The sequence below is a fragment of the Paramormyrops kingsleyae genome, chromosome 1 (assembly GCF_048594095.1).
Source record: "Paramormyrops kingsleyae isolate MSU_618 chromosome 1, PKINGS_0.4, whole genome shotgun sequence".
Classification (NCBI taxonomy): Eukaryota; Metazoa; Chordata; class Actinopteri; order Osteoglossiformes; family Mormyridae; genus Paramormyrops; species Paramormyrops kingsleyae.
In genome coordinates, this window is record NC_132797.1 from 76,958,758 (window position 1) to 77,102,936 (window position 144,179).

Here is a 144,179-nt window from a genome sequence, read left to right on the forward strand (position 1 = left end):
ACCATTTGGGTAGTTTTGAGACACACTGCAGCTTATGATCATCTGTCCTCAGCTCGGATGCTAACATTTCCCAGTAAGCACTAGTGCTGTCACCATGTGTGGCATGAAATGCTCAGTGCTTAAATGGTAGATTGATGTGAAATTTGTTGAGGAAAGACTAACAGCACATCAAGCGGGGACGCTGTTGCAGATGTTCTGCACTGTGTAAGCCGTGGATGCCATGTCCTGAGCGAGGAAGTGGCTGCCATGCTTGTCAAAAATGGGGGAGATGATTACAGAATGCTGACATTTAGTGAAGATGCAGTTTATATACAAGGTTTATCATATACATACCTCCAGCCTCTTTGTAAGATGTTCTTCCAATAATTTGCAGGTTTTCTAAAATAACCTAAAGGGATAATTACACATCGTACTGAATCACAGGCATCATCTCAGAGGCCAGCATTTCCAACCGCTCAGCAGACAGCCGTTTTATCCTGCTCCAGGTGGCTCCTCCTCACAGCTCACACAAGCCTTAAACAGCTGGGCATTCTGATCTCAGATCACCAGACCTAACAAGACATATTGAGGACAAATATGCAATTAGACCTGTGTAATAATGCATGCTGCATTAAAAGCACAATATGATATGTGGGGGGTTCTGTACCTTACAAGGATATGGTATGAATAGTTTATACAGTGATACAGGAAATACAACAGCATGACAGACTAAGCACAACAACCATGAGATTTATGTCAACATGAAGCCACTACTTGTTACTGCACCCATAGCAACATACATACCTACAGCCGTAGTGGACTAGGCAGTGCAGTATAGATCATTTTGTTCTTGAGTGTGTTTCATTAAGACTAGCCTAGAAGACCTTTGTGGTGACAATCCTGGTGCCCTAGTCCAGTGTTGAAATAGATGCTGAGCTTTCTCTCAAAGTATAATACCCCCCCCCCCCCCCAACAAAAGTTAGCAAGTCCAACAAACATCCCCTGCTCTGCCATTGTGTTGACACTCTGTGGACCGGCTAAACAAAATATTGAACGTGTCATGGTTTTAATAAATAATTCTGTAGAATTAAGCCCAGCTGGGTGTATTTGACTGTAAATAATGCAGTATAACTTGACGGAGAAGAAGACTCCAGAGTGATACTGTCCGCATATCCCTCAGATAAACTCCTGAACCCCCAAATTTGGAAGACAGTGGTTAGGCAGGTACAACAGGCAACACAAACCTCACTTATACCATGTGTTATCTCACTTTTCTAAAAACTGTTAAAATACACCAGCACAGACTCATGAAGGCAATGAGCGTACAGTTGCTGGTTCCCAGTTTAATTCCTTAATCGCTGCCTGCTGCTACACACAGTTAATTTGTTAATGTAGCTCAAAATCTGCTTGGCAGCACAGATTAAAAATTGACACTAGAAATGGCATATTCATTTTCATAGAGGAATTGTTGCTTTACTTCAGGCATTTGAGATATGAATATTGGTATTTTACAGGTAATATAGCATGGCTAAAAATCAGCGTTTTTTCCCCAAATTGGTGTCAGTTGTGAAAGCACCTTAGCAACTGACAACACAAGTTAATTTAGGCTGAAAATGTGACCCACTTTTTAAGAGCACCATAGGCTGACCAAGAGTGAAACTTTGCCATCGATTCACCATTTTTTCTGCAGGGAAAATCCAGTTGTGCTCTTAAGCAAGTGACCTCGCTCTTCACATGTCTGGAGAGGTTGGTAGCACGCTCCAGCACTCCTTATTTAAACAAAAACTGATTTATAAATAGTGCCAATTTTGTGTAGTCATATAAAACAAAACTGCAGAAAACACCTGTTTAGTCCCTTGATTATTATATCAATAAAACAGCAAAAAGACAGAAAGAGGGACAATAACTTAACACAAAACACATCGCAAGTGTGGCACAATCGATATGCTTTTGAGCTGCACGTATCTGCCTGCTGCAGGCAGCTCTATGAACATGGCAGCACCCCCACCCCCCCTAGATCAAGGTTCCTGCCGACGCACCAGCAACACACTTCAGGAACTGGACTCTCTGGCTGCCTGCAGACAGTCTTTTGTACCTGTGTGAGCTGCTAACGCCTGAATATAACATGCTCCTCACTACGAGCTGCTTCTTCTGAATGGCCCTGATTTATACTCACAGAGCCCACCCTGCTTGTTTATACTCACAGAGCCCACCCTGCTTGTTTATACTCACAGAGCCCACCCTGCTTGTTTATACTCACAGAGCCCACCCTGCTTGTTTTTGCCCAATTTCCTGTAATTTCATTACTATAGAGGATGAGTGACCAATCACCTTGCTGAGTTGCAGAGTTGGTGTCCTTAACAGTAACTCAAAATTTCACCACCTTCACGACTGCATCAGTGAACGCATACCCTGTGACATCAGTGAACGCATACCCTGTGACATCAGTGAACGCATACCCTGTGACATCAGTGAACACACACCATGTGACATCAGTGAACGCATACCATGTGACATCAGTGAACGCATACCCTGTGACATCAGTGAACGCATACCCTGTGACATCAGTGAATGCATACCCTGTGACATCAGTGAACACACACCATGTGACATCAGTGAACGCATACCCTGTGACATCAGTGAATGCATACCCTGTGACATCAGTTAACACACACCATGTGACATCAGTGAACGCATACCCTGTGACATCAGTGAATGCATACCCTGTGACATCAGTGAACACACACCATGTGACATCAGTGAACGCATACCCTGTGACATCAGTGAACGCATACCCTGTGACATCAGTTAACACACACCATGTGACATCAGTGAACGCATACCCTGTAACATCAGTGAACACACACCATGTGACATCAGTGAACGCATACCCTGTGACATCAGTGAACGCATACCCTGTGACATCAGTGAATGCATACCCTGTGACATCAGTGAACACACACCATGTGACATCAGTGAACGGATACCCTGTAACATCAGTGAACGCATACCCTGTGACATCAGTGAACGCATACCCTGTGACATCAGTGAACACACACCATGTGACATCAGTGAACGGATACCCTGTAACATCAGTGAACGCATACCCTGTGACATCAGTGAACGCATACCCTGTGACATCAGTGAACGGATACCCTGTGACATCAGTGAACACACACCATGTGACATCAGTGAACGCATACCCTGTGACATCAGTGAACGCATACCCTGACATCAGTGAACGCATACCCTGTGACATCAGTGAACGCATACCCTGTGACATCAGTGAACGCATACCCTGTGACATCAGTGAACACACACCATGTGACATCAGTGAACGCATACCCTGTGACATCAGTGAATGCATACCCTGTGACATCAGTTAACACACACCATGTGACATCAGTGAACGCATACCCTGTAACATCAGTGAACACACACCATGTGACATCAGTGAACGCATACCCTGTGACATCAGTGAACGCATACCCTGTGACATCAGTGAACACACACCATGTGACATCAGTGAATGCATACCCTGTGACATCAGTGAACACACACCATGTGACATCAGTGAACGGATGCCCTGTAACATCAGTGAACACACACCATGTGACATCAGTGAACGCATACCCTGTGACATCAGTGAACGCATACCCTGTGACATCAGTGAACGGATACCCTGTGACATCAGTGAACACACACCATGTGACATCAGTGAACGCATACCCTGTGACATCAGTGAACGCATACCCTGTGACATCAGTGAACGCATACCCTGTGACATCAGTGAACGCATACCCTGTGACAGGTCTTATACCAATAAAAATGGCCCACTTTAGTGGATTAGAGTATATTAAGCATTCATGATTTATTTATGTATTGAGAAGTATTGACATTTCTGCCATTTCACAAAAGCTGATCTCTAGACTATGATGACTTTTATCCCAGCCATCCATAATTCCTCCCATCCATTCATCCTTCCATCTATACAGCCAATGAATGGCTTGTACAGTACAGGGTCATGGTGAACCTGAAGAATACCCCAGGAATCATGGGTAGAAAGCAGGGGGTATCCTCAATGGGATTCCAGTCCATCGCAGGGCACACACTCGCATATTCACAGACTCAGAGGCAAACTGCTGGAGAAAACTGAAGTTCTCAGGGGAACATCTGTACATCCTCCTTCTGGGATGCCTACACCGCAATAAATGCCACAGGAAATATGCACTTCTATGTGCATTTTATAAATGAAGAGTATCTGCATTCTGCAGCCTCTAGCGCTGCAATATTCCCAGCAGACATGCATGTCAAGCACAGAGGGAATCGATCTGGCTGAGCTGAGACCACACTGGATAAGGGAGGCTTTTAAAGAGCCGGCTTGCCTTCACAATGCCCATCGCATGGATGTAGTAGTTAATTAAGACACCAGGCAGAGCAGAGGCTGGCTGTTTCATTTCCGCCTCCACTGATATGATTCATTAACCCACCATGGAACTTATTTAATCCTGACGTCCATACAGATGCAGGGAAGGCAGGCTGGGTCGAGCCGTCCAGGACGTCCTGTAATGGAAAGCCTGAGCTTGCAGGCACAGAGGCTTTGTTCAGGGAGGCTGGGCAGAGGGAAGATGAATGTGACACGCAGTGAGAGATTGCACCCCAGCTGAAGGCTTCATCTACTTTAACTGAGCTCATTGACAAGATAGTTATTAAGATCGGCTTCTGGAACCCCCTCACTTAGCAAGCACTCGATGTCGGATGTAATGATCCCCCCCCCAAGCGGTATTAATTCAGCCATTCACCCTCTAAAACAAGTTAGTTTCCCTTTAAGAAAGTTATTTATTTTTTAATGAGTATCTGAAGTGCAATTGCATTATGATTTATGGCTTTATGTACTTTGTGAAAGCAATTTCACCAGGCCACTTAATCACTGGAGTGAGGCTGCCATGTATCTCATTTCTTCTTCTGTTACTTTGGATTCCCTGATATCAGGAACGTCCCTGCTAACCTTAGTGAACATCCCAAGATCATCCGGATCAGGTCTTCTTGCCTGGAATGGGGGTTCCCAGGCTTCACAGCCAGCTTCACCAACGCTGACCTTCATATTAGCGATTATGGGATAAAATTCAGCTGCATCCAGCCAAATCCAAACCCAATAATGCTGATTTAAGCTGAAAAGTCACAGAATGTTGCAATAAACACACAAATGCCAATCTTTATGCATGAACAGAGCAGCCCAAAAAAGGAGTGGTGTCCACCTGCAGCTCTGTAACCCTCATAAATCAAATTCTTTGTAGGGTGACGGCCAAATCAATGGCTGAATCAAATGCCGCGTGCAGATCAGTGAGCAGCCACATGGCATGAGGCCACGTTCTCACATTTTCCTGGCAATTTCATCCCATGTGGACCCTCCATACCAGGATGCCATGAAGCACCTGCCAACCCCAGGGTGAGGTCCTGTCCATGTTGGCGTGCCAGCCAAACGTCCAGATTGAACTGTAGCAACCTCTGCACTTGTTAGATTGAATGAAAGTAACCTAATGAACAGGATAAACTGATTGGCCAAGCACTGCCTGTATCCTCTTTGGTTTCAGGTACCTCACTGGGTACCTACAGCAATAAGACAAGTTGAGCATGATGATAAATACTGGGGATGTTAGAGTGTTACTAATAACAGTAAATTTATGTTGTTGCCATCATCATCCCGGTCCTCTTTTCACTCGATGATGCATGTCTATGATCCGACCACATCCTCTGACACAGTCCTGCAATGGCACAGTGCAGAAACATCAGATGGCTTCCTCTGAAAGGTCAGCCTGCATCCCACACCGAGAGAAGGTCAGCAGGAAGTTGCAGAGAGCTACTGAGGAAGCTCATTCTGAGCGCTGCGGCCCCCATTTGAGGGCTGTGGTCCGCGTCGGTCCCCGTCAGTGTGCTGTGGTTCCCATCAGTCCCCATCCGAGCGCTGTGGTCCCCATCACTTCCCATCAGAGCGCTATGGTCCCCATTGGAGTGCTGTGGTCTCTGCCAGTCCCCATCAGAGCACTGCGGTCTCTTTCAGTCCCCATCAGGATGCTGTGGTCCCCGTCACTCCCCATCAGAGTGCTGTGGTCCCCATTGGAGTGCTGTGGTCTCTGCCAGTCCCCATCAGAGCGCTGCAGTCTCTGAAAGTCTCCATCAAGACGTTGTGGTCCCCATAAGTCCCCATCGGAGCACTGTGGCCTCCGTCAGTCCCCATCAGAGCGCTGTGGTCCCCATCAGTCCCCAACGGAGTGCTGTGGTCTCTGTCAGTCCTCATCAGAGCACTGTGGCCTCTGTCAGTCCCCATCAGAGTGCTGTAGCCCTGGTGAGAGCACTGTGGTCTCTGTTAGTCCACATTGAAGTGCTGTGGAACCTCTTGGAGGGCTGCAGTCCCTGTCAGAGCACTGTGGTCCCCATGGGAGTGCTGTGGTCCCTGTTGGATTGCTGTGGTCCCTGTCAATCCCTGCTGGAGAGCTGGGCCATTGTGGTCCTGTCAAAGCACTGGAGTCCTGGTCAGAGTGCCGTGGTCCCTGTCACAGTGCTGTGGTTCCAGACTGAGCCATGCAACGGATTAAGTCCAACCAACAGGAGCTGTTGAGACACACACTCCAGGTCAGTGAATGCGGGGAGGGGGCGCTTTGGGTCTTCATTGTTACTTCCAGGTGAGCAGTACTTGCCATCTGATGTTCCTTATGGATTTCTCAACTCTATCATTTGGTTCAATAATATAAATGAGGAAAAGTCCATTCACATGTTTAACTCATTAAGCATTGCCTTATTCTTAAACTACAGTCCCTTCTGATGAAGCACAAGGCTTTCTATTTCATGGATTCCAGACTGGGCCTCACCATCACTCTGAATCACAATTATAAGAATCATAATTACCACCCAGGCACATTTCCACCTCACCACGAAACATTGGCGATGGGCCCAGCAAGGCTGGGTAGGCGGTGCCAGGGAAAAGGCATACAGCTACAGCCAGGAATCCAGACACTGGTACAGGCGTGGCAGCTTGGGCATTCCTAGAACTTAAGTTAGCATAGGTGATTTTACCAGGGGTGCAATTGCTCCCCCTGTTGGTCAGATAAAAATTAACTTGAAGATATTAGGTTCAATAAAATGAAAACATAATGTAAATTTATATTTGAAATTATGCCATGTGTTAGTCATATCAATGTACAACAATTTACTGTAATAATTAGAAATGTATAATAATAATTTATTGTAATCTTGTATTTTTTTATTAATGTATTTATCTGGATCAATGACTGGTTGGGTCTCTCACCCCCTAGAGCCTAGAGCCACCAGTGCTCACTTGATACATGCACATGTCTGCTGCAGAGACGGAGAGAGAGAGAGAGAGAGAGAGAGAGAAAGAGAGAGGGGGGGACACTTTGTGGGAGGCTGGAAAGCTAATAGCACTGCTGCAGAGATGGTGGGGGGAGAGAGAGAGGGGGGACACTTTGTGGGAGGCTGGAAAGCTAATAGCACTGCTGCAGAGGTAGTAGTGGTGGGGGGGGAGAGAGAGAGAAAGAGAGAGAGGGCGAGGGAGAGGGGGGGGGACTTTGTGGGAGGCTGGAAAGCTAATAGCACTGCTGCTGTTGCAAGGAGGGTGAAAAACACCAGGCCAAGAAGGATTTGTGGGCAGGACCTCTCCTGTGCCCAGGGGGAGTTTCTGTGCTGACAAATAGCTTGAGCCCCGCCCTACAGAACCCCCCCGGATTTCTCTGGCATGTTCCAGTAACTCTGTACCTCTGTTTCTCTTTGCTTCTTTTGAAATCATGGAGATTCTATAAGGGATCAGATACACACTGGATAGCATTGTTCCAAATCAGTAACTTTTCAGATCTTACCTGCGTATGTACTATAACATTTAGCACCTAAAATTGGAGGTATACAAAGAAATTCATGAGCAGTAATTTTTTCTGGATTTGGCTAAATCAGCAGGTGTTGCCTGTTACTGATGGTTAAGCCTGTTCGATCCATTACCTGTTGATTTGGGTTTTTCTACATATGCAAGTTTATAGATGAGGAAGCTAAACATTTTGAGCTGTTTAAGTCCCAGATGGCTCCCCCTGGTGGACTGAGACAGGCTGATTAAGAGCTAAATATGCAGTGTTGTGGGGAGGGGCTCGGGTGACAGAAAAACCTAGAAGTCTTCTTTATACGTTTCCTTGTACAATTTTTTATCACAATCCTAGCCATGCCCCTCCCACAGCATGCTGGCATGAAATCAGCATATGGGGTGTGCGGTGTCCACCGGGGCATGCAGTGTGCGCTGGGGTGTGTGGTGTCCTCTGGGGTGCACGATGTCCTCCCGGGTGCGTGGCATCCACAAGGGTGCATAGTGGCCGTCGGGGCATGCAGTGGCCTCCGGGATGCATGATGTCTGCTGGGGTGTGTGGCGTCCGCTGGGGTGTGTGGTGTCCTCTGGGGTGCACGATGTCCTCCCGGGTGCGTGGCATCCACAAGGGTGCATAGTGGCCGTCGGGGCATGCAGTGGCCTCCGGGATGCATGATGTCTGCTGGGGTGTGTGGCGTCCGCTGGGGTGTGCGGTGTCCTCCGGGGTGCATGATGTCTGCTGGGGTGTGTGGTGTCCAACGAGGCATGCAGTGTCCTCCGGGGTGCATGATGTCCTCCAGGGTGCGTGGCGTCCGCTGGGGTGTGCGGTGTCCTCCGGGGTGCATGGTGTCCGTCAGGGCATGCAGTGTCCTCCGGGGTGCATGGTGTCCGTCAGGGCATGCAGTGTCCTCCGGGGTGCATGGTGTCCGTCAGGGCATGCAGTGTCCTCCGAGGTGCGTGGCGTCCACTGGGGTGTGTGGTGTCCTCTAGGGTACACAGTGTCTGCCGGGGTGTGCGTGGGGTCTGCTGGGGCATGTAGAGTCCTCCAGACCTTATCCAGGCATGTATGGATATAAAACACCAATCCACATTCTCTCTAATAGACTTAATCAGAAAATAATCTCTGGAAGGTCAGCCTGAGTCCCCCACTATGAAGCCTGCAAGGTTGTGTGTGCAGTTTTAATAAATTATTACCATACTATTACTATTATCATCATAATAAATTTGTAGTATTTATCAGGAGATATTAATGATGTATTTGTAGCTTCATTAGCTCAGGAAACACTTTCTTGCATGGCTAATACATAATATCTCATATCATCATATTTATCCTATGTTTCTAAATCTAATAACATTAAATTGAAGCCAAATCAGCCTGTTATGTTAGCAGGTCCAATTGGAGATGGTCTGTCTTACACGGGTAGTATTTGAGGGGCATCGGCATGGGCATGGGCATGGACGGTATTAGGTCCAATCACTCGGGACTATAGCCCCAAGTTTTTTAAGCATAGCCTGGAGTATTTTAGCCCTGATGCCAATCTTCCTTCAAAAAAAGAAAGAAAAAGAAAAACAAGCCCCAGGCAAACTTGACTTAGCCCCTTTTTATCTTTTCAATAGCTAGAAGCCCCCAGGACTTGGGACAGAACTCGGATATATTCTTGTGATTTAACAATGTTGATCCTACTGGAAGCTGTACCTTTGAGACATTGCACCATGGAAATAAGTAGCATAAAAATTGGCAAAATTGTTAATCATCTAACAGATCTGTTAATTGCAGCTGATCGCAATGACTAGTCCCATCTAGTGGTAAAGGGTTCTTATAGCAGACACAAAAATCCCACATTATTTGTTCGTTCATTCATTCAATTATTCATTTTCTTTCACCACTTGCCCTGTACATGGTCAGAGGGTCCAGAGCCTATTTTAAATAACAGGAGCAAGGCATGAAATAACTCAGCTTTCCTCAGATTCCCGGATAAACCTTGCTCGCTAACATCCCAGCTCACAATTTCTTTTCCATTATGACAAAATTATTTAAAGTCAATTAACTCTCCATTGCTAAGGTTGCCAAATTATGTACATTATACAAAATCAGTGCTGTTTTGAGAGATATTGGTGGAAATGAATAGACATTATACCTAGCTTGATGGTAATTTTAACATGAATAAAGCAGTTAGTTTGGCTTGTAAGGAAAAGTATTAAAGATCCCCCAATGTTCTTAGTTGATCATTTGTATACAGACAGTGTCAGCAATTTATGATCATGGGAAAGTCAGGAATAGAATGGGGGGTTCCAGTCGGCACCACTAGGATAATGAAGTAACAGGAACTTACAATGGTCAGAGAAGTGACTGAGTTACCATTTGCTCTCATGGGAAATCTACAACTTATCTTATTTTGTCCCATCCCTGTTGCAGGATCCTCACACTCCAGGAGGTCACCCTCTATATGCAAATTCACTCACAACACCTACCCAACAGGTAGCGGTGTTAGTGAAAGGCTTGAGGTCGTGGTTTAATAAGAAAAGGGACAGCCACGAGAAACAGCACCTCTCAGAATCAGAACACAATAGGCCATGTTTGCACTTAAAAGGGCAGATCATGAAGACCCTGAAGTAAAGATACAATGTTCTCGGTAGTTTCAGAAAAATAAAGCTTTGGGGTTAGTAAAGTACTGCTCCCAGCCCACCAGCAGTGGTATCACAGACAGGTTTTGCTTGGACATGCTGACACAGAGGATTGTGGGAAATCTCATCAGCACCCCTGAAAGTGAGACTATGCAGAACATTCAAAAGGCGAGCAATCAGTCCTTCAACCTTACATCTGAACCGTCATGTGAAAATTAACTTGCACAGGTAACCATGAACATGGTGAAATCGTTTCGCAGCACTCTAGGTCTTGTAACTCCACTTAAAAAATAAAGCACAAAGATGAGATACCTGCCCCCTGATAGCCTGATTATACATGTGAACTTAAACATGCTTCATGCAAGCTAGGAGTGCAAATGATGCTCAATGAAACTAGAAGTTTTCAGATCTGCCTGGAAAGAGAGTCACTCTAAGTACAGATAAGCACTAGTGACTCCAAGATCTGTGTACCTCTCCAGAATAACTGAAGAGAACAAAAACAATCCTAAACTCCTGTTTGAATCCATCTAACTTAACACAGAATTCTTCAATGCTAAACTCACAAGTCCTACAAGCTCTTAAGAGTGATGAATTTATCATTTTAATGGTAAAATAACAGATTAGACAGACCATCCAATGCACATCTGTAGCTAAATACAGCTACCAGCCTTCTGCTAGCCCAGTTCATACTGATAATGACACATTTGAATCATGTTATTAGACCTGTTCAAAAGAAACTAAATCTTGAACCCATTGATATCTCAAATCTTCCTTTCAAGTCAAAGATCCTGGAAGAAGCTGTCTTAGCTTCGCTAATATTTAACTGAACATTATCAGTTTGTCTGCTTGAACGATGAATCTTCTACGTCCACTAAAGTCAAATATGGTGTCCCACAGGGATCAGTGCTAGACCCGCTACTGTTCACTACATATATGCTACCACTAGGTAACATTATTAGAAATCATGGTGTTGGGTTTCATTGTTTTGCTAATGATACACAGATAAATATATCTGTTAAACCAGATGATGCATGACAGCTCTCTGGGTTAGAAGACTGTCTACTAGATATCCGGTGCTGGGTGGCAAAAAAATCCTTATGTTAAACACAGAAAAAACAGAAGTATTGCTGGTTGGACCCAAGGCTGCTCAAAATAAGTTTGACAACATCAACCTTGGTGGTCTTTCTACTCAGCTTAAATTAGTGGTTAGAGAGCTTGGAGTCCAGGTAGATTCAGATCAATCTTTCAATGTTCACATAAGTATTACTAGAGCTGTGTTCTACCATCTACAGAACATAGCCAAGCTTCAGAAGATGCTCTCCTTTCATGATGCGTTAAAACTAATATCTGCCTTAACTTCCAGAATGGGTTACTGTAATGCCCACTGCCAGTAACTGATCACTCCCAGTTAGGCCTATAGTATGAGGTGTAGAGCTGCATGGAGATTGGTGCCATTAGCTTTGGATGAACTGAACTGTCAGTGCTGTCACTCTAGCTTCACACCCCCTTGTGAAATTGGAGTGCTGACCTGTAAGGGCAGGGATAATGTGAAGTGCCTTTGACACAAAGTAATGTTGTGAAAATGCACTATGCAAATAAAAATAAAAAATATTGGATTAACTTGTTTAATTAAGATTCATCCAGATATTTTTATTCCTGAGGACAAGAGACCTTTAAAACTGTGAGGCAATAATTTATACTTACCATAACTTAAAGGATAGTACCAGCATAGCCAAGCGCAGTGATATAGAGTGCAGCACCAAATTAACTGTGGTATTTCACAGACCCACCTGACAAAATGGCTTTAACTGGCTGATACCAAATACCTGGCTGAGGTATAAAGGGCAACAAACTCATTAACAGAGCAAGTTATTTCATAGCTGAAGGTACGCCGCAGGCAGGAGGGTAGTGTGTTCCAGATGTGGAGAAAGCTGCCTTTTGGTCACAGTAAGAGGTGTGTTGTTGGTTTCTGACACAGTCAATAAACCACCATAATAGGGGGGAGGCTGCTGACCTCCATACTGTGTCCAGTCTACAGCAACAGACCATCAACACTCCTGCATCCCTCTGAGCTGGAAATTAGGGCTTTTTTTCAGCCAAATGTCAAGTGTGCCAATATATCCTGCCAAGGTGAAAATATCGATGACAATTTAAGTCGGACCAAACGTTCAGGGATCATAATTAAACAATGAAACATGGAGCAAATAAAACACAGCCTTATTAAATTGGTGGGATAATTTAGGAATGTATCTCGCTGGTACAGAGGCAAACTCTAAACAGCAGTGCAAATGTTTCTTTTGTGAAAAGAAAATATTAACATCTTAAAAAAAGTCATGACGGGTATCAAGGCCAATACTGGTATGAAAAGAGCTCCTTTCCTCTCCGTCGCAAACTTGAAGGCTGTGGTCCTTGTTTACTTGTTTTTTTTTGGAGATGCAACAGCTGGCATAATCTATTTACCCCAATTTCACAATGTGGGGATGGTCCTCTCTGGCAGAGTTCACCTAAAGCAGCAATATTCTTCCCTGACTTCCATAACTCCATAGAATAGCTACATCCAATGCTAAAGCTCATCCCGGGGAATTGCTGTAAAACAAAAAAAAAGGGAATGAGGAATCATTTCTGTCCACAAATGCAGCTTAATAAATAAATAAATAGCCAAAATTAAAAGACTAAAGCACAATGATAATAAGATGAACCAAAGAATATCATGTTAAATGCCAATATTTCTGCACTTATTCACAGATGCATAACCCCATGTCCATCCCATAATGAATGTCTAATGCAAAATCCTATTTCCATTTGTATGGCACTCGTGACTGAACAGGCAGAGCGCCAGCTGCCCAAAGGCCAGAGTGACTGAACCCCAGGGGCACCGTGGGTGACGGTCTTCCCAGAATGCTCCTCACCTTCCCGGTCAGCTAATGGTCTGATTCCGGTCTGCTTCTGGACTCTCTTCAGCAGCTCCTTGATCTCACGGTCGTACTCCTCCCATTCCGGAACGATCCTCATTGCAGCAGCAAGCTTGGGCTCTTTGGTCTTGGGGTTGTTGCACTGCGGAGGAATGGACGTGGTTGGTCAACACATATACCCTGAAACCCGAAAGTCGAAAAAAGCTCCCCACAAATGTGATGAGATTCCCGGGGCTGTCTGATGATACCACTCCAAATGGTCAAGTCCTATGAAGCTGGGCCAAAATTCCCCAACTCCCCCATAAAAATCCTTCATCACAAACACAGTTTAATAATGTGGAGTGGAAAAAAAGGCATCTCACACACACTTTCAGTGCCAATAGTTCCACATCAATCTCAGAATCCTTTTCAAAACATGCACCAGTTACATACAAAGAAAAGCATCTGCTAATATCTGCTCATGCATTTCAAAAGTGAATAATTTAACTCGAGGGTGAACATTTAACTTTATATATTTTCCAGCCTTTTGAAAGGTGTGAAACTGTACACAGATTGACTATATCAATCCACTAATGAATGTCTAACAGGCCATAAGCAGCCAGCCCCAAGACGACCCCCAAAAAGGTGGCAGGTGCCCAAGTGTGTCAATGACTGCAGATTTCAGCAACGTCAGCTGGTCGGCAGCCTCGAGAGACCTGCTCCTGCTTTCATAGCGCTGGAGGGAAGTGAGGAATTTTAGATGGGTGAGGCTGGGAAGGCTGCCATGGGAATTAAGTGAGAGACGAGCCACCGCAAGCTCACGCTAAGATTAACTGACGCGGATGTGCAGAGGACCTCCGCTGCCAGAGAAAGCATGGTACGAAGGCAAAGCACCATAAATGTACATTTTATCAAACCAGGTCATATAACCAAAACCAGGTCACTTAGACTTTGTTTTACCTCCTACCTACTACACATACGGGTGGATAATCAAAAAACTCTCTAGTCATTTTTCTATGTTTCAGTGTCAGCACAGTCAGTCTTCTGCCTTCAGGGGGAGGCATAGTTCACTGGTGAACAGGGAGCCTAGCATTCAGAAGCCCATTAGCAGCAACCTAGCAGCTGCCAGAAACCATAACACCAGGCAACATTAGGAAAGGCGGGGCGGTGATGCCGGCAGCCGATCCGATTTCTCACACATACACACGGTTCACATTAATGTGCCTTTTTTTTTTTTAATCACCCACACCCAGTTTTCCCCTTGTGGTGACAGGGACTGACCAAGTCGATCGTCTTGGCAGCCGCCTTGGAGGAGTCGTCGCACCATGTCTCGCACCAGAGCCACTCCTGGGGCAGGGACTTTATCGCCACCTGGTGGATCATGTTGTTGGGGAGGTCCTGGGGATGATAAACAGCCTATCAATGGAGAACCCTGTGCAGGCAGCAGGTGACTACAGAGAACAGACTTATAAAAACTAATAACAGCAGAAAAGGAAAACAAAAGTCATTAAATAAGAGAGAATTTCCATTTAGAAACATTCCACCAGAAAGAAGCTTTAACAGACGGTAGAGGCTGCAGATTGATCATCTTAAACGAGACCCTACAGAGCACTCGCAGGTCCTTGGGAGTCACAGCATGAGACCAGCGACGGTCTGCATTCTCGCAGCTCTGAAGCCCCCAGCCCAGATAGAGGGTCACCTTCACTTAGCTGAAAGGCACAGAGCAGGCACCACACCAGAACCCACAGCAGGAAGGCAGCCCTTGGGCAAAGAAGCCCCTTCTCCCCGAGCCGCCACGACACCTTCACCTGGTCAAGGTTGGACAGGCTGTTGGGGTCCTGGCTGAGGGCTTGGTACTGGCCTCGCAGTCGGTCTCCAGCTGCTATCTTTCGGAACTTCTTGAGGTCCACAACGTACAGGGCACTGTGAGGGCATAACTGGTCAGGTTCTATAAGGACATGCATGACCTGCATCAGGGACTCAAAGCAAACAGTGACTGGAACAATTCGGGGAGGGGGGATGTCTGATTAATCTGCAAATGCTGAAGAGGAGGGAAATTATACGCACCAGACAAACATTTTGATCTCATGTGAAAACAAAACAGATCCATCCTTTATGTCTCATTTTTTTAGTCAGAGGTTCATCACCCCATTTGACAAAATCTCCCCCCCCCCAGTGCCGTTCATCGTCCTTGATGACACCTATAATTGCCATGCAGGCCATGTGACCACCTTAAAGGAGAATCCGTTTTTAACATTTGGATCTGTAATAGTAAACTAATGATCAGGATTTGTCATAACAGATGGCAGGAAACAAACCCTGAACAAATTCACTACAAAATGAAAATGAAGCTTTCATAAACAAAACAGCTTCAGGGTGTAACAATAGGATGATCAACTGGCTTATTGTGCCATTGGGAGTCTCAGGTTGTGCACCAAGCTAGTACGTGATGATTCATAGTTTGCTGGCTTCCAGGACAAGCTCATGAACATACACCACTGCGCTGTGGGCCAAATCAGGTTTGCCTGAGACAGTGGTGGTGGAGGTGGTCTGTGAATGTCACAAGATTCAAGATTCAAAGCATTTATTGTCAGTAGAATGTACAGTAGAAAAGTGCATTTCTCTGTGCAATGAAATTCTTACTTTGCTGTCCACACAAAAAATGCCGAGGTACAATAGATAGAAAAAATAGAAAAATAAATAATTAAGTGTAATGTGCAAAAGAGCTTAATGTGCAAAAAATGACAGTATGAGGTAGTATGGTATGGTATAAAATAAGCTAAAATAAGAGGGCACTCAAACATATGCGACAAGCAACAAAACAAGAAGTCTGTGACATGAAGATGACCTTTTGGAGTGTCACAGAAGATGGCAGGCATTTACAGTGCTCATAGAATGTCTTGAAATGATTGCTTAATTTAGTAAAATATTGCACATTTATTGGTTTTAGAAGAAAAATTATTATTTTATTTATCTGATTACAAAAAATATATACTGCATTAAAAACAACCAGTAGATTTAAGTAAATCATTCAAGTAGTAGTAAATTGAAACCCAAATTATGGTTCTGTTCGGAGTTACAAAGTTGACAAGCAGTCTCAATGGGGGCTTTTTAATTAGTGACACCTCTGCAGTAACATGAAACCCCTTTGGGAGTCAGTGCCTACAATAGCAATTAACAGCAAAATGGCAGGAAAAGAACTGAATGAGTCAGTCAAAAATTATGGCACTTTCAATACAAAGAAAATGTCTGTGTAGAGGGTCTAGGCAGATATGTTACACATTGCTTGTCAATGGACTTTTGTTATGAAACCAGTGAATTTGTAACATTTTTTCTGAATTAAGCAAGCGCCCCAGGACTATGTGAGCACTGTATTTATTTCAACTTGGATGGAAAAAACAAAAATATTGTATTAAAAGAGCAGACGCGAGGAAACGTACTCCTCTATCGACACACGAGACGCCTACCTGATGTGGTACTTCCTATTCCCCAGGTGGGAGGCCCAGTAGCCAGACCTCCAAAAACGATAGCCCTCCATCTCTTTGCGGCTGTCGCAGAATGGCGTGTAACCGTAGGGGGCGCCCTGCAGGTCCAGATCACGAAGCTCCTTCAGGTCAGCCCTGACAATCTGAGGGGAAGGGAGCAGCCGGGGTCACAACATGGCACTCAGACACATGTAAGTAGCTCTAACTGAGGACCCAGATCACCAAATACTAGGAAATATGAACCTGATCAGCATGTGCACAGGTTTTGCAGTCTGCCTAGCAACACCGCTGCTAAGATCACCTGGTCCGCGTCTACAAAGATGATCTTGTCCACAGCAAGGGGGAAGAGCACGTCCAGGAAAAGGATCTTGTAGCCCCAGATGATTCGCTGCTTCTCAATCTGCTGCTGCAACCACCGTGGCCACTTGTACTGGACCAGCTCATACTGGAAGCCATAGGCCTCTGCCATATGGGGGATGGACTCCTAGGTACACAAGAGGCACGTTTGAAAAGCTTGGCCCTCTGAAGTCCCAAGGTTTCCTAGTGTGGGCCGCGCATCACCACGTTCCTCAAGCCAGGGGCGTCAGAAGCATTCTGAATATGGCGGGGGGGGACACACTGGCATAAAACCAATATTTTATGTTAAATATGGGGGGGGTTTAAACGAGTAATTATGAAATGTGAGGGGGACACATTTGTCGCACGGAAAAACAGCTTAACAAGTGGGTTTGGATATAAGAGAATTCAAGCTCAACTGCCCTACACATCTGGGCGAGATGTCAAAACACCAGCAAAAAGCAGCCTTGCTGGAAGGTGGATCGTGTCCTTCCAGAATCCAGCTACCTTGAGGCAAAGGACACGTCTGCACCTTCAGAAGGACTGAACACCTGTCAGCATGAAAAGTTCGATTCCTAACAAGCCAGGAAACTCCCATGCAAGTAACTCTGTAGGTTTGCGATTTAGAAAGACACCTATTGCTGACTAACTAAATCACGGTCTTACAGTTTCTGCCCATGCTGGTTGTCCTGAAATGTCACTGCAGTGCCCCTTTAAACTTGTCTGTGCACAGTTCTGATTAAGACTTCTTTAATTATTTTTTGTGGCACATGGGGATCAGTGTATGATTCTGGACACAGAGCAAGGGCCTTCCTGAACCACCCTGCCATTGTTAGGGTTAGGGTGACCTCCACACCGACAGGCAGCCGACAAGAGAAACGCACTGGCAATTAGAGATGGAAGCGAGGAGGGTCATTACCTTGAAGGAAGGTGAAAGGTAATTCTTGAGGAACCAGAATTTGACAGGGGTTTTGGTGTGTTGGAGAACAGAGCACATCATTATTCTGGAAAAGAGACAGAAGTGTGGGGTGGGAAGGACTGACGGGGGGAGCTTGACAGAGATCAAGCAAAAGTCGAGTGTAAGGCGAGAACCTGCCCACCTCAGGAAGCGCTCGTACAGAAGTCCAGAGGCCACTGAGAAGATGTTGAGAACATCCTCGGTCGTCTTCTTGGCCTCTTCCTCTGAGGAGGCACCGGTGATGCTGTGAAGGATAGGGGAACAAACCAGGTGTTGGTTTGCACTTTATGATTGGAAAGGCTGTCCTTTTATGGCAACACTAGGTCAAACCAGCATGAGGTTCAACTCAGGGGGAACGAACCGAGAGCAAACTAATAGTGAAATTACCAGCACCTATTGCTAAAGAGTACATTTCATAGCAGATCTGATGATCACTGGGAGCAGATCCCCTCTGGCTTCAGTAACAAGGAGCCAAGAGATAAGAAAATGGTACAACCGGCCAATGTGGACGGAGTTTCTGAATGAGTACCCCTTTCTGCCAATCATCTTTTTAGTGAAATCCATCATCTCCCATCTGAAAAGCCTCACTGCCCCACATGCCAGGACCCCTTAACTGCCATGACAAGTTCCCCAGTAACTCTGTCAGGAATGCTTTCTGTAAGCTAAAATATGGTAACTAATGTAAAATGAACAAATGAAAAAAACAAACACATAAAATTGTCAAATATACTGAAAGACATGGAGAAAGAGTGTGAAGTCACAAATATACATTGTGGACGTATACAACCATGGACATCGATGAGCAATTCAGCCCCCAAACAGATGCTGAACAACTGCAGGGTGATGGGAGCAGATAGCAAGGAAATGCTTCCTACCTTCTCTCTAAAGCATTCCACACGCTGCACAGAGCCAGGGGTAAATGAAGAGCACACAGATCAAGTGGTTAGACGGAGGGTGCCATTAAAGCCAATTCATATTTCATTTTTCTGCGGGCACTTTCGGTTGTGGACGAGGGTAATAATGTAAATTTCATCATCAATGGTGGCTGTGGACAACTGTGGGTGCAGCCCAGATTTTTATGCCTAGTAGCAATGGTGCACATCCGGGCCCACCGATCTTGCATGTGCAAGATAACTGATTAGGTATTTCCAGTAGGTGGCAGTGTGGACTTTCACAGATGCATAGCTGTTGTTGTTGCTGTTGTGGTTATGGTGAGCAGCTGTATGAGGAGGGTTGGAGGTACCCGCATATCTTATTATTATTTTCATACTGTCCAAACATTATTCTAAGGTATATGGTATGTTAAAAAGTCGCACTATTCAAACACATTGAAGTATTGGTGATGAAATTCGGCCAACCAATTTGGTCATAATGGTTTCAGAATACTGCTGCGTACCATATTACCATTGTGCTGCCCAAGCCTAGGCTAATAACTCTTCCTAAAAGTTTACCTGTTTGACTACGTTGCTTGTATTTGTATTTAATGCAATACATCTGCCCTCTGCTGGTCGAATGGAATATCACTGCTGTATGCATGCGCCGAGTGTGACCATCCGCATTTTGTAGCCAAATGTAGCATGTTGCTGCGTACATGAACGTCCCCAAGAAAGCACATGCACAACAGTAAAGAATGAGTTGGCCTTTATACGTTTAACCACACAGAGGCCACGGACAGCAGCCATTGTGGAGCGTGAGCTGCTCATCTTTTCTACAAAGAGGAGGGGCTAATGGCTAGGGGGACGAAAGGCAAGAAGAAGGAGCAGCACCTAGTTACGGACTCCCAGAGGCCTCTGGTATCCGAGCCGTCGTTGAGGAGCTCTTCGTTTATTTTGTCTGGCTTTTTCTGAACCTGGAAAAATAAATTACATGTAAATGATCAAGAAGATTAAGTTTCAGACATAGGAACAGGCAGGCAAAAGACAATATGGAGGACTTCCGTAGGCGTGAATTAATCATGCCACCTGACTGTGTGCTTGGCCAGAGGAACACGCATATTATGGGGATCCAGAGGCAACGATAAGGAGCACACACCCTGACTTTGATGATCTTGCTGTGGAAGCTGTTAAGAACCACGATCACATCACCTTCCTCCACAGGAGAATCTGTGCCACCATGGCTGGAACAGAGGAAGAAACAGAGAGGGTGACCGAGACGGCGTGGCTGACCGAGGAGCGTGATACCGGGACGGCGTGGCTGACCGAAGAGCGTGATACTGGGACGGCGTGGCTGACCAAGGAGCGTGATACTGGGACGGCGTGGCTGACCGAGGAGCGTGATACCGGGATGGCGTGGCTGACCGAGGAGCGTGATACCGGGACGGCGTGGCTGACCGAGGAGCGTGATACCGGGACGGCGTGGCTGACCATGTGGCTGACCAATGACGGTGATACCGGGATGGCATGGCTGACCGATGAGCGTGATACTGGGATGGCATGGCTGACCGCGCGGCTGACCGATGACTGTGATACCGGGAACAGCAGAACTATGTTTTCACCTCCCAGGCCTAACCACTGGGTGGCGTAAATCACGTCCATACAAAACTACAGCATCCTTTCCTGGCCCCTTCACCCACCACTCAGCCTCTAGCTCTCAAACCACGACAAGAAAATAATAAACAGACAAACCAACAAACAAAAATGATAAATAAATCTGAGACTTTGTGATAGGCAGTGTCCATAGTGACGCTGCCCTCACCACAATCAAGCTGCATTTAGCAGCTGTAGCGACAGCAGAGGGCGATGTCTCTCTTGCCAAAGCACTGCAACCAAATCTGAGGGGTAAGAGAAGAATCCAAACACAGGACTACAGTATGGACACAATGCCAGCGAAGCAGGGAGGAGACACTCACGAAAGGATCTGGTAGATCTCCTCAGACCTCCCCTTGCGCAGTTTTAAGATCCAGGCTCCCGGATTAGCCTTTAGCTGGAAGTAGCCCTGTCGTATACATAAAGAGATAGAGAGCCAGCAGAGTCATGTGCCCACAAAAGTGTGGGTCTTGGGTACCAAGCTTACTGATGGCGTGATGAGAGCCTCAAAGTGGTGAATATGTCCTCAGACAACCTGCACACAAAGGCTGGCTCATTTCTGAGTGGACGAGGCTCACCAGGTTGGCCATGACGATGGTGTCCTGCATTAGTGGGTCACGGCTCATGCCCAGGGTGAACTGCAGGCCCCGGGGGGGCTGCCCGGTTGACTGGTCGAAGCAGTGCCCCTCTAGGAGCAGGTACTCCAACTCGTACTCGGCAGACACCATGCCACTGGCCTGGGATCAGATTGACACAGGCAGGATCGCTCATCTAGTCGGCAACTGGCTCGTTATGAACATACCAATGCCGCATGTCATACAGTAACTAAACACGCACACAGTCCTGCTATAAAACAAAACATTTTGATATAAAACAAAATATAAGACATTATTATTACAGTTATTCAACTTCTTTTCCCTAACTGATTTTTTTTTTTTTTATTTTGAAAATAAAAAATACTACCAGATACCCTTATATTCCTCCACAAAAAATTAGCTTATAGTAAACAATGTCATGTGACCCACCCCCCTGTGGCAGGGGGAGGAGCTACCTGTGCCCAAAGGAGGGTTGGGGGTGTACCTCCTGAAGATGAATGTTGTCCAGGTCATAGGGGCTGCGGATAGGCTCCACCATCCAGTTGTCGGGGGTGATCATGTTCAGTGTGAGGAGCGGGGACTCCGGCATCTCAGTGAAGCGTGCCATTGGCCCTGGGGACACCATGTCATTGGCCTCGAAGGACACGTCCGGCTCCAGGACATAGCGGTAGAAGCTGGGATGGGGGATGGAGAGCAGAGGGAAAACACAAGTGCTATTATATATTAGATGGTCTAATCCAGTGGTCACTGCATAGCTATACAGTTAAATACCACGCTGCAAACACAAAAATCTGTCCTGAATAAATCTGTAGCCGGAACTCATTTGCAGGGACATTTTTTAAATACTCAGCACTACCTAAAATATGAAACCCAGCTGAATTTCAATATGTAATAAAACCAGTACCAAACTCATCTCCTGGCTAAAATCTAATCCAGGGACACTGATACTTTTTCAAGAGGCTGCATTACACAATAAAGCTAGAGAATGAAATTAATCAGCTCCAAGAAACTGTCTAAATGTTGCTGTGTGGTCTAGTCACCAGCAGAATGAACGGCTAAAAAGTTTAACAAAAGCCTGGATGCCAGTAGCTCTGGCTGTGAGGCTGTCAGTGCCCCAGAGCAGGAAGAGAAGTACAGGCTGTTCAGGGGAACAATTCAGCTGCTGGTGATCAGAAAACGTGGGATGCGGAAAAATCATAACCCATAAAACAAATAAATGGTTGTTTACTGACTAGCTGAATAACAAACGCAGCCTTTTTTTGGCCCCTAAAATAGCCATGAGGCAGGGGAGCCTTCAACCCTGAAACTAATTTGCAGTCTGTTAGAAAGCAGCCATTTCCACGTAATTTCACTGAACTTTCTCAAGCTTAGATTACCAGCAGTCTTGCCTTCAGCCCAAAAGAATAATAAAACACAGTTTCTCCTTCAAACACAGCTCACATTCTTACGCAGGATGAACTGCACAATTGACCTTAGATTTCTCTAGCTTCCGAACTCTGTGTTACTGGGCAGTTCACAAAGGCGACTGGAGGAGTCCAAGGCTTACCTCTTCAAGGGCATCTCTGAGAGCTTGGCTCTGCAGTTCATGAAGACCTGGAGCTTCATGTTGATCACCTTGTCCAGCACCTGGGGACAGAAGGAGGCAGAAATGCATTTAACATTTAAATATTTATCATTTATTACCAACAGTATCTGCCTATAAAGACCTGCTCTTGACACATGTACAGTCTCCTCATTCTTGCATATCACAGTTCATTTTCCCAAAGGTATCTTCAGCAAATAGAAAAAACCTCACATGATCACACCAGATAAACACAAATGACAATGACAGGACTCTTACAATCAAGAGAGAAGACATCTTCTGGGCTTCCCTGGTGAGAGGGTCCACGATCGCCACCACATCATAAAACACTTGGCCCTCACGGGGGGACAGCTGGAGCACACTGAGGGCGGCACACATGACAGAAAAGCGATAGGAGAGAAATCTCAGCACCAGTGACACAGAAAGAAACCACAAAAAAGGCAGCAGCTCACCAGATGGGCAATGAAAGGAGTTATGGCTCTCTGGGAACATTAGTGGGGCTTCAGGAGGACCCCTTCACTTGCAGAACTTTCTCACCAACCTGAGCTTGTCCTTGGAGAATCCGACCTCTCTTCTGGACTCTGTCTTGGGAGCTGATATGAGCAGGGAGTCCACCTTCATGATCAAGTCACTGGCCCTGCAGGTGGGAAGGGAAAAGATCAGATAGAGAGTAAGCAAGACATTTTTATTTTGGCTGACAACATTTCAAATGATCACACACTGCCCATTCATCCATCAATCCATCCATATCCATCCACCCACCCAAATTATCCTGCAGCCTTCACACAACACCAGCTGTATATTTTAGTTTTCATAGAGAGAAATAGATGGGGGGATGTGGATGTGAACATACACTTTGGCTTTCAGCCCCATCTGCTTGATTCTGGCTTTGATCTTCTCGGCCGACATGCTCAGAGTGATCTTTTCCAGCAGGCGGAAGTCTTCAGTGTCAAACTCTATCTCCTCTGACAGCCCGATGATCTAGCAGGGACGCCAAGCACATAAGTATCTCTCATGCTGACCCCTCTGAGTGTTACCACCCTCAGCTTCAGACAATCACCCGCTTAGCCTGCAAATAGCTATTACTGTCGGCTGTCCCACCCCCAGCTTCAGACAATTACCCACTTACCCTGCCATTGGCTATCACGGCCCGCTGTCCCACCCCCAGCTTCAGACAATCATCCACTTAACCTGCCATTGGCTATCACGGCCCGCTGTCCCACCCCCAGCTTCAGACAATCATCCACTTACCCTGCCATTGGCTATCACGGCCCGCTGTCCTGCCGCCAGCTTCAGCACGTCCCGACAGAAGAGCCGCTGGCTTTGCAGGAACTCCACCCCCAGTGTGTTGTACTTCTTCTCAAAGGCGTCGGCGTCCATCCCCTGCAGCCGTGGTGGCAGACAGTTTTAGCGTATGGTTAGCATACTCTGAGCTTCCAGAGGCTTCCCCAAATGGGAGGAGCCTCTCTGATCTTCAATTTGCCCAGACAAACACTACAAAGTATAAATGGATTTCATCCATTAAACAAAAACATCCTATGCGTGTGTCTGTGGTGAGATAGGGGGCGTCACAGTCTGTGAAGTTACACAGAATTCATTCACCATTGTTAATTACTGGCCCCCTAACTACCACTTTCATTTAAACCAGCCTCCTGAAAGAAACACCGTACAAGTCTGGGAAGCTCTGCCACATGCAGTCAGACTATTGATTTCTCCAACACTCTAGTCTACCAACCCAGGGAACACCTGCATTACTTATGTTGGCATATTTCAGAATGTATTTCATCTCAGATCTCCACACATGCCACCCTACTTTGTACTCTGGACTTCAACCTTACACATTTAAGCTGACGCAATAAAAAAAAGCCTGGGGTGTGTTCCACGAAGCAGGATTTCTCAGTTAGCTGGGTTAACTTAAGATAGAATTCATGGCTGTCCAATAGGAATGTTCCTTACCTAAGCTCTTATTGGACAACCATGACTTAAGTTAACCCAGACAACAGAAATCATACTTCATGGAACACTGCCCTGCTCTTGGGCATTTCCGCAAACACCATTATTGACTATTGCCTGTGTTACATTAGTTTGTTTACCAAAGTTTGGCTTTATAGAGCCTTATGCTAATGGTCTGAGGCACCTGCATCAGTAAATATTTCATCTTGGTTCCCTGCTCCAACAAATGGGCATTCTCATGCTTGATGATCTTCTGCACAAAGCTCAGGGTTTCCCTGCTCCTCTGCGTGTGCAGAGATGCCCAGATGGCCCGGGAGATGGGTGTGTTGTCCTCGGTCACTTTGGAACTGGGGTTACTGAGGACTCCAACTCGCATGTTGGTGCTGGACTTCTGCAAGTGAAGACGAGGTGGGAAGGGGTGTCATTAGAGATGGCCCTGTATCATTTTTCCTGGTCCGATCCTGATATTGAAATTTTGAGTATCTGCCGATACCGATCACTTCAAGCCAAATTTCAAACCAAACTGGAAGACAGAGATATACTTTACCAGAATGAATACCCATGAACTTACACTACAGTAACTACATATTCTGTGCTTTTGACTTGTATTAAAAATGCTCTAACAAATACTGTGTGAATAATAAATCAAATTTTACATCTGGTGATCAAGACATGGGTGCCTACTTTATGAGAAATCCTCTTACCAAGAAACTTCACTCAAAACAGAAGGACAATGGACTTTTAATTTAATATCCCATTCTCGAACATTACGAGCATATAAAGTGGCAGATTTAGCAGATTTTTGAATATTTGAATTTACACGTCCACATGGATTGCTGTTTCAAAGACAATGCCTTAGACAAATTACCTATCTAGTGTGTGATCTGACAGCTGCATGAAGCCCATGCTACTTTAGCACCACTTGTTGAACTTCCGTTCAAAATTTTTTTTTTAATTCCATCGCGGTAACTGTATCCAACATTATCAATACTAAGGGGTATACTAGAAAGCAAGATTAACACGCACCCTTCAATCTGGACCATATCTGATCCAACATTTTTTGCCAGTATTGGGCAGATTATGATACTGGGTATCAGATCAGTTGTATCTCTCATCGTCATGGCATGGGACATCACCCAACAAGCCCCTTGCCAAACTCAACCGACCCGTCTCGTCAGCTACATGTTCCGTGCCAGAACCAATGACTTTCTGCTTCACTGGAGAAATGTGTCATGGATTGCACTGGTGGTGTTAATGATCTATGCAGTAACTTACACAAGTGAGCCTTTATAATACACAACTTACATACCTGAGCCTTAAGCCTAAGAAGACAAACCTCATAACCTGGCTGTGGGAACCTGGATGTCAGACTTTGTGTGACACGTGGAAAGACACTAGCGGATTTATGTTATCACCTCATCACACAGTTTAACAATTTAAACAGCAAATTGGTGCCTGTACTAGCCAATGCCTTTCAGTCTTTCTAATGGAAAGAGACTTTCCTGGAAATTCTCTCAAAGTACTGCTGCAGTTCTCAGCGTATGGTAGAGAAATGGCTGCTGGGAACTGAAGGTTGGTGTAATTCTACTTTAAAAACAAGTATGTGAAATAGCAGCTAACAGTAATACAGTGGTACCTCAGTTCTCGAATTCATTAGAACTCGAATTTCTTAAAAGTCGAACCAACCAGTTAGAAAAAAATTTACCTCAAACTCGATCTGAATCTCAGAAGTCAAACCGTGAACGCCGACCTTAGATAACTTGTGCACGCGGGGAAATGAGTCACGCGGTATGTCTCTCAGCGGAAACATAGGGTAACGCTTAAGTCTCAGCCTCGCATTCGCTGTGATAGCAGCGTGCATGTTTACACTAGCTGAATACATATATTTAGACAGTAAAAATACATTTAGACAGTGATAGACAGTGAGACAGTAACAGTAATTATTATTATTATATAATAAAATACATTTAAAAATAAAGATTTCTTATTAATTCTTTTAATATTAATAATAAAAAATGTATAGATTTAATTATAATAATATTGTCGTGCCGAGCGGGGATGGAATGGAGACGCAGAGTTCAGGGTATCGGGGAATATGTGGGGTTTAGTTACAGGTAAGGCAGGCAAAACACAGAAGGACAATACAATGACCGGGCTGGGGAAACAAACTTAAACGCGGACGAAATACAGAGGGGAGGGCGGCATGGTGGTGCAGTGGTTGACACTGTTGCCTCGCACCTCTGGGACCTGGGTTCTCCGCCTGGGTCACATGTGTGTGGAGTTTGCATGTTCTCCCCGTGTCATTCTGATGTATCACTGTATTAGAAATAGCTAATTAGGACAGATATAATGATTCTGTTGATGCCCTGAACCCCATCTATTTTTAAAGTTTGCTGTGTAATTTCAACAGCATGCTAACAGTAGAATTTAAGCCCCACCCCCACCGTGAGGGATAAATGCATAAAAGGGTGGGGCAGAAACCACGTGTCCCCCAGTCTCCTACCAGCTTCTGCACCTCCAACAGAGGTCCTGATAGCCCCAGATGTCATTTTTTCGGTTAAAAAGTGGCCCCAGGGCAGCTCACCATATGTTTGATGGCATTCTGTAGCAGCTGGCGACCCTGCAGAGTATCGAAGTCTGCAACGACCCAGACAGTCACACCATGGATTGTATCATCGTCTGTGGAGAGATGACGTTCGATTATGAGACCCGTGGGGTGTCCAGTGGGCCTTTAACTGTGTCGCTATGTTTCCATCCACACAAGACCCATAATACACTGGGCATGCGGGGGGGGTGTCTACAAATGCATCAAATCTACGATGTATTTCAGTATATCCCAATACTCCTCCCACATTTAAGGAGAGTAAAAGGACAATGTTTACCGGCTTTGGTTAAGTACTTCAGTCTTCTGGAGACCACAGAAGTCTTATCCCTGGAGTCCAGATATGAGAACGTGTTTGTATCTTCCCAGTCTTCAACAACTAGGAGTCAGGGGGAGGGGCAATAAGCAAAATCTCGGCATTGAGACTGACATTACATTGATTAATTGTAATTATACATCTCTGCCACCAGAATACAATTTAGGAGACATTCCAACCTTGTTAAAATGCCTGTTAGGGCATGAACAGCACCTTCTTCCTACCTGGAGAGGAAGTGAAGTCCAGGTACTGCCGCTGTGGACTTAGGACAACAGGGTTGATGCGGGGTACCACGTTGGTCTGGCCCATGAGGAGCTCCACCACGTCCATGTCGTCGCTCAGCTGGCCCTGGTGGCACATTCCCACTGAGGTCACGCAATCCCACAAAGCCACAGAGACTTGCACACCCAGGGGTTTGGCAGGTAGCCCTACCACGAGGACAGCCCTCTGAAAAAAGCTGGTGCTGTCCATGATGCGCTGCAGAAGCACCGTCTCCAGCTCTTCGGGGTCCATCTCCTCTCTGTTGAGGGGCACGCCGTTGAATAGAGCCATGGGCAGGGTGCTCAGTCCCGTCTTCCTGTAGAACACTCCACCAGCCTGGACCGACATGCACTTCTGTGAATTACTGGCCAGGATGTCCTGTCACCACGTGGAAGGCCAGGGGTCTCTCCTCTCAGCCGTTTGGAGCGACACTCCTGCACTAACGCCACTTCCCACCTCATTGCGGGTCAGTGTGAAACATGACTCTCCCTACAACAGGTCGTAAACATCGTCATAAGGCAGGAGACACCGAGGGGAGGGCACGTTTATAGCCCAGACTAAGCAGTGTCATAAGGTACGAGACATCGAGGGGAGGGCAGGTTTATAGTCCACGCTAAGCAGTGTCATAAGGCAGGAGACACCAAGGGGAGGGCAGGTTTATAGCCCACGCTAAGGAGTGTCATAAGGCAGGAGACATTAAGGGGAGGGCAGGTTTATAGTCCACGCTAAGGAGTGTCATAAGGTAGGAGACACCAAGGGGAGGGCAGGTTTATAGCCCACGCTAAGCAGTGTCATAAGGTACGGGACACCAAGGGGAGGGCAGGTTTATAGCCCACGTTAAGGAGTGTCATAAGGCAGGAGACACCAAGGGGAGGGCAGGTTTATAGCCTACGCTAAGGAGTGTCATAAGGTACGGGACACCAAGGGGAGGGCAGGTTTATAGCCCACGCTAAGCAGTGTCATAAGGCAGGAGACACCAAGGGGAGGGCAGGTTTATAGCCCACACTAAGCAGTGTCATAAGGCAGGAGACACCGAGGGGAGGGCACATTTATAGCCCACGCTAAGCAGTGTCATAAGGTAGGAGACACCAAGGGGAGGGCAGGTTTATAGCCCACGCTAAGCAGTGTCATAAGGCAGGAGACACCGAGGGGAGGGCAGGTTTATAGCGCACACTAAACACTGTATTAAGCCAGCCAACATCATGATCTCACCTTCCTTCTGTCGTCATACATAGTGTCTATGCCTAGGACCTTGGCTGCACTAGCTTTGGGGAACTTCTTCTTCAGGTAGGAGGCCACATCAGCAGCGGACAGAGCTTCACCCTCGGCCACTTTCTTATACATCTGTCATTGCAAGAACAGGTCAGTGGGGAGAGCCTGTGCTTCTCCTATCCTCCAAGGGACCGCCCTAGAGCCCACAGTGCCCAAATCAGACATCCCAGGAGAACTACGAGCAATGGGGAAGGGGTCATTCACCTTGGGCTGAATTATACACCAACAAGGATAAATAATTTGATAAGTACAGAGCACATGCAAGCTAAAAAGAAAGGTCACTCACAGACACCATGACAGAGAAGGCCTGGGCGTGATCATACTCCCCCGCCACATAGTTCAGCAGTCTGACGAAGCCCACGCCTGCATCGGAGAGGCCGTCCACCCGGTCGTCAGAGTTGACCACGAACACAAACCCTATCCTTGGAGGGAGCAGGAGAGAGCTACACATTAGAAAACTGGGGTGGGCCTGAAGAGTTTGTTGCTGTGTCCAACCAGCCAACTACTACCAACCACCAGCAATAACATCATGAGAACCAGGGGCACAGATGCCACAGAGCACCTACCTGAGAGGGATCTTATGTGTGTAGAACAGCTGGGCCAGCTTTACCAGCTCTGCACTGCCCTCCTGAGATGGGTCCAGAAATAGCACCTGAGTGGGGAGTAGAGAGGGAAAGAGTAATCCACAACAACGGCTGGGGCCAACAGCTGAAGAGTTATCTACATTCATCCCACTATTTCAACCGTCCATGCCAGGCTAAGATGCACTCATGTTTTCTCTTGGCATATTCCACTACTTCGGTCACTCTGCCAGGGCTCACCAGGTTGAAGAAGTTGCGTCGTATCTGCCTGATGACTCCAGGGAAGGTGGTCCGGAGCAGCTCCTGGCAGCTGGAGGGCCAGCTGTGATACATGAGGTCCATCTCGATGTCATTGACCCACTGGACATGAGGAAACAAGGTGGCACCAAATGATCACACATCTCTGACTTATGCAGCACTGGATAAAGCAGAGTTTGAGGCATTAGTGGTCTCTAAATCTCTCATCAGTCATTACAGTACTGAACACAAAATACGTAATTAACACAATGGTGCAACTTGAAGTTTCCGACAATGCCCTTCAACTGTAAGAAGCAGCCTAGTTATCCAGCTTAACTGTTCCAATGACAAATGCAAAACCATGATAATCAAAATCATCATCAGTACCCCAACGACCGCAATCTCCATTGACAATACACACATCAATTCACCGCCTTTAGTGGGATTATCGGGATACAAGATTTAAAACATGAATTAATGGTTGTGCCTTGGTGTAGAGTGGGAGAAGGGTAACTCAGAAATCCAAAAACTGATTCAACCTCTTAGGCCAGTGCCACTGTTCTGCAAAAGGGGAGGAGCCACAGGTTCCACATCAGAGAAAGACTGGGGCTTCCTGGAGGAGGACCTGGCCGCAGAGCCTTTAGTAAGGAATGCAGCTTCACTGAAACATCTCTTTGGGAAAAGTTTCTAATAGCAAAGTTACAAGGCCATGATATTAGTAGGACACGTGGAGTATCAGCCACACGTGACGTATGAGTCACATGCGGCGTACGAGCCACATTTTTCTGTAGTGACCTGCAGTAGGACAGCCTTCGCTGAGAAGGCAGGACCTGCTATAGCCTCGCCAACAGCAAGAATGACAATTAAGGGGTTAATTTTTTTTGTGACCTTGAGCAAGTATCGTTCCTTCCAAGCTCCCCACTCTTGAGGAAAACATCAAAGTTTTCCACACTGAAGAAGTGGGTTACTGGCTAATCAAATGTTAACTACAACCCAAAAGATACCAACCATTATGGCGGAATGACGAATGTCAATAGCGTAGCTGTCATCCAGGGGGTGCACGGGCAAGCGAAGAAACTTGACCTGTTCTCCCTGTTCAATTCCCAGGTTGTGGAGCCCCTCCAGGACTTTGCCTTCTGCCCAGATGGTGTCCAGGATGCTGCGAAAGACAGACTATGGCTGAGCCCATGACAGACAGAAGATCAGTCAACAGGGCCTCAAAAAGTGGTTCTGAGGGGCACAGCACATCGCTTTTCGGGGTTCTACCTGAAGGGGTTGTGGACATCCAGATCGATGTGAAGGCCATTGATGAACAGGGCAGCCTCTCCTGGGCTGACGGCCAATGTTTCACTGAGAACCTGGAAAAGACCTCGTGTGTTACAGTCTGAGTGACCTCACTCGGAAATGGAATGTTCCCAACAAGCATGGCTACTAGGAATAGGTTTGTAACTAACAGAATATTCATTGGACCAAAATATTATCATCACTATAATGGAGAATCAGAAAAATCCAGAACAACACCATCACCAAAATGCAATATTCATCAATGTCAAATGCAAATCAAAGAGGTTTAAGGCATTATGGAGTAGAATATGACGACGACCCTGAATAGTATGATTGCCAGGCTAATGATCCAAAGTCCACCCGAGGTTTCAGATGAAAGCAGCCTTAAATTCTCCTTATGGTTTCTTAACCCCCTGTGCATTTCACACCCCCATCTCAGTACATCAATCATGAATGACAGCAAAAAACAAATTCCAGTTTAACCGTAATAAAATTCTACTGACCCAAATCCTTATTTATTTACCAGAAGGATCAGTCCCTAACAACACTAAGCTCCTACCAATCAGAAATAAACCCACAAGACTGGTCACCACTGTCATAATCCTGCCTGCCACTGTCTGATTTGGAAGTGAATGTCGCCATAAACTGGATTTATGCTCTGCATTAGGGCCATCACCAGCTGGACTGCAAGTCTGACCCCGTCTGTGGATTCCAGCAAAAGGCTGGTGTTGACAACTCAGAAATGAATTGTCAGTTATAGAGATAGAGAGAGAGGGAGACAAGGAGAGAGAGAGAGAGAGAGAGAGAGAGAGACTTTGCACCAGCCTTTATTTAGTCAGTCAACAACAGAAAAAAAACCTTACTGCGACTTCAAATCACAAAATGGGTCGTTATTACAAACTCAATCAAACCGAAAACAAAATTAAACAATCAACCAAAAGAAAAAAAACAAAAGAAATTAGCCAGGGCAACCAACATAGAAACACAAACAATACAATGGGCCCCAAAAAAAACATATGGCGGGTCAAACAATCGACACCATCAACAATACTAAAACTTCAAGAGTAAGTCCCCATCATGGGTCAAGTCACACAGAACCCCACCATAACCCCACACCTCCGAAAAAGTCACAAGGTTGTGAGTCAATCCGAAAAAAGCATGTTCAATTTTTATGCGTGCTGCCACCAAGCCCTTCATCATGAGGCCAGGATTCGTCGATCCTGCCCCCTTCATCCTATTCCTCCGGGACAGCCAGATACTCATCTTAGCCTGGCCCAGCACGAAGTTCAGCAGACACACCTTAGCCTTCTGGGAACTACAGTATTTCGGTCCATAAAAGAAAAGCTGAACAGAAAAAACCTCCCCAAAACCGACACACCACTCCTCCAGAACCTCAAACAACTCATAAAGCCGATTACACCTCAAAAACAGATGCTCCATCGTTTCCTCCGCAGAGCAAAAAGGGCAGAGAGAAAGAGAGAGAGAAAACAGCGAGTGCAAGATACTAATGCATTGCTCGTTGGTGCATTGCTGCTATTGCCTCAAAACAGCTAAGGAAGCAGGACACCTATCTATGTGCACTTAATAAAAACTTGACTGACCTACATTGTGGTGACATAGACTCCATCTCAGGAAGCAAAGTGCACGAGGTTAAGTCCTGTAAGGGGCGCCGATCAGGGCACACACATAAACACAGTCACCAATCGCGTTACAGCTCCAGATGAAAACCGGGCCAGTCTGAGGAAACCCACACTAACATAGAACGTGACATCTGAGACTCTCCAAGCATCCGTGGGGCCCACGGATAAAAGCTACCAAAAGGGGCCAATCATGCACCTTTGGAATCCCTTAATACACCAAGCTTGCCATCCTAAGTTACCCTGGTAAGAGGCAGTGGGGCCCAGGACACCGGAAAAGCTCTCCTCAGACCCCATTAAGCAGCTCCATGGCTGACACAACATTTCAAATAAATAAATGCATGCAGTGGTGATGGACAAAACAATGCTTCATGAACCATTTGCTGTATTTTTTGACACCACTAGATGGTGTTCTCTCTTGAAGAAAGGGGACAAAGCCTGCTCCAAGCAAACTGAGAGAACCATCTAATGGGGTGAAAAAATACAGCAAATGGTTCATGAAGTGTCACTTTGTCCATCACCAGCATACAGAGATAAATGAACAGATGGATTCTCACCTTCTGATTGTCCTCAATCTCCCGCCTCATTTCCAGGTTTACCGGCACCCGCGTCAGCGACCTGCAATGAGAGCACAGCACTGCCATCAGCTTATTCAGCAGCCTGGACCAGGGCACTGAGACCTGGCATTCATTTCCCCAAACTTCCACTGGGTCATACATTTGAGGATGACAGTAGGCAGTTCTGGGGGAGGCATTTCTCATTTTGGCCATAAAGATAAATAAACAATATGAAAGTCACTGAAAAGCACACATCAGGGGGGTGGGTGGCTAGAAACTGGTGACCAGGGCATCGTTTTAGGAACCTGGGACCCTGAACCTCACCTGGCTTTGGTGGGGAAGTTCTGGCTGAGGTCTTTCATTAGCTTCAGGGAGTCAAACTTTGGGACTGACATGATCCGTGATGCAGCCTGGAAACTCAGGTCTGGAGGGGAGGGAGTTAGAAATAAAACTGTGTGACAGTCTAAGACCCTAACACTGCTACTGGCCCTCCATAATGGGAAACCATATATTCTGTGATATGTTATTGTATGTACTAATTAATGGGCCAGCATGCCGACACCATAAAGCAGGGTCCCCCAATTCTGGTCCTGGAGGGATAGTCTGGAACACAGATTGCAGGTTTCCCTGCCCAAACATGCCTTAATCAGATCGCCAGCAAATTAACAGGTTTAGTAGGTGTGTTTCAGCAGGGAAATCTACAAACTGTGACACAGACTGGCCCTCCAGGAATGGAATTGGGGAACCCTGCAATAAAGAATACAAGGTCCCCAAAATGGTGGTAGAGGACAGGGGTGACATTACCCTGCAGCTCCCACACTTTCAGTGGTGCCATGTCATTGGAGCTCTCCAGCAGGTGCTTCTGAAGGTCCTCCAACCGGCTGCGCAGCTCAGGATGGGACTTCCTACAAAAAAAGGGGGGGGGCAAAACAAAGGAGAAAAACAGACATAAAGGTCTGGAAAAAAAGATGACAAATGAAGAGATAAACCACCAGTTTGAGAAGCACCATTTGTACCAGATGGGCGTTTTCTGGGTGAATGCTGATGTCGTCTTACTGCATTGGTTCTACACACAGGCATCTCAGAACTACATTGGGATGCAAGATTCACAAGTGTCTTGGTGCCCACACTTGGAATGCCTCACGGTGCTGCTGTCTTACCGCAGAGACCCTGAATCATGTTTAAAGACACATCCTTTGAAGAAATATATATTTTAAAAAAGCCTCAATCCAACAAACTCCTCATAAGCATCGCCCTTAAAGCAAGCCTCCCAAAACCTCAGTAAGCGCTGGAGTCACGTTCTTTATGTGTTACTCTCTGATAGGGTTTGAGTTGTACTTGTACTACCTGTAAAGCATGAGCCTGATTGGATGGATGATTACAACCCACCACATCTTCCATAACTGCTTATCGAATCCAGGGTTGCTATCAGCCTGGAGATTATCCCAGGAAACAGTGCACAAGGCTGGGGAAGCCAGTCTGTTGCAGGGCGCACACACACACACACACACACACACACACACACACACACACACACACACACACACACACACACACACACACACACACACACACACACACACACACACACACACACACACACACACACACACTGTGGGCGATTTACTAATTTGGCTAAACACATGTCTTTTGGACTGTAGGATGGAGTTCCTCAACAAAAGTCACATGACACAGGGGCCATCAAAGGGGGAATTCACAGCACAGAGCCCAGGGGTCTGAGGTCATAGCACCACTATGGGGCTATGACCTCAGACTTGTTTATTTACTGCTCCATGTTGGAGGAAGCTGCATGACCTCAGGCTGCAGATCTTATTGGCTAGCAGCCTAGAATACATATTGTCAGCTATTTTTTTATTAGTTTGATCTTGGCACAGGGAGACTTACTTCAGTGTTCCAAAGAGGAAGCCCTGAACTTCATCGTCGCCATCATCCTCGCTGCTCACGGTCCCCTTCACATCTGTAGTCCATCACATGTAAGAAACACACATGAGTCGCAGCTTGGGAATTCAAGAAAGAAGGGAAGGGAGGAAAAGGAGAGAGAGAGAGAGACCTTTCACCAGTGAGTCGTCCACCGCCTTGTACTCCGTGCTTTTAATGGCCAGCTCCACGCCATAGCCAGACAGACGGGGTTTCTGAAGCTTAGTGTCCTGAGAAAACATATACAGACAGAGAGACAGACACACATGGAGAGACAGACACACACACGGAGAGACAGACACGAATTCAAGGAAAAGTACAAGCAGATGTCCAGAGCATTAAAAAAAAAAATGACAGTGACCTTGCGCCTCCAGTGTTCAAGAGCAGAGTCTGTCACCTTGGCTGCCCCCTACATGCGAGGATGACAGAACACTAATACGTACCAGCCACCTAACAAGCTGTGCAGCCATTAGGCAAGTGGACAGCTGGTAAGAGTGAAAGAGTGAATAATTGAACAAGTAACATCTCTAAACCCTGATGTGGAACCTGCAGGGACATATTTAACTACAGTGGATCAAAAAATAAATACACCCCCTTTAACAATTTCCATGTTATTAACTTAAAGGCTAGAATTAAAATACAACAAATACATTTTCCTACAAATCTACAAATACTCTATCCCATTCAACCATTTTCTATAACCACTTGTCCTATTCAGGGTGACAGGGAAGCTACAGGTGCAAGGCAGGGAACAACCCAGGATGGGGCGCCAACCCATCACAGGGCACACTCACACACCATGTACTCACACATGCAAAGCAGGGAACAGCACAGTATGGGGCGCCAACCCATCACAGGGCACACTCACACACCATGTACTCACACATGCAAGGCAGGGAACAGCACAGTATGGGGTACCAACCCATCACAGGGCACACTCACACACCATGTACTCACACATGCAAGGCAGGGAACAACCAAGGATGGGGTACCAACTCATCACAGGGCACACTCACACACCGTGAACAATGAATCTTCCACACGCACTAAAGCCAAATATGTTGTCCCACAGGGATAAGTGCTGGGCCTGCTACTTTTCACTTTATTTATGCTATCACTTAGTAGCATCATTACAAATCATGGTGTTGGATTTCATTGTTATGCTGATGATGCACAGATAAATACAGTGGTACCTCACTTCTCAAACTCATTAGAACTCAAATTTCTTAAAAGTCTTACCAACCAGTTCGAAAAAAGAAGACCTAGAACTAGATCTGAATCTCAGAAGTCAAACCGTGAACGCCGACCTTAGATAACTTGTACACGCGGGGAAATGAGTCACGCAGCATGCCTCTCAGCAGAAACAAAGGGTAACGCTTCAGTCTCAGCCTCGCATTAGCTGTGATAGCACCGTGCATGTTTACACTAGCTGAATACATATATTTAGACAGTAAAAATACATTTAGACAATGATAGACAGTAACAGTAATTATTATTATATAATAAAATACATTTAAAAATAAAGATTTCTTATTATTTTAATATTTTAATATTAATAATAAACCATGAATACATTTAATTATAATAAGATCATAATAATAACATCGTGCGGAGCGGGGACGGAACGGAGTCAAAGGCGCAGACATCAGGGTATCGGGAAATACGGGGTTTACAGGTAAGGCAGACAAAACGCAGAGGGACTGGGGAAACAAACTGAAACGCGGACTAAATACAGAGGACTAATGACAACAACCAGAAACAGCTGATCACACAGGGATTCCACACGGGGCTAACAAGGGGGCGTGGCAAACAGAAGGAGCGGACGATCGGGGCAGGACACATTGTTTTTTTTAACTTTACACATTGTTTGGATACATTTATTTTCTTACTTTACAAATTACTGTTTTGATAGATGTGTTTAGTACAGTATATGCTCTTCTTGTTTTATCCGGTTCATTTTGTGTTTAAATGCTAAAAAAACATATTTAGGTGTAATGTTTTGGGGCCGGGAACCAATTAATTGGTTTTCCATTATTTCTTACGGGGAAAATTCAATCAGAACTCGAACTTTTTAGGATTCAAACCCGAGTTCTGAACGGATTAAGTTTGAGTTCTGAGGTACCACTGTATATCTGTTAAACAAGATGACGCATGACAGTTCTCTGGGTGCTGGATGGCAAAAAAATTCTTTATGTTAAACACAGAAAAAAAACAGAAGTACTACTGGTTGGACCTTAGGTTTCTCAAAATATGGTTGACAACCTCAACCTTGGTGGTTTTTCTACTCAGCTTAACTTAGCGGTCAGAGATCTTGGTGTTCTGGTTGATTCATATTACGTTTCAATGCACACACGTCATTACCGTTACACCGTGTTTATCACGACACCGAAGAGGCAAGGGCTGGGAGGGGCAGTCTACCCACCTACCACCTAAACTTTACTACCCTTTTTAAAAAGTGTGGATAAACAAAAACAGTTAAAGCAACTAACAGAAAACTGCTCTCCTTCAGGCTCTGATGAAAACTGCAGTACTATAAAATTAAGCAGTTTCATTAGCCCTGGGGTTCCTGTGAGACTCACCGCCATTAATTTAACATTATTTCATTTCTGGGAGGTCACACGTAGCCAGGAGAAAAACACAGATGCAGAAACAAGATCCTTCATGTTTTATTTGCACATGTAGGGTTACAGGTAAACAGATATGTCATCTTGCTCTATATTTGAGACGCACACTCACACGCATGCATGCACATACACAGCCAAGGGCAAGATTTGGCATCAGAGTGCAGGGTCAGCCGTCATCTGGCAACACTGGAAGCACTGATGTTAAGAGCCTTGCTCGAAGGCCCAAGGGTGATGTGATTACTTTGCCAATTAACTTGCAGAAAAAAGCATAGGTTCGTAAACCACTGGCCTACACACTCCCCCATTTGGTTATATAATTAGGGCAGGAGACAGAACTGCCCACCAAATAATGCGGAACAGTGGACAAACTCACCAGAAGGAAATGCCGCAGGACGTAGGTGACTTTGCCCTCATCCGCCTTTTCTGACAGCAGCTTGTGGAGAGTATTAAACTTCTTGGTGCCAATTTCAGCATAAAGGATGGCGATGGGGACATCGGTGGTGTTAACACCAGGGTATCTGTGATCATTCCTGTACAGGTAAGGTCTAGGTCTGCAGACAAAGGATCACTTAATCAGACTGAGAAACACAGCAGAGAGGACAATGACCCATTAAAAAGTACAAAAACAGCCTGGAAAATTTTTTACATACATCTAATATGAGGCCTAACCCTAACCCCAAATCAAGCCCAAACTTGAATACCAACTCTGCCCCTAACCCTAAATTTAACCCTGACTCCACTCATAACCCTAACCCTAACCCTAACCCTATCACTCCTGACAGCCCAACACCAAACCCTACCTTTAACCATCACCTCGGCCTAATGCTAATTCAAACTGTTTTAAAAGTAGAGCTTGTGTTTTTCTTGAAATCCTCAGCCACAGCATTTACAAAGGGTGGCCATATCTCACACCTGGGAAGCAAGACACGAGCAGAGTGGGTTACCTGCCTGCTGCTGTCTTCAGGAGCTTCTTCACCTCCTTACTGCTGCAGGCAACATTGCCGTGGATGGAGACAAAAGCTGAGCATCCTTCTGGTGGTGGCTCGTTACTGGCAATCTGTGAGGGGTGGAGGCCAGACCAAGTGGGTTGCCAGACTCCTCACCTCAGAAGCCCATAAGCTTCAAAAATATAACTCAGAAAACCAATGGCGATAATCTCAGGTTGACTATAGGCTGAATGATACTACATCCTACATAATGACAGAGCACAGGCAAAATTATTTCTTGGGGCAAAAAAACACAGCAGCAGAGGTACAGGCAGTCCTACCTGCTGAAAGGCATGGACGGCAGGTGAAAAGGCTCTCAGAGACAGGGCAAACTTTAGAAAGCTGACCTGAAGGTCTGTCAAAAACTGACCAGCTTTCTTGATGATTAGATTGTAGTAAGAGCGAACGGACTCTAAAAAAACAGAAAGAAGTGCATGTGGATTACCAAATTCACCTGCAACGATGTATAACAAACTGCCTGACTCTTTCAAAGTCTCATTTAAAATTATTCATCTTATTATTTTCATTTCTAAAATTCTCAGTTCAGCAGCTGGTTTTAACTCATACTAACATTTGTTATTACAGATGTTTCAAATAAAATCTTCCCTTAGAATCAGAGCATCTGAAACTGAAACAGAGGCAACTGAAAGGAAACAGCCTGAAGGCTTTTCTAACCAAGATCACTAGCGATGTGCTATACTGTAGCAGTGCATTACAGCATACAGTAACATTATCACTAGCGATGTGCTATACTGCAGCAGTGCATTACAACACACAGTAACATTATCACTAGCGATGTGCTATACTGCAGCAGTGCATTACAGCATACAGAAACATTATCACTAGCGATGTGCTATACTACAGCACTGCATTACAGCACACAGTAACATTATCGCTAGCGATGTGCTATACTGTAGCAGTGCATTACAGCACACAGCAACATTATCGCTAGCGATGTGCTATACTGCAGCAGTGCATTACAGCACACAGTAACATTATCGCTAGCGATGTGCTATACTGCAGCAGTGCATTACAGCATACAGTAACATTATCGCTAGCGATGTGCTATACTGCAGCAGTACATTACAGCATACAGTAACATTATCGCTAGCGATGTGCTATACTGCAGCAGTGCATTACAGCATACAGTAACATTATCGCTAGCGATGTGCTATACTGCAGCAGTACATTACAGCATACAGTAACATTATCGCTAGCGATGTGCTATACTGCAGCAGTGCATTACAGCACACAGTAACATTATCACCAGCGATGTGCTATACTGTAGCAGTGCATTACAGCACACAGTAACATTATCACCAGCGATGTGCTATACTGCAGCAGTGCATTACAGCACACAGCAACATTATCGCTAGCGATGTGCTATACTGCAGCAGTACATTACAGCACACAGTAACATTATCACTAGCGATGTGCTATACTGCAGCAGTGCATTACAGCACACAGAAACATTATCACCAGTGATGTGCTATACTGCAGCAGTGCATTACAGCACACAGTAACATTATCACCAGCGATGTGCTATACTGCAGCAGTACATTACAGCATACAGTAACATTATCACTAGCGATGTGCTATACTGCAGCAGTGCATTACAGCATACAGTAACATTATCACTAGCGATGTGCTATACTGTAGCAGTGCATTACAGCACACAGTAACATTATCACCAGCGATGTGCTATACTGCAGCAGTACATTACAGCATACAGTAACATTATCACTAGCGATGTGCTATACTGCAGCAGTGCATTACAGCATACAGTAACATTATCACTAGCGATGTGCTATACTGTAGCAGTGCATTACAGCACACAGTAACATTATCACCAGCGATGTGCTATACTGCAGCAGTACATTACAGCATACAGTAACATTATCACTAGCGATGTGCTATACTGCAGCAGTGCATTACAGCATAGAGTAACATTATGAAGGAACAAACTGCCTGAAAAAACCTCAAAACTGAATGAAACTTACCACCGTTCTTGTACACGGTCAGTTCCTTCACGGTATCAACAAACTGCCAGAATTTCTCATCACTCTCCACAGAAATAAATTCACTATGCAAGACGAAAACCAAACTTTAACAAATGCAGACAATATGGACATATTATTGTAAAAAAAACATAGTGGTATAATAAAAGTATACACCAATAAAGAGTAGCAATACTCTTAGCAAGTCAATAGTATACAGTTTTCCACCTCATCAATGATTGCAGGGTTTCATTTTTTAAGGTGACAAATATACCAATACAGTTCAAAGATGCACCATGCCTGGTCTCAAGCAGAAAGGGCGTCATTGGCCACTTGGCATTGAGGCTGGCGGTCACTCCTTTGGCAGCGGCGTGGGCATGATAAAACGTCAGTTGGAGCAGCAGCAGGAGTACCGTGCAGCTTCTCCTCTTATACAGCTGGACATAATAATAATGACGACGACAATAACAACAACAATTACACACAGGGATTACCTTGCAAGGCAGCCGGAAAACTATTGACACAAGGAAATGGACGCTACTGACAGCACCGCGACCGCAATTATGTAGTCATCATTTTTTGGGGACATAGAAACACATTTCTTTAAAATGCCACCGGAAAGGCAATGGAAAAATGTAAAAAAAAAATAATTATAAGTGACATCACTGTAACCGACACTACAAAGGTACAAATAAACATGGCAATAAGTGGATACTGTCGATGCCACGTAGCAATCCATGGACAGGAGGCGTCTGATATAAATCATCCAAGCTTTGACGACTTGTATTTTTCATTCATGTCAAGCAAATTCAGAAAGTGATTTATGATGTACTGCATATAAATTAGCAAATTAAACATTTCCAATACTTTAAAATGCTTTAGTTAATCAGCTACTCTGTTATGTTCGTTCGACTGGGTTAGTTTCTCGTCAGGTTTAGTTATGCGACAAAGAAAATGTGACGAGATTTAGTACAAAACAGGATGTAATACCAGAAGAACAAACCTTTAATCTTAATAAATACCCGTTACCTCAATACTACCCTTACAGATTTGATAAATTACAGAAAAAAAAAATCACTCACTTCAGTCACACTGGCCGCTGCCATTTTAGGGTCCTTGTGCTTTTTTCTGCCTACCTTCTCATTTTTTAAATTACAAGCACGTAAACGTTTTTGTTGTGAATGCGTATACTGCACATTTTGCATAACTAGGAAGATAAAAAATAGTTAATATGTTACTGGGAGCCATATAATTTTAGCCGTTTGTAGTTAATTACAGTTACTGTGTTTTTCAGGCATTTATACGGGCAGCTAACGGATCGGCTCCGGCTCACCTCCTCTGCGCAGAACCGCTTTTCGGGAAAAGGCACTTCGTATTTCTTTCGTTCCTAGACCACGTACATATTTTCTGTCACTGTGTCCAGTTATGACGGAAAGGAAAGTTGACTGACAGAATCCAATAGCAGAAACATAATTTTATATTGAAAAATATAAAAAAACGATACATTACAATGTGTTTTAAGGATCTTTATAAGTGCTTGTTTTGACTAAAACATTTTTCATTTTGAAATCCATATTGCGTATTGAAAAACAACGTACACCGATTCCCATTTGTAAGCTGCATCTATATCTGCATGGGAGCGGTGTACTGCAAAAAAACAAACTTTTGAAATAAAGGTATAGACTGCAAACCTACTTATAAAAGTACTACTACGTACGGAATATACGGAAAATAACTGAAGATTTTCACCAACCCCGAGGGGTTCCAGAAATATCCCCGTACACCCCCTACTACACTGAGAACAGACTCAAAGAGCGGTCTGAACACCAATTACAGAAATCAGTGTTTTCTTTTCAGTGTCACGGATGTAATGCTTGACAGGTGGGAATGTCTCACAGCCATCTGTCCAGTCTAACCTTGTTAACGGGTGTTTATGTTTTGTGCATCCAAAGAACAGCATTCATTGTTTTCATTCTGTCGTCTATGATCTGTCCATGGTGCTGATACTATCGATTGTTAATGTAAATTATATTAATTATTAGATTAAATTAATAATCTTGATGTTATACCTATTTTTCTATCATATATTGGTCACATACTTAAAAGCAATCCAGATAAATCACTCAGCAAACTTGTGACCAGCGTATCCTGTCGTTGGTAACACTCACTGGGCGCTGTCTTCTTTTATTCTATCGATCGAGCGGTCTTACGGTACCTCGCTGTTATTTCCATCACGATTCTTGTGAGCAATGTCAGTGCAGCTCGAATGCTTCTTCAATTGCATGCGCTTCGAGCTGCATCAGCTGCGCTGCGATTCACTTTAGATTAAACACGCTATATGAGTGCGACAGTCCGCAGGTTTGTGCTGATTATTGGGCAGGCGGAACCGGGTGAGCACGTCGTGAAACGGCTTTTCACGCTTCTCGAAGCACTGCAGGTACTCATCAGGAGGATGTACGGGTTGTACATGTCACATATAATTTCATTCGCTTCTCGTTTTTCCGGATCAGTCATTTGTAATTAAAGAATTAAAGAATATAAGAAGTGATTAAAGAATATTCTCAAACTCTGCAGACTTGAGAGGCTACGTGGCCACGAAATAGGAATACGGATTTGGGAAGACACCGCAGTTTCTCGGATGTCAGAAGTTTGTCATTTAATATATAAATAAGCGTAACACGGTGGATGTGAAATAGTTTTTTTAAAATAGTGCTTTTTTCCCGCAGCATCGAGCTATTATTATATTGAATGCTTTCCTCAGGTGTAAACTCATATCTGTCAAGTTAGCCAAACAGTGAAGGAAGTAGCCTAACGCAGTCATGTAGTTTGGCTTAGATTTGCCTTTTGATTCTTTGTCGTCGCAAACACATCAGACTGCTGACCAAACAGCATCTGAAAAGGACTTCAGCTTGTGTGGAATACCCGGTGATTTCGATTCAGTGTCACAAAAATAGTTAAAGGCTATATTTTGCATACAGCTCTGTGCTGATTGTTTAGAGATATCACTTTTTTTCACAAGACAATGGCATTATCTGGTATCATGGATAACAAAATCAATAAAGTGTTCCTGATCCCAATTTTAGCTGTTCTTCTTTTTATGATCGGCTATCAGTATATTTGCCTAGCCGGTAGTAACTTGTGCCAATTCAGGGTTGGGGAAAAATTTGCAAAAAGCCGCCTTAAGTCGACCCAGTATTCGCCGAGTGACGGCTTCTACAGGGACCAGGACCTGGAGGATGAATACCCTCCTAAATTTCTGCCAAAATTTAATTTCTCCGATAGGGACCTTCTGCGGCACGTGGAATTTAACATCAAGGGGGACGACGTGATCGTGTTTTTGCATATTCAAAAGACGGGCGGGACCACATTTGGAAGGCACCTGGTTAGGAATATTCGCCTGGAAAAGCCATGCGATTGCAAGCCTGGGCAGAAGAGGTGTACCTGCCGTCGGCCGGGTAAAAAGGAGTCCTGGCTCTTCTATAGGTTTTCAACCGGCTGGAGCTGCGGGCTGCATGCGGACTGGACCGAGCTAACCAACTGCGTTCCTGCCATTATGGAAAAGAAAGAAGCCCAAAAGAATAGAAGGTAAGTGTGCCATGCCACTTATTATATTCACGCATAAATCGTTTAATTTTATCTTCTTACGGACAGCTGGTATGAATGGCAGGAATGCTTTATTCCTCTTTCGCATTACCGTGTGAAAAGTGATGTTTAGATCTGAAGCAATACTGATTTACAAATGATATTATAGAGTGAACGTTAAAAAGCATTTAGGGAATCGATTACCGCCTTTCCAATCACGTTGTTTTCTGTTTACTAATTGAAATGTCGATCCTACCAGCTACTACGCGTCCTTATATACTGTAAAGCAGGTGTTCCGGGCAATTCGGTTTCCCTATGTTTCCCCTGTCTATCAGGAAATAATGATTCCCCTAATATTAAAGCAAAGAGGTATGTGAAATGTCTGAAAATCACTCAGGTAGGCTACATTATTACATGTGAATACTGTATTGTTATTAGTACCGAGGCCCAGAGTTGCTGTATACCTGTTTTAACAGGGGGGAACCAAATATCCTGGATGTCAGGAAATAGTTTCTCCTAATATTTAGGCAAATATGTATGTGAGATGTCTGAAAATCACTCAGGTACATTATTACATGTGAATACAGTAGATCGTCACGCATATATAATATAGTCTTATAAGCAATATTATACCGTTTTCAACAAGAAATATCTATATCCAGCAAATTAAATACTTTCATTTATTATCTGTAAAAACAAAAAACATCGGCATGTGATGTTTTAAAATATATGACTTAATTGTTTACCTCAAGAGCTTCGTAAAAAGACATGAAAACAACAGCGAAACCGTGTACAAATCAGCGCGCCACAGGGGAAACAGGGAAACCGAATTGCCCGGCCCGAAGTTAGTCGAATGAAAGGAATGTTTCATTGATTTCTACAAAAACAAATGGCGGCTCGTTCAGGAATAGTTGAATATTACTTAAAAGGTTAATTGTCCAGTTTCGATTTATTACTTGAAAGAACATATTATGCTCTGATCAATATATAATATTAACTTATAAATATATAGGCTACAGGTAATTTTTTTAAATGATTTTTTAAATTGTAGGCGAATGGTGGAGCACAAGGCAATTTATTGCTAAAGTTTCACGGTACCGAGTATTTATAATAGCAATTGTTAGTTTCATTAATATCAGTAGGCCTATTTCATTGGTTGTTTTAGAAAGTCACTCTGTACCTGTATGCTATTTGGAAGAGACGACCAGCAGAGCGATTAACTATGATGATTCCTGACATCACGGTTCACAATTTATCACTCTCTGATTTGATGTTAGAATGTCATTACAGAAGATAGAAGATCTCAAATAAACATTATCGATGATAACAAGAAACATTTAACAATTGCCAGTATATAAAATATAGCTATGTAAGATCGTACCATACCCTATAATATTACAAGTATTATTACTATATTAAATAATATTATTATAGTAATATTACTACTTCCAGAGTCAAACAAACCCGATGTGATGCGTAGTTTTCCCTACCAACAAGCGACCATTGACTTAAATGCGACGATCCGACGTTTTGACGAGCAACGATTTGTAACACCGCGACGGTCCGACGTTTTCGCAAATAATGTAATGGAACGCGATCGGATTGCGACCATTCGCCGTTCTATGGGACGTATTGCCTACAATCTGTGCTGACAGGGATATGTTCCGCCACAAACATTCGCCGCATGTTTAAGGGCTATGGTGTCATGCCCTGCTCCGTCCGCTCCCGATGTGTGCCACGCCCCCTCATTATCCACGTGTGCTTCCCCGATCGTGCCCAGCTGTTCCTTGTTATTGTGGCTTGTCTTCTGTATTTAGTCCGCGTCTGAGTACGTTACCCCAGATCCGTCATTAATGTTAGTCGGTGTATTGTCCGTACCTGTCCGTCTGTCGTAGAATAAACCCCATTTACCTGACTTCCTGGCTGCTTTCGCCTGCTTCCCTGCTCGCCTTACGCCCGAACGTGACATATGGAATGGGCAACAGTAAGTGTGCATTTAAGAGAACAGTATTCAGGCAAAAATTATTAATGAAGGGAAAAAAAAACTGCCGGCATTCTTCCAAATGTATTTTCCGAAATTAAAAAATGTGTTCAGTGTGTTATATCATTAGCAAAACGTCAAAAAAAAGTATACTTATATTAATAAAACATGAATTAGGAGTTGTAGAAATACTTCCAAAGGAGTTTAAATGAAATTGATTTATTGTGTCATGGTTCCGGGCGGCTCGGGTGCGAGAACGTGGCATGACATAGGCACAAAATAGGTGGACGACCCACTGGCGGCTCCAAGAAAAACAAACAGGGTTTCTTTTACTGAACTAAAAACACAAGAAAGGACTAACAAAAACAATGGACCACGGGGGGTCAAAAGTAAACAAAGACTACTACAAAAACAGGGCAGGTAACATCTAACACAGGGAATACTATACTCAAGCACAAATAGTCGAACCTTCACAATAAACCTTCTACCATCAACCGACAATGAACCACTGGGAAACTAAACAGAAGCAGGAACTAAAATACTAAAGGGTTAACGAGACTAACACAGGACAAGTGAGGCTAATTAACAAAGACCAGGAACACAGGGAACAGATGAAACTACTAAACTCAAAGGAACTAAAAACATGGAAACTAAGAACTAACCAAGGAAACAGAAACTAACACTGGGGAATTACAGACAGGTAAAGACACAAGCAGTGTGAACAATGACCACAGGCAACCACATGCTCAATGCATTGAGCCATATGGCCAGACAGGCACAGACTTAGCACAAAGGACGGGATGACCAGCAATGCCTGCTGGCCAAACGGGGAAGGGACACAGAGTGAGACAACAGGGGCTGACCCTGACATTATCGTAAAATGCAGTTTATCATTTTTAGCCAAATTGATTTTGGTTTGGAAAGGACTGAAATAATGGCAGCTCTGCAGGAGAAGGTTTCTGGAAATTGGAGATGAAATCTCCATCTACTATTCCCCCCCATCCCTGGCTAAATGTTATGATTGACGACAATAGGCAGCACAGGACCTGCAGAAACAAAGATGATACATTATCTTACTACAATGTAGCCTTCCATGACCACTTCAGTCTTATTATTTCAGTTGAATAGCTGTTGAATCTGAAGTATCTGTCAACATAATAAATAATAGTGGTTTTGCAAGCTTAAGCAGGGTATGGCAATATGAATGAAACCTAGCTGTGCCCATGGTCAAATTCTCTGCCATTCAAGTGAAAAATACAAAACTTATCTTAGTCCTCAGAAGTCTGTCAAGAAACATCAATAATTCATCTACAGACAGGAAATGGTGGACAGAGAAGAAACAGCAGCTGACCTTGAGGAAGATTCAGGTCCATATCTGAACATAGCTATTCAGATATTTCTGCTGTAGTGTGGAATTTAAGTCCAGTGAATGATGCTAAGCCTGTAGAAGTCATTAGTAAGAGGTCACTGAGAGTACTATGTACCTCTACAGAATTCTCAGTGGACGAGGCTCCCTCGAGCTCAGCAAACAGTGACAATGACGTTTGGTATTCTTAAAGGACTGTCGTGCAAAGACACGTTGGTCACACACTTAAGTCCCAGGCAGTGTGTACCTGTCCGGGTGTACAACATATCGAGGTAAACGGACAAGGGCTGTGACTACATTGCTGTTGGCGCTGATTCAGGAACACAAGAGCGCAAATGAAAAACATACTCTAACGCAGACTTAAATACACAGGAATAATGAAAACAACTCAAAACAGCAGATGACACGGGGGTTCAAGTCCAGGTGTTGCTTTTTAATCTTCCTTAGAGAAAGTGAGCAGTCCCTGGCAATAAAATTTACCAACCAATAAAATCATCAATTGATTGCTGAAGATAAAATTTACAGAGCAGAATGTTGACAAGTTAGGGGGGGGGGGGTCACAGAGGCCACAGAGTGGGAGGATTGATCAAATGGTCCATATCAGAGTCCACCATTACCCCTGATATAGTCAGTAGGAGTGAAGTTACACAGAACAGCTTAGGGGGGTGGTGAGGGGGTGCTGTATACTGGAAAGGGGTGGTTTTTTCATTTTTTCCCACATAGGGGTTGACATCCATGTGCGTCACTGGGGTGGAGCATAAAAGAGTTATAGTAGAACATATAGCTTCCAGACAGAATGAATCAGGTTTTCTTAGTGCAGGCAGGCCCAGGCATATTTATGTGTAGGTACAGTATCAGAGCATAGTGTTTTTCTGGGGGAGGATTTCATGACCTTTGGTTTAAGGAGCATTTTAAGGAAGCTAGAGATGTGGACGATGGGCTCGTCTATTCGCTGCTCACTGACAGGGGGCATTTCTGCCGACAGCCCCCGGTGTCAGCAAGCAGTCACACCAACTAGGACAGAGTGGTAATTAGCGGAACTCTTGCGCCAAACTGGGCGCTTTGCACGTTTTTTTCCTCCAAGGTGGCTGGGGCATCTCAGCCAGCAGCTGCATACCTGGTGTCCAGGGATTTAACTCAATCTCCCACCACTGCGCTGAGTGACTCACACTGCAGAAAATAGCTGTCAGCTGATGAGAGCATGAACAGAGAGCGAGGCCTTCTGCATCACTGCTTCCTGTGGAGTGCAAAGTCAGGGGAAACTTTGTAGGTAGATACAGATTCAGCTGGGGGGGGGGGGGGCATTGGGGAGGATGAATAAACAAAATGTGAATTAAAATAAAGATTCCGATATGACGGACACTAGACTTTTCCTACTTCATATTGCTTATGGATTATGCTTGAGTGATTACATGTTTCTAAGTAATCTCTCTAAGTTTCTTTAAGTTCTAAGTTTTTAATCTTCCCATAAGTATTAGTTGATGCTGGAAGTGACTATCAGGAGTGTTTTTGTCTGAGCATTGCAGTGCAGAGAGGAGCATGGGGTGTCAATTTTCAATCCCCTGCGGTCCATCTGGCTCCAGCTCGGCGGTCGCCTCCGGTGCCTCCAGCGGCATCTCGTCAGCCGCCTTCGGTGCTGCCTCCAGCGTTTCAGTAGTCGCCTGCGGTGCCCCCTGCTTCAGCTCAGCAGTCACCTGCGGTGACCCCTGTTCTGACTCGTTGGTCGCCAGTGCCTTCGCCAGCCGTGGCTATGCCTTGCCGTGGCTTTTGATCCCTTCTCGCCTCCTCCGGTGTCCCCTTCTGCTACCTTCTCACCTCTTCCGGTGTCCACTTCACCTCTGTCCTCGTCCCCTCTGTCTGTCCCTCCGTCTTGCTCTGCACCCCCTTCGTCGTCCCCTCTGGCGCCTACCTCGTGGTCGCCTAGGGTCCCTCCTGCTCCGGCTTCATGGTTGCCTGCTGCCCCTACGGCTCCCACCATCTGCTAGCCGGGGTTCCCTCTGGCTCCCTGCTTCCCGCCGCCCTTTGCTTCCCTGTCCCCTGTGTTTGCTCCTCCTGTTGTCCCTCCATTGTTCCCCTCCTTGGGTTCTCTGTTTCCGTTTTTGGTGTCCCTGTGTCTCCCTGTGTTCCCCTTAGTCTCTTGGTCCTAGTTGTTGTCTTGGTCCCTGTTTTGCGTGTCAGTCCTGTTTCCTGTGATCTGTTGATGTTTTTGCTTTTGTTTCCCCAGGTCCTGTCCTGTCCCCAGTACCGTTCCCTCCGGTCCCTTTGGCGTGCACACCGGGCTCTGTCATGACCTGCTCGTCCGACCCTCCTGTGTGCCATGCCCCCTTGTTACCCCGTGTGGAATCCCGGTGTTCTCGGCTGTTTCTAGTTGTTGTTAATTGTTTCTGTGTATTTAGTGCTTCAGTGTCCATCTTACCCCTGTTCTGGTCATTGACATTTTTTTGCGTTTCATCCAGTGTTTGGAAATTTCCCCGAATACACCTACTTTTTTACCCGACTTCATGGCGTTTTGTTCTGCTTCCCTGGACACAGATGATAATATTGCTTTCCCTTTCTTTGTCTTGTTTGCCCTGGTATCTGTTTGTAGATTAAATGTTACTTTTGTTCCATTTGGACTGTAGGACATGGATGCCATTGTTTCTTTGCACTGTTTGTCCTTGTTTTTGGGTTAGTTAGGAAGTTACGTTTAGTGTACTGTTTTGAGTTTCTTTTTATTTTGGCAGAATATAAAGTCTCGTTATTTAGGCAGAGGTGTTTTGTTTATTGTTTTGGCAATATCCACGTCCAAGCTAAGTGTCCGTCACCAGTAACCATACCTGCAACTAAATCATATCACAAGTGCATTGATTGTAACAGGCTTAATCTTTCCCCCATGACAACATATACATCATTTTTCTCTTATGGCCGTACTGTAACAGTGTGTCTCGGGGATGGGGGGCTGGTTGATAGCGTCACATCCCTGTTAGGGCCCCTTCCCAGCAGCCCCTCCTACTCCATCTCATACTCAATCTTCATTTGGACTCAGGAATGGAGCCTGAAATTACAATTTATTTGTTTTCTTTTTTGCTAATAGGTGTCACACCGAGCTGGCGAGGGAAACACGGATCCAGAAGTACGGGGAAAGCCGGTTTTAATAGAGCACAGATCAAACAGTTACAGACCAGAGTTCTCTTAATACAGGCGGAAAGCCGGGCACTCAGGTCCAAACGGGGCGAGCGGTAATCGTGGTCGAGGGACGAGAGCGTGGGTCGAAAGCTGTGGAGTCCGTCCGACGAGTACACACACAATACGGGGTGACAGGAGGGTTGGACGACGATGAAAGCCGGGCTCAGCAGGACTGGAGACTCAAGTACGGGAACGGGACTGAGGAGGCAAGGGATAAGAGGTAAGGGTTTCACAAAAGGTAAACAGGCAAGGAACTTGAGTAAAGGAGAACTGGAGACAGAAGAATGCTCGGTAAGGCTTGTCATAAGCACAATACTTCGCAGTTGGCTTGTGTACTGTTCCTTCCTTAAATAAGGGAGATAATTAGTCCCTAATCCCCGACACCTGGTTGACCCGCCTCCGTGGGCTTGACAATAGGTACAGGAATAATTTAAAATAATCTGTCTATTACAACCATATTATCTGCCCTCCAAGCATTATCTCTGATTTCCTTGGTTCGTGAATTTCCAGGGCAATCAGATTCTCCCTTGAAACTTCCTTATCATTCCCTGCTGATGTCATCTTTCTCTCTCTTCTGCACATGATGCTGGTACATTCACTCATACTCTTGGGAAGCAGAGTGGATCTAGATATTTTAATATGTTTGATGCCCTGCAGTCTGTTGAAATTTCCTGCAGAGAAATGAGAATCAGCTTTGTGCATGCTTGCATGATGCAAGATTTTGCCAGAGAGCAAAGTTTCACTTAAAAAAATCATGTGTGAGTGCAAGTGCATGGAAGTTTTCTCTGAAATGACAATATAACACTGCAGTCCTGGCCTGATGAGACGATTAATTAAATAAGTAAACACAACTGATATAATTGCTATGCAATTGAAATGTAGGCACTCTAGCTATTTGTTCATGCAAAAATGTCTCTGTAAACATTTAATTAAAACATTTGCATTGATTATTGTTAACCTTTCATTATCTTCAATGTATTCTCAGCAAAGGAAAGAAAATGGCTTTTACCACATACACATAATTACAGGAAATTTCAGGAAGTAATCTGCTGCAGTTGTTTAGGTATTTCTGAATAGGTGTTATGTTATTTACTGTAATTCTGTCTTCCACCCCTTACCACCATACACTTCTGATTTGACATTCAGCCATCTGTGGTCAATTGTTATTTAATCCTTTTTCCTTGATATAGGAAGATCAGAGACACAGCCCCTCCCACCTGAACCATTCTATCAGAGGTAACTAGCCTCACCACTCCCACCTGGCACGAAATATTAGGTTTCTATATGACACCATCTTCCCCATTTGTCTGAATGACATTCATAAAAGTTCTTGAGCAGCACTTGAAAGAATCATGATATCGTATATTTGACCATAGAAACAGGCTCTGATCAAAACAGTTTTTGATGGCCTAGCTAATAAAATGATAGAATTCCGCAAAGATTATTTGATGAATTTTTTGTATTCTCATAGCATAATTAGGGCAAAGGCCCAAGTCTTTAGAATCTTGGTGCTTCCTGTCTTGCTGTATGGCTCCAAGACATGGATGCTATCCGGTGACCTAAGATGAAGACTGGACTCCTTTGGTGTTGTATCTATCTGGAGAATCCTTGGGTACCACTGGTTTGACTTTGTGATGAACAAGTGGTTGCTCATGGACCCGAATGGGCACATTACCTGCATTGTCAGGGAGCATCAGTTACGGCACTATGGCCATGTGGTCCTGAGGACCTGAACAGCTGAACCAGGCCAAGGGGATGCCCGCGTAACACCTGGCTGCGACAGATAGATGGGCACTCAAAGGGGATGGAACAGGACTGAGGGTCAGCCCTGGGGAGTCGCCAACCAGTATATGCACCTGCGTGCAAATAGCATCTGACATCTATATACAGATGCTCCTCTACTTATGAACTTTCAGACATACGAACAAAGAGGACTGCAAGTCCAAATTGTGTTCCTTGGCCTCCCGTTTGCAACATCAATTTTTTTTTCTGTGCGCCAATTCCTCCTAGTACGACTTCTGACCGCTACTCCCGCCGCGCAGCAGCATAGCGTGCGTACCCCCAGCATCCTAGTTCTTTGTACTTGCGTATACCTTTAAAATGATGTTGAATAACGACTTACAAACATTTCAAGTTACGAATGGTCATAGCATTTTCCTGTGTATAACTAACATTCACCATCAGCTAGTTAGTATCCCAGTCAGCTAACCATTACATTGTGCCAGTCACATATGCTAGCCTTTCCACTGCTGTGCATTACATGCTGTGCAGCTGACCCATTGTTAAGTCCTGCATAACACACCAGTGTGAGGGCGCTACTGGGTGACTCACTGGGTAAGTCTGTGTAAGAAGGTGTGGTGACGCCAGCTAGACCAGCAGACGGGAGTGAGCAGAAATTCTGTTCAAACTGTGTTCGTGTTCATGAACAGACCTTTGGAACCTGAGTAACTTGGAATGGTTTATGTTTATTTTGTAGTTTTATATTTGATGAAGTCAATTGTGAAGGAACAACAATAGTACAATTTTTATTGCATTTACAGCAAATCAGACAATTGCACCTGACTCCCAGTTAAGTGGATCCAAGTGGGGAAAGTTTAATCGAAGTTTAATCAAATCCTTGGAAGGGCATTTCTACAGTCAATAAAATGCCCAGTATAAGCAGATGACAGACTGGGATATTTACCTACCTATAGGTACCTATTTCTACTGCTAAATATTCTTTTCAGGGACAAGACACTAAGACCTGGGATGGTTTTGCTGTTTGGGTGAGAGAATTTTTGCACACTCTGCATTCTCTTGTGGTTACATCAAGAAATATAGTCCTTTATTTAACTCACACGTTGGGAACAAGTGACAATTTAGTTGTGAGTAGTTGTCATCTGACCAGATAGGGTGATTCTTTAACTGGTCTTTCTTGAGGCATCTTAAGTTCCCGGTGACTTTTCCTCGTTTAATGCTGAATGATGAATCAATGCCCAAAAGCGGTGTTGTGACAGGCCCCACCCACATGTCAATTGTCTTTGTGAGTGGCCTAATTTGTACTTCAGTTGGTTGTGACCTCACCATCTTAAAACTTTCATCTCCAGCTGTGTTTACACGTTTGCTAGTTGCACCCAGGAGAACCTTGCAGTATTTAGCCACATTAGTTGGAATGCAGGTGAGCTCTGCTCCTGTGTCTATTAGGAATTCAACCTCATGCTGTCTTAATTTTATACTGGCATAAAGTCCATCATCTTTTTGCTCCAACAGTGCCAGCATTGGCTGTAAAGCAGTCATGTCTAGTTTTTTGGCTCGATGGCACTCAGGAGCCATGTCTTCTGTTCCATTGTTAGCTGTTGGAACCTTGCATTGACATCTGTCTCATTAGTGCCATGTTCTTTGGTTCCAGAACAGGCATTTCCCTTGTAATGACAGGCTTTTGCCCAATGGCCTGTTCTGTCACATACATTACACTTTCTCTTAGCTCTGTCACTCCCCTTAGTTCTGTCATTCTTATTTTTCTCCGTCCTTTCAAGCTGTCCCATTCTGATCCTAGTTACAATGTCATTTTTAATATTGCCGGCCAAGCGGACCAGTCTGCGCATGTCTGCATCTTCCTTCCAGTCTGGGCGGGACACCTTTAGCATCTTTGCCAATTCAGTTTTCAGTCCATCCACAAATGTGGTCTTGAGTGGACCATAATGAGATGTCTCGTAGTTCTCTTCAGTGACTTCTAGCACCCCAGCGTATTCCAGCCAGACCTGTTTGAAGCGTTCTGCAAACTCGCTCACTTCTTCTGAAGATTTTTGATAGCAGTCAGACACCTTTGCCCAATAAATGTGTGTGGATTTAAACTTCTCGAGCCATCTTCTAATGCAGGCCCATCCATCTGCTAATTCTTGACCTTCATTGCCCAGACTCCTCATGACCTCTTCAGACAACTCGCAAGCTTGGTCAGCTGAAACCATCACTGAAAGGACTTGAACATCATTATTTGGATGTAAGCTGTAGATATTCTTCAGCTGAGATAATTCAGTCCATGTCTTCAGGCCCCCCTTTTTCGGATGTGGGAGCTCCTTGGACCATTTATCTATTTTCTCCAGGTCTGCCACTTCATGAGTGTACACATGTTCCATCCTCTTATTTTCTTGCTTTGAATCTTTTTGTTCTCAGAGGAGCAAGGCCGATGAGTCGGGCTACTTCTTCTGATGTCTCATCACTTGCAGATGTATCAACCATTACTTCAGATGTAGTGCTTGGAGACACCACTGGTGATGCTGCACTGGGATGTGTCACTGATGTAGTACTTAAAGTTACCACTAGGGAGCGCTTCTTTTTTCCATTGTGGCCTTTAATTCTTCGGCCAGTGTGAGACGATGTTCTTTCCGATCCTTTTTCTGACTTTCAGCAGGATGCAGCTGGTCTGCTGGCATGGGCACTTGTGGAGGAGGGGGTGCAGGAGGGACAGGTAGAAGAGCAGTCAAAGGCAGGGCTGGTGTTGGAGGAGGAATAGGTGGAGTTACCCATGTGGTTGCTCCAACCCCCAGGGGTCGCTTAGTGTTTCCTGCATTCAAAGCCATTTGCAGCTGATTTGTTAACAAAGCAATATGATTTTTGCTCATCTCGGCTCTGCAGTTCGCTAACTCCCTCAATAAAGCATCTCTCTCCTCTTCTGCCCTCGCACGTGCAGCATCAGCACGCGCACGCACAGCATCGGCACTCGCACGCGCAGCATCGGCACTCGCACGCGCAGCATCGGCACTCGCACGCGCAGCTTGCTCTTCTACCAGCTCTCTCTCTCTGTCAGACAGCTGTTCATTTCACGGACAACATCAGTTAAAGCAGCAACTTGCTCATGCAAACTTTTCTGTTCTCGGTCAGCGTTAGTTTATGCAATCACATCTTTCCGACGGCGAATCTGACACAGCACAACAAGTGTCCACTGCAACCGTTTTTCTCCCATCTCCGATGCGCTGTGCTTTTCCCCATGATCTTCGCATGTCATCCAAAGACCAAATGCCAAATGAATCTGTATTGATAGCATACTTCTCATGGATGTCAGCAGCAGTCAACTTCAAACATCAAGCTGTGTCCAGATATTCACTGAGATTTTTCATCATATACTCCACTTCAACATCTGGAGGTTCATTCCTCCCTTCTCAGTAGTCGGCCTTGCGGAAACATTAATTCTACTCCATAAGCTTAAGCAGTTTATTAAGACAGAATGAAGATGTTACAGAAAGATGTTTCACATGGCCAGTTCAGTGTCTGTCTGTGTCTTGCATTTTTTGTTTTTCCATTGCAGTCAAGGATTTTTATAAAATAGAGTTGTTAAAAAAAAACATGGGAATTCATCACCTTGTGAGGACATTTGGTCCCCACCAGGTAAGGTATACCTGGACCACACACACACACAGACACGCACACACACACACACACACAGACTAACACACAGACATAGTGACAAGCACTCACACACACACTCTTCCGTAGCAATCATTCACCTTGCTGCTACCAGCCCTCCTAGACTCCTATGAATATGAATGCCTGCTGATGGTTTTTTTTCACAGGGATAAAATGAAAATGTTACAAAATTCATGGATCATCATCATTCTGCCAGGGCTGCAGAATCACTCTGGATTTGCTCCAGGGGACAGCATTTGGACTGAACGGTGTTTCATAGATGGAACGTTCATTATACACACCAACGTAACTTATATAATGTGCAGGCAGATTGACCATCTCTGCCTCAACTGACCATCAGTTTAAAAAGCATAAAATGTACCACCAGTCCAAATTTTAAAGACACAAACTGAACTTTTCAGGGGCAACACGATCAAAGGTGTTTCTTTGTCCCTCAAATACTAAGAACTAAGCTACACAGGGCTCCGGCCCCCCAGGACTGCAGTTTGTCATCCCTGCACTAGACAAAGCCTCCTTGCTTGAACACTAGCAGCAACAAATCCCCAGCTTAATGAAATCCTGGCCTTTTAGAGCCTGGACTTAAAATACATAAGAGAGAGAGATAGAATACCGCTTCTTTCAAAAAGATTTATGACCCAAAGGTCATAAAGGTCACGGGTCAAAAGTTCACTGGATGGGCGGTTCTGGGGCGTGACGTCACCTGGCTGTGACGTTGGGATAGGGGTTTATTTGTATATAGTTTATTTATTTATTATAATTATTATAATTTAATTATTTATTATAATTTAATTATTTATTATAATGTAATTATTATTATTTTATATTGAGTAGAGTGCTTATGAGTGTGTTGTTTTGTCTGCATCCACCGGGTGCCGAGCAGGGGACTGAGCAGGGGGGTTAAGGTCTCAAACACTGGGTCTGAGTGGGGGTGGGTTACCTGATGGAGTGTGAGCGTACGCTGTACCACCGTGGTAAGGTCCGTGGCTTTGGAGAATCTGTAGAAAAGGGCTCTGAGAGAGCGATGCTGTGTCTGGTGCGGTACCGTGGTAAGGTCCCGTGGCTTTGGATAATCCGCAAAGGACTCGGAGAGAGCGATGCCGGAGAGCTGAGAGTTGTGCTGCGCGAGACTGAAAGAAATCCTGTGAGAATGACCAAGTTGGAGCTAAGAATGAGAGGAGGAGCTGGGTCTGACGTCCAGTAAAAAACGCTTAGCAGTAGTTTGACCATCTGTGTGTGTGTGTGTGTGTGTGTGTGAAAGCCGACACCCCCCTGCAGCAGTAGCAGTTTGGCCTTGTGTTTTTCCTCATGCAACCTATGTACATCCCGATAGGTCAAATCCCGGTCAAACTGTAATTTGGGGCACAGATCAAGTTTGACACTTTGTATTTCAGTAAATTTTGTTAAAAGTTTTGTCTTTTCCCCCCGACTCCCCGCCACACATCAAGTTTGACATTTTGTATTTCAGTAAATTTTGTCTTTTCCCCCCGACTCCCCCCATACCGTCTACGCAGTTAAAACGTACATCGAAATAGACAACAGATAAAACTTGACAGGACGTATATTTCTCCTTAAAGAATCCTAAAAAGTAAGCAACCGGTGAAATTTTTATTACCTTGAGAAGGGTCCCCCTCCTTTGGTAAAGAGACACAAGTACCCCACACCCCGTATCATCAAGGCATTGCCCTACTGGAAAGAGAAAACTACATGGGACCTGCATAGAGTAAGTATATTATTTCTTTTACGCGTGTTTTATGATATTTTACGCGTGTTTTATGATAAACACAATACAATAAAATAACTTAAAATAATTATTTTATTTTTAGAGATTCAGCTATTTTGGGTTTGTTTTTTTTTCTCTACGGGAGACACTGCGGATAGAAAACTCCATATAGTGAGTATATTATTTCTTTTATACATATGATAAACGCTATACATTAAAAATAACTTATTCTAATAATAGGTATTCTCTATTATTTTATGTACAAGAGAGACGGCACGGACCGGTCAAGAGAAAATCTACGCAAGACCTGAATCAGCAGGTATGGATGGAGCAACACCCCCCCTCCTATACCTGAAGCGCTATTAAATGAAATAGACAACATCAACAACGCTAATAATGATGAAAATGATGCGGTTTACTTTGCTCAACACGACTCGCCACCCGCAGCGTCTGGTGAAGCGACGGCCCAAGAGCCCTGTTTGCTACCATCCTTAGAGACATTATTAATAACCTTCCGGTGCTGATAGGGTCGGCACCGACCCATTTTTAAGTTTAACATGCATAAAAGCACCACATATATTTGTGCATACTCTTAAAACAAAAGGCTCCATATTGAACCTTTTAGCTTGGTACATATATGACACTCCTTGGACATTCTCAATTAAAAGAAATGGCACCTTTTTGAAGGCAATGGTTATATTTCCTCTGGTTAGAACCCCTATAGTTCTATATAGCACACCCAAGAACCTTTTTTTTCGAAATATATACTGCATCAAAGTTTTTTGACTTTGTCAGGAATCTCTATTTAAACTAAATAAATTAAAACAAAATCAAGGTAAGGCATCCCCACACATGTAAGGTAAGATAAGACCAGTTCAGTTTATTTATATAATTCTCTAGAGGTTTATTTTATCATTATTTTTTATTGAAAACGAGAGGAATGCTGTCAAAAGAAAGGTCCAGAAAGCCACACCAAAAATATTAAAACCAATCTTTTCATGGATAAGGAAGCCTAACAAGGTAACCAAGAAGTAAGAAACAAATTGGATGATAAATAATTGTTTTGAGGGTATCTTATGGCTGATGTACTGTAAGACACGTGCTGCTTGACACCGACCCGTCTAACATAAGAGACAGGAACAGAAAGCTAACATAGGCCGAAGGTTAAGCGTGTTAAATGAAAGGCAGCGGGATAATTCCCCATAATGCCGCACTATAACAAAATCAAACGCGACGTGAAAACGTTTAATAGACCTCAATAAAAATGTCAGGGACGTCTACGACAAACGCAGATTGTTGCCTAGTGGGGAAACTGCCTTTTGGATACCGAAATGTAAAACTAGCAGCATCGCAAAAAGGGTGTTGTAAGTCTTTAAAAATATTTCATCGAATGAATTTGTTAGTGTAACATGAAAGTGTTTCAAAGATGTACAGATGTTTTAAAATGTAATATGAAAGTTTTTCAAAGTAAGATGTACAGATGTTTTAAAATGTAACATGAAAGTTTTTCAAAGTAAGATGTACAGATGTTTTAAAATGTAACATGAAAGTTTTTCAAAGTAAGATGTACAGATGTTTTAAAAAATGTAACATGAAAGTTTTTCAAAGTAAGATGTACAGATGCTTTAAAAATGTTCGGGTGTTTTATTTTCTAGACGCGTTGTACAAAAACGGTTTGTTATGTGTACGCAGCGCAAGCATGTTTGTACAAAGTTTTATGCATTCATTTTGCGAATCAGTTTTGAAATCTAATATGAACGTGGCTTTTATTTTACAAAAACAAAGTTGCAAAAAATTTGTAGGCTCTTTATCAAAGCAGATTTTGTTAATATAACATGAAGTTTTTTTTTATTATTTTCAAAGTTGCACAAGGGTTTTAAAATGTAACATGTACACGTGTGTTTTATTTTTCAAACTTGTACAAAAACGTGTGTGTACATTTATCAAATGAGTTTTAAAATGCAACATGTACAGGTATTTTATTATTCAAAATAAAAGTTGTACATACATTTTGTTATATGTATGCAGCACGGTCATGTTTTTAAAATGTGCTAATATTTGCGGGATGGTGGGAATAAAGCGTATTTAAAAGGGGTACCTCTCGTGGAATCTACCAATCTTTAGCAGCTTTTGAACCCTGAGCCACACGGGGACTGGGGTTTTTAACCGTGAGACTCGACACCTAGCTACGCATTAGATCCTTACTTCAGCAATGGTCCCCATGTACCCAGTGTAGGGTCAGGTCCATCGCAAGAGAATGTCTCCGCCGTGAAAGAACGATCCACCAGCATTTTGTGTATCAACGAATCTGTAATCATTCTTTCCATTCATTATATGCTGAGTTTTCCAAAATTGTTTTTTAGCTGAAGCATCAAAAGCTGTAACTTCGAGTGCACCTGGTTTAATAGCATTTTATTTATAACAGTAGGAGCTTGTAAACTGCATTTAGCGGTCGCATGAAAACACATTAAAAACTTTGAAGAATAAAGCTTTAGTTATTTTTAATAAAGACGGCTTTCTAGTAAATGGTTTTCCTACAAGGTGACCCCGCGGCCTATACTTAAGACATCCGGGCGCCTGATTTGAGATGTTTACTGAGGACGGTATGTTAAGTTAACAGTGGTGACTGAGCTGCACCGTGTTTGACTCTTAATGAAACTTAGACCTAATTCAACAGAACCAGTCGTCATCCACTTTGCAGTGAGATTTCTGTGCGAAATGTGAACAAAGATTCATTTTCTTACTTTACCACTTATCGGATAACAAGGGAAATGGCAGCGGCAATAACCTACACAGTTATTTGTTCCTTCCATATGTATATATATAGCACCGCAGAACGTTTTGCACTTTTTTGCACTATTTGTTTATTGTTTGTTGTGTGTTCTACATGCATGTTTGCACTGGAGGATCTGCTTTTTATTCTCATTGTACATGAGTATAGTGACAATAAAAAGGCATTTCATTCATTCATAATATGTCGGACACAATGGCTCTGAGCACCAGGGAGTCCGCCGTGAGGCGCACGAGCTGCTAGCTGATGTAATGCTGCGAACGGTCGGGGCTCTGACATTCTTAAGGTGCGGCTATCTATCCCCGAGACACTTTAGCCAGGAGCGTGTATATTTGCGCTTATTAATGCTGCAGTGTCAGGGTTTTGCTGACTCTTATAGAAAGCTGGCTAGCAATAACATTTTTAGCTGGTCTTTTTCATTTAGTACATACACGGTTTAGAAGAAAACCTAATCACCATTAAAAAAAATAAATAAATAAACGTACAAAACTATTGAAATCCCCCAGAAGCATGTGCATATTTTTCTGGTTTGCATGTTGTGTGTGTGTGTGTGTGTGTGTGTGTGTGTGTGTGTGTGTGGTTACCTAAGCACAGTCGGCCTAGTGTTTGATAGGTGATGGAGAAGCGTACGGTCGTGGGGACAATAAAGTACATGCGCCTATGCCAACATGTGTTTAAGTATAGCGACAAACATGGACGCTTTCTTTAACGTAAAACAGTTAAAGGCTCATACGGTTTTGTTTACATTTTTATTTTTTTAATTTCAAGTAGCCTCTAATCACCTTACATTATAGTTCTGATTTACTGTAGTCACCAATCAGAGTATTTTAAAACAATGGCACTGAAATGTCACCACATGTTAAAGCTAACAAAGTAACATGATTATATCAGCGGAACAAACCAGTCGCCGGTACGTATAGACAGATCATGTGTTGCTCAACAATCGACAGCATTTTGAAATCTATTTGTATTTAGACAAATATATTGGGAATAAAGCGTTGTGTTTTAAAAGGCAGACATTGAGGTCGAATTTAAATTGGTCACAATTGTATTGTTTTCCGCAGCTAGAAGTGTCGGCTGAGGTTGATTTTAATTGGCATGTCAGTTTAGGATTCTTGCAGTAGAAGTTATGTAGTGAATTGCGGTACTCTGAAATTAAGTGATATGTGTATTAGAATCGTGAAGCGTCATCTTCCTTTGTTTTAGGTTCACCCCGGGCATTTTATGAATTGTAATGTAATATCAGACAGTGTGTGATGAATTTCTGAAGGCCTGTTATAGGCCTATATGACAATTTCGTGGAAACGTCTCATGGAAAAATGTAGTCTGCAAGAATCCTAAACTGACATGCCAATTAAAATCAACCTCAGCCGACACTTCTAGCTGCGGAAAACAATACAATTGTGACCAATTTAAATTCGACCTCAATGTCTGCCTTTTAAAACACAACGCTTTATTCCCAATATATTTGTCTAAATACAAATAGATTTCAAAATGCTGTCGATTGTTGAGCAACACATGATCTGTCTATACGTACCGGCGACTGGTTTGTTCCGCTGATATAATCATGTTACTTTGTTAGCTTTAACATGTGGTGACATTTCAGTGCCATTGTTTTAAAATACTCTGATTGGTGACTACAGTAAATCAGAACTATAATGTAAGGTGATTAGAGGCTACTTGAAATTAAAAAAATAAAAATGTAAACAAAACCGTATGAGCCTTTAACTGTTTTACGTTAAAGAAAGCGTCCATGTTTGTCGCTATACTTAAACACATGTTGGCATAGGCGCATGTACTTTATTGTCCCCACGACCGTACGCTTCTCCATCACCTATCAAACACTAGGCCGACTGTGCTTAGGTAACCACACACACACACACACACACACACACACACACACACAACATGCAAACCAGAAAAATATGCACATGCTTCTGGGGGATTTCAATAGTTTTGTACGTTTATTTATTTATTTTTTTTAATGGTGATTAGGTTTTCTTCTAAACCGTGTATGTACTAAATGAAAAAGACCAGCTAAAAATGTTATTGCTAGCCAGCTTTCTATAAGAGTCAGCAAAACCCTGACACTGCAGCATTAATAAGCGCAAATATACACGCTCCTGGCTAAAGTGTCTCGGGGATAGATAGCCGCACCTTAAGAATGTCAGAGCCCCGACCGTTCGCAGCATTACATCAGCTAGCAGCTCGTGCGCCTCACGGCGGACTCCCTGGTGCTCAGAGCCATTGTGTCCGACATATTATGAATGAATGAAATGCCTTTTTATTGTCACTATACTCATGTACAATGAGAATAAAAAGCAGATCCTCCAGTGCAAACATGCATGTAGAACACACAACAAACAATAAACAAATAGTGCAAAAAAGTGCAAAACGTTCTGCGGTGCTATATATATACATATGGAAGGAACAAATAACTGTGTAGGTTATTGCCGCTGCCATTTCCCTTGTTATCCGATAAGTGGTAAAGTAAGAAAATGAATCTTTGTTCACATTTCGCACAGAAATCTCACTGCAAAGTGGATGACGACTGGTTCTGTTGAATTAGGTCTAAGTTTCATTAAGAGTCAAACACGGTGCAGCTCAGTCACCACTGTTAACTTAACATACCGTCCTCAGTAAACATCTCAAATCAGGCGCCCGGATGTCTTAAGTATAGGCCGCGGGGTCACCTTGTAGGAAAACCATTTACTAGAAAGCCGTCTTTATTAAAAATAACTAAAGCTTTATTCTTCAAAGTTTTTAATGTGTTTTCATGCGACCGCTAAATGCAGTTTACAAGCTCCTACTGTTATAAATAAAATGCTATTAAACCAGGTGCACTCGAAGTTACAGCTTTTGATGCTTCAGCTAAAAAACAATTTTGGAAAACTCAGCATATAATGAATGGAAAGAATGATTACAGATTCGTTGATACACAAAATGCTGGTGGATCGTTCTTTCACGGCGGAGACATTCTCTTGCGATGGACCTGACCCTACACTGGGTACATGGGGACCATTGCTGAAGTAAGGATCTAATGCGTAGCTAGGTGTCGAGTCTCACGGTTAAAAACCCCAGTCCCCGTGTGGCTCAGGGTTCAAAAGCTGCTAAAGATTGGTAGATTCCACGAGAGGTACCCCTTTTAAATACGCTTTATTCCCACCATCCCGCAAATATTAGCACATTTTAAAAACATGACCGTGCTGCATACATATAACAAAATGTATGTACAACTTTTATTTTGAATAATAAAATACCTGTACATGTTGCATTTTAAAACTCATTTGATAAATGTACACACACGTTTTTGTACAAGTTTGAAAAATAAAACACACGTGTACATGTTACATTTTAAAACCCTTGTGCAACTTTGAAAATAATAAAAAAAAACTTCATGTTATATTAACAAAATCTGCTTTGATAAAGAGCCTACAAATTTTTTGCAACTTTGTTTTTGTAAAATAAAAGCCACGTTCATATTAGATTTCAAAACTGATTCGCAAAATGAATGCATAAAACTTTGTACAAACATGCTTGCGCTGCGTACACATAACAAACCGTTTTTGTACAACGCGTCTAGAAAATAAAACACCCGAACATTTTTAAAGCATCTGTACATCTTACTTTGAAAAACTTTCATGTTACATTTTTTAAAACATCTGTACATCTTACTTTGAAAAACTTTCATGTTACATTTTAAAACATCTGTACATCTTACTTTGAAAAACTTTCATGTTACATTTTAAAACATCTGTACATCTTACTTTGAAAAACTTTCATATTACATTTTAAAACATCTGTACATCTTTGAAACACTTTCATGTTACACTAACAAATTCATTCGATGAAATATTTTTAAAGACTTACAACACCCTTTTTGCGATGCTGCTAGTTTTACATTTCGGTATCCAAAAGGCAGTTTCCCCACTAGGCAACAATCTGCGTTTGTCGTAGACGTCCCTGACATTTTTATTGAGGTCTATTAAACGTTTTCACGTCGCGTTTGATTTTGTTATAGTGCGGCATTATGGGGAATTATCCCGCTGCCTTTCATTTAACACGCTTAACCTTCGGCCTATGTTAGCTTTCTGTTCCTGTCTCTTATGTTAGACGGGTCGGTGTCAAGCAGCACGTGTCTTACAGTACATCAGCCATAAGATACCCTCAAAACAATTATTTATCATCCAATTTGTTTCTTACTTCTTGGTTACCTTGTTAGGCTTCCTTATCCATGAAAAGATTGGTTTTAATATTTTTGGTGTGGCTTTCTGGACCTTTCTTTTGACAGCATTCCTCTCGTTTTCAATAAAAAATAATGATAAAATAAACCTCTAGAGAATTATATAAATAAACTGAACTGGTCTTATCTTACCTTACATGTGTGGGGATGCCTTACCTTGATTTTGTTTTAATTTATTTAGTTTAAATAGAGATTCCTGACAAAGTCAAAAAACTTTGATGCAGTATATATTTCGAAAAAAAAGGTTCTTGGGTGTGCTATATAGAACTATAGGGGTTCTAACCAGAGGAAATATAACCATTGCCTTCAAAAAGGTGCCATTTCTTTTAATTGAGAATGTCCAAGGAGTGTCATATATGTACCAAGCTAAAAGGTTCAATATGGAGCCTTTTGTTTTAAGAGTATGCACAAATATATGTGGTGCTTTTATGCATGTTAAACTTAAAAATGGGTCGGTGCCGACCCTATCAGCACCGGAAGGTTATTAATAATGTCTCTAAGGATGGTAGCAAACAGGGCTCTTGGGCCGTCGCTTCACCAGACGCTGCGGGTGGCGAGTCGTGTTGAGCAAAGTAAACCGCATCATTTTCATCATTATTAGCGTTGTTGATGTTGTCTATTTCATTTAATAGCGCTTCAGGTATAGGAGGGGGGGTGTTGCTCCATCCATACCTGCTGATTCAGGTCTTGCGTAGATTTTCTCTTGACCGGTCCGTGCCGTCTCTCTTGTACATAAAATAATAGAGAATACCTATTATTAGAATAAGTTATTTTTAATGTATAGCGTTTATCATATGTATAAAAGAAATAATATACTCACTATATGGAGTTTTCTATCCGCAGTGTCTCCCGTAGAGAAAAAAAAACAAACCCAAAATAGCTGAATCTCTAAAAATAAAATAATTATTTTAAGTTATTTTATTGTATTGTGTTTATCATAAAACACGCGTAAAATATCATAAAACACGCGTAAAAGAAATAATATACTTACTCTATGCAGGTCCCATGTAGTTTTCTCTTTCCAGTAGGGCAATGCCTTGATGATACGGGGTGTGGGGTACTTGTGTCTCTTTACCAAAGGAGGGGGACCCTTCTCAAGGTAATAAAAATTTCACCGGTTGCTTACTTTTTAGGATTCTTTAAGGAGAAATATACGTCCTGTCAAGTTTTATCTGTTGTCTATTTCGATGTACGTTTTAACTGCGTAGACGGTATGGGGGGAGTCGGGGGGAAAAGACAAAATTTACTGAAATACAAAATGTCAAACTTGATGTGTGGCGGGGAGTCGGGGGGAAAAGACAAAACTTTTAACAAAATTTACTGAAATACAAAGTGTCAAACTTGATCTGTGCCCCAAATTACAGTTTGACCGGGATTTGACCTATCGGGATGTACATAGGTTGCATGAGGAAAAACACAAGGCCAAACTGCTACTGCTGCAGGGGGGTGTCGGCTTTCACACACACACACACACACACACACACACAGATGGTCAAACTACTGCTAAGCGTTTTTTACTGGACGTCAGACCCAGCTCCTCCTCTCATTCTTAGCTCCAACTTGGTCATTCTCACAGGATTTCTTTCAGTCTCGCGCAGCACAACTCTCAGCTCTCCGGCATCGCTCTCTCCGAGTCCTTTGCGGATTATCCAAAGCCACGGGACCTTACCACGGTACCGCACCAGACACAGCATCGCTCTCTCAGAGCCCTTTTCTACAGATTCTCCAAAGCCACGGACCTTACCACGGTGGTACAGCGTACGCTCACACTCCATCAGGTAACCCACCCCCACTCAGACCCAGTGTTTGAGACCTTAACCCCCCTGCTCAGTCCCCTGCTCGGCACCCGGTGGATGCAGACAAAACAACACACTCATAAGCACTCTACTCAATATAAAATAATAATAATTACATTATAATAAATAATTAAATTATAATAAATAATTAAATTATAATAATTATAATAAATAAATAAACTATATACAAATAAACCCCTATCCCAACGTCACAGCCAGGTGACGTCACGCCCCAGAACCGCCCATCCAGTGAACTTTTGACCCGTGACCTTTATGACCTTTGGGTCATAAATCTTTTTGAAAGAAGCGGTATTCTATCTCTCTCTTACATAGATTGTAAGAGTCTAAAAGTCACCCAGTAAATTACACATCTCTTTCAAACAGGTCTTCAGTATTGGTCTTCTCCAGAAAGGAGGGCCTTCGAGTACCCAGGGACTTTTTTTAGTAGCCTACAGAAACAGAAGACTAAACAATTCAATTAAAAAAACTTTATTTATCCCCGAGGGCAAATTAAAGGCACACAGGACAGTTGAACAATAAAGTGCAACAGTATTTACAGTATTTAGACTAGTATTTAAACAGGTGATTTACTGTCATTGCACTAAATATTGCATATATCCTAATCCAGTTATTGCACTTTTAGACTTTTAGTCCAACATTAATAAAGCTATATATCTTGTTAAAGTAACATCAACTATCAATCATTTTCTTTTGTATAAGGGACGTTCCAGGGCTCTCAAGTTTCACCCAAAGTTTGGAGTGAGATTACATCTGTTAGGGCTGGATCGTGTGTCTAACTGTGAATGTGTGAGACTTCAGAGCCCTGCCTACCACATTCGTCCGATGTTGCTCTTCCACTCCCACCTTGTCTGCACTCTGTTTGTGTGTGCATCCATGTAATAATGTGCTTGTAGTGGGATCACATCTGACTTATTTTGGAATTGACATGGAGACACCAAAAAGCTATTTTCTGATTGGCTGGTTGGTGGCTATTAACTCTATATAATTTGGGACAGTTATGAACTCTGCAGAAAACTCTGCTCTATATGCCTGCGCCTTGTCCAGTAATTCTACATAACAGAACAACTTGGTGGGTGTTATTTTTTACTTATCAGCATGAGAAATACAAGATGTGGCATGTGAGCTGGTGGAACTGCATGTGTATCGTGAGCAGTTCGTGAAACTTGAGAGCCCTGGGACCTTCAGTCAATGCAGACCGAGTGACTGCCTCAGGTCCTGCAGGAGAAAACCACTCCATAAATCAGAAAACGTTCAATAAAATAGATAGAATAATTTGTGCCCTCCTTATTGTCTGTGCAAATCTGCTGAATGTTTACATTAAGCTGTGCAACTTGAACATGCTAAGGTGGGTAACTGAGAGGACTTTCATTACAGATAGACTTGGAAATGGATACAGAGAAAAAGGTTAGATGACTGGGAGTGACAGAGAACATTAGTTTGGTGATAACTTATGTAATCATATTTACAGTCTCTGACCCAATGTTATCTATGAAAGTCCTGTGCAAATCAAACAAGGATTTGTCTCCTTGCCAAAACAATTGTGAAACATATTAGAAAATATATTGTTATTTATTCTGCAGTGGTTAAGCTGTTATGGATAATGTAATCAAGGATATACAGACGGTCCTCTACTTACGAACTTTCATACATACGAACGAAGAGGACTGCAAGTACAAATTGTGTTCCTTGGGCTCCCGTTTCCTGTCCGCAACATCCGTTTTTTTTTCTGTACGCCAGTTCCGCCTACTACGACTTCTGACTGCTACTCCCGCTACTCAGCAGCGTAGCATGCATACTCCCAGCATCCCAGTTCTTTGTACTTGTATATACCATTAAAATAATGTTAAATAACGATTTACAAACATTTCAAGTTACGGACAACCGTTTGGAACATAACTCTTTCGTAAGTAGAGGAGCGTCTGTATAAAGAACACACTATACTATTTAGGGTAAATATCTAAATTAATACTGTGACATTACTCAGCGGAGGAACACCTCAAACATTTTCAACATCGATAATTTCACTCCTTGACAAAATTGTCTGCAAGAGTTTGGGTGTTTTTTTGGGTGTCTTGGACTTTTATCATTGCAGTTGGCAGATGTGTTTCATCTGATAGCTTCTCTGAAGAGCTGAACATGAATAAACTCACAAACAAACTTACATTTCCAACAACTCCAGTGCTGAGCTGCACTTATATTTGCCTTGCTGAAGGATGTTCTGACACTGGGCTCTCATTGCAATGGCGTTTGTTTGTAAACGTTATGAAACAGGCCAAGTTCACCCAGAATGCGCCATTTGCTAGGGTTTCATGCAACTAAGCTTGGCTTAATTGTATGTTGCTTTGGAAGAAAGCATATGTTAAATACATTTAAATGTTAAAAAGATGGTGGTGGTTGATCTGAATTACCTTTAAAATGTAGAGCATGCCCTGCCACTGGGTTTTCAACCTCATCAATTTCTGGGTTTCATAAAACACCGAGAACTGGTGCACAGCCACCTACGTTAACATACGTAGCTGACTCAACTCAAGATTACAGTCATATGTTACTTAATCATGTGGGGACATTCTGAGAAAAGCATTGGTAGGCAATTTTGTCATTATGAGAACATCGCAGAGCAGGATTCCCCAATTCTGGTCTTGGAGGGTCAGAATCCAACACAGTTTGCAGATTTGCCTGTTCAAACACACCAAATGGTGAAAGAATGGGTCATCCTGAAGAGCTCAGTGCATTCAAGCATGGTACTGTCATACGATGCCGTCTTTACAAAAAGTTCATAAAATTTCTTCCCTGGTAGATATTCTACGGTCACCGGTAAGTGATATTATTACAAAGAGGAAGTGTTTAGGAACAACAGAAACTCGTAAAGACCACGTAAAGTAACAGAGTGGGGTCATCCAGTGTTGAGGCGCATAGTTTGTAAATGTCACTAATGCTCTGTTGACTCAATAACTACAGAGTTCCAAACTTACCCTGGCATTAATCACAGCACAAAAACTGCACTGGGAGCTTCATGGAATGGGCTTCCATGGCCAAGCATCTGCATGCAAGCTTCACATCATCAAATGCAATGCCAAGCATTGGATGGAGTGGTGTAAAGCACAATGCCACTCAATTCTGGAGCAGTGGAAACATGTTCTGTTGGAGTGACGAGTCACGCTTCTCTGTCTGACAGTCTGATGGATGAGTCTGGGTTTGGTGGATGCTAGGAGAACATTACCTGTCTGACTGCATTGTGCCAACTGTAAAGTTTGGTGGAGGAGGGATAATGGTATGGGGCTGTTTTTCAGGGGTTGAGGCAGACCCCTCAGTTCTAGTAAGGGAAACTTATTGATTCAGCAAACCAAGACAATTTTGACAATTCTATGCTTCCAACTTTGTGGGAACAGTTTGCGGAAGGTCCTTTTCTGTTCCAGCATGACTGTGCTCCAGTGCACAAAGCAAGGGCCTTAAAGACAAGTTTGGGCGAGTTTGCTGTGGAAGAACTTAAATATCCTACACAGAGCCCTGACCTAAATCTGTTAGCACTAACAGCCTTGATTCCCTCCCCCCCCCTCCCCCAACAGGAACTTCTACTACATCACACTACTGCGTGACCCTGTGTCACGTTACCTGAGTGAATGGAAGCACGTGCAACGTGGTGCCACCTGGAAGACATCACTTCACATGTGCGACGGGCGCTCACCCACGCAGGATGAGCTGCCCACCTGCTACCAGGGAGATGATTGGTCGGATGTAGCTCTATCTGAGTTCATGGACTGCCCCTCAAATCTGGCCAACAACCGACAGGTGCGGATGCTTGCCGACCTCAGTCTAGTGGGCTGCTACAACCTGTCCTCCATGAACGAGAGTGAGCGGAGCCGGACCCTGCTGAGCAGCGCCAAGACCAACCTGAAGAACATGGCCTTCTATGGGCTCACCGAGTTCCAGCGCAAGACGCAATACCTGTTCGAGCGAACGTTCCACCTGCGCTTCATCTCGGCCTTCACGCAGATCAACAGCACACGAGCGGCCTCCGTCAATGTGGCCAAGGACATACATCGCCGCATTGAAGCCCTCAACAGCCTCGACATGCAGCTGTACGACTTCGCCAAGGACCTCTTCCTGCAGCGTGTCCAGTTTTCCCAGCAGCAGGAGCGCCATGAGGAGCGCCTCCGGAGGCATCAGGAACGGTGCCGGCCAAGGGAGCATCGGGCCATCCTCTCACGGCACCGCTGGGAGGAAGAGGAGGCCGCCACCCCCCTGGATTATGGCAGCCAGGTGGTGCGCTGGTAAGAGGCACATGTCCCTACATGGCGAGCAGATTACTCCCTCTCCAGTGTAGGTCACGACCCCCCTGCCTTCCCCTCCCCGTATCTCATGTCCTCTTGCCCTCTAATCCATTTAAGTTCCACTTGTCCTCTGCCACATTTGCCGCCTGCTGCTGATCCTGGCAAAAGTTCAAAGCAAATATTTCTGAATTGATTTTTTTTAAAAACTGATTTGACTTATACAATGGCACTGTTGAATTCTCAAATCTGATTGGTCAGAAGGGTGTTCGATTAATTTTCTATACCTGCATAGCGCCAGCCACGCAAATCATAGTAGTCAATCAATGTGTGGTTATAATCTTTAATTCCAGAAGTTGAACACAACCTTATTACCTGAAATCAAAGTTTTGATGGTGTTGTACTTAGTTTTAATAAGGACACAACTGTGTTACAGCTGATCAATAAGGACCAACCATCATCATTTACTGTAACCAGGTAGGGTTATTTGCAGTGAAAAGCAGTGCATGATTTTCCACTGGAAAGAAAGGCAGGTCAAAAAGGATCGCATGCATGGAGCTGGAACAGTGCAGCTTTCCGCCCCCATCTTTCAATGTTGAAAAACGTGCAAGGTTTGCTTTTTCCAGACTGTGCTTTAACTTCTTTTTATAAGTATAAATCTGCATTCTGATGTCTCTTTAATGTAAAATGAAAAAGTCATGTTTTTTTCTCATTACCAATTTTATCATCCATTATCTTGTAACTGAAAATAAATTGCTGACATGCAAAATAAAGACTTTCTTTGTTGTTCTGAAGTCAAAAAAAAATTAAATTAAAAAATTAATAAATAAATAAATAATCAGGTGTTGTCTTGTTTACCAAGACAGGTGGGTGTTCCTAGGAAGCTTGTGTTGAAACAGCTTGCTGTCATTGGCAGTATGAAGGCCAGCAGTCCCTGAGCCTTCAGCACAGCCATTCTGGTAGGGGTGCCGCGCTGCAAGAGGCCCAAGGAGTCTGTCCACATTGGGAGGGGCATGAGAGAGCTCTTAAGGAGATCACAGGCTTCGAGATAATTTAGCTCACTTAAATTGAGAAGTGAAAACATCTCATTACAAGAGTTAAGAGTCAGACCTTTTACAGAAGATAATATTAAGAGAAAGGTCACAGGTACACCAGCGTGGTCCCCATCTGAGGGACAGCAGCTTGCCTCTCAGCATGTATCAGCCGCTCCCCACACCAGTGCTGGTCACAAACTGACAGCTATGTTCGCCTGAATCCCTCATCCTGGTTCCTCACAGTCCAGGTCAGTAAGAAGTCTGCTCTTTGAGCAGCGGAGGTAAATATCCTTTTCTTTAAACACATCTTGGTTGCGTGACAATGCAGGCACTCACATGAGATTCTGCTGATATTATTTTCACCATTTCTAGGAATGGGAAATCACTATTACCAGTCATTAAGTAAGCACAAAAGAAAATTACATTTTTGTAACAAGTACACTATTCAAACTATGTTCACATTACTATTTCCACCTGAAATTTCTCATACCTCATTTGCATTGTAGATCATGATCTTTTGGCCTGCAAAATACAAAAAATACTAACATTGAATATAAGTAATATTAATCATAATAATATAGCTATAATTTTCAGGCAGTCAAGCCTGTGTATCCTTGAAACAGATCAGATGGTTGCTGTCAACTCATTCGGACTGTAGACAATTCTGTTAACCACCTGGAGGTTATCTTCTCATCAGGTCTCCCATTCTCCACCAGTACAGCATTCACTTTCTGGAAGATAAGAGGTAAGTCATTTCAACATTAAACCACTAGTGGGAGCTACTCTACCACTGTCTTACCTGCATATTCAGAGAATATAAGTATATGCTTATATGCTCAATGACCATCTGAGGTGCAAATTCTGAAACACTTTCTGCCTTTGTACGGCTCAATCTACTCTGTCTACAGGCAGAGGGCAACATAAAAAAGACAATATCCACGGACAGTTTAGGGGCTCTCTCAGCAGCCTTACAGCAGAGCTCCAATTACCTTTCAGTTTCCTTGCTCAAAGGTACAGCAGTTGAAGCCTTCAGGATTTGGACTGTGAAGCTTGTGGATCCATGCCCCTGGACACCACTACAGCCGAACCTATGTGTCACTGTATTTTGCCATTATTCCAAGTGCCGCACTTCCAGTACAACTTTCCAGACCAGTTTGACCCTTAAGCCCACATGGCTGCAGACAAGCCTAAAATGCAGAGAAGCCTGTGTCATCCGTTCCCCAGGTCACACGAGACTTGGGCTGAAACAATATCTCAAGCACTTAACTAAGATATTTGGCAAATTGCTGCAATCAGAATCTTTTTCTACCTAGTGTCTGTGAAACACTTTGAAGAATGCATTGCTTTATATGTATAACCATGAAATATCCAGAGACAACACAAGCACTTTCTATTGTATTCATTAGGGCATTAAGAGGGTCCTCTATACAATAAATATTAAATTAATGATGCTCCCAATTGACAGGGACCTAATTGATGCCTCTCTTACATTTTCAGATCAGCTGTTCGAAGCTGAAGCCTCTTCAGCCAGCGTTTCTTGAATCAGAAGCCTACACACAGTATGAAATTGAGTTTATGTTGTGTCTGAACTGAACTTCATATAACGCAAATATCTAAAAATAGCCAAATAAATAATTATTTAAAGGGACATTACATGGAATGTTCCTTTAAATAGGAAATTCTATCATTCATTTAGCAAATTCATCAATACAATTAGCCCTCCATGAATCACCTCCTTATCGTGGTGGAGCAGTTTTTGTGCTTCTGTGGTCCTAGAAGCTATGGTGTTGGTAGGGTTTCCCAAGGCAAAGTGGCCCTTGGTGAGCAGCCAGAGTAAATGCAGTTCAAATAGACTCCCACGATGACTACAATAAATGACCATGTTACAACGTCTGGACTGGGGAGACCAGGGTCTCTGGGTCCTGAAGCCAGGCCAGGGTGGAGCTCGAGTGCCTGGTGGCCAGGCCTCCACCCATGAGTCTCAGCTGGGCATAGCCTGAAGAAATAACGTGGGTCCGCCCTCCTGTGGGCCCACCACCTGCAGGGGGAGCCGTGGGGATCAGGTGCAATGTAGAATGCAGGGGCCTCAGCTGACCGATTGTCAGCTACCAAAACTAGCTCTAGGTACATGGAATGTAACCTGTCTGGTGGGAAATGAGTCTGAGCTGGTGTGGGAAGTAGAGAGCTGAGAATGAGGTGGTCAGGATGAGGATCAGCACCTCCAAGTCTGAGGCCATGGTTCTGTAAAAGGGTGGATTACCCTTTTCTGGTGGGGGATGAGTTGCTGCTTTAAGCAGAGGAATTTAAGTATCTTGGGTTCTTGTTCACGAGTGAGGGAAGAAAGGAGCGGGAGATCAGCAGACAGATTGGTGCAGTGTTGGCTGTAATGCGGACACTGTACCATTCTGTTTAGGTGAAGAGGGAACTAAGCCGGAAGGCAAAGCTCTCTGTTAACTGGTTGATCTACGTTCCTACCCTCACCTACAGTCATGAACTATGGGTAGTGACCGTAAGAATGAGATCGCGAATACAAGCGGCCGAAATGAATTTCCTCCACAGGGTGGCTGAGCTCAGCCTTAGAGACAGGGTGAGGAGGTCAGACATTTGGGAGGGGCTCAAAGTAGGGCTGCTGCTCCTCCGCATCGAAAGGAGCCAGTTGAGGTGGTTTGGGCATCTATCTAGGATGCCTCCTGGATGGCTCCCTGCACTCTGGGAGGTGTTTTGGGTATGTCCAACAGGAGGAGGCCCTGGGGCAGACCCAGGACATGCTGGAGAGATTAAATCTCTGGGCTGGCTTGGGAACGCCTTGGTATTCCACCGGAGGAGCTGGAGGAGGTGGCTGGGCATCCCTGCTTAGACTGCTACCCCTGCGACCCGACCCCAGATAAACAGAAGAAAACGGATGGATAGATGGACTGATACAATTAAAGGGGCAGGTGATACAATATATAGTGTAAAATAATGTTGTCAGGGTCAGCACCTGTTTGTCCTAGTCGTTCGTGTCTTCTCCCTGTTTGGCCAGCAGGTGTCGCTGGCCATCCTGTCCTCCCCATTGTTAGTCTTTAGTGTTTCCCCTGCTTCCCTGATGGCCACATAGCTCAATGAGCTGAGCATGTGGCTACCTGTCAACTCCTCACTCATATGTTAAAATCCTGCTGCCTCTGTTTTTGTATTTTTTGTAGATTTTGTTTCCTAGTGTTTCATTTGTATGAGTTTTCTAGTTCCTGTGTCTTGTGATTTGTATTTGGTTTCATGCTTTGTGCCCGTGGTTGTGTTTTACCCGTCTGTTATTCTCCTAGTATTAGATTCTGTTTCATAGTTCCTCTGTTAGTTTGAGTTCCTCGAGTTAATTATTAGTTTCCCCTGTTGCCTGTTCTTGTAACTGAACCTTGTGTGTTTCCTGATTGCTCGTTGTCCTGTGCCCTCCCTAATTGGATGATTGTTTCATGTCTCACTCCTTGCGTCATTACCCGTTTTAGTTTCTGTATTTGAATTCCTGTCTTAGTTCATTTCCTGAGTTGGTCATTGATGTATGTCAGTTGTGTATTTCAGTTGTTTTCAGAATGTTAGGAATTACCCTGTGTTTAATTTTTGTACTTCTTGCCTTCCTGCCCACCTGCCCACCTGCCTGCTCCTTGTTACACTGACCCTTTGTAGTTAGTCTTTATTTTTCCTCTTTTTAGTTTTGACTCCTCGCAGTCCTTTTTGTTTTGTAGTGATCCCTGTATTTTCTGTTCAGTTGATAAACCCCTGTTTTGAGGAGCTGCCAGTGGATCATCCACCTTCCTTCCTTCCTGTCTGGACCATGCCTTGCCCCTGTGCCAGAACCCCCGGGTTCATGACAAAAGTGACAACAGAATAATTTAGGTCTTGTGCAACTTGCAATCCCATGTTTCAGATCTGATTGTTGAAGTTTAATCACTGTCAGGACACAAGTGGGATCCAAGGACTGGTTGCAGGGTGAACAACACAAATTGCTGATTATTTACAGCCAGGGTGGGAAAGGCAAAGGCAAAATGCCAGTCACACAAAATGCAGTAGGGAACTAAAGTGTGCAAGGCCACAGCCAAAGGAACTTACCAGGTATCTCAGGCTGCCAGCACCCGTCCATCCCTGCCCTACATGTCACTTACCCGCTTGGCCAGGAGGTAAGTAAACATCCTGTGGTAAACATCAGTGAAACACAGCAAAACTCCTGCTCACTCAACACCAAAAGCATGAAAAACTAAGTGTTGAATAAATGCATGTTATTAGTAGGATGGTTATTCAGGGAATGATGAGGCTAAATATTACAGTACCTCATCATTACCTATGCAAAAAGGAAATCTCCTGTGAGGTCAGTTTCTTTTATAGTTATTTCAAGCATCTAAGCAATTTCAAAAGTTACCTTTATGAGAATTTCACTAATTGCATGTCTTGTGTTTACAATTCTCAGCCAAGGCATGAATTAAAGCTTCAGGTTGGCAAGAACCCAACAAGGAAGGAGCTTCCCGTCAAGGTAACCTGCCTCTCTTACGTCAGCTGTCTTTGTGACTGGGGAATCTTGTGTTTTTCGTAGTAACTTTTAAAATGCTCAATGCCGTTAATTTTGGATTTTTAATACAGTCCAAAACTTAGAGCTCCCAGTGCATACAGTAGTAACATTGCATATAAAGGGGCATTAATTTGATGGTTTGTATTTTAAACAAAAAGGTCTTGATAGGAAATGACAAAGTAATTTCACATGCATATACAGTATAGTGTGTTATAATTCAGGCTAGCAGACTATTATAGGTTGGGGTTAGAGGTGCCCAAGTATTATTAGCAAATGTTCACATTTGTGAGGATCTGAAGCGGTCATGGCGGGGGCAGGCGACCCCACTTCTGGGGTGTCAATATGCAGCAGGGTCAGCCAGCATCCAGCTCCCATGGAAGAGCTTTGCACAAGGGCCCAGGAGTGATATTATTACTCTGCTAGCTACAGAATTCAAGCCCACAACCTTCCAGACAGAAGTACAGATCCCTACCAAGCTGACTTTGCTCCCATTGTGGTGCCAAGTTAGGGGCAATGATTAGGCTTGTATTGGACAGTTCAGTGTAATTTAGGGCTTAGTCATTTGGATCAAATTCATGATTTCATGATTTGCCTTTCATTTACATCTCATGTCCCCACATTTGCATATAACCCCTGTCTGCACCCGATTTCAGCCTTCTCTGAAAATTTACCCTCTGGAGTCTGAAGCCTCTCAGCCACAGTCTGTAAATAAACTTTAAACATACCTTTTTCAGAAAGCTATTTTCAGAAGTTGAAATTGTTAAAACTTTAAAGTGTCACTTTTTTGGTCACGATTGCGGAGAAGGCGAGCCGGGAAGCAGAGCCGTGAATAAGGACAGACGGGGTTTATTACAGGCAGACTGACGGATAAGGACCAGTACATGACAATACAATGACGAATCTGGGGAAGACTGACTGAGACTCGGACTAAATACACAAGACAAGGCAAAAGGAATAGGCAACAGGTGATGAAAATCAGGCAAAAACAGGAGGTAAGGAGGTGGGCGTGGCACACATTAGGATTGGACGGAGCTGGGCGTGACATTTTTTTTGTGGCATATATAATTAATATTGAGATTAGTGCCAACATACCTGTAATAGTTTGCATACTGTCAACGATCCATCAGTCTGGTATGTCATTGTCACAACCATCACTTTGGAAAGTCAGTGTGAATTTCAAAAGCATGTCCACTAACATTTTCCCTGCAGAAGGTGTTATCGGGATGGGTTTTTTTTTCCTGAACACCACTCCAAAGATCCCTTCCCACCAAAGATCAGAAACCTGGGTCCAAGTTCCTGAGCTGTTGAATTGTTGTAGTTCCTAGCCACCTTTGTGTGTTGCTTTCCCACCACACAACGAGAACTGTGACCTTTATGCTAAATAAGCTTTGATGACTCCTAATCACTGTGACTCCTAATGGATGCTGTGCGTTTCAAACAACTTAAATTAAGAACATGAAATCCTGAATGCCGCTGTTCACAAATGCTTGGGATCACCGGGGGGGTAGAGACAGACTATAGGACCGAGGTGGTAGGACTTGTGGCCTGGTGTCAGAAAAACAACCTCACTTTGAACACAGATAAAACCAAGGAGATGATCATCGTCCCAAGGAAAAAGAAGCCGCAGCACACTCCTGTTCATATCTGTGTGAACGAAGTAAAGAGAGTGAAATTCTTTTAAACTTACATCAGTGAGGATCTGACTTGGACTCATAATACGCAACAACTCATCAACCAGGCGCACAAAGGCCTGTACTTCCTGAGGAAGCTGAGGAAATTTGGTATGCCAACCAAAATCCTAACCAATTTCTACAGGGGTACAGTAGAGATTGTCATCACCAGTTCTATCACCCTATGGTATGGCAACCATTCTGTGCAGGAGAGGAAGGCGTGTAATTAAAACTGCACTGTACATTTCTGGAACAACCTTACCCTCTCTGCAGGACATCTATAACAGTAGGGTCATCAAGAGAGCCCACAACATAATTAAAGACAATACACACCCCCAACACATCGTGTTCACACCGCTCCCCTCAGGAAGATGCTACAGGAGCATAAAGTCACGCACCACAAGACTGACGAAAAGCTTTTTCTCTCAGACAATCTTGAACAATTCTAAAAGCTCAAGTTAATCTGGCCCCATATTCATATCCAGCTCTTACTGTATGTCATTTAGCACTGTACACTTTATCAAGTGATTCTGATTCTTATATTTTTATAATTCTGTATATTTATTGCATTTTATATCTTTTTCAAAGGGTGTGCAAGCAAAGTAAGAATTTCATTACATGGTTCTAACATGTACATGTTTTGTACTGTTTATATGACAATAAACTTCTTGATAAAACTTGATGCTTCTCAGCAATGCCTGATAAGCTGAAGTCCGTCTGTATTCTCAATGTGACATAGAGGAACTAAAACAATGGTTAACAATGGAAGGGAAATTTATACCTGGGGAATGGTAGCTGCTGTCACACCTGATAGCTCACCTCGGGTGGCAAAACAGGAACTTGTCTGGTTGTGGCTCTCTGGGCTTTGTGAACACGCCCCTTATTTCCCAGGTTCTCAGCAGCTAACAGCAGTCTATGGTGTTAGTGTTAGATGGCTCACAATTCTTGCCGGTCAGGTTTGGTATAGTACTGTCAGTGCTGCACATCGTCACATTTCTGCTTATGTGTGTCACAGTGCATGCTGGTGTCCTGACCGTAAAGTGGGAGCGGATTAACTGCAATTGCAATTGCAATAAAAGCTGCAACAGCAACCACCTTATATAGGGAATGAGACTTTTTGGACTATATAGGAATGAGTATTTCTGTGTTTGTACCTTATGACACTTTGAAATCTTTATGAAATGTGCAGGAACACACTTCTTTGGAATTTTTGTTTATTGGGTTGAGGGTCTAGATCCTTTAAGGTTTCGAGGTTCAAATCTCACCCCCAGTCTGTGGGTGTGGAATGCATAACACAGTAGGTGACTGACTTAGTATCACTAAATTGTCCATAATATGTGAGTGTGTGCATGCATGTGACCTATGAGACACTGGCTCTGCACTTGGGTGCTTCCCAGTACAGCAGGGACCATCTAAAACAAACACATGCAACAGCTAGCAAGGGAACAAAGGGTAGGCAGGGATTTATATACACAGGCAAGAAGGCCTAGATGAGGGACAGATGTGGGTCAGTAAACAATTGCTCCAGGACTAGGGTCTAAGACATTAGGAGATACAAAGAGCACATGATGTAGATACTAGGTGCAGACAAGATTTTCCAAGGACAAAGAGACTAAAGGAAAGGACCAAACACTAGTACATAAACAGAAGGAAGATATGCAAAAAGAAGCATTCCAATGTACCTGTACTTATGGAAATGACAAATAAAGCATCACATCTTTTCTGGGATGCAGAACCTTGAAACACTTCCACCATTTCATTAAACTATTTAGATAATTAGAACATATAATTAATATAGTTTAAGTTTAATTACAAGATTTTTCAGGGTACTAGGTATAAGGTTGCAGAGAACGTAATTTGAGTGACTATCAGACTTCATTCTCAGGAGGGAACATTAACTCTAGCATAAATTCCAAAGCTTAACCGCGACCTCCAGTCTCCAGGATATTTGAATGAGGGCCAAGAATCATACTTTACTAATACATTCTTTTTTATCTGTAATGAGATGGCAACACTATGAAAAAAGTCTTCCTGCTATAATTCTTACATGACCATCAATTTCTGCACAAAACCACAGAAAGAGTCAGTTTGACAGCTATAAGCCCCTCTTGGGATATCTTTTTGCTAAAGCTTTAATGGTGTTTTATCTGGTTTGTGATTGTGTAGCCCAAATGAGCCAGTAACTCCAAAAGAGGGACCTAGCTGTTGTTACTTTGCATGAGGTAATTAAGCTGAATGACTGCATTGAATTACCAAGTTAATAAATGTGTCAGATCTGGATAGAACATCTAGGATAAATGTACTACAACTGAGCTAAAAGTTCCCCTTTGCCGAGCAGGTGACACCAAAACATGACTCATTATGTTCTGAGCAACTCGTATATTTCTCTACAATTAACCATAATGAACTTGGACAGAGAAAAAGCTTGCTTCTATTTTTATACCTTGTTTAACATTCTTATTCATAATTTATCTGTCTGAGACATATTAGCTCCACAGGGTTCCTACACAATTTCCATTTTACAATTACATACTTTTTCAGACTACAAGTGGGTGGAGACTAGACCTACCGTGTATTTTACTCATGCCCTGGTTCTGGAAAAAAGTTCTGGTTCCTGAAAAAAGTACTGGTGGTGTGAAAGCGCCTCCTGACTTTTACACCCAGGAATTTTTTTTCAGGAACAAGAACCTGGAATTTTTGTTGCGTTCTCATGCAATAATCTGGAAACACCAAAATATGTCAGACATGCACTGTTATATAGTCTTTCCATATTATAGAGGACATTTTCTGTATTTTCATTTATACTTCACTCAACTTTACAATGCTTAACAGGAATTAAAAATCTGCAGTTTATGAAAAAATGGAAAAGTGGTAAAAACCTGTGTTGTGCAAAAACTTTTGACTGGTAGTGTATCTTGGTTCAATACTGCAATGGTGTCATTATTTATGAAGATTGTGAATGCAGTAATGCTTTGCCTTAGTCTGCCAGCCCAATCTCAAACAATATATTCCATCCATCCATACATTGTCCAACCCGCTTATCCTACTAGGTCGCGGGGGGTCCGGAGCCTATCCCGGAAGCAATGGGCACGAGGCAGGGAACAACCCTGGATGGGGGGCCAGCCCATCGCAGGGCACACTCGCACACCATTCACGCACACATGCACACCTAAGGGCAATTTAGCAACGCCAATCAAACAATATATTGCTGATTTTAATTATGCATGTTAAAGTGATTTTGCGATCCACTATGATGGCAGCAACCAATGACTGAAAAAGAAAAAATAGACATTACAGTAAGAGCAAATACAAAAATTTACAATTTATATTGGTAATCAAGGGTATAAGATCTGGAATTCTGTCAGGATTGGTCCCTGCCTTCTCTGAATCTGTCCCTCATTTCCCTAAGTTCCTTGCTCTCCCCTGTTCACCAGCACACGTTGCTGCTCTTGCCTAGTGTGCTTAGTACCAGCCTTGTCTTGGTATTCTCCCATTGTCAATGTGTGTTTCTTGTTTGGCCAACACTGTTTGCTGTTAGATGGTTCCTATGTAAACCCTGCTCTGAAATTCCGTGAGTACTTGGAATTCTCTCATGCTTGTTTCTAGACTTAGTTCTTGTGTTACTTACCAGACCTTAGAATCCTCATGGTCTGTTTTGGCTTCTATGTGTTTTGGTCTTCAAATTAAAATTCTCTGTTTGTAAGCTGTATAGTGGACTGTCATCAATTGTGCCCCGTCATGAAAAATTCATGCATGTATCCACCATTGTTAATAAAATTCCACATGGATTTTTATTGATAATAATAGATATTTGCATCAGTTTTACTGGGTTACAATGGAATAGGGTTACAATGCATGTAAACAGTGCTGTGGAAGCTAGTTTTAAACGGAAGTTTTTCAAGCTACAAGCTAATTATGGTTAAAAATAGCTAAAAGGCAGGTTACTGGTTTAACATATTAGTTAACTACACTACAAGCTACAGAGAAAAAGTAGCTAACTACACCACAGCTATTTCACCCGGTAATACTTCATATTGGACTGTAGGATACTCTTAAAGCAAATTAATTAAAAACATGTGAAACATGACATTAAAAGTAATATGAAAATCTGTACTTTTAAAAATGCAATGTCAAATTTGTCAGGGATCCAGACGGTTCCGGAACGAGAACGTGGCATGGTGCAGGCAGAAAAGGTGGACGACCCACTTGCAGCTTAAAAAACACCAAACAGGGTTTTATTAACTGAACTAAAACACAAGAAAAGACTAACAAAACAAAGACTAACTAGAAAAACAGGGCAGGTAACATCTAACACCGGGAATAATAATCAAGCACACACAACTGAATCGTCACAATCATCAAACATCTACCATCAAACAATGAACCACTGGGTAACTGAACAGAAGCAAGGACTAAAATACTAAGGGGTAACGAGACTAACACAGGACAGGTGAGGCTAATTAACAAAGACCAGGGAAACGGGGCACAGGTGAAACTAATAAACTCAAAGGAACTAAAAACAGGGAAACTAAGAACTAACCAAGGAAACAGAAACTAACACTGGGGAATTACAGACAGGTAAAGACACAAGCAGGGGCACAAGGAACAAAACCAAAAACCAAATACAAAATCACCAGATACAAGAACTAGAAAAACTCAAATGAAACACTAGGGAGCAAAATACAAAAACAGAGGAGGCAGGATTCGAACACGGGATTCGAACAAGGATCACAGGTCAAACAGGTAACAGGGGAGAACAAAGACTAACACGAAGGACGGGATGACCAGCAACACCTGCTGGCCAAACAGGGAAGGGACACAGTGTGGGACAACAGGGGCTGATCATAACAAAATTACAATAAAGTTTTTTAAAAAGTCTTTATTTGTTGTAAACCAATAGTACTTAAGAGCTTTATGAAAATTAGAAGGGTTACAAAAAAAAAAAATGTTTTAATAATCTGAACCTAAGCGCTCCTATGCATTTCAATGAAAGTGTCTAAAATATTGTTTGCTGTGAATTATCAACCATTTAACATCCATCACCAGAGTATTAAAGCATAAGACACCAATCAGAAACAACTGGTAGTTGAAAATACCTGCCCATGTAAAAAGGGAAAAATAATTCAGGTTGCCGTCAACTTACCACGATCGCTTCTGACTGACCGGTTGTAATTGGCCCTTTATTTTATATGCAAAAATTATCATATGTATAGTACACTGTATAATAAAATATCATCTTTAAGTAATATTTTTTGGTGTTTTTAACCTTTTTATTACCATTTTCTTAGTTCATTATTGTTATAACCTTTTTATCACCATTTAAATTGCCAACAGACAAACGGATACAAATACATACTGTGCTATGAGTGTAGCAAACAGTAGCCTGAGCACAAGATGAATGAATGGGCATCTGCCGGGAATGCTCGTGCTGCTGGCAGTCTGGGCGGAAACTGTCATACACTCATGCTCCTGCTGCAGGTCACGGCGCAGTCGCGGCCATAAATCTGCAGTCTGGGTGTGGTTGTAAAGTCAATCACTCCTAAGCTGCATTGGTCGTAAGTCGACAACATCTTGTAGTATTTTTTTTTATGATGTAGTTTGTTGCCATGCTACATCGCTATTTAAAAAAAAAAAAAGTTACTGGAAAAACAAAATGCTTTAAAAGAAGCTGCGCTATTGATAAGTGACTGAGAAAAGTAGTTGAGTTAGTAGTGTTGCTAATTTTAGTTAGCTATTCCCCAGGAGTGCAAATTAATTTCTTTTTAATTTTCAAAACAGCACCAGACAATGAACTGAACTCTCAGCTGGGGGGGGGGGGGACATAAGTAACAGGGGACCTAAAAAGTTTCAATCATAATTGGATTGGTGTGGGTCGCATGCCCAATATGATATGCTTTTATGGGGTCCAAAAACTCTACTCCCCCACTCTGTGCCCAAAATCACTCACACATTTCTGCACCCCCCATCCCCCCAAACTGAAGTTCTCCCTGAAAACCTAAACATAAGAGGCAAAATCCAAACACGATATCATATTAGATGAAAACGAGGGTGTCTGCACTGCCAGATAATGACCACCCCATGGGAAGAGCATTTAGAGGATTCAATCTAACCCTACAATATCAATCAGTCCTTTTTATTTGATATCACCAAAAAGTAGCTTATACCGGCCAAAATAACTATTTATGAACTTCTGTGGTTTTCACATTTTATGATCTCCATATTCCTTCACTTAAAGGAGGAAGAAGTCTTACAGGGTATGGTCAGTAAACTATTTATCATGTGTTCAATTACAACTGTACATACCCCCGGGACTGTGAGTGTGGAAGATGGTAAATACACACCCATTTCCAAGAAGATTAAAGTAATTTTAAAAGTTGGACATTCCCCAGTAGAGAGTCTGACAAATTCTGCTGTCAGACTATAGTACCATCAAAACGAATTCCTTCTGGCATACAATACAGTACATAACAAAATGAAAACTTATTCAGTTTTAATAGACTTCAGACTAACATATATCTCATCAATGATTAGTCATATTTACATACATTTTATACGCAAAGTATTTACATAGATCATCCTTTATCTGAATTATGTTGTAAATTTTATCACAATTTTTAAGGTGCAGATTAAGTATAACATTAAAATTGTGCATTAGCAGCATGGGCAATAAAGAAGGGTGTGTAGGATCAGCAGTGATTCTAACCATTCTGCTGTCCGGTGTGTGGTTTGGACGATGAAGGTGTTTTACTCGTATCAGCCGGTTTCATTTGCGGAGAGGTGGCGGTCACACTGCTGATGGCCGGCACGGCAAGTAGGGACTTAATCTTAGAAACACAGTAGTTGCAGTTGAACATGCTGACAAAAGCTTGCTGAAACTTGTCACCTGCCAGCGTGTATAACGCCAGGTTGAAGAAGGTGTTGAGACCCGCCACAGGCCGAGAGATGATATACATGGCGTGGACCCAGTCTGTGACGGTACAGGACCTCGGCCATATTCTGGTGGCGAGCCGTGCCGTGCGTAAGATGTGGAATGGCATGAAGCACACCACAAAGACGACCAGGATGAGCACGGTGAGCCTACGGGCACGCATCCGATGCAGACTGTGCGTCTCTGGGCCCTTTGACAGGACTTTTACAATCCTGGAGTAGCAGAAGCTGACCACTGCCAAGGGCACTAAATATCCTAGAACAGTCAGTACCCAGGTGTAGTACCAGATTTGCAGCACTGGATCTTGGCTGGCAAAGTCAGGGCAAGTTGTTAAGTTCTTATTTTCCTGCAGCTTGAACATGGTGAACATGGGGAGGATCTCTACGGCGGAGATGACCCATACGATAAGGCAGGCCAAGCTCCCCCACCTCTTCCGGTGAATGTCGACCTTCAGTGGGTAGACCACCACCACATAGCGGAAGATGCTGAGGCAAGTGAGGAAGAGGATGCTGCCATAGAGGTTGAAGTGGAAGCTAAAGCGTACAAATCGGCACATGAATGTCCCCAAGGTCCAGTCTTCATCGATAATGTAGTAATAAGCCAGGAAAGGGAGGCTGAAGACGTAGAGCAGGTCTGCCAAGGCCAGGTTCAGCATGATGAGGTTCCAGCTCTTCCATGGTCGTATCTTCACTGTGTAGATGATGATGGAGGTGACATTCCCCAGGAGGCCCACAGTAAAGATGATTACATACATGGACGGCAGGTAGTATCGTTTCAATAGCATCACCACATTGGGGCACGATCCCAACTCATTACTCTGATTCATGTTGCTAACAGCTAATGAGTGCGGGTGGAAAACAGTAAGCCTAAAGGGGATATCAGACAGGCAGAAATTAAACTTTGATATAAATAGAAGTTTTTAACTTACAGCATTTCCGTTCATTAAGTCTTCAGAGTAAAACCTTGTGTCATTAATATTATATTTTGATGAAAGTACACAGTGTTTACTCACAGTTCAAACTAATCATATAGCTACATCCTTTACTGGGTCAGTTCAAAGTCAGCACGTTTACTAAGGGTATATAAGAGCTCCAACCAAGCCTTGAACCACAACAGTTCCTAGTGAATTGAAATCAATTACATTATAATTTTTTGTGATATAACTGTAATATTCACCACATATAATTTATTCTTGTAAACACATTTTCATGTCATTAGGAAGAATTGCTACTTACATAAATACTGATAGCTGTTACAGAAATATTGGTCACGCTGAATATAACCACACAATCAGATAAGGATATAAGGCATGTAAAAGCACATACCATAAGCTTTGTGAATGAGATGGCTTCTCTTTCCTCTCTACATTTAAATGGTTTGAACATCTTGCTTTTACCATAGTTTTATTATCATATGTGAAGGTTTACTCACCGACACCTGAAATGTCCGCCTGCCGTGTCTTCTGAATATTTCCTGGTTACTACTTTCACCTACTGGAGTTTAACAGCACGTCAATGCCCTCCCACACTGTAACTAATTTCCCTGTTACTCAATTTCCCTGTTCCCTGTAATTTGCAACATAAAATATCTGTTGCCTAGTTAATTGTGTAGTTGTATTAAGCTTCTCCAAGGTGTGTGTCTCCGTTCTAATGGTAAAATAACTTTGCTGTGTGGTGTTCAACCTCTGACCGGGCTGCTAGCTGAAATGCTTTGTCCCACAACTGGACTTGCGCACACAACAATATGCTGATGTAGTTTCCCATGGACTTAATCCATGTAATATTTGTTAACAGTGATTTTGGCTGATTTTAAAAAGTTTTTATCAGAAAAATCTTATTAGTGTTTCCCTATTCATTGTCACTTATTTTCCTCTGTTTCCTGTGCACTGTGTTGAAGACTTACCCTTGGAATACTGAGGAGTACCTCTCCTTACCAGAGCTGTAAGATGTAAAATGTGAGGGAGAAAGAGGAACCCAAAGGTTGGGCAGGTGCACAGGAGACACTATCAGCATTTGTTCTCTCATGCCGGAAGATACTGTCATGTCAGTTTTACAGAGGCTGTATGGGAAATGGCAGCAATGCAAGTTGTATACAAGCTACTCATCCAGTCTGGTCCACTTCTGTTACCAAGCCCAACAAAAACGGCATTGCGATAAGACCGTGTATCTGGCATCAGATCTATTCAGTTCTGTTGAATTTATTTTAATAAATATAGATAATTTAAAGCACCTTTCTCTTTCTGCACTCATTTTGATTAAAAAATCCTCACCAGAACACTGAGATATTTGATGTATTGATGACAGTGTCACACTCTGTGCATCTGTCCTTCCTGTTTGCTCCTTAGCGTGGCATCTCCAGCTTCCATTCCTCCCTGCACCCAGCAGATTGAATACCCTGGGTGCATCAGATCCTGGGACTTAAGGGGTTACTGTGCCACACAGACAAGCCTACCTTCAGGCAGAGGACTTATCTCCCTCCTGCAAGCTCATCAGGAGAGGAGGAGTGATCCTACTTTCTATAGGATCCTTGAAGCAATAGCTCTCTTCTAGTCTGTGGGCAGGTTATAGAAGCTCCCCCAGGACATGGATCACCAGGTAGCTGAGAAGGTCCAGGAGTGATTGAGAGCATGTATCTTGATGTGTCCACTGGCTTCCCACAGCCTGCTGTCAAGGTTTCTGCTGGCTTCCTACAGACTGCCGTGGAGGTGTCATGCTGGCCTGCTGCAGCTCATCGTGGAGGTGCCTGCTGGCTTCATGCAGCTTGCTGCAACCCCTCCTGCCATTTCCGGTTGCAGAAAGAAAAGGTGGAGGAAGCTAGCAGTTCCTGTGGCTGCTGCCCTGCCTGACTCAATGCTTCCAGTGTCCTGTCCTGGAGAGGTTGCCACCGTGCCTCTAGCCCCAGGACCAGGAGAGGTAGCCATTCTGCCTCCAGCACCCAGTCCAGGAGAACACTTGTACAGTCGGAGTAATGCCCCTGCTGACCCTATCTGGCGGAGCATAAGTCTGCCTTTAACAATGTCACAGATGGAGTAAAGCCCCCTGCTGACTGTATCTGGCGGAGCATCAGTCTGCCTTTAACAATGTCACAGATGGAGTAATGCCCCCTGCTGACTGTATCTGGCAGAGCATCAGTCTGCCTTTAACAATGTCACAGATGGAGTAATGCCCCCTGCTGACTGTATCTGATGGAGCATCAGTCTGCCTTTAACAATGTCAGAGATGGAGTAATGCCCCCTGCTGACTGTATCTGATGGAGCATCAGTCTGCCTTTAACAATGTCACAGATGGAGTAATGCCCCCTGCTGACTGTATCTGGTGGAGCATCAATCTGCCTTTAACAATGTCACACATGGAGGTCATATAAAATATAAAGGAAAAAATTAAATGGCAAGTTCGAGAAGAGTCTGGACAAGTTGCCAAGCCCTTTGCTCAGAGAGAAACCACCCAAGCCCCACCCCCCATCCAAATTAGCATTTGTAGGATGGGTGACTGAATGGGTTCCCAGGTCTTCCAAATCTCTCCAAATTTCTTACTTCACAGTAAAACCATACAGATCACTAATGGCCAGATTTGCAAAATGAAAACAACAGCATTCAGTGACAATTTATTCAGGGATTTAGATGTAGATTTTTTTTTCTGATGCATTATTATAAGTTATCATAATAACCGAATTTGTATGTCAGCATGGTTATAATGAAAATATATTGTGAATATCACTGGCTGGACCACCATGCATAATTCCTGGGACCCCGCCCACATTTTTATTTATTTTTTTATTTTACTTCTGTAGCTGTCACGCAACCTTTAACTGTGGTGACGGAAGTTGAAGAATGTGTAATTTGGAACATCAGTAAATGGTCTTCCAACTCAGCTGAGCAGTACAGGCAATATGGCTGGACTGAAATCCATGACGGAGGAGAGGCCCCAGGGCTGTCAACCCATAGGTATTCCTCCTAAACCTTTAGCGGCTTGGGGCAGGTAGGAGGAGCTGCAGGCCTTATTTGGTAACAGTGGAAAGCTTGTAGTGACAAAGCAGCCGCACGCTATAGGAAGATTTAAACACGCGACCACACTGTCATCAAATAAGATGGACGGGGCTTTATTGAAAGTCATGTACTGCAGATCTATAATGGCAATCATGAAAAAACTTGTCAGACCGGGAGATCAGAATGTCAAGTGTAGTTTGTAGTTTGAGCATTGAAAACAAGGACTGTGAGACTGAACAGTACTTTAGTGTGAAGTCCTATAGCCAGTGACCTTGGGAAATAACTACCAGAATGAGGCCTGTTTATACTATAGGACACAATCTCATGCTTTGGGAACAAGGATTTGTAAAGTAATCCTGAGCCACTGTCTTTCATCTGTATTAAGTAACTCTATAACATTGTTCTTTAAGTAGTATAGCCTGCAGGGGCATAGCTCACCTTGGCCCTGAATTTCCTGATTTTGCTGTTTGAAATGCGCTCATCACCTTATTGCTTTTTTCAGCCTCCAGCTTTTTGAAAGATTCAGTAGCTGTGACTAAGAGGCACTTTGACTGATGAGTCTTACTGATATAAAGGAAACATAAATTAAACATAGAGTATGTACACTCACTAGCCACTTTATTAGGTACCTGACGGTGGTGATACTGATTGCAAACCAAGCCATAAAATCCCATGCTTTTACCGCCTTACTGAAATTAAGTATGTACTGTATGAAAATCTTTTAATCCTGCAAAGTGTGAGATAACCAGAAGGTAAGTGAGGCCAAATAATAGGAAAGTAGGGAAGTTCAATGACCAAGAGGTAAGATTAGGAGAAAATGTGGTTAATGTCGTTTATGGTTAGGGATATTATAAATAGGGGGTTAACCCTCTGGAGTCTATGGGTAGGAAACACACTTTCACTGACTGGGGCATGATCACCCATTTTTTTCAAATATCATAAACTTAATTTATGGCAAATACATTATTTCTTATATATTTGTTTTTCCATTACACTTATCTTTATTTTAATGTATATTGCATTTTGCAATGTCTATACTTTGATGTCATATTACAAACTTTACAAAAATCTGACATATTTACAATACATATTAAATATATATATATTATATATATATTATTGTGCTCTATGTTGCCACTGTGTGTGTGTGTGCCCTGTAACTGGGCACTGTGTGTGTGTGCTCTATGTTGCCACTGTGTGTGCACGCGCGCTGTAACAGGGCACTATGTGTCTTTGTGGTCTATGTGGGCACTGTGTGTGTGTGTGAGTGTGTGTGTGCTGTAACAGGGCACTGTGTGTGTGTGTGAGAGTGTGTGTGTGCTGTAACTGGGCACTGTGTGTGTGTGCTCTATGTTGCCACTGTGTGTGCACGCGTGCTGTAACAGGGCACTATGTGTCTTTGTGGTCTATGTGGGCACTGTGTGTGTGTGTGCTGTAACAGGGCACTGTGTGTGTGTGTGTGTGAGAGTGTGTGTGTGCTGTAACTGGGCACTGTGTGTGTGTGCTCTATGTTGCCACTGTGTGTGCACGCGTGCTGTAACAGGGCACTATGTGTCTTTGTGGTCTATGTGGGCACTGTGTGTGTGTGTGCTGTAACAGGGCACTGTGTGTGTGTGTGTGAGAGTGTGTGTGTGCTGTAACTGGGCACTGTGTGTGTGTGCTCTATGTTGCCACTGTGTGTGCACGCGCGCTGTAACAGGGCACTATATGTCTTTGTGGTCTATGTGGGCACTGTGTGTGTGTGTGAGTGTGTGTGTGCTGTAACAGGGCACTGTGTGTGTGTGTGAGAGTGTGTGTGTGCTGTAACTGGGCACTGTGTGTGTGTGCTCTATGTTGCCACTGTGTGTGCACGCGTGCTGTAACAGGGCACTATGTGTCTTTGTGGTCTATGTGGGCACTGTGTGTGTGTGTGTGCTGTAACAGGGCACTGTGTGTGTGTGTGTGTGTGAGAGTGTGTGTGTGCTGTAACTGGGCACTGTGTGTGTGTGCTCTATGTTGCCACTGTGTGTGCACGCGTGCTGTAACAGGGCACTATGTGTCTTTGTGGTCTATGTGGGCACTGTGTGTGTGCGCTGTAACAGGGCACTGTGTGTGTGTGTGCCCTGTAACTGGGCACTGTGTGTGTGTGCTCTATGTTGCCACTGTGTGTGCACGCGCTGTAACAGGGCACTATGTGTCTTTGTGGTCTATGTGGGCACTGTGTGTGTGCTGTAACAGGGCACTGTGTGTGTGTGTGTGAGAGTGTGTGTGTGCTGTAACTGGGCACTGTGTGTGTGTGCTCTATGTTGCCACTGTGTGTGCACGCGTGCTGTAACAGGGCACTATGTGTCTTTGTGGTCTATGTGGGCACTGTGTGTGTGCGCTGTAACAGGGCACTGTGTGTGTGTGAGTGTGTGTGCTGTAACTGGGCACTGTGTGTGTGTGCTCTATGTTGCCACTGTGTGTGCACGCGTGCTGTAACAGGGCACTATGTGTCTTTGTGGTCTATGTGGGCACTGTGTGTGTGCGCTGTAACAGGGCACTGTGTGTGTGTGAGTGTGTGTGCTGTAACTGGGCACTGTGTGTGTGTGCTCTATGTTGCCACTGTGTGTGCACGCGTGCTGTAACAGGGCACTATGTGTCTTTGTGGTCTATGTGGGCACTGTGTGTGTGCGCTGTAACTGGGCACTGTGTGTGTGCGCTGTAACTGGGCACTGTGTGTGTGCGCTGTAACAGGGCACTGTGTGTGTGTGTGAGTGTGTGCTGTAACTGGGCACTGTGTGTGTATGTGTGTGCGCTGTGACTGGGCATTGCGTCTGTGGAAAATTCGTAAGTAAAGTAAGCAAACCCACTTTGCAGTATAACGCTCCGGACCGTAAATGTTAATGAAGAGGAAGAGAGAACAAAGAGAAGGAAAGCTAGATACCAGGCTACCAGGCTCAGGACGGTGCTGTACTGCGATCTAATCAAACATGCATTAAGTAATATCATTTAACATGGCACAAGGCAAACATACACACACATACACAATAAACTTACCTTGTGAATTATCGTAATAACCGTGGGAAAATTATTTTTCTATTTTCTTGCTGCCATCTCCTGGCCTAATGTAAGTCCTCCGTCCTCCGTCTGCGAGCCTCCCTGTGCGGGGGTTGGCACCCCCTTAGTCCCTCGCGGGCTCCCTCTCGGGTTGGGCGGGTGGTTGTCTCGGGGATGCGTGGCTGTGGGCCCTTGGGCCGGGGGGGGCGGTAGGGTGACCTCGGTTGCCTGGTTCTCCTGCCTTCACCTTGGGCCTGGGGGGGGGGGGGTGCTGTCGCCTCCCCTGACGACATTAAATGCCATCACATCCAATGACAAATCAGGTCACACCTACACTTGCATATACGTACAAGAATGGTTGAGCGATCATTAACATTATTATTATTACTTTATAGGGTATGTTATAGATTTAGGAATTGAAATATACATATATAACTGTACGATCACGTGTGTGTATGCTACATATATATATAATACCGATTTGTCACATTATTAATTATTATTATTATCACTTATGTTGTTATAATTTTTGTTGTTTGATTAGTGTTATGTTTCTTATGGTTGTTTGTATTCTGTATTCCCCTATACTTAATTTTTTCTATCCCACCTACATTATTAGTGTTATTATTTCTGTATACCTTTTTTTTTCTCCCCCTCTCCCCATGGTGACTGATGTCTGCTATTGTTACGCTTGTTGTTTCTGTATCCCCCCCCTGTTTTTCTTTTTTTTTTTAACCTTTTTCCACGGTACTGGTGAGTTCGGAGCGGCCACACTCTTTGCTCTTGAATGTAAAATAAAGTTGTCCTCCGAAGAGGGGGGGTGGTGGTGTGCAATAAAAAAAAAAAAGAAAAAAGAAAAGAAAAGATCATTCAAATTTTTTTAAATGGCAGTACTCGATTTTGGCCAACCAGATGGCAACATAAAATGTGGGAAAAAATATTTCCCCATGGTCAAATCAAATAATTTTTAAACAATAACGTATTTTCACGCTGTACCATGAGCTAATAAAACATACATTTAATTATTTTAATATATTTGTTTTACATGGTACAAGTCTTTTTTTTAATTACCATGTAAAACAGCCATTATACTGTGAGAAAATATTTTTCTATTTTCTTACTGTCATCTCATGGTCAAGCTAAAGTTTTGCAATTAAGGAAAAAAAATAATTAAAATGTTTTAAAATGAAACATTTATACAAATTAATAAGATGACAGGCACTCATGTCACTCATAGTCACTCATAGTCTACACCATCCATTACTGCTTTTCTGTTACAGGGTCTTGGGGAGTCTGCAGTCTGTCTCGGGCAGAAGGCAGGGCTCAGCCTGGGTGGGACGCCAGTCCATCGCAGGTGACGACAGGCAGACTACAGTCACTCAGTGTCTCCACCCTACATTACTGCTTTTCCGCTACAGGGTGTCGGCGAGCCTGCAGTCTGTCCCAGGCAGCACAGGGCAGAAGGCAGGGCTCAGCCTGGGTGGGACGCCAGTCCATCGCAGGTGATGACAGGCAGACTACAGTCACTCAGTGTCTTCACCCTACATTACTGCTTTTCCGCTACATGGTATCGGGGAGCCTGCAGTCTGTCCCAGGCAGCACAGGGCAGAAGGCAGGGCTCAGCCTGGGTGGGACGCCAGTCCATCGCAGGTGATGACAGGCAGACTACAGTCACTCAGTGTCTTCACCCTACATTACTGCTTTTCCGCTACATGGTATCGGGGAGCCTGCAGTCTGTCCCAGGCAGCACAGGGCAGAAGGCAGGGCTCAGCCTGGGTGGGACGCCAGTCCATCGCAGGTGATGACAGGCAGACTACAGTCACTTAGTGTCTCCACCCTACATTACTGCTTTTCCGCTACATGGTATCGGGGAGCCTGCAGTCTGTCCCAGGCAGCACAGGGCAGAAGGCAGGGCTCAGCCTGGGTGGGATGCCAGTCCATCGCAGGTCTATTCAGGTCTCACTAGCCAGTAAACCGACTCTGAGCAGGCTAGGTGTGCAGTGTGAATGACCGTGGTAATATACTCTATGCAGAACTGAGCTATGATCGACAGCATTTAAAATGCATAAGTGAAGCCAGTAAACCCACTCTGAGCAGGCTAGGTGTGAGGTGTAAATGACCGTGGTAATATACTATATGTAGAACTGAGCTATGACCGACAGCATGGAAAATTTGTAAGTAAAGTCAGCAAACCCACTATGCAGTATAACGTTCTGGACCATTAATGTTAATGAAGAGGAAGAGATAACAAAGAGAAGTAAAGCTAGACACCAGGCTACCAGGCTCAGGACAATGCTGTACAGGGAACTAATCAAACATGCATTAAGTAACATCATTTAACATGACACAAGGCAAACATACACACACATACACAATAAATTTACCTTGTGAATTATCGTAATAACCGTGGGAAAATTATTTTTCTATTTTCTTGCTGCCATCTCCTGGCCGAATGTAAGTATTGCAATTACCAGAAAATATCATTTTAATGTTTTTAAATGGTAGTACTCAATTTTGGCCACCAGACGGCAGCATAAAATGTGCGTGTGCTGTAACAGGGCACTCTGTCTGTGTGCATGCACTATAACAGTGCACTGTGTGTGTGTGTGTGTACTCCATGTGGGGACTGTGTGTGTGGGCGCGCTTTAACTGGTCACTCTGTGTGTGTGTGTGAGAGCTCTAACCGGGGTTTCTCTGTGTGTTTGCTCTAAGTGGGCGCTGTGAGTGTGTGTGTGGCTTGTAACAGTGCACAGTGTGCGGGTGTGTGTGCTCTAAATGGGCGCTGTGTGTGCGCGCGCTGTAACGGCACTGTGTGTGTATGTGTGTGTGCTGTAAGTGGGCGCTGTGTGTGTGTGTGCTCTATGTATGTGTGCGCTGTAACTGGGCACTGTGTGTGTGTGCTCTATGTACATTCACCTAAAGGATTATTAGGAACACCTGTTCAATTTCTCATTAATGCAATTATCTAATCAACCAATCACATGGCAGTTGCTTCAATGCATTTAGGGGTGTGGTCCTGGTCAAGACAATCTCCTGAACTCCAAACTGAATGTCAGAATGGGAAAGAAAGGTGATTTAAGCAATTTTGAGCGTGGCATGGTTGTTGGTGCCAGACGGGCTGGTCTGAGTATTTCACAATCTGCTCAGTTACTGGGATTTTCACGCACAACCATGTCTAGGGTTTACAAAGAATGATGTGCAAAGGGAAAAACATCCAGTATGCGGCAGTCCTGTGGGCAGAAATGCCTTGTTGATGCTAGAGGTCAGAGGAGAATGGGCCGACTGATTCAAGCTGATAGAAGAGCAACTTTGACTGAAATAACCACTCGTTACAACCGAGGTATGCAGCAAAGCATTTGTGAAGCCACAACACGCACAACCTTGAGGCGGATGGGCTACAACAGCAGAAGACCCCACCGGGTACCACTCATCTCCACTACAAATAGGAAAAAGAGGCTACAATTTGCACGAACTCACCAAAATTGGACAGTTGAAGACTGGAAAGATGTTGCCTGGTCTGATGAGTCTCGATTTCTGTTGAGACATTCAAATGGTAGAGTCAGAATTTGGCGTAAACAGAATGAGAACATGGATCCATCATGCCTTGTTACCACTGTGCAGACTGGTGGTGGTGGTGTAATGGTGTGGGGGATGTTTTCTTGACACACTTTAGGCCCCTTAGTGCCAATTGGGCATCTTTTAACCCTTGGTAGTCGGCGGACCCGCCGGCGGGGACACTTGCATTTTTTTCTGGTAACCGTGAAAAGAACTTAAAATGCGTCGTCATGTTTGATCATACACGTAAGTGTAGTACATAATTTTAATCTGTAAATGGTCTACTTTTATTCATGTATACTCACAATATCCATGAAACATTGTGCTTTTGTAAAATAATGAAAATAAACAGGGTGCGCTTTCAGCCGTCTCAGTCTCAGTGAAAATCTTTTTGAAACACGTCACTAAAATGAACTGAAACTCCGCGAATACTGCACAGACAAACATGAGAAATATATCTATAGAAAGCGTAAAGTGTCTACTTTTAAATAAAGCAATTTAAATGAAAAATAAATATTTTCAGTTTATGTAATACATGTGAAACCAAGGAGAGGCACAGAATTTCTGTCGCACTTCATTATCTGCTAATGACCCGAGGCAGGGCACGCCCACAGCAATTCACACGGAAAACAGTCCGGGCAGCATGCGTACAAGGCCACGCCCCCCGGCTTAAAAACACATACAGTCTAATGGTGCGTTCGTTTTTCTCTCGGATCTCGGAAATTCTGAGTTGAGTGACATTATGGTGCGTTCGACTATTTCTCTCCAAGTCGGAACTCGGATGAAAACGTCACAAAACGTCAAGAAAAACGTCGCTTCCCGTCGGAAACACGCCTCTTTCATGACGTTGAAGTCGGACAAGATTTGCCCCAAGAGCCTGTCACTTACCAGCCAATCAAAAAAAAAGAAAGGGCCTACACAATAGCCAATCAGAAATAGTACTATTGTATCTGGGTAAAATACAACACAACAACCAATGAAAAGGCATCCTGTGGAATGTCACTCTTGCCTGTCTTCAAAACTTGACAGCCCTGGGGTAAGTTATTAAGTCTTATATAACTCTTATTCTGATAACATTAAACTAATATTAGTAAATATTTTCCTCACTTCAGCTAGCTTTTGTCAGCTTATGTGAAACATTGGCTTTCAATGCCATTTACATAGGTTAGTGTAGCATGTAGATAACTCTGCTAACATGCTGCCTTATGTAGCAAACATGTTGTTTCCTGGTGGCTAAGATAATGCCTCATGCAGTTTACAGATGTTTGTAAATGTTCTAATGTATTTCACCTCGTTTTGGATAGCTTTAGATTATGGTTGCTAATATATATTTGGCTCCGTTTTGGTTAGCCTATAATACTGCTATCGGTAATGTTATTTAGCACAAACATTTCAGGTGTAAATGTTTGAGACAGAGCATGTGAGCGGAGCGGAGCGGTGAGAATTTCCGCTCCTCGCTCACGAGGCTGTTGGCTCCGCCCGCTCCTCCGCTCTAATTCGCACTAAGCCGCTCCGCTCAACACCGCTCCTCGCTCCACTAAAATGTCCTCCCGCTCCAGTCAAATCGCTCCACGCTCGCTCCAATTTAAAAGAGGAACAAATAATCTGCATGCCTAACAAATGTCACCTTAAACCGAAGCCTTATGTCATAAAGAAATATGAGCAACGGCAACATTGCCAGTCAGAACAGAAAATATTTATTTTTAAGCAACCTATCGGCAACAACGGATAGGTTTGGAAATGGCATTCCACACAAAAATAGGCTTAAAAATAAAGGAATTAGTGGGTTTAATAGCCTAAAGAATATACAGACACGTTTTAAATTCCTCAATTTTTTTCTGTTGATGCAGCACGTCTCTAAAATAAAATTTTACGTTACGTGAAATTAAAAAAAATCTTATTAGACCTACTTTGAATGACAAAACAAATTTATTTGATTACCAATATTTACTTTATAGGCTTTTATACTTTAATTTACTTTATAGACTTGATATGCTACAACCATATAAAACTTGCACGCGTTTTGCTCTGGCTTCTGCTTGTTCGCGTAGCACACTCATGTTTCTGAGAAAAGTGATTCCAAAGTGAATCTTTACTCACTGAAACAGTTTCACCACATTGTTGTTCTTGCTGTACATTCTTGTCATCTATACATTTGATAAGAATAGTACACTTGTATGATTTATCAGTTTCCTTTGTGAAATACTTTGCGAATTCCATCTCGGCCAATTTGTGTAACAGTCTTGATAATTTTACAGATGAATTCTGGGTAGATTTGGGCACGCCTCAGAATTGTAGTGTGAGCGGTATCGGAGCGAAATTGGAGCGAGACAAAGCGACCGCTCCAGCCTTAATTAGAAAACCCGCTCCGCGCTCTGACCAAATTCCGCCCGCTCCGCTCCTCGCTCACGCTCCGCTCACATGCTCTGGTTTGAGATGCTAACATTTTTTTATTTATTTGTTTTTAGGAATGTCTGCATCACCCTTGCCTTCACCAGCACCTCACATCGGGAGGCGCCATCTAAAATGGCGCTGGTGTGTTCGGCCGCCATCCTGGCAGCTCCGGCACGACTGTGCTTTTTTCTTGTTTTATTTATTTTTTTCATCGTTTTTTTTGCTCATGCTGCACAAGGTCTGACTCAATATGACTTTGGCTCACTTTTGGACATAGGACAACACTTTTCACTCACCTCTGCTACCGGTTTACTCGACACAACGTCGTGGCCGAAAGAGATCCTCCGGGACGGAAACAAAGACCCCAGAGGTCGCCGGGGACAAAGGAGACGGCGATACCGAGGTCGAAGAGCAGGGGTCCGGAACAGGCTGCGCACCAGAGCACACCGTCCTCCACTGCCTAGCATACTGCTAGCCAACGTCCAGTCACTTGAGAACAAGCTGGATGACATCAGGGCAAGAACTAGGTACCAGCGCGACATCAGAGACTGCAACATCTTCTGCCTGACCGAAACCTGGCTGACCAGCTCTGTGGCGGACCACGCGATAACCCCGGCAGAATCGTTCTCTGTTTTCCGCTCGGACAGAACAGCAGAGTCCGGTAAATTGCGAGGCGGTGGGGTTTGTTTTATGGTCAATAACAGATGGTGTAACCCTGGGAATATCACTGTCCTTTCCCGGTCATGCTCACCCCACCTGGAGCTTCTCACCATTCTCTGTCGCCCATTCTACCTCCCTCGGGAGTTTACTGCTGTGATTATCTCTGCAGTGTATATCCCGCCACAAGCGGACAACAATAAGGCGCTATCGGACCTCCATGATGTGCTGAGTGGCCACCAGGCTAAACATCCAGACGCCGCCCTCATCGTAGCAGGGGATTTTAATAAAGCCAGATTAAAACAGATCATGCCTAACTTCCACCAGCATGTCACCTGTCCCACCAGAGGTAACAACACATTAGATCACTGTTACAGTCCGTTCAAGGGTGGCTACAAAGCCATCTCTCTACCGGCTTTTGGGAAATCAGACCATGCCGCCATCTTACTCGCACCGGAATACAAACAAAGGCTACACCAGGAAGCTCCGGTAACGCGAGAGGTCAGACGCTGGACTGCCCACTCAGAGGCGACGCTGCAGGACGCACTCAGTGACGTAGACTGGAACGTATTCCAGGATACTTCCGCAAACATTGACGAGTTCGCGGACACAGCGATTAGCTTCATTGGCATGCTAGTGGACACTGCCATCCCAAAGGCTACAATCCGGACTTTTCCTAATCAGAAACCTTGGGTAGACTCTACTGTCCGGGAAGCTCTCAAGGCACGAACCACTGCCTACAATAATGCACTCACTTCGGGCGATATGACCAGCTACAAGGCCTCTTCTTATGGACTAAGGAAGGCTGTGAAAGCGGCTAAGAGGCGCTACAAGGACAATGTGGAGTCGCATTTCCAACACGGCGACTCCCGACGTATATGGGACGGGCTACGAACAATCACAGACTATAAACCCAGCACTGAGAGATGCACGAAACCGGAATTAGCTGACGACCTCAATGCTTTTTTCGCGCGTTTCGAGGTGTCTGCTGTGGTGGCAAATCAGAGCGCTGCACCCGCCCCCGCTGCTGAACCGGCACCTCTGATACTGTCTGAACATGATGTGAGGAGAGCTCTGAGGGCAACCAACTGCAGGAAGGCAGCGGGACCAGATGGCATACCGGGACGTGTGCTAAGAGTATGTGCAGATCAGCTGACCATGGTATTCACCAGCATCTTCAATGCCTCCTTAGCCCAACAGGTAGTCCCCACCTGCTTTAAAACATCAGTGATTGTTCCAATCCCGAAGAACCCCCGCCCAGCCAGCCTCAATGATTACCGCCCAGTAGCCCTGACATCTATAGTGATGAAGTCCTTCGAGAGGCTCATGAAACCCTTCATCAGCTGCTTCCTTCCCTCTGACTTTGATTCATTGCAGTTTGCATACCGGACAAACAGATCCACCGGAGACGCTGTTGCACAGGTCCTGCACTCCACACTGAGCCACCTTGATGAGGGATGTGGTAACTATGTGAGAATGCTGTTCATAGACTACAGCTCAGCATTCAACACCATAGTCCCCCACACCCTCTCGGAAAAGCTCCAGGACTTGGGTTTCAGTACGTCCTTGTGCAGGTGGATACACAGCTTCCTGACCGCAAGACCACAGTCAGTGAGAATAGGGGATGTGTACTCCCATACACTCACACTGAACATAGGGGCCCCCCAGGGATGTGTGCTGAGCCCCCTTCTCTACTCCCTCTACACCGCGGACTGCAAGGCCAGGCACCCCACTAACTCCATTGTGAAGTTTGCTGACGACACAGTGGTGGTAGGACTCATCTCCAGGAATGACGAGAGGGCCTACCGGTGTGAGGTGGACGGTCTAGCAAAGTGGTGTAAGGCAAATCACCTCTCCATGAACATCAGTAAAACAAAGGAGATGGTGATTGACTTCAGGAGACAGAGAGATGAGCAAACTCACACCCACCTCCAGATCAACGGAACCCCTGTGGAGAGAGTCTCCCACTACAAATACCTCGGCGTCCACATTACTGAGGACCTCACCTGGAATACACACACGGACTTCCTCATCAGCAAAGGCAGACAGCGCCTCTATTACCTGAGGCGTCTAAAGAGGTTTAAGATCTCCAGAAACATCCAGAGGAGATTCTACACTGGAGTAATTGAGAGCATCCTGTGCAACAACATCACGGTGTGGTACGGGAACTGCACTGTTCAGCAACGGAAGGCCCTGCAGAGGGTAGTGCGCACAGCAGAACGCACCATGAGAACCCCTCTACCAGCACTGCAGGACATCTACACTGAAAGGTGCAGATCCCGGGCCATCAGGATCACCAGTGACTCCGGCCATCCCGCCCATAAACTGTTCAGGCCACTGAGGTCTGGGAAACGCCTCTGTAGCCTGAAAACAAGAACGGAACGGTTTAGGAGGAGTTTTTACCCACAAGCAGTGAGACTCCTAAACCACAGCACATAACGGGGCAACACAATGGACAACTACACACACAACTTAATTTCTTCCATCTGTAAATTATAAAAACATCTGTACCTCATGGCACATCTGCACCTTACCTTGTCTGCACCTATGGCACTTTATTTATTACATGGTAAATGCATATTTACTTCTGTATATAGATGTACATAAATTCATTTTTCCTCTTTTTATACTTATCCTCTGTTAGTACTTATACACTTATCCTACGTCTAGCACAGTCGGAGTTCAGCCAGGAAAACACATTTCACTGTATGTTGTACCAGCTATAACTACATGTGACAAATAAAGAATCTTGAATCTTGAATCTTGGGACATGCATGCTAAATAAACCACAAACCAAGAAATATGTTTCTGTCCTCAAATTATTTTCTTGTAGCACTTTCCTCTGTCCCATACCTGACTGAAAGGGGTAATTATACAGCTCATTATGCAGGTCTTTGTCTTCTCTGTTGTGAACTACAGCATTATTCATGAGCATTCCCACCTCCTCGCATATGGCCTTTCTAAACAAAAAGTGTCTTAGAAAATTTAAATGAATGTACTGTTTTCTGTAAATGAGTGAGTGAGATGATTGTCACATCATTTTGAAGTAAAACCTCTACACTACAAGATCCAGGTCACAAAAGTCTTGTACACAAATGTCATGAATGTGTTTTGTGGTTTAATTTCAGTGACTTATTTTTTTGTTGTTTTCAATAATCACGCATAACTGTTTTTTTCTCCAATATAAAGACTTGTACATACATGCTGCTCATGTATTATTGTAGCCCAGTTTCTGCTGAATACAATGTTATCAGACTTTAGACATTTATATGTTTATAAGTAACTGAAAAATACACAAATGTCAGGACATGTCAGAATCTCTTCAGGGCTCCAAAACACCTTCAGACTCCTAAGGGTTAAATGCCATGGCCAACCTGAGCATTGTTTCTGACCATGTCCATCCCTTTATGACCACCATGTACCCATCCTCTGATTGCTACTTCCAGCAGGATAATGCACCATGTCACAAAGCTCGAATCATTTCAAATTGGTTTCTTGAACATGACAATGAGTTCACTGTACTACAATGGCCCCCACAGTCACCAGATCTCAACCGAATAGAGCAGTGGTTCTCAAACTTTTTCAGCAGGAGGCCCCCTTGTGTAGGATGAATCCTTTTGTGGCCCCCCTCCTCAAAAAAAAAATCATGACGCAAAACATCCTCAAACTTACAATTTTACTTAATTTTAGATTTTAGATTCTGTTTGTAGTCTTTATTTCTCTGGCTTGTTAAATTTACATTTCACAAAATATAACATTGTATTAAAACAGTTTTGACAGTAAAACTAACATTGTCTGAAAAGTGCAACAAAAGTACTGAATACTGAACAGTAATTTATGATGTCCATAGCAGCGTAGTGTGCTACGTAAAATTTATATTTACATTTTTTTTATACTTCTATTTTTTTTTTTTAAATACATTATATTTTACATAGGTTGACAAGCCTGATTTACATACAGGTAAATTTTTTTTTTAGATTCTACAATTTCGATGCGGCCCCCCTAGCGCCATCTGGTGGCCCCCAGTTTGAGAACCACTGATCTAGGGGGCGCAGAACACGTAGATCGGAAGATTCAGCCCAACGCGAGCAATTGCCGAGACCTAGCTCCTTTTCCCCAAGTCTGAGTCCCCCGGCAACACGTGTGTTGCTGCATCTCTTGATTCTCAACGTTAATTATCAGTTCTCCGAGTGGCCACCGGGTGGCGCTAGAGCGACGGGGCTAAGTGCGTCCCAGTCCCTTTCCCGCACTGCTGCCTAAGCTGTTTGTTGGTTACGCTAAGCCTAGCCAGATTTGCTAGGTCTAATTGATGTATTTGATAGTTATGCAAAGGCTGCCCAGATTTGCTAATGTCAAGTTATGGATTTGATAGTTACGCAAGGCCTAGCCAGATTTGCTAGGTCTAATTGATGTATTTGATAGTTATGCAAAGGCTGCCCAGATTTGCTAATGTCAAGTTATGGATTTGATAGTTACGCAAGGCCTAGCCAGATTTGCTAGGTCTAATTGATGTATTTGATAGTTATGCAAAGGCTGCCCAGATTTGCTAATGTCAAGTTATGGATTAGATAGTTACGCAAGGCCTAGCCAGATTTGCTAGGTCCAATTACTGATTTCAGGGTTTTGGTTAGAGTATGTGGTCAGGGGAGAGGGTCTAATGGTTAGGGTTAGGGACCTACCAAGAATTTCTAAGTAAAATTCCGGAATTGATTATGCCGTTAACATTGTCATGCAACGCAAATTTGGGTGAAGACGTTAATTTGTCCTACATACAATGTTAATTAGCAATTGTGAATTTCTTTACTGGGGGGACATACAAATTCCACACATTTGCCACTGGGTGGCATCACTGAGTTTTAAATAATTTTATTCTGGAATTGTTAACTGTAAACTTGGTTTAACTTAGTGATTTCAGAACTGTGTTGGTTGTTTTCTGGTATCATCTTACTAACTTAGCAATTCAGGTATTGTTATGTGACTTTTCTGGTACCATCTTACTAACTTAGCAGATCAGGAATTGTTATGTGACTTTTCTGGTATCATCTTACTAACTTAGCAATTGAGGTATTGCTATGTGACTTTTCTGGTACCATCTTACTAACTTAGCAGATCAGGAATTGTTATGTGACTTTTCTGGTATCATCTTACTAACTTAGCAATTGAGGTATTGCTATGTGACTTTTCTGGTACCATCTTACTAACTTAGCAGATCAGGAATTGTTATGTGACTTTTCTGGTATCATCTTACTAACTTAGCAATTCCGGAACTGTGACGTGACTTTTCTGGTACCATCTTAATAACTTAGCAATCTGTAATTGCTTAGACAAAAATGTAAGACTTAAAACACTGTAAATGGTTCAGTGGTAAGTGGTAGTTGGAGACTGTAAACTTAACCACAACCATAACTATAACCATGTAATCACTTAGTAAAAAGGAAATGGAAAAGAAATCACAAATCAGTTATTGCTAACCACTAGCCATAAGCCATAAGCATAACCGCTAACCGTAACCCTAACCCTAGAGCCTAAATTTGGCCAGGTCAGTGTCTACCATATTAGACATACTCAAAACTAAATTAACATGTGGCCCATCTAGGCCCAAACTCCCTCCCAACCCTAAACCTAAGGTCAGTGGACCGGATCCCTAACCCTTAAGTTCCCTAACCCTAAGGCCAGTGGCCGGGTCCCTAAACCTAAGTCCCCCTTCCTAAGGCTATCTAGCCAGATCGCTAACCTTAATTCCCCCAAAAAAATTTTTACTTTGACCCTTACCCCTTTATATATATATAATCTCCTCACTGTGTTCCCTCAATACAGCTCTGACTTCCGTGGAGGAAGGAAGCGGGACACAGTGGTGGTGAGAAAATCTTTATTCATTATTCATTCGGCCAGGATGTAGGCGGATTGACCTTGTGGGGGTCTTGGGCACTGGGGAGTGCCTCCGGGGGACACCGGGAGTTGCGTCGGTGCCGGACATGGGAGGGCGCCATACCCTGCAGCAGGATATGCCTCAGTGAAGGAAAAGCCCTAAATGGGAATATTAAACCATAAGTGGGGATGAATAATAATTATAATGTGTGTCTGGGACCTTAAGCCCCTAGTGGGGATAACCTAACACAGGAAAACTTTCTGTGGCCCTGGGACGCTGGGGTCACAGACTCTTCTAACCATAACCTTAAGGTCAGTAGACCGGATCCCTAACCGTAATTTCCCTAATCCTACGGCCAGTAGGCCTGATCCCTAACCCTAAGTCCCTGGACCTTAAGGCTAGTGGCCGGGTCCCTAACCTTCCTAAGGCTACTACGCTGGATCCCTAATATTCTTGACCATAAGGCTGTTTAGCCGGGTCCCCCAAAAATAATTTACTTTGCCCTTTGCCCTTTAATTTCTATAGCAATTCCCCACTGTGTTCCCTCAATATCCATCTAGCTTCCATGGAGGAAGGATGCGGGACACAGTGGTGGTACAATAATTTTTATTCATTGTAATTTGGACATGGATGGGAGTGGATGGACCTTTGGGGGGGTCCTGGATTCATCATGTGACTACCCGGTGGACACCTGGGTGGTGATACGAGGCCACGGTATGGTGCCATATCCCTTGCAGGCCAGTAGCCGTTGGGTGTCCGGCACTGGTAAACCTGAAATGAGGTGAAAAAATTAAAGTCTAGTAGACATATATTAGATATAGTTCACGGCGAATACCTACCTTGATGGCGTTGTCGCTCCTCCTGTCATTCCTCCGGGCCATCCTGGGATCTTGGATTCCTCGTCGTCCTTCTTCGGCTCGTCGCCCCTGTAAAAAAACATATAATATATAACATTTAAAGCCTCAGTTGGGGATTGGATGCGGTGCGCGTAAGCGGGTGGATGCATGGACCTGGATTGGCCAGTGCCTTTCTGTGACCCTGGGACGCTGTGGTCACAGGCCTTGGGGATCATAACCGCTACCTTTAACTGTAACCCTAACCATTCCCTCAACCTAATTAGCCAGTGCCGTCTGCGGTCCTTCAGTGTCGCCCCCTGCGCACCGCCGTCAGTAAGACCTAATTAGGCAGGACATTATTTGCTGGTTCCCTGATGAGGGCAGAGCAGCCCGAAACAGCTGTAGGGACCTGATCTAAAATCTATTAATTAAGATCATGGTTACCACACACCAAATATTACCTAGTCCAAACTAGGTCTAGACCTCTCCCTAACCATAACTTATCCCCCAACCATAAGTCCCTAACCGTAACTGCCCTTCCAACCCATTACCCTATCCACAACTCTGACCCTCTGGCAAACCAGCCGGGGGTCCTAAATATTTAAGAAGGCCCCTAACCTTAGTCCAAAGGCTAACCTTAGCCTAGGCCTCCACCCTAAGGCCCATTTTGGCCCACGGCCTAATCCTAAGGGTCATTAACCTTAGCGGTTAAATTTAAAATTAATATTAGGGAGGGTACAAAAATATCCCCCTTTATATGGTCACTCCCCCACTGTGTTACCCATCATTTCCCTGCAGACCCCGAGGAGGAAGGACCTGGGATACAGTGGGGAAGAATTGGACACATAGGAGATGTCTCCGGTGAGGATGGCAATGGCTTGACCTTGGGGGGGGTCTGAAACACCGGGAGGTGCCTCCGGGGGGCCCCGGGAGTTAGTGCTTGGTGACACAGGGAGTTTGCATGCCACATAGAGGGCAGATGCCAGACCATTGGGGGTGCCATTTCCAGTCCAGTGTTGGTAATGGGGGCCACGCTGATAACCACAAGTTTGTTAGGTCTGAGGGGGTGCCGTGTTTTATAAAGTCCCTATGAAAAGGAAAAATATGGGCATATTAGTCTTGAACCTAAAACAAGGTCGATAGAAGGGCAAATACTTACCTGTGTCATCATCGCTGCTCCTTGTGTGGTTCCCCCGGGATGGCTGCCTGGTCCTGGAACTCCTCCGGATCGTCCTCGACGTACTTACCTGCGTCTCCTGGAAAGATAGGGGTTAATAAACTGAAATCTTAAAATAAGGATCTGGGAACATCAAAGCCCTAATCATAGGGATGGCGTGCGGTGCGTGGGATGGTGGATACGGGGTTGGACTCCAGACAGGCCCGTGCACAACTGTTGCCCTTGGTCTCCAGGGGGCAGGATCCCTTCCCTTTACCTAACCCGAACCATAACCGGAACCCAGAAAACCACTGTTGGTACAGAATAACACTGGCCACAAGCCATTTTCAGTATGAAATTCTGGATTTCATGGATGAAAAGTTGGCTTTGGTCCTAAACCTAACCATAATCAGTAACCATAATCATAAAACCTTAACCGCAATTGCAAACCATAACCTTAAACCACAGCCAAACCGATAAACCTAACCACAACCTTAACCACTAGCCATAACCATAACCATAATCTTAACCACTAACCTTAACCATAACTGTAAACCACAGCCATAACCACTAACCAGAACCACCTAACTATTTAGGGCTAGGTGGTTGTGGTTACTATAACCTTGACCACAAACCTAATCCTAACCATAACCACCTAACCCTTGGTACAGAATAACACGCCGCAAGCCATTTTCAGTATGAAATTCTGGATTTCATGGATGAAAAGTTGGCCTGGGTCCTAAACCTAACCATAACCATAATCATAAAACCTTAACCACAATTGCAAGCCATAACCTTAAACCATAGCCATACTGATAACCTTAACCACATAAACCTAACCACAACCTTAACCACTAACCATAACCATAACATTAACCACTAACCATAACCATAAACCACAGCTGTAACCTATAACCATAACCACCTAACCATTTGTGGTTAGGTGGTTGTGGTTACTATAACCTTGACCACAAACCTAATCCTAACCATTACCACCTAACCGTTGGTACAGAATAACACTGGCCGCAAGCCATTTTCAGTATGAAATTCTGGATTTCATGGATGAAAAGTTGGCCTGGGTTCTAAACCTAACCATAACCGTAACCAGTAACCATAATCATAAAACCTTAACTGCAATTGCAAGCCATAACCTTAAACCACAGCCCTACCCATAATGTTAACCACATAAACCTAACAATAACCTTAACCACTAACCATAACCAGTAACCATAACCGTAACCTTAACCACTAACCTTAACCATAACTGTAAACCACAGCCCTAACCGCTAATTAGGCCCCTAGCCAGAAAATAAACATTTATTTCCTGAAAAACATTGGAGAACAATGCAAAGCCGTAAAATTTCAATGCATTTGTGGGGGGTAAATATTTCCAGGTTAGGCCCCTGCGTTTTACCCTGGGGGCGCTCTAACACAATTTATCGACGGTTCATGAAATAATTATTGATTATCAGAACCGCAACTTGAAGACCTTGAAAGCATTATTTAGTATCTGTAAATAAGTAAAATGCCATGAAAGCATTGTTTAATATCAGAAATGTTATATATTTTATATCAGTAATTAAACATTGCAAATCTAGGTACGGTTATGCCAATATCGGAAATTAAACTGTGCAAATCTGGTTGTCCATGAAAGCATTATTTATTATCTGAAAAGTACTATATTTAGTTCACAAATTAAATGTTGCAAATCTAGGTATGGTTATGCCCATATCGGAAATTAAACCGTGCAAATCTGGTTGTCCATGAAGGCATTATTTATTATCTGAAAACTACTATATTAAGTTCACAAATTAAACGTTGCAAATCTGGGTAAGGTTATGCCCATATCGGAAATTAAACCGTGCAAATCTGGTTGTCCGTGAAAGTATTATTTATTACTTGAAAACTACTATATTAAGCTCACAAATTAAACATTGCAAATCTGGGTAAGGTTATGACCATATCGGAAATTAAACCGTGCAAATCTGGTTGTCCGTGAAAGTATTTATTATTTGAAAAGTAACATGTTCGGTTCACAAATTAAACTGTGCAAATCTGGGTACGGTTATGCCCATATCGGAAATTAACCCGTGCAAATCTGGGTAGGGTTATGCCCATATCAAAAATTAAATGTTGCAAATCTTGGTATGGTTATGTTCATATCAGAAATTTAGCTGTGCAAATCTGGTTGTCCATGAAAGCATTATTTATTATTTGAGAAGTACTATGTTCAGTTCACAAATTAAATGTTGCAAATCTGGGTAGGGTTATGCCCATATCGGAAATTTAACCGTGCAAATCTGGTTGTCCATGAAAGCATTATTTATTATCTGAAAACTGCTATATTAAGTTCACAAATTAAACATTGCAAATCTCGGTAAGGTTATGCCCATATCAGAAATTAAACTGTGCAAATCTGGTTGTCCATGAAAGCATTATTTATTATCTGAAAAGTACTATGTTCAGTTCATAAATTAAACGTTGCAAATCTGGGTACGGTTATGCCCATATCGGAAATTTAACCGTGCAAATCTGGATGTTAAGGTAAGTCAGAAATTAAACAGTGCAAATCTGGTAGTCTGTAAAATCATTATTTATTATCTGTAAATAAATAAAATGCCATGAAATCATTGTTTAATATCTGTAATGTTTAAAGTCCATTAAAGCACTGTTTTATATCTGTAAACAATAAAATTGTTACATCTTACTATGACCTATCTATATTGATTGGTGCAGATGTGAAGGCAAAAAACTTGCAGACACTGATATTGCAATAAACTTTTATTTGCAAATAGTCAACAAATCTTTTTTCCTTTAATATGAAAAACAACTTCCAACAGCTGTAAGTTTTTTAATAAATCAGAGGTTAACAAAAAAGCTTTATTTCTGCTGTCAAACATCTTTAATCACTGGCAATGTCCTCTTCTTTCTCTGACCTATAGAGACGCAAAAACAAACCATATATCATGGTTATTCAACTCAAGGTCCGAGCACTGCTGGTTTTTCAACCTTCCTTTACCTGTCAGTCAGGTGTGAAGCCTCTGACCAATTAAAATCAGTAATTATTAAACAACTACCTGGGAGAACTGAAAACAGCCTGGATTTGTAATCGTGGTCCACAGTTGAAGAACCCTGCCATATATCATCAGCGGCAACCAGCACAACACTAAAGAAATGGTAGATAAGGTCACTTACTGTTGCATAACTTTCAATAATCCCCTCACGTTGTCTATAGTTAGCTTCATTTCCTTACATATATTAAGAAGTTGTGGACAATCACTGAGAACTTTGTTGATCTGAAAAAAACAACAGTTTCAGTTCTTGCTAATTTCAAAGAAATACATTGCATTACTTCATGGCATACTAACCACTTTAGTTCTTATCGCAGACATCATGTATGGTTTAACTATTTCATTGTCGCCGCCTAGTGGTTCGGACGCATACGTCCAAATTTTCAATAACAAAAAAAAATGACGTTCAATTAAAGAAACAAATGTATCAAATCAACCAAAAACGGCTTGTTACACTACAAAAAACCTTTCAGATAATATCTGTAGAAAGTTGTGCAATTTTTGTGCCATGGTTTTTTTGTAACAAGTAAAAATAAAATGACCATGGTAGCCATCTTTAAACAGGTCTAGTGTCAGAAAGTAAAATATAAGTGTTAATAAAATGAAAACTAAGCACTTCAAACTATTTCTTTCACGGCCAATACTTCATAAACCGTCACAGTATTAAGACAAAACAAACATTTTTCCATAAATATGACTGTAATGCTCTCAAATAGCTTGCTCACTCATCGTGGAAAAATGTCAGTCGGCATTCTGTACATTCGTGCAATGTTTTTTATCTTCACAGTTTTAGAAGAAAACCAATGAATAAAATGACAAAGTTACCCTCGTTTGAAAGCTTGATTTCTTATGTACATAAATCAATCACTGTAATCCTTCATTGTCAAGTATTTTTCCAGATATATGCTCTGCTTCCCTGCTAGCACATTATTTTTTACGCACTGAACCTTTGCCCATGGTTATGTTTCACCATAATAAACTTTTTACATGAACATCAAATTACAGTGTCATTTGCTTCATCCAATAGAGGTGTGTCTAAGGTTTGCAAAATGGTATGAGATGTGCTGATTGGGCATTGTTTTTCGCGCTGGGGACATGAATGCGCAACTTATTCTCTGCAGGTGCAGTATTTGTGGGTGTCTCGAGTACGCATTGCGCACGTAGTCTCCGTGAGTTTACCTAGTTATTTTCGGACAACAACTTTTTTGACTGAAGAAAAATGGCTCGGATGACTTTCACTGTTGAGAAAGCACAGAAGATGATTTTGAAGAGTGGTTCGGGGGAAGAAAGTGTCGCTTTTATCCATTGATTCGATGGAGGACGCTTTTTTGCGCGGAGAGGATGCAACGCTCGACATAAGTACATTTATTTACAGTTTACATTTTACTCTTTTATTCTATAGATTTTTATAATTCCATGACTCAGCAAATTACAATTAACATTTGCTTTGGTAACACTTGTATTGTGGTACATTGGGAAAAGTTCCGCATCGCCTTTGTCAAGCTTTGAAGTGTGCAAAGTAATGTAGTGCTTTTGGCTTTCACTTGGGCAAAGTTACGCGGGGCTTTGTTTGGGCAAAGTTATGCGGGGCACTTGTCGGCCTTGTTTGAGCAAAATTATGTACAGTACTTGTCGGCTTTGTTTAGGCAAAGTTATGCGGGGCACTCGGCTTTGTTTGGGCACAGTTATGCAGGGTTATGGTTAGAAACAAAATGTTTCTTATGACCAATAAGTGGTAATGCATTTAGAGTGAAAGACGCTATCACAAAACACTGCTAGTTACACTGCGCCCATTTTGGATAGGTTTGGCACAAGTCGTGTGAATAAAATATAGATTTTCCTACAAATGTGTGGTGATTTTGTGTGACAAAATGTTACTTATGACTCATAAGTGGTAATGCATTTAGAAAGAAAGACACTACCCCAAAAAACACTGCTAGTTACACGGTGGCCAGTTTGGATAGGTTTTGGATAAGTTTGGCACAAGTCGTGTGAATAAAATATAGATTTTCCTATAAATGTGTGGTGATGATGTGTGACAAATTGTTACTTATGACCTATAAGTGGTAATGCATTTAGAAACAAAGTTGCTACCGCAAAAAACACTGGTAGTTACACTATTGCCATTTTGGATAAGTTTCAGATTAGTTTAGGTTAGGTTTTGGATAGGAAAGGCTCCCAGTTGCACCATTTGCTCTTTCCTCCGTAAAACCTGTTGGGCTGCATCAAATGATATGAAATTGGGCACGCATGTAGAAAACAAGTTTGGGAACCAGATTTTTAAAATTTGACCTATTCCATCATGTAGTTTTTGAAATATTTACAAAAATCCAAGACACAAAAACAGGTTTTTTGTATTTTCCAGCTGTTTTTGTTATATTCGCATGTCCATAAATTATACACAGGTTATTCATTTCGTTACTGAACTTCCTACAATCAATTGTAAAGTGGTCAACTTTGCTTTTAGGTATCAGGCATGTGTCTGTGACTTTTATATCTGAAGTTATAAGGTAATTATTACAAAGAGGGAAGAAATGCCGCCCCATGCAAGGGGCCCCTGGTTCACTCCATAGGGTTAAATTCTTCTCGCAGCAAGTCTTTCAGTGTCTCTGGGTATATTAATCTTCTCCGGGGCTTTATGTTCTGAGATATATGAAAGAACATCATATTAGTTTAATCACATGCAATTACCACAAACATTAAAATTTAGAAATTTATCTCAAAATTTACATTAAAAACCTTAACATTACCTTAGTGTATGGCACAGACTTTGAAAGTGGACTTGGCATCTGTGACAAAAGAAAACATGTGTTTTTAGTTTGACATGCATATGCATTTCTGTGCCCACAAATATTAGCATAATGCTCCAATTATCAAAATACTTAACTGGTGAAACTTACTTCAATGCCATTATCCTTGTCTTCCTCCTCTTCCTCGTCCATCTCCAAATTGAAGTCTTCACTTCCTGTTTTTACATGTTTACTTTCATGTTTCTCCACAGCAGCCATCACATTATCACCAACTGTATTAAACAAACATGCTACTTCAGCTTCACTATCACTGTTCACTTGCTAACATCATGTTTTCCTGCACAGGAGACGTCACCTTCTGCTGGACTGCCAGACAGCGCCTCCACTCCGCTACAAGAGACCTCCTTGCTGGCACCGCTCGTCCCTTCTCCACAGCGTGATTGCTTTCCCCCCACCTGCTCCTCATCTGAGGAATTAGAGGACGGACCAATGGGAGCCTGCCGTTTGGACGCGGTCTTCTTCAGTTTGTCATGTGTGACCTTCCCGGACTGCGGACCGGCACTATGCCGTGGACCTTTGCTGAGGCCGAGGGCATGTCGCAGATATTCACGGTCTGCATGCAACTCTGCTAGCTCGGGCTCCACGACATAGAACCGGTCCACAGTCTCGAGGCTGTGGCACATCATGTGTGCCACCCTGCGTCTTTGGTCCTCCGGCAGGTTCCTTTCAATCTGTGAATGGCAAAGACAAATTGATCACGTTTGAGACGATCTGTAAATAAAAAGGCTTTAAGGTTGTTTATGAAAGCATTATGTAATATCAGTAAAAACAGTAGAAAACCATGAAATCATTATGTAATATCAGAAAACACTAAAGACCATGAAGGCATTATTTAATATCAGAAAATAATAAAAAACCATGAAATCATCATTTAATATCAGAAGACACTAAAAGACCATGAAAGCATTATGTAATATCAGTAAACAATAGAAGACCATAAAAGCACTATGTAATATCAGAAAACATTTTGAAGACCATGAAAGCATTATTTAATATCAGAAAACACTACTTTCACTTACACATGTTGAAACACCACTACTAATCTGAGAAATGGTGAAGGGACGAGACATGCCGCAGTCGATGCACGTCTCCATCACCCTGTCATTTATCTTTCTCATTAGCATGCCCGAGGATGTGAAGAACGTGTTTGTAAAGGAAGTAAAGCCGGGCAGCAGGGACCGTATGTGGGCAAAGCCCGTGAACCATTTGTATTCTTTTGAAGTCAGGGCTATGTTTGCCCGACCAAAAGACCCAGATGTCTTATGGTCCTTTACCTATAAAGATAAGATGACAAGTTCTCAAACATGACGATAGTCTGTGACTGTGTCCTGCATCGATGTCTTGGGGCACTCAGACGTGATGAAAACGTGAGCAAGTTATTGGGCACTCACATGGATAACGACCTTATCTTCCACAATCTCTGCCTCCCTGACCTCCTTCGGGGTTAAATTCATAAGGACACTGCTGCGGTGGCCTGTGTTGGCAAACACATATGTTGCCAGTGCTCCAATGAACTTATTCTGGAAGCTTAAGTTGTCAGTATCGCTTAAGAGATCCTATGAAAGTGAAACACAACACGTGAGTGTGATGTTGATGAGAATGTCCTGTCCGCAAAACAAATTGGTTTTTACTTACCTCGATATTCTGGAACACTAGAAGACCATGAAAGCATTATGTAATATTAGAAAACAATAGAAAGCCATGAAATCATTATGTAATATCAGAAAACACTAGGAGACCAAGAAAGCACTATGTAATATCAGGAAACACTAAAGACCATGAAAGCACTATGTAATATCAGAAAACAATATTGATCATGAAAACACCATGTAATATCAGAAAACACTGGAAGACCATGAAAGCATTAACTTGCCTAGATATTCAGGAATCCTCATCATGAGCTCTGTGGACAGCTCTGCGAGTTCTGCCTTGCTGGGAATATTTTTTCTTTTCTGATCTTTGACATATTGCCTGTGGCTAATAATCTTTTTTGAAACTGTTTGTGATTGGTTTTTTAAATGGTGCAAAATGCTGTTTATTTCCTGTTTACATAGATGGGTACAGGGCATCTGTGCCTCTATCAAAAAATTGCAAAATTTAATAGTAGCCAAAAGGTAATGTTTTACTGTCATGACTTTAAAGTTCTCATTAAGTTCAGCCAGCCTAGCATTCATCCTTGTTGTATCTGCAAGGTACTTCAAATGAGCAGGTGCTTGCTGCTCTGTGTTGTTCCATATAAATAAAACAAATTTTTGAACATATGCCAATTCTTGGCCTTGGTTAGAGATGCACTTCTCAGATGTGCCAATCTTGAATACGCTCTCCTTATATTTCTCAAATACCTCTTCTGAAAAAACAAAAACAAAAAATTAGTTAACCCGTGTAACCTCACCAGCAACACTTAAGTTTCCTGAAGAGCATGACATTGCAATTGTAAAGCTTATTACCAAAGAGATGCATGATGTGTGATTTGGTGGAAGTGGATACAACAGACTGTTCAGCCAATTGAGATGACAGGTGCTGCTGCTCCAGAGCAGCGATACGGTCCTCAAGCTGTTTAATTTTACTTTGCTCTCCCTTGGACCGTTTCCTTTCGGCATACAGGCACTTCTCTGCTGCTAACTTTTTTGCGAGGATAACCTGGTTATTTGGCAAGATATAATCATGGGAAATGATTTAAGACAATAAAACTTTGTGAAAATTTCCTATAGGCATGCAATGAAATTTAGTGAAATGGAGTACCTGATCTTTCAGCTCATCGCCCTTTAGCTTGTGGCGAGACATCAGGTGATGGTCAAGCTGTGTTAAATTTGCCCCTGTGCAGTTTGGTAGAGGGCAGTCCATAGGCCCAGAAAATCTACCAGTTGCTGCACCATAAACCATATGCCTCTCTTTTGTGTTTTTCATCTTATGAACATCACGGAGATGAACTGCAACATTAAAAAATGCCACATGGCACAGAGGGCACACCTGGCGCTTACGTGGCATATTATGAGGCGCACCTGAAGCATAAAAACATTAGAGATTTTCATAGAACTAACATTTAAAATATATGTAAGCAATGTGTAATAGTAAAAACAATAGACCATGAAAACATTTAATATCAGAAAATTGTAAAAGACCATGAAAGCATTATGTACTATCAGAAACCACTAAAGACCATGAAAGCATTATGTAGTATCAGAAACCACTAAAGACCATGAAAGCATTATGTATTATCAGAAAACACTGAAGACCATGAAAGCATTATGTATTATCAGGAAACACTAAAGACCATGAAAGCATCATTTGATATCAGAAAACACTAAAGACCATGAAAACATCATTTAATGTCAGAAAATTCTAAAAGACCATGAAAGCATCATTTAATATCAGAAAACACTAAAGACCATGAAAACATTATTTAATATCAGAAAACAGTAAAAGACCATAAAAGCATTATTTAATATCAGAAAACATTAGAAAACCATGACAGCGTCCCCTAGCGGTGGGACAAGTGGTGCCACATACTGGTGACAGTACCTTCCTACCGCAAATAAAACATCACCTAAATAATATCTTCTCATATACTTATTACAAAATTAAATCAAGTTTAAACTGTAATCTATAGCATTGCACTCATAGCACATGTTCATGTTGCTAGCAATGTTTGCTAAATTAAAACTATCTAAACATGTGGTTAAACAACAACACTTATTGTGAAACATTGACTTTCATAATATATATATTATTAAAAACCTGTGAAAGTACTTTAGAAGATTCTGGAAAACTCTCACTGGCAATTCCTGAAAGCAGCTCCTTCTCTCTGTTTCTGAAACCACACTGAGAAAAACAAGATGGCGTGCTGCTACTAGACTGCAATCTAACCAATCATTAAAAAGTTGCTAGGCAGATTTTACCCAGCCACGTGCTGTGCCTCACCTAAATGTTACAATGTTTAAAATAAAAAAAAACTAAAACACCATGAAAGCATCATTTAATATCAGAAAATAATAAAGACCATGAAAACATTATTTAATGTCAGAAAATTCTAAAAGACCATGAAAGCATCATTTAATATCAGAGAACACTAACGACCATGAAAGCATTGTTTAATATCTGAAAACATCAATCATTACCTAGCATCATTATTAATAATACTAAGCAAAACCATTATAACTAAGTGTGATAATTTGTTTCAAATGTTTGTCAGATCTGTACTCATGAGACGTTGCAGATTTATTAAGACATATAACAAGTTTATGCATTGCAAACTGATTTAAAGAAAAAAATCTCACAAACACATACTGCAGCAAACCATTTTATTTAAACAATAGAAAAAATAATAAAGTGGCAGTATGACTTAGGCATCCTCTCTCTTCTCCATCTCCTCTGCAACTCTGTAATATAGAAAGGGACAAAGACATGGCCCATGAGCAAAAAGTCAGAATAATAAAATATTGTCGGCAAGATAAATCATGACTTACCATTTTATCTGTCTGATCGTTATCATCAGATTATCTACGGTATCATCAAGCTCTGTACAAATCACATCTAGCCTGGGACAGTGCAATAATATTTCTTTAACCTAGAGAGAGAAAAAGTTCTAAGTGGTCTTTGTTTCTAATTAAAAAAAAAAATTAAATCAGATAACAGCAAACTTACAGTTTCAATATGCATTGGCTCATGCCCAGACGGACCGAACATGTCAAGCACCTCCACCTTCACCTTTTCAAATCTCGCAATGATGGAAACCAAATAGACCCATGGTCTTAACTGCTGTATTTTTGGAGAAACAGACATATCTTTAATGACAGCACACAAGTTTATATAGCACGGCAATTTAGAAAAGTCCCAATGTCTCACCATTCTCAATATGCCCTTTGCCTGAGGAAGATGGGGAGTCTCGGCTCGCTCTGACTAAAACAACAAAACATATACATATCTAACTATATATGTTTTAATTAATAAAAATAATCATGATGGTTAAATAAACAGAAAATTAATCTGAAACCTACTAAGGCACATGCCTTGTCCTCTTCTTCCTCCCATTTGTCCAGTCTAGTATTTTTTGCCATACATTTTGCTTCCGCTCCACTGCTTTGGGGCGTCTCCACAGTGTCTGTCATAAATAAGTACATGAAAACAGTATTGAATGTCTGTAAATGTTAGTAGTCCATAAAAACACTGTTTAATATCAGAAACTATACAAGTCCATGAAAACACTGTTTATTATCAGAAACTATAAAAGTCCACAAAAACAATATTTAATTTCAGAAACTATATAGGTCCATCAAAACAATGTTTAATATCTGTACCGCATCACCGTACATTAAAAACTTATTTTTAAAAGTTCACCAAACAGGTTCTGTAAAGTTTGCGCTAACGAGACTTTGTACAGTTGTTTATACATATAAGTAATGCATGCCAAATTTCAGACCGCTAACTGATACAGTTAGGTAGTCACGCCCTCTCAGCTTGGTTTTAAGCTAAGTAAAAGTTATGTACATTAGTTAAAGTAAAATTTAACTTATCTGGATAACTCCCCGCAGCCGCTGGCAAATTTCCCCCAGTGTGCTTCTCCAAGTCATGAGGATCATCCACCATTGCCTCCTCTTCCTTGTACTGGCTCATGAGAAATGAGCCTTCCCTGCCAGCACATGACCAGGTTGCTATAACAACTCCCTCCACATAGCCGTGACCGAGAGTAACCTTTAGCTCTGTGACACACTTAAAATTAAAGCGAAAAATCTATGAAAGCACCATTTCATATCTGAAAATACTCTAAGTCCATGAAAGCACTGTTTAATATCAGAAAACACTAAAGGCCATGAAATCATTATTTATTATCTGAAAATAAATAAAATTTCATTAAAGCATTGTTTAATATCTGAAAATAATAGCTCAGTGACATCAATCATTGTCAAACAGCATTAATATTAATACTAAGCAAAACCATTATTACTAAGTGTGATAAATAATTTGTTTCAAATGTTTGTCAGATCTGCACTCATGATACGTTGCAGATTAATTAAGACATATGCCTAGTTTATGCATTGCAAACTCATTTAAAGAAAAAAATCTCACAAACACAGATTTCCGCAAGCACTTTTATTTAAGCCAAAGAAAAAATAATAAACTGGCAATGTAACTTAGGCATCCTTTCTCTTCTCCATCTCCTCTACGTCTCTGTAATATAGAAAGGCACAAAGACATGACCCATGAGTAACATGTCAACAGTAATACAAAAAACAGTGTTGGAAAGATAAATGATGACTTACTCTTTTATCTGTCTGATCATGAACAACAGATTGTCTACGGTAAAGTTGAGCTCTGTACAAATCACACCTAGCCTGGGACAGGAGCATAATATTTCTTTAACCTAGAGAGAAAGCTATCAGTGGTCATTATTTCTAATTAAAAAAAAAAAATTAAATCAGATGACAGCATGCTTACAGATTCAATCTGCATTACGTTTTTGAAAGACGGACCGAACATGTGAATCACCTCCGCCTTCACCATTTCTAATCTTTCGATCACGGCAACCAAATCAGCCCATGGATGTGACTGAAAACAGACATATCTTTAATGACGACATAGATGTTTATATAGGACGGCAATTTAGAAAATGAGGCCCAATGTCTCACCCTGCTTAAACTGCAGCTTCTCCGAGATGGATGGGCAGTCTCTGCTCGCTGTGACTAGAACAACACAACAAATATATATCTATGTATATGTTTTAATTAATAAAAATCAACATGATAGTTAAGCAGAAGATTAATCTGAAACTTACTAAGGCACACACCTCGTCCTCTTCTTCCTCACATTTATCCAGTTTACTATCTTTGGCCGAACCTTCTGCTCCACTGCTTTGGGGCGTCGCCGTAATATCTGTCATAAATAAGTACATAAAAACATTATTTAATATCAATTAATGTTAGTGGTCCACGAAAGCACTGTTTAATGTCAGAAACTATACAAGTCCACAAAAACACTGTTTAATGTCAGAAACTATACAAGTCTACGAAAACACTGTTTAATATCAGAAACTATACAAGTCCACGAAAACACTGTTTAATGTCAGAAACTATACAAGTCCACGAAAACACTATTTAATATCAGAAACTATACAAGTCCACAAAAACACTGTTTATTATCAGAAAGTATAGAAATCCACAAAAACACTTTATCAGAAACTATAGCAATCCATGAAAACACTGTTTAATGTCAGAAACTATACAAGTCCACGAAAACACTATTTAATATCAGAAACTATACAAGTCCACAAAAACACTGTTTAATATCAGAAACTATAGAAATCCATGAAAACACTGTTTAATATCAGAAACTATACAAGTCCACAAAAACACTATTTAATATCAGAAACTATACAAGTCCACGAAAACACTTTAATGTCAGAAACTATACAAGTCCACGAAAACACTGTTTAATATCAGAAACTATACAAGTCCACGAAAACACTGTTTAATGTCAGAAACTATTCAAGTCCACGAAAACACTATTTAATATCAGAAACTATACAAGTCCACGAAAACACTTTAATGTCAGAAACTATACAAGTCCACGAAAACACTGTTTAATATCAGAAACTATACAAGTCCACGAAAACACTGTTTAATGTCAGAAACTATTCAAGTCCACGAAAACACTATTTAATATCAGAAACTATACAAGTCCACGAAAACACTGTTTAATGTCAGAAACTATACAAGTCCACGAAAACAGTGTTTAATATCAGAAGCTATAGAAATCCATGAAAACACTGTTTATTATCAGAAAGTATAGAAATCCACAAAAACACTTTATTATCAGAAACTATAGCAATCCATGAAAACACTGTTTAATGTCAGAAATTATACAAGTCCACAAAAACACTGTTTATTATCAGAAACTATAGCAATCCATGAAAACAATGTTTAATGTCAGAAACTATACTGTTTAATGTCAGAAAATAAACAATGTTTTCCTGGACTTTTATACTTTCTGATATTAAACAGTGTTTTCATGGACTTCTATACTTTCTGATATTAAACAGTGTTTTTGTGGACTTCTATACTTTCTGATATTAAACTGTTTTTGTGGACTTTTATAGTTTTCTGACAATAAACATTGTTTTCGTGGACTTTTATACTTTCTGATATTAAACACTGTTTTCGTGGACTTGTATGGTTTCTGATATTAAACACTGTTTAGGTGGACTTGTTTAATATCAGACAATAAATTAGTTAAAAACACTGTTTAAAATCTGTACCGCATTAGCATCCATTTAAATTTTTTTTTAAAAAAAGTTAGCCAAACAGGTTTTGTAATGTATGCGGTCATAAGACTATGTACAGTTGTTTGTACGTATATCTAAGTAACGCATGCCAAATTTCAGACCGCTAACTCATACGGTTACGTAGTCACGCCCTCTGAGCTAGATTTTAAGCTAAGTAAGAGTTATGTACATTGGTTAAAATATACTTTGTCTTACCTGTCTCCTCGTCCCCAGCAGCTGGATTACTCACCGCAGCCGCTGGCAAATTTCCCCCAGTGTGCTTTTCCAAGTGGCGAGGATCGTCCACCATTGCCTCCTCTTCTTGTGCTAGCTCATGAGAAATGAGCCTTCCCTGCCAGCACGTGACCAGGTTGCTATGGCAACTCACACCACTTAGCCGTGACCGAGAGTAACCTTTAGCTCTGTGACGCACTTAAAGTTAAGACGAGACATCCATGAAAGCACTGTTTAATACCTGAACATGCTATAAGTCCATGAAAGCACTGTTTAATATCAGAAAACATTAAAGACTATGAAACCATTATGAAGTATCAGAAAACACTATGGACCTTGAAAGCATTATTTACTATCTGGAAATAAATAAAATGCCATGAAAGCATTGTTTAATATCAGAAAACACTAAAGCCCATGAAAGCATCGTTTAATATCAGAAAACACTAAAGATCATGAAAGCACTATTTACTATCTGAAAATGCTAAAAATCCACGAAAGCACCATGACACTGGGGCTGTGACTCTAGTGCACCCCCTACTACTAGGGCAAGTACTGCCCCCAGCAGTGAAAATAGTGATATATATAAGTTCATAAAAGCACTGTGACTACACGGCCACCCCTCCCCCCACCGTCTTCTGCGAGGTCCCGCCCACATTGGCCCAGTAAATGTTACAATGTTGCAATTTGCACTGTCAGGTTGTAGCTGACAGGCTAAATTTTTAAGTCTGAGACCGATAATATGCACAAAATGCAATTCAGGAATGATATGTTTAACATGATTAAATGATTAAAATATAACAATGTGTAAGTCATAAGCTAATTTAACTTTGCAAACTTGCTCATATATATCTAGGTTAAGCATGCCAAATTTCACACCACTAGCTAATACAGTTAAGCCATCACGCCCCCTCTTGGTACTTTTAAGCCAACACTAAATGCTGTTCCATTAAGATGAATGGCCTAACTTAGCAAATTCTAAGGCCCACTGTAGCTCTGTGGTAAGTGCTGCGCTCACGAAACTTGATACACCCACCTTTATACATGCCATAATTCAGACCACTAGGTCACGGGGTTCAGGCGCAGGACCCTCTGAAGTTACCTGCCACTTTAACACTTTAAAGCCATTCAAAATGTAAACTTACAGGTCTGCCAAACATGTTCCATAAGAGCTGCGCTCATGAAGCTTGAGACATTAATTGATACTTATACCTAGTTTGTTGGTGCCGAATTTCAGACCTCTAGCTCATACGGTTTGGCTTTGCGGTTAATGCCCCCCTAAGCTCATTTTGAGGCCTAGGGTTTCACGTCCTCATTGGTTTATATTGCCTACTGTAGCAAATTTAAAAGGCCACTGCGGCTCTGCGGTAGGCGCTGCGTTCATGAAACTGCATAGTCATTGATACACCTGCCTAGTTTATAAATGCCAAATTTCAGACCTCTAGGTCACATGGTTAAGCCATAAGACCCCCTGAGGCCATATCATGCTTTTCCGAACCACACAGTGCTTTCGCGAAGGTCACGGAAAACTGACCAAAGGTTAAGCTGATTTTTCTAGTAGAAGCTCTGCTAATTAAGGGGAGATCTATACAGCAATTTAAAGGGCAGACTGTAGTTTTATGAACACTTAGAATGATGTTCCTAGGCCACTCCTACCTGAAGTTATTGGCCGTGAAGTGACAGGTGGGGTGCCACCATTGACTTAACATTGCCGACGTCACTGAGTTTGACAGCCTATAAAAAACATTCTGTATGGTCTACATCAATGAAACTTTACTGATGTATTTGTCAATGTCATAAGTGTGTGCAGTAAAAAATCAGGACCTCTAGGTCACACGGCTGAGGGTGCAGGTACCTTTATGTACTTTGCGGCCTAGTGCTGAGGTCTAGACCGCTGATTCTCCAGTATGTAATTTGGCCCTCTGTGGTGCTCCACTTTGCCTAATTTCATGCTCTTAGCTCAAACGGGCCAGCCGTGAGACACCAGGAACTAAACGGTCAATAAAAACTGTCCCGTGTGGTCTAGACCTACAAAATTCAGGTCACTGGTGCAGACCACCCTCCCCCATCACATTTACAAATTTCAGATCTCTACCTGTAACCGAACTGCAGTTATGAGCTTTTATCTAAGAATGTCCCGTCAGAGCTTCGGCAGCCTTTCAGTATGGGGTAGAGGGCCTAGACCCATACCCCCATTTTTTGGCCCAGACGAGGCAAAATATCAAATTGTGCTCCTCCCATATGAAGGGAGCATAATTTTAATGGACATGTATGGTGGGACTCTGCGCCGCCGACGTCCGGTGTCGGTTTATCTTTGACCCGTCCCCCTATGTCACTCCTCCGCCAAGATATCTGCTAATTGGTTGTAATATGGAGAGCTCCATAGAGTGCAAAGATGGCCTCTTTGATGTGGGGAAACCACTTCTCTGGGCATGAAGGGGGCATTATTTACAAGGACTTGTATGTAGGGACATTGGCGGAAGGACTCGTAGTTTCTGCTGAACTTTGACCCGTCGTCCTATGCCGCTTCTCCATAGAGCCATTGCCTGATTGATGCTAACTAAGCAATCATGGACTCACACTCACACAGTGCCTTTCTGATAGGGCGGCGTGTGATGCACTCACCTGCTAGTTTCAAATTAAGGAGCCATAATTTTAATGGACTTGTATTGTGGTGATTGTACAGTATGCTATCTAGACTGAGAAACACTTTAGATCATCTTTCTAGGTCACTCATATGTGAAGTTATGGCCTGTCAAATGCAGCTATTGACTTAACATTGCCTACCTACTAAAATTTAAAAATTAACTGCGGGACATTGGTGAGAGCTACGGTCACGAAACTGGGCACAGTCGTTCCTGCAGCCATCTAGTTTTGTCTTGCCGAATTTCAGACCTATAGCTCGTACGGCTCGGCCGTGACCCCCCGTAATGGTGTCTGAGAAATGGAGTCGATCATCTGGTTAAAGATCTTCCATCTAGCCAGATGAAAAACATCGTGCTATATAATTAAGGAGGCATAATTTTAATGGACATGTACTGGTGTAATTGAAGGGCATAACATCTAGTTTCAGGAACACTTTGAACCATCCTCCTAACTTCTACAGTCAAGTAGTTATGCAGTTTGAGGCCTACACTGCATAAACAGCCTTTCACTGACAATACCTACGTCAGCAACTTTAAGAGGCCACTGCAGGCCTTTGGTAAGGGCGTCAGTCATAAAACTTGGTATGATTATTTATGTATTTACATAGTTTATATATGCCAAATGCCAGATCTATAACAAATAAGGTTATGCCGTGGCTGCCCTCAATGTTACTTTGAGGCCTAAGGTAAGATGTCGCCATTAATTGACTGTCCAACAAACCATAATTTAATATCAGTAGCCAATCAAAGACCTTGAAAGCATTATGTAATATCAGAAAACAATAAAGACCATGGAAGCATTATGTAATAACAGAAAACAATATGGACCATGAAAGCATTATGTAATATCAGAAAACCATTAAGACCATGAAAGCATCATTTAATAGTTGTAAAAGCTAGCAGTTCTCAAAAACAATTTTTAATTGTTGTTTTAGCTAGCAGTCAATAAAAACATCATGTAAGTCCTGTAATTGCATCATATGCATTAGAAAATTGTGCCGCCAAGTGGTTTTCGGTATGTGTATAATCTGAACATCAGCAATGCAAATCTGGCATTGATTCACAGATGCCTCTTGGTGTTTGAAAATGGAATTTATAGGAGATAATTGAAAAATCTGAAGTGCAAAGCTGAAAAAGGGCAGGTTTGCATGAAATGTGTATTTTTTGGTTTGAATACGGTTTTCCCATTGACAGGTCAAGAACTCCGCTTTTTTGGACACAAAAACCATGTTCGTCCATAAAAGCATTTAACCGCATGTATTCGGAAAATGCTTTCTTGGCTTTTTACAAGAAAACAACATTGTTTTCTTGGAAAGTGTCTAACCACTAACCATAACCACCTAACCATTTACGGTTAGGTGGTTTAGGTTACTATAACCTTTACCACAAACCTAATCCTAACCGTAACCACCTAACCATTGGTACAGAATAACACTGGCTGCAAGCCATTTTCAGTATGAAATTCTGGATTCCGCAACCTTAAGGCCCCCTAACCCTAAAACCCCTATCCCAGCCCTAACCCTAAGTCCCCTAACCTTAATCCCTAATCCCAAAAACCTAACCGTAACCTTAACCGTAACCCTAACCATAACCGTAACCATAACCATAACATTTTATGGTTAGGTGGTTGTTGTAACTATAACCTTGACCACAAACCTAACCTTAACCATAACCACCTAACCCGTTAAGGTTAGGTGGTTGTGGTTACTATAACCTTGACCACAAACCTAACCATAACCATAACCCTTTACGGTTAGGTTGTAGTACGATTAATTCTGTACTGTTAAGGTGACCGGTCATTGATGGTGCAGTTTAGATTAATTAAGGTTATGTTCGTAAATATTAAGGTGTTGTCAGATGTTCATTATATCGCTGATGTAATTCTGTACCGTTAAGGTGACCGGTCGTTGATGTTGCAGTTCAGATTAATTATGGTTACGTTCGTAACTGTTAAGGTGTTGTCAGATGTTCATGATATCGCTGATTTAATTCTGTACCGTAAAGGTGACCGGTAATTGATGGTGCAGTTCAGATTCATTAAGGTTATGTTCAGAACTGTTACGGTGTCATCAGATGTTCATGATATTGCCGATGTATTTATGTACCGTTAAGGTGACCAGTCATTGATGGTGCAGTTCAGATTAATTATGGTTATGTTTGGAACTGTTAAGGTGTCGTCTGATGTTCATGATATAGCTGATGTAATTGTGTACCGTTATTATGACAGATCATCGACGATGCTGTTCTGAATTGCTACATTGTGGTTCAGAATATTTATGGTGTAAGTAGATGTACGGTGTACTTCCGTACTTAATCTTAGTAAATGCGGCAGGCAATGCCAAAGTGCTAGGCCTCAAACTAACATGGGGGGGCGTCATGGCCGAACCGTATGAGATAGAGGTGTGAACTTTGGCAGCCACAAACTAGACCAGTTCAGGAACAACTGTGCCGAGTTTTATGACTGCAGCATTTACCAAAGGTCTGCAGTGACCACTTGAATTTGCAAAGGTCGGCAGTTCCAGTGCAAAGGCTGTCATGCAGTGTAGCCCTCAAAATAACTTAAGTCGGTATAACTGCACAACCATAGAACCTAGGAAGATGGTTCAAAAGTGTTCCTGAATCTAGACGGTCTGAGCTTCAATTCCCCCTATACATGTGCTTTAAAATTATGTTTCCTTAATTTGAAAATAGACTGTTTTTTTTATCTGCCTAGAGGGAAGATCTTTAACCAGATGATCGACTCCGTTTCTCAGACAACATTATGTGCGGTCACGGCCAAGCCGTACGAGCTAGAGGTCTGAGATTCGGCAGGACGAAACTAGACGCCCGCGTGAACGACCTTGCTGAGTTTCGTGACCGTAGCTGTTACCGACGTCCCGCAGTCAATTTTTACATTTTGACAGTTAGGCAATGTTAGGTTAATGTAGTCACCTAAGCTGCCATAACTACATGTAGGCGCGACCTATGAAGATCATTGAAAGTGTTTCTGAGACTAGGCAGTGTACTGTATAATCTCTTCAATACATGTCTATTATAATTATGCCTCCTTGATATGAAACTAGCAGGTGAGTTTATCACAAGCCACCATATCACAATCGCTCGGCGTAATTCTGGTTCCGTAAATGCTAATTGCACTTCATGCTTAATTGATTTTCAATTAGCATAAATTAGGGAATGGCTCCATGGAGGAGCGACGTAGGACGACAGGTAAAAGTTCACCAGAGACTACGAGTCCCTCCCAAGAAGTCCCTCCATACATGTCCATTAAAATTAAGCCCCCATAATGCCCATCGAAGGGGTTTCCCAACATCAAAGAGGACAACTTTGCGCCGTATGGGCGCTCACCATATTAGAGCCAATTAGCCGATATCTCGGCAGAGGAGCAACATAGGAGGATGGGTCAAAGCTCTCCCGACACCGGACGTCGGCGGCGCAAAGTCCCCCCATACATGTCCATTAAAATTATGCCCCCTTCATATGGGAGGAGCACATTTTGATTATATTTTGCCTCTTCTGAGCCAAAAAATGGGGGTAACGGTCTAGGCCTTCTACCCTGTGTCGAAAGGCTGCCGAAGCTCGGAGGGGATGTCGTTAGAAAAATGATCATAACTGCAGTTTGCTTAGAGCTACAGGTCTGAAATTTTGATCACTGATGGGGGAGCACTGCATCGGTGACCAGAATTTTGGGGGTCTAGGCCACACGGGACAGGTTTTATTGACCGTTTAGTGTCAGGTGGTCTCACGGCTGGTCCGTTTGAGCTAGGAGCGTGAGATTTGGCACGGTGGAGCCCCACAGAGGTCTATATCACATACTGGAGAATCAGCCGTGTAGGTCTCACCGCTAGGCCGTGTACGTAAAGGTACCTGCGCCCTAGGCCGTGTGACCCAGAGGCCACACCTGTAAAGCTTTATGGATGTAGACCTCACAGAACAGTTTTTATAGGCCCTCAAAGTCAGTGAGGTCGGCAATGTTAAGTCAATGGAGGCACCCCACCTGTCACTTCACAGCCCATAACTGCAGCTAGCAGTGGCCTAATAACACCATTTAAAGTGCTACTAAAACTACAGAGTCTGCCTTTTAATTACATGTATAGATATCACCTTAATTAGCAGATCTTCATGTCAAAGAACGGGCTTTACTTTTGGTGACCTTTCGTGACCTTTCCACAAATGCGTCATGCGGTTCCGGATATGCGCTTTATGGCCTCGGGGGGCCTACGACTGACCCGTACCATCTACAGGTCTGAAATTTGGCACACGAAACTAGATACGTTCACAAACAAGTGTGCCAAGTCTGATGACTGTGGCCCTTACTAACGTCCCGCAGTGGCCCTTTGAATTTGCTACGGTAGGCAATGTTGTCAATGGCGACAAGTAGAAAAACAAGGCCTCAAAGTAAGCTGAGAGGTCATCGCGGCTGAGCCGTACGAGCTAGCGGTCTGAAACCGGGAGGAGACATACTAGACCGATGCCTGATGAAGCACGTGCAGCGTCATCAGTGTAGACCTAACTGAGTAATTTTAATAATTCTTTTAATATTACAAAACCAGCTTTGTTAGTGATATTTCCAGAAATGTTAATGATGCTTTGTTATAGCTTCTAGTCCAGTAAGTTGCCTAGGCAACCTGGTCTGGCTCAGTGCTTGCAACAATGTTTTAACTTTGTGACACTGTAGTTCTGTACTGTTAAGGTGACTGGTCATTGATGGTGCAGTTCAGATTGATTAAGGTTATGTTCAGAACTGTTAAGGTGTCGTCAGACATTCATGATATCACTCATGTAATTCTGTACCATTAAGGTGACTGGTCATTGACGGTGCAGTTCAGATTGATTAAGGTTACGTTCGGAACTGTTAAGGTGTCGTCAGACGTTCATGATATTGCTGATGTAATTCTGTACCGTTAAGGTGACCGGTCATTGACGGTGCAGTTCAGATTGATTAAGGTTACATTCGGAACTGTTAAGGTGTTGTCAGACGTTCATGATATCGCTGAAAAGCAATTAGTGCAACAATTATTGTGCTATGGTTCTCATTGTTGTTTTTTTTCAGACAGGACTCAGTGACCACTGCTGATGCGTAGCCAGGCGTCACCATTTGTTTTAAGTTGTGTTGGCTGTTTTTATTTAAGTTTTGATTTAAAATAGATTTCAGTTGTTTAAATAAATGTTTGTTAAATTTAAAAAAGTTCTTTCAATTCAGCTAAAGTTAAGCTGTTTTGTGTTTAAAATGTTAAACAGAATTGTTGATTAAGATTTCCATTTTATAAATAATGGTTGTTGTTTAATTGGTGGTCAAGTTGTAATTTGTTGTAGCTTAGTGCCAGATTTGCTAAGTGTAATTACGCATTTCTTCATTAGGCTAACCGTAACCACATTTGCTAAGTAAAATGACGTATTTGATCATAAGGCTAACCATAACCACATTTGCTAAACAAACATTGCGTAATTATCAGTTAGGCTAACCGTAACCACATTTGTTAAGTGAAATTATGTAGTTGTAAGGCCAGATTTGCTAAGTGTAATTACTGATTTGTTCATTAGGCTAACCTTAACCACATTTGCTAAGCAAACATTTCATAATTGTTAATTAGGCTAACCGTAACCACATTTGTTAAGTGAAGTTACGAAGTTGTAAGGCCATATTTGCTAAGTGTAATTACTGATTTGTTCATTAGGCTAACCATTACCACATTTGCTAAGCAAACATTACGTAATTGTTAATTAGGCTAACCGTAACCACATTTGTTAAGTGAAGTTACGGAGTTGTAAGGCCATATTTGCTAAGTGTAATTACTGATTTGTTCATTAGGCTAACCATAACCACATTTGCAAAGCAAACATTACATAATTGTTAATTTGGCAACCGTAACCACATTTGTTAAGTGAAGATACGGAGTTGTTAGGCCAGATTTGCTAAGTATAATTTCTGATTTATTAAATAGGCTAACCATAACCATATTTGTTAAGTAAAGTTACAGAATTGTTAAGGCCAGATTTACTAATGACAACTACTGATTTGTTCATTAGGCTAACCTTAACCACATTTGCTAAGCAAACATTATGTAATTGTTAATTAGGCTAACCATAATGACATTTGTTCAGTGAAGTTACGTAATTGTTAAGGCCAGAAATGATAATTGTTAAGTTAAATAAAGGCAAAAATCCAGAAAAAAGCCAAACAATTTTGTCGGAGGGTGTAGAGCGACACCAGGTGGCCGGATGATGGTATTCCGGGTGCTAACCAACTTCCATAGTAATTGCGGAAATACATTATGAAATGTTAGACTTTCAAAAAAAACTGAAAAATTATACAATAAGCATTACTGGGTGCTAATTAAGGTTAATATTATCTTGACCACAACAATAATCGTAACCGTAACCACCTAACCAATTACGGTTAGGTGGTTGTGGTTAGTACAACCTTGACCACAACCATAATCATAACCTTAACCACCTAACCATAAAGGGTTAGGTGGTTGTGGTTAGTACAACCTTGACCACAACCATAATCGTAACCATAACCATAACCGTAACCATAACCGCAACCTTAAGGCCCACTAACCCTAATTATGCCCCTAGTCAGAAAGGTTAACTGATTACGTAAATTACACAAAAAAAAATGACTTTTACAAATTATCATAATTAATTCCTGAACTTCAATAATTGAAGGTTATGCCCCGTACTGCATATGTTTCATCAATAGATGGCACTGTAGGATCACAAACTGAAAAAAAACATTTAAATTACATCAAATCTAAGTATCTGATTTTATTACGTAATTTACATGATTAATATCAGTAATATAAATCATTTAAAGTCTGCAATGTCTCAGTGTTTCAACAAAAATTGTTAAAAGACCTTAAAATGATGTTGTACACCAGTAATATAAATGTCTTTATTAGTAATGTCTAATGGTCTGAACTGAAGTTATTTATTCATTGTAATTATCAGATGCGTAATTAGACTTAGCAAATCTGGGTAAGGTTGGCCAGAATTCTGTAATTTCACTTAGCAAATCTGGGTAGGGTTATCACAATTATCAGATGCGTAATTAGACTTAGCAAATCTGGGTAGGGTTAGCAAGAAGTAAGCAGTAGTTAGTGATCCGGAAATTTAAGGTGTTATTTTTGGCTGACTTGATAAGCGCCCTCTAGTGGTGGAAAATTACACCACAAGAGGGCGTAAGAGAGCATTTATGTAAAGTACGTAATTTCACTTAGCAAATCTGGCTGTGGTTAGCCAGAAATCTGTAATTTCACTTAGCAAATCTGGGTAGGGTTATCACAATTATCAGATGCGTAATTAGACTTAGCAAATCTGGCTAGGGTTAGCCAGAAATCTGTAATTTCACTTAGCAAATCTGTGTAGGGTTATCACAATTATCAGATGCGTAATTAGACTTAGCAATTAGGGGTAGGGTTAGCCATAAATCTGTAATTGCACTTAGCAATTCTGGGTAGGGTTATCACAATTATCAGATGCGTAGACTTAGCAAATCGGGGTAGGGTTACAAAAATATATTTGTTTGTTGTGTTGTTTGTTGTTAGCCAGAAATCTGTAATTTCACTTAGCAAATCTGGGTAGGGTTACAAAAATATATTTGTTTGTTGTGTTGTTTGTTGTTAGCCAGAAATCTGCAATTTCACTTAGCAAATCTGGGTAGGGTTAGCAAAATTATCAGATGCGTAATTAGACTTAGCAAATCGGGGTAGGGTTAGCCAGAAATCTGTAATTGCACTTAGCAAATCTGGGTAGGGTTATCACAATTATCAGATGCGTAATTAGACTTAGCAAATCGGGGTAGGTTTAGCCAGAAATCTGTAATTGCACTTAGCAAATCTGGGTAGGGTTATCACAATTATCAGATGCGTAATTAGACTTAGCAAATCGGGGTAGGGTTAGCCAGAAATCTGTAATTTCACTTAGCAAATCTGGGTACGGTTATCACAATTATCAGATGCGTAATTAGACTTAGCAAATCGGGGTAGGGTTACAAAAATATATTTGTTTGTTGTGTTGTTTGTTGTTAGCCAGAAATCTGTAATTTCACTTAGCAAATCTGGGTACGGTTAGCAAAATTATCAGATGCGTAATTAGACTTAGCAAATCTGGGTACGGTTAGCCAGAAATCTGGGTAGGGTTATCACAATTATCAGATGCGTAATTAGACTTAGCAAATCGGGGTAGGGTTAGCCAGAAATCTGTAATTGCACTTAACAAATCTGGGTAGGGTTATCACAATTATCAGATGCGTAATTAGACTTAGCAAATCGGGGTAGGGTTAGCCAGAAATCTGTAATTTCACTTAGCAAATCTGGGTAGGGTTACAAAAATATATTTGTTTGTTGTGTTGTTTGTTGTTAGCCAGAAATCTGTAATTTCACTTAGCAAATCTGTGTACGGTTATCACAATTATCAGATGCATAATTAGACTTAGCAATTAGGGGTATGGTTAGCCATAAATCTGTAATTGCACTTAGCAAATCTGGGTACGGTTATCACAATTATCAGATGCGTAATTAGACTCAGCAAATCGGGGTAGGGTTACAAAAATATATTTGTTTGTTGTGTTGTTTGTTGTTAGCCAGAAATCTGTAATTTCACTTAGCAAATCTGGGTAGGGTTATCACAATTATCAGATGCGTAATTAGACTTAGCAAATCGGGGTAGGGTTACAAAAATATATTTGTTTGTTGTGTTGTTTGTTGTTAGCCAGAAATCTGTAATTTCACTTAGCAAATCTGGGTAGGGTTATCACAATTATCAGATTCGTAATTAGACTTAGCAAATCTGGCTAGTGTTAGCCAGAAATCTGTAATTTCACTTAGCAAATCTGGGTAGGGTTATCACAATTATCAGATGCGTAATTAGACTTAGCAATTAGTGGTAGGGTTAGCCATAAATCTGTAATTGCACTTAGCAAATCTGGGTAGGGTTATCACAATTATCAGATGCGTAATTAGACTTAGCAAATCGGGGTAGGGTTACAAAAATATATTTGTTTGTTGTGTTGTTTGTTGTTAGCCAGAAATCTGTAATTTCACTTAGCAAATCTGGGTAGGGTTATCACAATTATCAGATGCGTAATTAGACTTAGCAAATCGGGGTAGGGTTACAAAAATATATTTGTTTGTTGTGTTGTTTGTTGTTAGCCAGAAATCTGTAATTTCACTTAGCAAATCTGGGTAGGGTTATCACAATTATCAGATTCGTAATTAGACTTAGCAAATCTGGCTAGGGTTAGCCAGAAATCTGTAATTTCACTTAGCAAATCTGGGTAGGGTTATCACAATTATTAGATGCGTAATTAGACTTAGCAATTAGTGGTAGGGTTAGCCATAAATCTGTAATTGCACTTAGCAAATCTGTGTAGGGTTATCACAATTATCAGATGCGTAATTAGACTTAGCAAATCGGGGTAGGGTTACAAAAATATATTTGTTTGTTGTGTTGTTTGTTGTTAGCCAGAAATCTGTAATTTCACTTAGCAAATCTGGGTAGGGTTATCACAATTATCAGATGCGTAATTAGACTTAGCAAATCGGGGTAGGGTTACAAAAATATATTTGTTTGTTGTGTTGTTTGTTGTTAGCCAGAAATCTGTAATTTCACTTAGCAAGTCTGGGTAGGGTTATCACAATTATCAGATTCGTAATTAGACTTAGCAAATCTGGCTAGGGTTAGCCAGAAATCTGTAATTTCACTTAGCAAATCTGGGTAGGGTTATCACAATTATTAGATGCGTAATTAGACTTAGCAATTAGTGGTAGGGTTAGCCATAAATCTGTAATTGCACTTAGCAAATCTGTGTAGGGTTATCACAATTATCAGATGCGTAATTAGACTTAGCAAATCGGGGTAGGGTTACAAAAATATATTTGTTTGTTGTGTTGTTTGTTGTTAGCCAGAAATCTGTAATTTCACTTAGCAAATCTGGGTAGGGTTATCACAATTATCAGATGCGTAATTAGACTTAGCAAATCGGGGTAGGGTTACAAAAATATATTTGTTTGTTGTGTTGTTTGTTGTTAGCCAGAAATCTGTAATTTCACTTAGCAAATCTGGGTAGGGTTAGCAAAATTATCAGATGCGTAATTAGACTTAGCAAATCTGGGTAGGGTTAGCCAGAAATCTGGGTAGGGTTATCACAATTATCAGATGCGTAATTAGACTTAGCAAATCGGGGTAGGGTTAGCCATAAATCTGTAATTGCACTTAGCAAATCTGGGTACGGTTATCACAATTATCATATGCGTAATTAGACTTAGCAAATCGTGGTAGGGTTACAAAAATATATTTGTTTGTTGTGTTGTTTGTTGTTAGCCAGAAATCTGTAATTTCACTTAGCAAATCTGGGTATGGTTATCACAATTATCAGATGCGTAATTAGACTTAGCAAATCGGGGTAGGGTTACAAAAATATATTTGTTTGTTGTGTTGTTTGTTGTTAGCCAGAAATCTGTAATTTCACTTAGCAAATCTGGGTAGGGTTATCACAATTATCAGATGCGTAATTAGACTTAGCAAATCGGGGTAGGGTTACAAAAATATATTTGTTTGTTGTGTTGTTTGTTGTTAGCCAGAAATCTGTAATTTCACTTAGCAAATCTGGGTAGGGTTAGCAAAATTATCAGATGCGTAATTAGACTTAGCAAATCTGGGTAGGGTTAGCCAGAAATCTGGGTAGGGTTATCACAATTATCAGATGCGTAATTAGACTTAGCAAATCGGGGTAGGGTTAGCCATAAATCTGTAATTGCACTTAGCAAATCTGGGTACGGTTATCACAATTATCATATGCGTAATTAGACTTAGCAAATCGTGGTAGGGTTACAAAAATATATTTGTTTGTTGTGTTGTTTGTTGTTAGCCAGAAATCTGTAATTGCACTTAACAAATCTGGGTAGGGTTATCACAATTATCAGATGCGTAATTAGACTTAGCAAATCGGGGTAGGGTTAGCCAGAAATCTGTAATTTCACTTAGCAAATCTGGGTAGGGTTACAAAAATATATTTGTTTGTTGTGTTGTTTGTTGTTAGCCAGAAATCTGTAATTTCACTTAGCAAATCTGTGTACGGTTATCACAATTATCAGATGCATAATTAGACTTAGCAATTAGGGGTATGGTTAGCCATAAATCTGTAATTGCACTTAGCAAATCTGGGTACGGTTATCACAATTATTAGATGCGTAATTAGACTCAGCAAATCGGGGTAGGGTTACAAAAATATATTTGTTTGTTGTGTTGTTTGTTGTTAGCCAGAAATCTGTAATTTCACTTAGCAAATCTGGGTAGGGTTATCACAATTATCAGATGCGTAATTAGACTTAGCAAATCGGGGTAGGGTTACAAAAATATATTTGTTTGTTGTGTTGTTTGTTGTTAGCCAGAAATCTGTAATTTCACTTAGCAAATCTGGGTAGGGTTATCACAATTATCAGATTCGTAATTAGACTTAGCAAATCTGGCTAGGGTTAGCCAGAAATCTGTAATTTCACTTAGCAAATCTGGGTAGGGTTATCACAATTATCAGATGCGTAATTAGACTTAGCAATTAGTGGTAAGGTTAGCCATAAATCTGTAATTGCACTTAGCAAATCTGGGTAGGGTTATCACAATTATCAGATGCGTAATTAGACTTAGCAAATCGGGGTAGGGTTACAAAAATATATTTGTTTGTTGTGTTGTTTGTTGTTAGCCCGAAATCTGTAATTTCACTTAGCAAATCTGGGTAGGGTTAGCAAAATTATCAGATGCGTAATTAGACTTAGCAAATCTGGGTAGGGTTAGCCAGAAATCTTGGTAGGGTTATCACAATTATCAGATGCGTAATTAGACTTAGCAAATCGGGGTAGGGTTAGCCAGAAATCTGTAATTTCACTTAGCAAATCTGGGTAGGGTTATCACAATTATCAGATGCGTAATTAGACTTAGCAAATCGGGGTAGGGTTACAAAAATATATTTGTTTGTTGTGTTGTTTGTTAGCCAGAAATCTGTAATTTCACTTAGCAAATCTAGGTATGGTTATCAAAATTATCAGATGCGTAATTAGACTTAGCAAATCTGTGTACGGTTAGCATAATTGTCACACTTGATCAGCAAGTGTTTGGTTAGGGATATCAAATCTGTTGTTTCACTGAGGAAATCTGTAAAGCAGTAGTTAGAGATCCGGAACGTTGAGGTGTAATTTCTGGCTGACTGGATAAGCGCCCTCTAGTGGTGGAAAATTACGCCACAAGAGGGCGTAAGAGAGCATTTATGTAAAGTACGTAATTTCACTTAGCAAATCTGGCTGTGGTTAGCCAGAAATCTGTAATTTCACTTAGCAAATCTCGGTAGGGTTATCACAATTATCAGATGCGTAATTAGACTTAGCAAATCTGGCTAGGGTTAGCCAGAAATCTGTAATTTCACTTAGCAAATCTGTGTAGGGTTATCACAATTATCAGATGCGTAATTAGACTTAGCAAATCGGGGTAGGGTTACAAAAATATATTTGTTTGTTGTGTTGTTTGTTGTTAGCCAGAAATCTGTAATTTCACTTAGCAAATCTGGGTAGGGTTAGGGTTAGGGTTAGGGTTAGGGTTAGGTGTAAGTAGTTCTATCTCGATGACTCTCCCCACTCTGTCTGACGACTAGAGCAGTTTGGTATAGAGAGCCAAAGGCAATGCACGGGCCGGCGCTTGTCACTCTGTTCCCAGGGTCCAGAGATCACGTTCATTGCGGACTTCATGAGACATGTTGTCTCAATGATGTAAAAGTTTTTTAGAGTATTAGGTTAAAGTTTGTTTTGGTTCCAATATACATTATGGTTAAATAGGTTTACCTGATTTACCAAATGTTAAAGGTTTTGGTCCGAAAGTGTTAGGCCTGTTTTAAAGGTTAAGTTTAGGCATGTATCCTGATTGGTTAGGTTTAGAAAGAGACAAAGGTTAAGGCTAATTTAGTTAACTGAAATATTAGGCAGTCAAAAGAATTAATTTAGTTTTAGGTTTAGGCAATAACCTTGAGCGGTTAAGGTTAGACAATGACTAAGGTTGAGGCTAATTAAAAGTTAGGTTTTAGGTCATAAGAAGGGTAAGTAGATTGAAGTTTAGATTGAAGTTTAGATTGGAGTTTAGATTGAAGTTTAGATTGAGAAGGTTTACGGTTTTACAAGAATTGTGGGACACCTCATCAGTGGTGTACCTTGAGATCATCGGGTGTTTCACCATTTACCACCAGACACCCTCACTCGAAGGCAGGACCCCGGGGTGATCAAGTCCCGGGGCGTGTCCCATAGCCAATTTAGGGTTATGGTTAGGCTAAGCCTGGCATTAACAGCTAAAGGTGGTTAATTGGATCTTTTAAGAGAATTTATTTTGGTCTGTGCCAAGCTTTAAGTTTTGTTTAAAATTATTGGTTTTGGAATTGAACGGTAAGTATTTTGGCTAAAATGGTTACATCTAAAGGTAAGTTTGCGAAGGTAAGTGTTTAGCGATTTAAAGTTAAGCTAAAATTATGTAAGGCAGAATCAAACGTATGTGGTGCAAAAATGTGCTGTTGTATGAGTGGGGCTAACCCCCATAGAAGACTTGGCCACGTTTAAGGTCTTTGACGCCATAGACCACCACATCCCACGTGCTGTCCAAGTGGACCTGGGAGGGCCGTATACTTACCCCTTGTTCAGGTTAACAGATTGCTTGTTGACACCGTAAGGTTACCACAATCTGCCCAGACAAGGTTGAGAAAGTGAGTCTCCTATGAAGAGGTCTGGTCAAGTCCCCAAGGAAGGAAGAAGAACAAGCAGACTAGCAGAGTCCAAGAAGAAACCTAACGATGGTTCTAGTAGGGTGAGAGTCCCTTGGAAGGTCCACAGCAAGAGCCTTCAAAAAGGCCTTAGTAAAGGAGATTATGCTCAAGGTCCTGATGAAGGTCTGGAAGGTCTTGAAGACACCTCGTGACGATGGGGTGTGTACAAGAAAGCCCAGGGCCAAACGGGTACCCCATAATGGGAACACGGCTTTCCGCTCACGGTGTCGGAAGAATAATGAAAGAAGCCTACCCCGTAAGAAGATAGAAGAGGTTGAGACGAGTCCGGTGATATGCTTTTTATCTCGATTGGACTAACGGAAGGCGAGATATTCGCGTGTAAAGAAATTTTCCATCGACCAAGTGCATTATGGGTAAAATCCTGGATGGACGTGGTTAAAACCAGAACGTGGGAGCAGTTTGCATAATTAACCGAAGTGCATTATGGGAAAAAAAACTTGGATGGGCGTGGTCAAAACCATAAAGTGGGAGGAGTTTGCATAATTAACCGAAGTGCATTATGGGTGAAAAGAACAAAACCGACACCGTGAGTGAAGATGATCGTGAAATTCATGGGGTTGCGGCCGAGACGAAGGCCGGGTCATGGATTTTCGGATCCGTCGGTGAGACCTCGTCTCCCATGGGGCCTCCGGGGGCCCCTTTTGTGAAATTAATAGAGGTTCTACTACGGTTCTAGTAGGATCTATTGTTGGTTGATTCAAGATTGAGTCACCAACCGGAGTCTCGGCCATGGCCTAAGGGGTTAGGGTTAGGGCGTTAGGATTAGAGTGTGGGTTCCTAAGGGGTTGGGGTTAGGGCGTTAGGATTAGAGTGTGGGTTCCTAAGGGGTTGGGGTTGGGGCGTTAGGATTAGAGTGTGGGTTCCTAAGGGGTTGGGGTTGGGGCGTTAGGATTAGAGTGTGGGTTCCTAAGGGGTTGCGGTTGGGGCGTTAGGATTAGAGTGTGGGTTCCTAAGGGGTTGCGGTTGGGGCGTTAGGATTAGAGTGTGGGTTCCTAAGGGGTTGGGGTTGGGGCGTTAGGATTAGAGTGTGGGTTCCTAAGGGGTTGGGGTTGGGGCGTTAGGATTAGAGTGTGGGTTCCTAAGGGGTTGGGGTTGGGGCGTTAGGATTAGAGTGTGGGTTCCTAAGGGGTTGGGGTTGGGGCGTTAGGATTAGAGTGTGGGTTCCTAAGGGGTTGGGGTTAGAGTGTGGTATCAGGATCAGGTTAAAAAGAGCCAAATTACAGTGTTAAATTTAGGTTTAGGTAATGTCCCCAGTTTTTTAGGTTTAGGCATTACTGCCGAGGTTACGGTTAGGGTTAGGGGTTAGGGTTAGGGTTAGGGTTAGGTGTAAGTAGTTCTATCTCGATGACTCTCCCCACTCTGTCTGACGACTAGAGCAGTTTGGTATAGAGAGCCAAAGGCAATGCACGGGCCGGCGCTTGTCACTCTGTTCCCAGGGTCCAGTTGATCACGTTCATTGCATACTTCATGAGTCACCATGTTGTCTTAATGACATAAAAGTTTTTAGAGTATTAGGTTAAGGTTTGTTATGATGTCAATATACATTACAGTTAAATAGGTTTACATGATTTAATAAATGTTGAAGGCTTCGGTCTGAAAGTGTTAGTCCTGATTTAAAGGTTAAGTTTAGGCATATATCCTGATTGGTTAGGTTTAGAAAGAGACAAAGGTTAAAGCTAATTTAGTTAACTGGAATATTAGGTAGTCAAAAGAACTGATTTAGTTTTAGGTTTAGGCAATAACCCTGAGTGGTTAAGGTTAGACAATGACTAAGGTTGAGGCTAATTAAAAGTTAGGTTTTAGGTTATAAGAAGGGTAAGTAGATTGAAGTTTAGATTGAAGTTTAGATTGAAGTTTAGATTGAAAAGGTTTACGGTTTTAAAAGAATTGTGGGACACCTCATCAGTGGTGTACCTCGAGATCATCGGGTGTTTCACCATTTACCACCAGACACCCTCACTCGAAGGCAGGACCCCGGGGTGATCAAGTCCCGGGGCGTGTCCCATAGCCAATTTAGGGTTATGGTTAGGCTAAGCTTGGCATTAACAGCTAAAGGTGGTTAATTGGATCTTTTAAGAGAATTTATTTTGGTCTGTGCCAAGCTTTAAGTTTTGTTTAAAATTATTGGTTTTGGAATTGAACGGTAAGTATTTTGGCTAAAATGGTTACATCTAAAGGTAAGTTTGTGAAGGTAAGTGTTTAGCGATTTAAAGTTAAGCTAAAATTATGTAAGGCAGAATCAACCGTATGTGGTGCAAGAATGTGCTGTTGTATGAGTGGGGCTAACCCCCATAGAAGACTTGGCCACGTTTAAGGTCTTTGACGCCATAGACCACCACATCCCACGTGCTGTCCAAGTGGACCTGGGAGGGCCGTATACTTACCCCTTGTTCAGGTTAACAGATTGCTTGTTGACACCGTAAGGTTACCACAATCTGCCCAGACAAGGTTGAGAAAGTGAGTCTCCTATGAAGAGGTCTGGTCAAGTCCACAAGAAAAGGAGAACAAGCAGACACCCAGGGAACTGGATGTGGAGCAGACTCCCGGTCCGACCAGAGTCCAAGAAGAATCCTACTGATGGTTCTAGTAGGATGAGAGTCTCCTCGAGGGTCCAAAGAAATAGCCTTCAAAAAGGCCTTGGAGATTGTGCTCAAGGTCCTGATGAGGATCTGGAAGTCTCGAAGGTCTAAACGACGATTCGTGACGATGGGGTGTGTGCAAGAAGGTCCAGGGCCAAGTGGGTACTCTATAATGGGAACCCGGCTTTTCGCTCGTGGTGGGGGAAAAAAATAAATAATAAAGAAGAATAATAAAGACTTACCGTGTAAGTAGATAGAGGAGGTCGAGACGAGTCCGGTGGTATGCTTTCTATCTCGATCGGACTTACCGAAGGCGAGATATTCGCGTGTAAAGAAAGTTTCCCTCGACCAAGTGCATTATGGGTCAAAATCCTGGATGGGCGTGGCTAAAATAATTATGCATAATGGTGCATTATGGGTAAAAATCCTTGATGGGCGTGGTTAAAATAATTATGCATTCAGGTGCATTATCGGTAAAAAGAACAAAATTGAAACCGCGAGTGAAAACACTCGTGAAATTCATGGGGTTCCGGCCGAGATGAAGGCCGCGTCATGGATTTTCGGATCCGCTGGTGAGACCTCGTCTCCCATGGGGCCTCTTGGGGCCTCCTTTGTGAAATTAATACTGGTTATACTATAGTTATAGTAGAATCCATTATTGGTCGATTCAAGATTGACTCACCAATTGGAGTCCCGGCCAGGGAAGACTACGCCCTGTTGAAGGACAACCCTCCAGGGTTAAGATTAGAGAATGCAGGGCTTCAAGATATATGGTTCCAGACAAGGAATAGAGGTTCCAAAAAGAACATGGGTTCCAGATAGGAATTAGGCCAAGGGATCCAGGTTAGGGTTCCAGATAGGCGATAGTTTAAGGGTTCCGGATTGCAGTTGGGATTCCAGACAGGAATTAGTTGTTATGGCTAAGGTGTAAGGGTTACAGTATGGGTTTCTAAGGTGTAAGGGTTATGGTTATGGTTTCTAAGGTGTAAGGGTTATGGTTAGGGTTTCTAAGGTGTAACGGTTACGGCTATGGTTAGGGTTCCTAAGAGGTTATGGTTAGAATGAGGTATCAGGATCAGGTTAAAAAGAGCCAAATTAAGGTGTTAAATTTAGGTTTAGGCAATGTCCTCAGTTTTTTAGGTTTAGGCAAAATCTCTCGTTTTTTAGGGGTTAGGCATTGATCCTCAAAGTCTTAGGTTTAGGGTTAGGGTTAGGGTTAGGGTTAGGGGTTAGGGTTAGGGTTAGGGTTAGGTTTATGAATAGGGGCCGAGACCCCTGCCTGCACCCTGGCATGCCAGGGACACAGTAATGCACTGGCCAATCAATCAGGTTCATCGGTGCATCAGCCCGCTTACGCACCAACACATCATCCCTTTAAACAGGGTTTGGACATGCATAATTATCCCCATAGTAAAAATTGTCAATTCTTACCTGAATTCCTCCAGGGGACGGTGGCGATGATGTCATGGAAGGTCCAGGAGAGCACTAGCACCCGGTAGCTCTCTATGGGAGACGGTGGCCACTTACGGAGCCGACATTGTGACGCCAACAGGTTTGTGCCCTTCCCTGCAGCTAAAGTACCCCGGTCCATCCTTTAGATAATGTTTATGGGGTCTCAGCTAAAATGGCACCCCCTCAGATCTGCATTCCAATGTGGTTCAACAGCGTGGTGGGCCTTTAACCTCAGCCTACGCCGGTCCGCCTTCTCCCAGATCTGGCTATCTGCCCACTATAGGCTGGCAATCACCTGTGACGTCAACAATCGCTCACAGGCCTTTACCTCCCGGCGAGCAAGCCCTTATGGGATTAATGGTGGCCACTTACAGAGCCGACATTGCAGCACCAACAGGAGAATACACCCGCGGCATCAGCAGTAACTCACAGGCCGACCTCCCAGCGGGCAGGCCCCACGGTATAAGTGGTCGCCACTTACGGAGCCGACACCGAGGCGCCGACAGGAGAAAACACCCGCAGCGTCAGCAGCCTCCCACAGGCCGTTACTTCTCGGCGGCAAGGTCCCATGGGTTAAGTGGTCGCCACTTACGGAGCCGACACCGCCACGCCGAACAGAAGACAACACCCGCAGCGTCAGCAGCCTCCCACAGGCCGTTACTTCTCGGCGGCAAGGTCCCATGGGTTAAGTGGTCGCCACTTACGGAGCCGACACCGCCACGCCGAACAGAAGACAACACCCGCAGCGTCAGCAGCCTCCCACAGGCCGTTACTTCTCGGCGGCAAGGTCCCATGGGTTAAGTGGTCGCCACTTACGGAGCCGACACCGCCACGCCGAACAGAAGACAACACCCGCAGCGTCAGCAGCCTCCCACAGGCCGTTACTTCTCGGCGGCAAGGTCCCATGGGTTAAGTGGTCGCCACTTACGGAGCCGACACCGCCACGCCGAACAGAAGACAACACCCGCAGCGTCAGCAGCCTCCCACAGGCCGTTACTTCTCGGCGGCAAGGTCCCATGGGTTAAGTGGTCGCCGCTTACGGAGCCGACACCGCCACGCCGAACAGAAGACAACACCCGCAGCGTCAGCAGCCTCCCACAGGCCGTTACTTCTCGGCGGGCAGGTCCCATGGGTTAAGTGGTCGCCACTTACGGAGCCGACACTGCTGTGCACCAACAGCCGCTCACAGGCAGTTACTTCCCAGCGGACAAGCCCCACGAGTTTAGAGGTCGCCACTTACGGGGCCGACACTGCCACACTGACCGGTGCTGCGATCCCCCGCTCGACACAACGGCCTCTCACAGGCAGTTACTTCCCAGCGGACAAGCCCCACGAGTTTAGAGGTCGCCACTTACGGGGCCGACACTGCCACACTGACCGGTGCTGCGATCCCCCGCTCGACACAACGGCCTCTCACAGGCAGTTACTTCCCAGCGGACAAGCCCCACGAGTTTAGAGGTCGCCACTTACGGGGCCGACACTGCCACACTGACCGGTGCTGCGATCCCCCGTTCGACACAACGGCCTCTCACAGGCAGTTACTTCCCAGCGGACAAGCCCCACGAGTTTAGAGGTCGCCACTTACGGGGCCGACACTGCCACACTGACCGGTGCTGCGATCCCCCGTTCGACACAACGGCCTCTCACAGGCAGTTACTTCCCAGCGGACAAGCCCCACGAGTTTAGAGGTCGCCACTTACGGGGCCGACACTGCCACACTGACCGGTGCTGCGATCCCCCGTTCGACACAACGGCCTCTCACAGGCAGTTACTTCCCAGCGGACAAGCCCCACGAGTTTAGAGGTCGCCACTTACGGGGCCGACACTGCCACACTGACCGGTGAGATCCCCCGCGCGACACAACGGCCTCTCACAGGCAGTTACTTCCCGGCGGGCAAGCCCCATGGGTTTAGTGGTGGCCACTTACAGAGTCGACACCGCGATACCATCAGGCGACATCACCCGCGGCACCAACAACCGCTCACGGGCCTACCTCCCGGCGGGCAACTTCCAGGGTGAGGCCTATCTCCGGACTCAATCCACATCCATCTCACGCCAAACACAATCCCAATAAAGCTAATTGGCTAAAGCTGTGTACCATCTCCTTCCCCTGTAGGGGTTTGAGGGAGACATATGGTAACACAGTGAAGAAAAGTTTTAGATATGGGGGTTATTTAAACCCTCCATAGGTTTAGATGTGGTAGTCATTTTAATCCTCCACAATCCAATGTTGGGGGGCATGTTAGTCCTCCCCAAGTAG

The 144,179-nt window shown here is 42.8% G+C and overlaps 3 protein-coding genes and 2 long non-coding RNA genes across 10 annotated transcripts; 2 read left to right on the forward strand and 3 right to left on the reverse strand.

The window, feature by feature from the left end:
• Window positions 1–11,046: 11,046 nt before the first annotated feature.
• On the reverse strand, window positions 11,047–42,278 carry uggt2 (UDP-glucose glycoprotein glucosyltransferase 2). Of its 2 annotated transcripts, XM_023842610.2 has the most exons (41): window positions 42,169–42,278; window positions 41,387–41,523; window positions 41,090–41,172; window positions 39,371–39,501; window positions 39,048–39,160; window positions 38,477–38,654; window positions 35,613–35,709; window positions 35,447–35,519; window positions 34,346–34,446; window positions 33,866–33,965; window positions 33,542–33,602; window positions 31,330–31,421; window positions 31,072–31,222; window positions 30,067–30,186; window positions 29,812–29,897; window positions 29,532–29,667; window positions 29,186–29,317; window positions 28,145–28,309; window positions 27,937–28,060; window positions 27,677–27,775; window positions 27,379–27,473; window positions 24,979–25,185; window positions 24,093–24,224; window positions 23,695–23,822; window positions 23,383–23,478; window positions 23,100–23,202; window positions 22,806–22,885; window positions 21,744–21,933; window positions 21,242–21,400; window positions 20,987–21,072; window positions 20,170–20,254; window positions 19,905–19,987; window positions 19,014–19,037; window positions 18,281–18,382; window positions 18,100–18,184; window positions 17,146–17,328; window positions 16,827–16,987; window positions 15,168–15,282; window positions 14,641–14,757; window positions 13,378–13,522; window positions 11,047–13,054 (listed from the first exon to the last, which is right to left on the reverse strand). In XM_023842610.2, the coding sequence occupies exons 1-41, from the start codon at window positions 42,190–42,192 to the stop codon at window positions 13,032–13,034; spliced, it is 4,602 nt and encodes a 1,533-aa protein (XP_023698378.2). In that variant the 5' UTR covers window positions 42,193–42,278; the 3' UTR covers window positions 11,047–13,031. The 2 variants fall into 2 exon arrangements, with proteins under 2 accessions (XP_023698378.2, XP_023698379.2); XM_023842611.2 differs by lacking the exon at window positions 19,014–19,037.
• A 1,848-nt stretch (window positions 42,279–44,126) lies between these two features.
• On the forward strand, window positions 44,127–72,146 carry LOC111859661 (heparan-sulfate 6-O-sulfotransferase 3-B-like). Of its 3 annotated transcripts, none has more exons than XM_023842532.2 (4): window positions 44,553–44,671; window positions 51,196–51,400; window positions 52,371–52,416; window positions 70,721–72,146. In XM_023842532.2, exons 2-4 carry the CDS (start codon window positions 51,331–51,333, stop codon window positions 71,427–71,429), a joined length of 825 nt encoding a protein of 274 aa, XP_023698300.1. In that variant the 5' UTR covers window positions 44,553–44,671; window positions 51,196–51,330; the 3' UTR covers window positions 71,430–72,146. The 3 variants fall into 3 exon arrangements, with proteins under 3 accessions (XP_023698299.1, XP_023698300.1, XP_072556150.1); XM_072700049.1 differs by having other exon boundaries at window positions 44,629–44,671; window positions 51,089–51,400; XM_023842531.2 differs by lacking the exons at window positions 51,196–51,400; window positions 52,371–52,416 and having other exon boundaries at window positions 44,127–44,671.
• LOC140578550 (uncharacterized) lies at window positions 57,492–60,320 on the forward strand. Of its 2 annotated transcripts, XR_011982820.1 has the most exons (3): window positions 57,492–58,303; window positions 58,407–58,474; window positions 58,570–60,320. It is a non-coding gene; the product is annotated as an uncharacterized lncRNA (long non-coding RNA). The 2 variants fall into 2 exon arrangements; XR_011982819.1 differs by having other exon boundaries at window positions 57,492–58,474.
• Window positions 64,312–67,144, reverse strand: LOC140578549 (uncharacterized). 2 transcript variants are annotated; one of them, XR_011982818.1, is made up of 3 exons: window positions 66,329–67,144; window positions 66,158–66,225; window positions 64,312–66,062 (listed from the first exon to the last, which is right to left on the reverse strand). It is a non-coding gene; the product is annotated as an uncharacterized lncRNA (long non-coding RNA). The 2 variants fall into 2 exon arrangements; XR_011982817.1 differs by having other exon boundaries at window positions 66,158–67,144.
• A 13,086-nt stretch (window positions 72,147–85,232) lies between the features above and the next one.
• Window positions 85,233–88,628, reverse strand: LOC111859685 (2-oxoglutarate receptor 1-like). Its single transcript, XM_023842615.2, has one exon. It carries the CDS (start codon window positions 86,412–86,414, stop codon window positions 85,359–85,361), a length of 1,056 nt encoding a protein of 351 aa, XP_023698383.1. The 5' UTR covers window positions 86,415–88,628; the 3' UTR covers window positions 85,233–85,358.
• Window positions 88,629–144,179: the final 55,551 nt, after the last annotated feature.

What these genes read in the sequence shown, in the direction of transcription:
- uggt2 (XM_023842610.2), bottom strand. Translation starts at nt 42,192, where the DNA reads ATGGCAGCGGCCAGTGTGACTGAA. An exon ending in ACACATAAGATCCCTCTCAG is followed by an intron (nt 29,668 to 29,811) that starts GTAGGTGCTCTG and finishes GCTCCCTCCAAG; the next exon opens with GATAGGGTTTGTGTTCGTGG. An exon ending in ACAACATTCATCTTCAGGAG is followed by an intron (nt 21,401 to 21,743) that starts GTACACCCCCAA and finishes ATCTGATCCCAG; the next exon opens with GCCAGTGGCATGGTGTCTGC.
- LOC111859661 (XM_023842531.2), top strand. Translation starts at nt 44,127, where the DNA reads ATGGATAACAAAATCAATAAAGTGTTCCTGATCCCAATTTTAGCTGTT. An exon ending in GAAGCCCAAAAGAATAGAAG is followed by an intron (nt 44,672 to 70,720) that starts GTAAGTGTGCCA and finishes CTCCCCCAACAG; the next exon opens with GAACTTCTACTACATCACAC.
- LOC111859685 (XM_023842615.2), bottom strand. Translation starts at nt 86,414, where the DNA reads ATGAATCAGAGTAATGAGTTGGGATCGTGCCCCAATGTGGTGATGCTA.